General features: G+C 42.4%; 2 protein-coding genes and 1 long non-coding RNA gene across 7 annotated transcripts; 2 read left to right on the top strand and 1 right to left on the bottom strand.

The window, feature by feature from the left end:
* The first annotated feature begins 14328 nt into the window (after positions 1-14328).
* slc12a2 (solute carrier family 12 member 2) lies at positions 14329-120601 on the top strand. 3 transcript variants are annotated; one of them, XR_015861812.1, is made up of 28 exons: positions 14330-15343; positions 46770-46889; positions 55028-55103; positions 57966-58061; positions 66676-66815; positions 67577-67687; positions 67823-67931; positions 68401-68525; positions 74740-74824; positions 74957-75111; positions 75199-75306; positions 80226-80349; positions 82914-83015; positions 86590-86745; positions 88590-88689; positions 89048-89159; positions 89382-89522; positions 96533-96639; positions 96835-96914; positions 97337-97480; positions 99434-99481; positions 105223-105345; positions 106989-107100; positions 114076-114162; positions 114646-114781; positions 118698-118765; positions 118954-120013; positions 120046-120601. XR_015861812.1 is itself a non-coding variant. In XM_088392510.1 (27 exons), exons 1-27 carry the CDS (start codon positions 14768-14770, stop codon positions 119087-119089), a joined length of 3477 nt encoding a protein of 1158 aa, XP_088248636.1. In that variant the 5' UTR covers positions 14330-14767; the 3' UTR covers positions 119090-120601. The 3 variants fall into 3 exon arrangements, 2 of the variants coding, with proteins under 2 accessions (XP_088248637.1, XP_088248636.1); XM_088392510.1 differs by having other exon boundaries at positions 118954-120601; XM_088392511.1 differs by lacking the exon at positions 99434-99481 and having other exon boundaries at positions 14329-15343; positions 118954-120601.
* A 5236-nt stretch (positions 120602-125837) lies between these two features.
* On the top strand, positions 125838-140156 carry ajm1 (apical junction component 1 homolog). Of its 3 annotated transcripts, XM_088392590.1 has the most exons (3): positions 125838-126047; positions 133937-135941; positions 136001-136132. In XM_088392590.1, exons 2-3 carry the CDS (start codon positions 133985-133987, stop codon positions 136006-136008), a joined length of 1965 nt encoding a protein of 654 aa, XP_088248716.1. In that variant the 5' UTR covers positions 125838-126047; positions 133937-133984; the 3' UTR covers positions 136009-136132. The 3 variants fall into 3 exon arrangements, with proteins under 3 accessions (XP_088248716.1, XP_088248715.1, XP_088248714.1); XM_088392589.1 differs by having other exon boundaries at positions 125838-126118; positions 133937-140156; XM_088392588.1 differs by having other exon boundaries at positions 133937-140156.
* A 421-nt stretch (positions 140157-140577) lies between these two features.
* On the bottom strand, positions 140578-141047 carry LOC148390099 (uncharacterized). The gene is made up of 2 exons (XR_015861834.1): positions 140817-141047; positions 140578-140749 (listed from the first exon to the last, which is right to left on the bottom strand). It is a non-coding gene; the product is annotated as an uncharacterized LOC148390099 (long non-coding RNA).
* Between the last annotated feature and the right edge of the window lie 3132 nt (positions 141048-144179).

The raw sequence follows: 144179 nt of genomic DNA on the forward strand, positions 1-144179 counted from the left end.
CTCATTGAATAAAGTACATAAGCAGACAAGTATATTCACATATTAAATCAATAAAAGAAACATTTTAAGCATATAATAATACCTACACACCAAATCAATAAAGAAGACATAACTAGACATTTTTGATAAGTGGTAATGAGAAAGGTTTTTATAAACTTTATAATCTGATATATATTTCTGAGCACTTTGAAATAACAAATGTCTTTTGATATATTGCCTAAATAGCTTAATAACCCTTAAGGAACTGTGTAATGCATGCCTGATGTTTTTCTCTAAATCATGGACACGGCCAGAGTCGTCTTGACCGTTCAGTACTTGATTGTATCTTATGTTTTGACTAATGCTAGACGCCAGTTTTTGATTACTACTGCACACTCTGCACAGAGGGAAATATTTTGCCTAACAAAGAAAAGATACGGTTGAAAGCATGATTAAACTAAGAATATAATGACGTAAGCAAAGACATGAAGTATCAAAAGAACAAACTTTACATAGTCAGGGAACAGCAATAGATTAATGATGTCACAGCCAAAAGCTAACATAATTTCGTACAAAATGACAAAATTGAAAGAATGAGGTACGACAGTGTATGCCCAAGATTGGAGAACAATGTTCACAGGAAGGTCATGTCGAGATAAAACCAGCAGGTGCCAGAGGGAGCCAGCCAAGGACTCGGCCAAAGATGATCGCCAAGGCCGAAAGACAGGATGGAAGACAACAGCCCCCATGCACACCGAATCGCCCATAACCAGCACCCACTCCCATGGCGAACTTGCCCCACCCCAAAGACTCATCACCCAACAATCTCGGCCCACAATGTGCAACTGAATATAAGCTGATCAAAGAACCTTGAACATTGCCTTTTCTGAATGGAGACTTTCTGCTCTTGAAAGGCCCAGCGCTGTATTGTACTTTCCAGAAAACAGAGCTTTCTGAACAAGAATTGTGATTGAACCCAACCAACCTGTGTAAGTCTAATTTCTGCTTCAGTGTCTTAGCATTTTCCTAAATCTGAAGAAATCAAACGAGCACGCAGTGAGTAAATTGGATAACAGGTGATTGGCAATGGCTTTTGCCGTGAGGTGCAGATAGCGCGCTCCCTAAATTGTGGACAAAATCCAACAGTAGGCATTCATCTAAAACAGGCTGGATAGCAACTCTCGACTTGGGCAGGCCTGACCACAAATCCTCACTTAATGCTTGATGTTTCAAAGGGGATTAAAAAGAGACAAAGGCCATGACGATCCATTTTTCACTAACAAGCTCAATTAGTGGATTTTTGATCAGGGAAATGAAAACAATTCTTTTCCATTCCATTAGTTTATTTTGGAGGAACAGCAAAATAACTAATGTGCCCTGCACCGCTAAACGTCAGCTTGGAGGATGATGGTGATTCAGGCTCCCAAGGCCGCAGGGAGAGCCACAAGCCTTCCCATCCATCCTGCCCTTCCAGTCGGCACCTCAACATGTACATGTCAGGCTCACAAAGGCATCAGGACACACAAAGGCACGCCACAGTCAGGACCGGCCCAACCCAGCCGCCCCTCACATCCAGTCTACGCCTCCCGGAGCCTATCTCCTGCACCTCAGCGTGTGATCCCTGGGAGAGATTCACTCCCTCGTCCTTGTCGGATCCTGACTGTGTACCTTGCCCCTCTGCTTCACCAGCTCTGCCTCCTGTGAGAGATCCGCGTTCTTGACCACCGGTGTGCCTCGCCCCTCCTCCCACACATAACAAACATTTGTGAAAATCACACATATATTCATGGATCTGAAAAACACGTGAAAATTACAAGTACATTTGTGGATCTGAAAAACACATGTGAAGACCGCGGATGTGTTTGTGTGAATAAGTTTGACACAAATCCCTCCCTATATCAGACAACATAGGATACAACATAATCAATAACCTTTTCAATCTAGACCAGTGGTTCTTAACCTTGTTCGAGGTACCGAACCCCACCAGTTTCATATGCGCATTCACCGAACCCCTCTTTAGTGAAAGACAAAAGTCATTTTTTCAAATTCAAGACATCGATGTTTTTTTGCTGGTGCACAAAATGAGCTGTGCATGAACATCACCTTGTTCAAAGAACAACACCAACACAATGCATAAACTCACAACAAATTACACACCTGCTAATCAGTGTGACTTCTGCTGTTGCTTTTGCAAGACCAGTTCAGATAAGCGTCACCACAAATTTACATGATGAATCAGGTGTGTTCAGATCTCCACAGTGGAGGCTCTGCCGAACCCCTGAGACCGACTCACCGAACCCCTAGGGTTCGATCGAACCCAGGTTATGAACCACTGATCTAGACCGACAAACATCCATAATCTAAAAGAGAATACAGTATGCTTAAACAAATACAATGGTCAGAAACAACTTGTGGCCTATAAGCCTACATAAATCCACAAGTGTCCAAGTTCCACTGTGAAATGTTCAATGATAAATGTGTGCATTATATGTTTTAATGTTTCCATATTGTATTGAATTCACATTGAAAAAAATAAATGCTTGAAGCAAAAATGATGTGTGTATTTGTCAGGCAGACTCCATATGTTACCAGTTGATATAGATATTTCGCCATTAGCCCTTTTTATTTTTACCACAAATAAAGGTGTAAATACAGCTATCGTCTGTTTGTGAAAAGGGAGAACGGGTCAGTTGTCAGACTTAAACTTACATTTCTAATACTTTGTCATTTGAGACAATTTGGTGAGTTTGTTTGTGGTTTGTATTCCACAAAATTAATTAATCCTCAGTGTTTGTTACAATGTTTTCTGGGTGTGTAAGTTGCTCCCCTTTGCCAACAGTTGTATGTGTTCTTAGCCTTTTGACCTGCTTATCACAAAGTTGGTGCTGTGCCTTGAGGAAATTTGCTACATCTGCGTTGGATAGCGCACGCACACACACACACACACACACACACACACACACACACACACACACACACACACACACACACACACACACACACACACACACACACACACACACACGCACACGCACACACACACATGCGCACGCACACACGCGCACACACACACACGCACAACCTTACTTACACTTACTCATACTCACAATCCCCTCATGGTGTCACGCGCAGGCACCACCGGCCACTCGACCACGCCCCCCTATCACTGAAATCACCATCACCTGGCACTGGCTCATTGGGAGCGCTATATTAGCGCAGCCAGCGCAACACGCTTTGTCAGCTTGTCTTGTGATGTCCTTGTACGCACCGGTCCTAGTAAGCTTGACTCCCCGATTCCTTGCGATTCGGTTCCTGATCTGACTGTCTTGTCCAACCTTTTCTCAGTCAGCAGTTGTCCTCCTCAGAGTCCTCCTGTCTGCAGTCTGTCCTCGCCAGCGAGAAGTCCAGTCAAGTACTCCTTTCCCTGGCTGGCCATACAGCCATCCACGCCCGACGAGTCCAGCCTCGTTCATTTGCCACTCCATCCCTCCACCGATCCCTTTCCCCTTCACAATAAAGTATGTGTCGCCCCGCACTTGGCTGTACTGTCTGATTCGTTACACTTGGATCGTAATCTCATTGTTTGTCCTCATCATTTCTCTTGCCGTATCACTTTACTTGTTGTGTAATATAGACCTTACAGACCAATTGTAGTGAATGCACAAAATGTTTTCACCTGCATTTTGTCTGTGATGGCAACCCTCTTGCTTTGCCTTCACCTTCTTGTTTGTTTTCTTTTCCCAGTTGATATGTATGAGCCTGCTCAGTTAGTCAGTGGCAAAAACTCTGTTTAAAGTGCCCAAGTACTACAATATGGCAGTAACATTTTGTGCTCCCTGTGGTTTGCAATGCATGGATAGTATCTCAGTCAGAGCGCTGTAGATTTTACAGTACATAGCAAGAATCCTCCATTGAAATTCATAAGGAAACAATTGCGAGGGATTTCTCGAGGCAAACGTCCGGATCTCTAATTCCTTACGTTTAAAAGGGCTTTCATAAAATTTTGATAGAGCACAGGTCACATGCTCAGTCCATATCTCTTACAGTTAGTTAACCCTTTGTATAGGGTTTGAAACGTGACTGACCTTTCTGTGAGAAATTGGCAACGGTTTCCTGTGCTGTAGTTTTCTTCTTTTGTTTCTTCCGTTTTCCTCCCATATTTGAAGACAGTCTAAAGGGCTTAATGTGCTCTGTGATTGATTGGAAACCAGTTCAGCATGCCCCACCCCTCACTTCAACTAGGATAGGAATAGAATAAGCAGTACAAATACCACTAATCAATACCAGAAAGCTGTCCATTGTATCCTGCAGTTTTATTTCATGTCTTTTCATGGCACAGATTCTATATGTCTGCCGAAGTGTGCCATTGAAGTAGAGACACTTCACTGTAACATGAGAAGTGTGCCAATGCTCCATGAGTTATATCTGTGGCCAGCAAGTTGAAATATTCAAGTGAGCCCCCACAGTGTCATGAAATGCTCCCAGAAGGAACTGTGAGTGTGCTCTATGACCTTTGGTTGAGTCTGCATTGAGATGTTACTTTGTCACATACACTGGGAATTTCTTGAGTATGTTTAAAGTAAACCTTTAACAGGTAGAACTGGTTTATTTGATTTCTATTTTTGAAACATAGATTTGAGCATCAACAAACGCCAGATACCCCAATAGTAGTAGGTGATGAACCAATCAGTAAAGGTTTGTTTATAGGGGGACTTAAATCGTAAATAAAGCATAGTGTTTTTGCTGCAATGATATTCAATTGAATTTGAATAAACAAGAGACTAGTTTATTTTATTTTTATTTTTGAAACATCGATTTGAGCGGCAACAAACTCAAGATACCCCAATAGTTGATGAACCAGTTGGTAAAACTTCATTTATAGGTGGACTTAAATCGCGAATAAACCATAGTGTTTTTGCTGTAATGATATTCTGTTGAATTTTATAACCGCACAGAAAAAAAAAGCAATAACCATCAGACTATTATAAAAACAGCTCAAAAGCAACCAAAGCAAAAACTCACCAAACTGTATAGCTCAGGTTGCCTGTTCTTTCTGTGCTTTTTTTCCCCATTGTCAGTCCCAGTCCAAAAAAATAACTTGTGAATACAATGTGAATTTTTGCCGTGTGTGTAGAGCGAGAAGACCAGTGATTTATGGGTGATCTGTCCAGGCTGTACTCTGTTTTTCATCTTAAATCAGCTGACATAACTGGGACACTGAAATAGAAACATCCACATTTGAGCAATGGCAATCACAGCTTGTTCAAAACTGAATATTTTGAAATGATGTCATTAGAAGAATAATGGATTATGAAAAACTTCGCAGCAAAGTGCTACATCACATGGTGGTGTATGCAGTTTATGTACTATCACCACACTCGTTTGTTTTGACCATATCTGTGACCTTTTGGTTAACAGGGTACTGTGACTTTCATTGAGTGCAAGTTAACTATGCCTTTCAACATATGAGCACAGTTGACTTTGCTCAAGGTAATAGCATGACCCACGGACAAACTTCTGAGGCTCAAGTGTTTTTGTAGTAGTAATAAATTCTTATATAAAACTGTATATTTATGTGCTTTGCTTTATACTACTGTCTGTTTAGTTCTATTTGTCACTATTTAAAGAGATGGATGTGCCTTATATCTAAGGGGTAGGGCCTACTGTATACAAAATGCTACATGATCTGATCAGAGTTGAGTGGGTACAGTAAAATAATACGGTACGAGTAAATGTGTACTTGTTTTTGGAAACAAGTACACTAGTACTTTGCCAACTGTTTATCATTTGTGAAATGTTACCATGTTGTCCAAGAAAAAGAAAGAAATAACTGTCACTACGTACATAATAAGTCAAGATGTACCTCGGTTTATTGTACCTTCTGCCATCTAATGAATGGCGCGATGGTTGACTGGTTAGCACATGTGCCTCACAGTGCAGAGATCGTAGGTTTGAATCAGGCCTCCGGTCTTACTGTATGAAGTTGGTATTTTCTCCTGTATTCCCAAATATGCTTGGTAGATTCATTGGAAACTCTAAATTGTCTGTAAGTGTGAATGATTATTTGTTCATAGATACCACACCCCTTGTCCAAAGTCAGCTGGTATAGGCTCCAGCACACTGACGACCATCATGAGAATAAATGGCAGAGATAATGGCTGAATGGATTGACATCTAATGGTTTGTCACTACACAATACTGGCATAGATAGTTGATCAAAGATAAATATTTGTAATGAATAATACATTGCTGACAAATTAACTAGCTTTATTATTTATTTTTTTAACATACAGTAACATACCATCCACAGTCATGGTTTCATGAAATAAAACGCATACATATAATAATCTTGCACACACACACACACACACACACACACACACACACATGCGCACACACACACACGTAAACACACACTCACACACACTCTTAATACAAGCAAGATTAAACCTAAACAAAAAGCACCATTTAGAAATGTGAAAAATAAAGAGACTATATTCTTCTTCGATATGAGTTTAATGAATGAGCATCGTAGTATGCTAAATGGTGTTGGCCATTTGTGACAACTGATCCCTTTGATTGGCTGTTAGCTGGCAGTGCATGGGATTTAAATAGATGATGTTAGGATGAGACAATGAGAGATCACAAAGAAAAACATAGCGAGGACTTGTGATCTTGCCAGAAAGATGAGTCGGCATCGAGTATTTGTCTCTGGCCGCCTGCCTGGGAGAGGCACTGATGAGAGGTTTAGTAGATTAGCCTCCCTTAATCGATGGATGGCTGGGTTCTGTAAAATGCAGGGACTGTATTTTATAGATAACTGGTCCTCCTTCTGGGGCCGCCCTGACCTGCTGAGGAAGGACGGCCTTCACCCTAACCGTGAATGCGCCTTCACTCTTTCTAGGAATATAGATTACTGTTTGAGCCACTCATGACAGGTCACTTTAGAGCAGGCCGGGGCACAGGTGACGAGACCACCTGTTAGGATGGGTTTGGAGTCTGTTAAGTTAAAGTTAACTAGCGCTTGGCTAGACTTCCAGCATCCCCATGGCTCCTTGTGTAGACTAGAGCGTCACAGTTTGAATAGTGCTACAGTACACGTGAACACACTTTCTACTGAGGTAGTAGACAAATCCAATCACTCCACCCCGACCGGTATCGCTGAGGAAACGGTGCCTGTTTCAGATAATATTACATGTGTAGCAAATATTTACTATCAAATTCCCGCGGTCGTATCGTCCCACCACGCTAATAAACATTTGAGAAGTGATGTCAGGCCTAGAGAACACAATTTTACTCGCATCCCGTTTAAAAATCCTTCGATAGATACGCACCCTGATCGACCGATTACACTTAAACTCGGTTTTATGAATATTAGATCGCTTCATACGAAAACAGTTCTCGTTAATGACCTTATCACGGAACATAATCTAAACGTTTTTGGTCTTTGCGAAACCTGGTTAAAACCTAATGAACTGCTGCCACTTAACGAGGCCTCACCTCCAAATTTTGTGAGCTCGCATGTGGCGCGTCCTCGAAAAAAGGGTGGGGGTGTCGCCCTCATCTCAAATTCTGAGCTTAGATTTAGGCCTCGCTCAATTCACGTATTTAAAACATTTGAAGTTCTCATTGTGCGATCCACTGCTTTACCATCATTCTATCTTGCCGTTATTTACCGTCCACCCGGGGCTTACTTTGGCTTCCTGGATGAATTTTCAGAATTTGTGGCTGATCTAGTGACAAATGCAGATAATATAGTTATCATGGGTGATTTCAACATCCACATAAATTCACCGTCAGAACCACTGACTTCGGCATTTCAGACTTTAATCGATACGTTTGGTTTTACGCAAGCCGTACAGGCAGCAACGCATAAGAATGGGAATACCTTAGATCTGGTATTATCCCGGGGACTAGCAACCTCAAATATAGCAGTACTGCCATACACTACTGTTTTGTCTGATCATTTCTTAATAAAATTTGAAATTTTAGTTCCTTGTCAAAGACAAGAGAGCAATCAGCAGTAATTATAGGCCAGTCCCAAACCTCCCATTCATAGCAAAACTTCTTGAAAAAGTAGTAGCGCAGCAGCTTATTGATTACATGGTCGCTAATAATCGATATGACGCTTTTCAGTCTGGTTTTAGAGCTAATCATTCCAAAGAGACAGCACTTGCTAAAGTGACTAATGATCTCCTCATAGCTATGGATTCAAATACGTCGTCTGTATGGTTACTACTCGATCTTAGTGCTGCTGCCTTTGACACTGTAGACTTTGATATTTTATTAGGGCGTCTTAAAAGTTGTGTTGGTATCTCAGGGTCAGCACTAAGCTGGTTCTATTCCTATCTATCAGACAGGACTCACCGAGTGGTCCATGGCAATACGTCCTCTGAGCTCTATAATGTTACGTGTGGTGTCCCACAGGGATCGGTACCCGATTTTATTTAATATTTATATGATTCCGCTTGGGGACATAATACGTAAGTATAATATTAGTTTTCAATGCTACGCGGATGACACCCAATTATATATGCCGTTATCGATGACAGATCCGCGGGACTGTTGTAATCTCGAGGCGTGCCTTGCGGAGATCAAGCAATGGATGTCTCTCAACTTCCTTTGTCTTAACCCAGATAAAACTGAGATGTTGATAATTGGTCCTACTCGTTATCAACACTTATTTAGGTAAACCACTATAACTATAGATAACCGTACAATCACTCAGAGTGATACTGTAACTAATCTCGGGGTAATATTTGATCAAACGCTCTCCTTTCAAAAACACATTAAGCATATAACCAGGATTGAGTTTTTTCACCTTCGTAATACTGCCAAGATTCGTCCGATCCTCTCGACCGGGGATGCGGAAACTATTATACATGCGTTCGTCACGTCGCGCCTGGACTACTGTAATGTATTATTCTCTCGTCTTCCTAAATCCAGTATCAAAAGTTTACAGTTAGTACAAAATGCCGCTGCGAGGCTGCTCTCACGGTCAAGAAAATTTGATCACATTACCCCAATATTAGCCAACTTACATTGGCTCCCGGTCCATTTAAGATGTGACTTCAAGGTTCTTCTACTAACCTATAAATCACTGCATGGCTTAGCGCCTTCATATCTCCTTATGTTCCGTCTCGTAACCTTCGTTCGCAAAACGCTAGTCTTTTAGTTACACCGAGGGCCAAGAAAATGTCTGCAGGTTCTAGAGCATTCTCTATTCGGGCTCCAGAGCTTTGGAATGCTCTACCAATGGATATTAGAACTACTACCTCAGTAGAAACATTTAAGACACGTTTAAAGACACATTTCTATGAGATGGCCTTTAACTAACTTGTAGTGGCCAATTCGGCCGGAGTTTGTTTTGTTCTCTCTGCCCACCCCCTCCCTGGCTGGGGAGGGGGTTAGGTGGCGCAAAAGCTGATAGCGGCTAGCTGGATTCTCGGGGACCAATTCAAGATAAAGAAACTGCAGCTCAACCTCCTTGAAGACACTGCCAGGACGATCGAGGGCACCTCCGACCTCCATTTGTTCATTGATTTTCATATTGTGTATATTGTGTATTACTTGTGCCCTCTCTGCATCCATTACAACCTGGTGATCCTGAAAGGGGGATCCTTCCATCTGTGGTCCCTTCTCAAGGTTTCTCATTTTCCCCTGGCAGGGTTTTTTTGAGTTTTTCCTTGCCCTTTTGGGAGCTTAAGATCAGGGGATACTTTGAGAATAATTGTCAATATTTGGCTATGTGAAGCCCTTTGAGACTGTGATTTAGGGCTATACAAATAAACTTGCCTTGACATGATGTAATAGTCCACAAAACTAAAGCCACTGCAAAGAAAATTAATTTATCTAGTAAATTAAGCTCATCAAAGTTTCGTCGCAACTGAATCTGTTCCTTCTTGATTATGTTTCATGGGCATTGTTCTGAATATATGAGAATTTTGGTCTGTGAAAACCTGATTGTGGATGGGATGATAAAAGAATGATTGTTCATTTTTAAAACTTGTTTGAAGACCCATTTTTAGTCTTTGACTTTTTTTAACCGTCACTGTCCATCCATCCATCCATCCATCCATCCATCCATCCATCCATCCATCCATCCATCCATCCATCCATCCATCCATCCATCCATCCATCCATCCATCCATCCATCCATCCATCCATCCATCCATCCATCCATCCATCTTCTTCCGCTTATCTGGGGTCGGGTCGCGGGGGCAGCAGCTTTAGGAGGGACTCACAGACTTCCCTCTCCCCAGCCACTTCATCCAGCTCATCCCGGCCTTCCCAGGCCAGCTGAGAGACATAGTCTCTCCAGTGCGTTCTGGGTCGTCCCCGGGGTCTCCTACCAGTGGGACATGCCCAGAACACCTCCCCAGGGAGGCGTCCAGGAGGCATCCTGATGAGATGCCCGCGCCACCTCATCTGGCTCCTCTCAACGTGGAGGAGTAGCACTCTCCGAGTCTCTCCTGGATGACTGAGCTTCTCACCCTATCTCTAAGGGAGAGCCCGGACATCCTGTGGAGAAAACTCATTTCGGCCGCTTGTATCCGGGATCTCGTTCTTTTGGTCACGACCCATAGCTCGTGACCATAGGTGAGGGTAGGAGCGTAAATCGACCGATAAATTGAGAGTTTTGCGTTTTGGCTCAGCGCTCTCTTTACCACGACGGACCGGTACAGAGTCCGCATTACTGCCGACGCTGCACCGATCCGCCTGTCGATCTCGCGCTCCATCCTCCCCTCACTCGTGAACAAGACCCCAAGATACTTGAACTCCTTCGCTTGGGGCAGGATCTCATCCCCGATCCGGAGAGGCCATTCCACCCTTTTCCGACCGAGGACCATGGTCTCGGATTTGGAGGTGCTGATCCTCATCCCGACCGCTTCACACTCGGCTTCGAACCGCTCCAGTGAGAGTTGGAGATCACGGCTTGAAGAAGCCAACAGCACCACGTCGTCTGCAAAAAGCAGAGACGCGATGCTGAGGTCCCCAAACCGGACCCCCTCAACGCCTCGGCTGCGCCTAGAAATTCTGTCCATAAAGATTATGAACAGAATCGGTGACAAAGGGCAGCCTTGGCGGAGTCCAACCCTCACTGGGAATGAATCCGTCATCGGTGATACAGGGACCGAACCGCCCTTATCAGTTGGCTCGGCACCCTGTACTCCCGAAGCACCCTCCACAGAACCTCCCGAGGGACTCCATCGAACGCCTTCTCCAAGTCCACAAAACACATGTGGACTGGTTGGGCGAACTCCCATGCACCCTCGAGGATCCTGCCGAGGGTGTAGAGCTGGTCCACTGTTCCACGGCCAGGATGAAAGCCACACTGCTCCTCCTGAATCCGAGGTTCGATCTCCCGACGGACTCTCCTCTCCAGCACCCCTGAATAGACCTTACCGGAGAGGCTGAGGAGTGTGATTCCCCTGTAATTGGAACACACCCTCCGGTCCCCCTTCTTCAAGAGGGGAACCACCACCCCAGTCTGCCAATCCAGAGGCACTGTCCCTGATGTCCACGCAATGTTGTAGAGGCGTGTCAGCCATGACAGCCCCACAACATCCAGAGCCTTTAAGAACTCCGGGCGGATCTCATCCACCCCCGGAGCCTTGACACCGAGGAGTTTTTTAACTACCTCAGTGACTTCGACCCCAGAGATTGGAGAGTCTGCCTCAGAGTCTCCAGGCCCTGCTTCCACAATGGAAGGCGTGTAGGTGGAATTGAGGAGGTCTTTGAAGTATTTTCCCCACCGACTCACGACGTCCCGAGTCGAGGTCAGCAGCACGCCATCCCCACTGTAAACAGTATTGACGTTGCACTGCTTCCCCCTCCTGAGACGCCGGATGGTGGACCAGAATTTCCTCGAAGCCGTCCGGAAGTCACTCTCCATGGCCTCGCCAAAGTCCTACCACGCCCGGGTTTTTGCCTCAGCAACCGCCGAAGCCGTGTTCCACTTGGCCATCCGGTACCTGTCAGCTGCCTCCGGAGTCCCGCAGGCCAAAACGGCCCGATAGGACTCCTTCTTCAGCTTGACGGCATCCCTTACCGCCGGTGTCCACCAGCGGGTTCGGGGATTGCCGCCACGACAGGCACCAACGACCTTACAGCCACAGCTCCGGTCGGCCGCCTCAACAATGGAGGTGCGGAACATGGTCCACTCGGACTCAATGTCCCCCGCCTCCCCCGGGACGTGGGAAAAGCCCTGCCGGAGGTGGGAGTTGAAGCTCTTCCTGACAGAGGATTCTGCCAGACGTTCCCAGCAGACCCTCACAGAGTGTTTGGGTCTGCCAGGTCGGACCAGCATCTTCCCCTACTATCGGAGCCAACCCACCACCAGGTGGTGATCAGTTGACAGCTCTGTCTCTCTCTTCGCCCGAGTGTCCAAAACATGCGGCTGCAAATCCGATGACACAACTACAAAGTTGATCATCGAACTGCGGCCTAGGGTGTCCTGGTGCCAAGTGTACACATGGACACCCTTATGTTTGAACGTGGTGTTCATTATAGAAAATCCGTGTCGAGCACAGAAGTCCAATAATAGAACACCGCTCGGGTTCAGATCGGGGGGCCGTTCCTCCCAGTCACGCCCTTCCAGGTCTCACTGTCATTGCCCATGTGAGCATTGAAGTCACCAAGTAGGACAATGGAGTCCCCAGAAGGAGCACTCTCCAGCACTTCCTCCAGGGACCCCAAGAAGGGTGGGTACTCTGAGCTGTTGTTTGGTGCATAGACACAAACAACAGTCAGGACCCGTCCCCCCACCCAAAGGCGGAGCAAGGCTACCCTCTCGTTCACCAGGGTGAACCCCAATGTGCAGGCGCCCAGCTGGGGGGCAATAAGTATACCCACCCCTGCTCGACGCCTCTCACCGTGGGCAACTCCAGAGTGGAAAAGAGTCCAGCCCCTCTCGAGAGGGCTAGTACCAGAACCCAAACTTTGTGTGGAGGCTAGTCCGACTACGTCTAGTCTGAACTTTTCTGCCTCGCACACCAGTTCGGGCTCCTTTCCAGCCAGATAGGTGACATTGCATGTCCCAAGAGCCAGCTTCTGCAGCCGGGGATCGGACCGCCAAGGTCCCTGCCTTTGGCCGCCGCCCAGCTCACAATGCACCCGACCCCTTTGTTCCCTGCCACAGGTGGTGAGCCCATGGAAAGGGGGACCCACGTTTCCTTTTCGGGCTGTGCCCGGCCGGGCCCCATGGGCGAAGGCCTGGCCACCAGACGCTCGCCTTCGAGCCCCACGCCAGGCTCCAGAGGGGGGCCCCGGTGACCCGCGTCCGGGCGTCACTGTTCAGGAACTGTTTATCAATTTGTGTTTCAATTGACTAATTTCACTGTTTTTGTGTAGTCCCATTGCTATATGTGAAGCGCTTTGTTACAGATGCACCTGTTGTAAAATATGCTATATAAAGTTGTATTGTACTTTACTAATGTTCATTTCGTGTGCTTAAATGAGCGCTGGGAATGTATTCCATTTGTGCAGATTGCAAACCTATCCTCTTTCTGATTAAGGGTGTTGTGCAGGTCTTTTTGTACCATATAGTACCATGCTCTTGTAAGGAAATTTCCTATTTCTTCATACAATATTTCACCAGCGGCTTCCTGATCGTACTGTGTGCTGAAACCAAGAGCTTCTGAAATACAACTCAGTTGATGCTACTATGAATATTATTCGAGTTGGTTGGAGCCGATGGTGTGTGACTTGAACTGTGAAGTGGATCTAAATGGGACAAGAGAACTGAACCATCCTCCCTTAATCCCTCTATTTGTCAATGGACACGACAGCAGATAGTTTACCTTTCAAATGTATGTGATGTGTTCTGTTGTATTTTATGTTACATGTAAAACGCTTTGTTACGACTAAAGCTGTTGTGAAAGTCTTATATAAATAATTATATGCATTGTATTGTCTTGTGTTGTATATGTCAATTAGAGCCTGCTTGAGGCAAAAGAGAACCATGTGACAGGACATTCCTTTTTCTAACAATTTAAACATATACACACATATGAGTTGCAAAGTGCTCTGCCAGTTTCTGCTTTCATTGTTTTGCAGCATTTCTAATTCCCCCTATCTATTAAAACAAATAAAGAAAAAAAAAGTAAAACATTGCACTGCAATTGTCCTGACGCTTTTTTCTAATCATATTTTTCTCCATGATAAAACACTTAACTATAAAAAATAGAAACTAAATAAACAGTATAATGAAGAATTTTATGGGTCATACTAATGCGTCACTAGTAGAAATAAATTAAAACGTGTCTGTTTCCATTGTGGCGCTCACGTAGTACCCCACCCCCTCCCTTGCGGGCCTGTAAAACGAGACGTGAACGTTCACGTCTCGCGAGGTCACGCGTCACAGGAGCCCACCCTTCCTTCAATGATGCCGACCGTCTGCAGTGTATATATTACTGGCGAGGGAGCCGCTAGGAAGCTAGGAGGAGTTGCGGCAAGGTCGGCAACAGCATCCTGCCCTGAATTACAGGAAGACGCTAGCTCGACGGACTGAAGTTTGGTGGGAGACAAAGAAAATTACAGCCTTTTGATATTTACGGCTGCGGAAGAACAAGTCTTTAGGTGGCTTGAAAGTTTCCATCTTGTTTTGCACAAACGTGGAATTGTCTGTTGTTCCCGCGGTCCATACGGCTTTCCAAGCGCGTTTCGCTAAAGAGTTCAGAGAACGGCACAGTGCTGCTTGTCGTGGACCAACTTGCTCTCGATTGGTTTGTGGGCCTAACGTGCTTTCTCATCTACGGTTTTCCCGTTAGTTTGCGTTGAGTGTACCATGTCGGCGCCATCAACCACAGCTCCCGCTCCAGGAGAGAACGCCCCGGTGGAGAATGAATTTTTAGCGCCTGACGCGGGGCAGAAGCCGCCTGGTCCGACGCCTAGTCAGAGTCGTTTCCAGGTGGATCTTGTGGCTGAGGCTGCTGCTGCAGCCGTAGATGAGTCGCCGAGTTCTGAAGCTTCCAACACTGTCCCATCCGGCTACAAGGCCACTGTTGATGCTCCTCCCGAATACCCGGGGACAAGCGGCGAGGAAGCTAAAGGACGCTTTCGGGTGGTGAACTTTATAGACCCAAGCGGGGCTGGGAGTCCGGTTTCTCCAGAGGCAGCGCCTGTCGACGGGATGCAGAATGGGGACACTGTGATGAGCGAGACTAGTTTACATTCATCCACTGGCGGCGGCCAGCATCACTATCACTATGACACCCACACGAACACCTATTACCTGAGGACCTTTGGCCATAATACCATCGATGCCGTGCCCAACATCGATTTCTACCGCCATACAGCCGCACCGTTGGGGGAGAAGCTTATCAGACCCACCCTGTCAGAGTTACACGACGAACTGGACAAGGTAAGACAGCACATGGGCTTTCTGATTACAGAACGCAACAATCAACACGATGCCCAGCGTCTGTTATTCGAATCGCCCTTCTGGGTTTTAACCAATATGCTGTACTTCTGGATGCGTGATGTGATAGTCGACCATTTTAATGTTAAAAGAGAGGAATGTCTACATTAATGTGATATTTAACACGTACCACAAGAAATCTTAAAATGCATTATTATGTAAGTGGAAAAAGAAGTGGGCTCAATGTATGCTTAGTTTAATTGTTACAACTTATAACTTACATATAATGCACAATATTGGAAAAAACACACCGTATTGTTGTTGATAGCAATAGCAATATCGATAAAATGATGTTGATTTTGGGATATTTAATATGGACAGAATGAAATTAAATTTTTATTATCTAACTAAAAGAATTACATCGTTTTCATGTGGTAAAATAAGCAAGGTTGCTGTGTTCATAGCAAGTTAATCGTGATTACCCTACATAATGATTGACTCTTGGATGGCGCTGATGGTGAAATTCAGACAAAAGCATACAATTCCATACGATATACGTACAGCAATCCCTCGTTTATCGTGGATAATTTGTTCCAAAAACCAGCCGCGATAAGTGAAATCCATGAAGTACCGTCACCAACAATAAGTACTGGGCAGGCTAACGAGTTAGCGGAAAGATGCTAATTCTGCAACAGAGAAAAATACAGCACCTAAGTAAACGCTCAACTTCTGACGTCACACAACACTAGTAGACGGCACACATGACATAATCAACTGCGCGTAACGGTTCTGCTATATTAAATAATAGAGGTGGGGGAAATTTCCGATTCTTAGATTAATCGCGATTCGGCCGTGGAAGATTCGAGAACGATTCGCAATTCACCGATTCACCGACTTGGCCGTCCCGGCACTCTACAAGCAGACTAAAGCAGAAATAACATCATCGCTGTTGAATGCAGACCGAGTCGCCGTAACGTGATGTGTGGACGTCTGTAGCCACCGAGTCATTTGTTACTCTAACTGTGCATTTCATAACCGATGAGTGGGAGCTGAAAGCACACGTGCTTCAAACAAGAGCAATGCATGAAAGCCACATTCAGCGAGACAAAAAGAAACGTGGAACAAGGGCATCATATACATACCGTAATTTCCGGTGTATAAGCCGCGACTTTTTTTCAAAATTTTGAACCCCGCGGCTTATAGCCAGGCGCGGCTTATATACGATTTTTTTCATGATTTTTGTGATGACTTGATCACTTTTACACTTAACACTATTATATACAGTAAAAGCTTCAAAACAAACTGACAAATAACTCGTTTTCAAATCAGACGAGTAAAAACTGGTCAAATATTTTTAAAAAAGATATTAAAAGTGAAGACAATTTGCAATTCTAGTAATGACACACGAATTTGATGCACAATTTGTCTTCGCGGGCCACATAGAATGATGTGGCGGGCCGTATCTGGCCCCCGGGCCTTGAGTTTGACACCTGTGCTCTAAACCCTTTCTCTTACGCTGCCATGTGACTCAGAGATTACACAAAGCAGTGGCGCTGTTTGGACCATCTGCATTGTATTAAAACCCAATCAATCAGCATTTAAATTCAATTCTTCTGACATTTTGCTCACCAAAAACAAGTTGTAATGAATGTGAACTTTTAATGCATTTTATTCAGAAGGTTACTATGAACCTTAAACGGCGGCGCGGCGTACTTATGGATTTTTACGGCCTACGGCCTCGAGGGGGCGCTCTAGCAGGAAGCAAGTGCAAGACAGACGAAGAAGAGATAATGCGCCGAAGAAGACGTGCTAGTTTCTGTTTACAACATTTCGCGCATCACGCAGAACACGATCAAGACGGACATTACTGAAAGGAAGCTTTTATACACAAACAGTCATTATGGGGGACAAAAGAAATGCATATGATGCCGTTTTTAAGCTAAAGGCAGTCGATGTTGATGACATTATGTTGCGGCACCCTTTTCTTTATTTCGTGGTTGCGTCTACTCTGGAGCTATACATGTCGCTCGCTAGTGTAATGTAATTTAGCGCTTCGTGCATGAATAAGATTAGCATGAACAGACCCTCATCATGGAAAATGCTAGAAGAAATGGATAAAAACAACGATGAAAGAGATACTGAGAAAGTGTGTGGCGAAGGATATCTAACGCTATTCCAATCGGAAATTGAGGAGGAAGACTTGGATGGTTTCAGTGCACATGAGGAAGATGAAGACGGCTCTTTTTTTAACTTTCACTAGTATGTTTTTTTAACCAGCCCTGTTAGTGCTGTGCTACCGTGTTGCTGCTGTGTTACCGCCGCGTCTCAGTGACTTTTACCGGTATGTTTTATTTAATCAAACCCTATTAGTGCTGTGTTACTTCCGTGTTGCTGCGGTATTACTGCCGCGTCACAGGCAGTGTTTCAAAAGAAATGTTAAGGTATGTTATTAAAACTTTAAAAAAGCTTTCTGTGTCCAGTATTTCTTTGTTAATAACTCGCATGCACACTTCCGTGATGCTGCGGTACTACTGCTGCGTCACAGGCAATGTTTAGAAAGACATGTTAAAGTATGTTATTAAAACTTTTTCTGTGTACTGTCTTTCGTTGTAAAAAACGTGTGTGCACGTGCGGCTTATAGTCCGGTGCGGCTTATGTAAGAAAAAATTAAAATATTCCCGAATTCTATTATACACCGGAAATTACGGTAAATTAAAAATGAATCAATAATCGTTTTATAATCGAATCGTAGCCTCTGAATCGTAATCGAATCATGAGGTGCCTCAAGATTCCCACCCCTACTAAATAACCATAAATGAAATACTCTCGGCAACACCAAACAAGTCATCGAGACAACAAAATATATTTGCTGGCAACCGTTCGGCGACGTGCTGCTGCGTAACGGCTGCAGTCATGCGTGTACGCTGCTCGTACGATGTGAGGCAAACTTAAAGGATTGTGCCGGAGCTGTGGATCAATCGGCGCGCACATGAAGCAAACCGCGATCGGACAAACGGCACAACAGTGGACAGTAGTAACAACTAGAAAATGCAATTTCTGGAGAAATTGCGTGTGAAGGCGAAGACTTTGAATAACGTCTTGGGGAATGCTGCCGAATGATGTTGAAACGAGTTGAATTACTTGAGAAATGTAGAAAATGGAAGTGTAAAACAAAATTTTGGAGAATTGTGGTGAATTTCAAAATTGAATTTTTAATTTCTGGTAAGTGGGACGTTGTGGAATAGGTAGGAAAGTTATGAACAGTTGAAAGTTGGAATGGGTTGAATCGGTTGAAAAATGTAGAAATTAGAGTTGAAAAATGAAATTTTGGAGAATTTGGCGTGAATTTCAAAATTGAAAATTTAGAATTTTTGGTAAGTGGAAAGTTGTGGAATAGGTAGGAAAATGTTGAACAGTTGAAAGTTGGAACGGGTTGAATCGGTTAAAAAATGTAGAAGTTAGAGCAAATGTTGAATCCCCATAGAGAATGAATGGGAATTTAAAAAAAATAAATTACGACAAAAATGTTTGAAATTTGAAACGAAACGAAAACTATGGGTTCAAGAGGTTTGCTTTGGAGTTCAAAAGTTTAAATGGTTTGAATCGGACAAAAATTGTAAAAGTTAGAGCAAATGTTAAATTTAGGTCACTTCTGGTTTCATTTAGGGCACTTCTTGTTGAAATAAGGTCACTTCCGTTTAATTTAGGGCACTTTCGGTTTAGCTTAGGTCACTTCTGGTTTATTTGGGGTCACTTCCGGTTTCTAAAGGTCACCTCTGGTTTACCTGAGGTCACTTCCGGTTTATTTGGGGTCACTTCCGGTTTGATTTGGAGCAGTTCCAGTTCATTCTGGCTTCATTGGGGGCACTTCAGGGTCAATCCAAGATGGCTGCCACACTGGAAGTGGGGGTCAAGGGTTGAATTGTGTAAGTATAGTGGAAGTGGGGTTGAAGGGGGTGAATATGGTAAGCATAAGGTGAACAAAATGAATAAAGTTGGAATGGGTTGAATCGGTTGAAAAATGTAGAAATTAGAAGTGAAAAATGAAATTTTGTGAAATTTCGCAAAATTCTGTGCAAATATAAAACGTGAAATTTTTTAATTCGGCAATTTTGGGAATGTCCCCAATGTGATTTGAATGTGCTGAATGATGTGAATTTCAAACTGGAAGGATGTAAATGCTTTGCAATGGGTTTAATCGGTTGAAAAATTTAGAAATAAGTGAAAAATGTGGAATTTTTTGGTAAATGGTGTGGAATAGGTTCAAGATTCAAGAATTTTTGTTCGCCATGTTTGGGCGTGCCAAACAAGGAATTTGACTTCGGTACATCACAGCCTCTGTTCAACATTTAGGTGACTAACAACACTCAGGATGTGTGAAAAATGACAAATATTCTCAGGCATTCCCTGATCTTAAACTCCCAGGATGGCAAGGAAAAACTCAAAACTCCAACTAGGGGAAATGAGAAACCTTGAGAAGAGACCACAGATGGGAGGATCCCTCTTCCAGGATGACCAGGCTGCAATGGATGCAGAGAGGACACATAGTACAAATAGTGTAGACAATTCAAAACGGGTGTGGGGAGCAGGATGTTATTGCACAGCAGTGACTCTGAGACTCTAAGAGTGGTGTGAGTTCATCAGAGCAACAGCCTGGGGGAAGAAGCTGTCTCTGTGTCTGCTGGTTTTGGCGTACAGAGCTCAATAACGCCGTCCGGAGGGGAGTAGTTAAAACCGACTGCAACCTGGGTGAGAGGGGTCTGTAGAGATGTTACTTGCACAGTTCCTGGTCCTAGACAGGTACAAGTCTTGGATAGATGGAAGGTTGATCCCAATTATCTTTTCTGCAGTCCTGATTGTCCATTGCAGTCTGTGCTTGTCTTGTTTGGAGGCTGATCCAAACCAGACAGTGATGGAGGTGCAGATGATAACTGGATGATGGCAGTGTAGAAGACAGCGGCAGGTTGAACTGCTTGAGCTGTCTCAGGAAGTACAGCCTCTGCTGGGCCTTCTTCTCCGGAAGAGTCTATGTGGCCGGTCCATTTCAGGACCCGAGAGATTGTGGTTCCCAGGAACGTGAAGGTGTCTGTGGAAAGAATAGTATTACTGCGGATAGTGAAGGGTGAAAGTGGTGAAGGGTCTCGCCTGAAGTCCACTGTCATCTCCACTGTCTTGAGCAGGTTCAACTCCAGGTGGTTTCGGCTGCACCAGTGGACCAGCCGCTCCACCTCCTGTCTGTACGCAGTCTCATCACCGTCCCCAATCAGTCAGATGTGAGTGGTGTCGTCTGCATACTTCAGGAGCTTCACAGGAGAGTCACCTGAGGAGAAATCGTTGGTGTAGAGCAGGGGTCACCAACCTTTCTTAAACCGAGAGCTACTTCCTCGGTACTGATTAAGGCAAAAGGCTACCAGTTTGACACACACTTCTGAAATTTGGCTTTCACTATGTTTTGTTATTGTCATTTCCAGTTCACATGTGTGATTTTAACAAGAATAGCAAAAATAGTCAAACCTTGGTTTTTGACCACAATCCGTTCCAGAAGGCGGTTCAAGAAGCGAATCGGTCAAATTCCGAATCTATTTTTCCCATTACAAATAATGGAAATTTTTTTAATCCATTTCAAGACAAAAAGCCACACCTTTTTTAAGCATTTTATCATTTGCGCACATTTGTCTGATGGCGCAACTGCAGCGCACCGCCGAAAGCGCTACCGTAGCGCGTCGCCCACCGCGCAACTGCACAGCGCTGGTCGCATTATTGTAACAGAGCCGTCGCTAAAATTTAGAAAATATTTTTAAAGTCCTGATGTACTTTCCAAAATTTAAATGGACCTCAGTGCGCAGGGAGCTTAATTTGGTCCGATCGCGCAACCGCAGCGCGCTGGGTGCTCACGGTTGCATTGCTTTAAGAGCGTCTTTGTGTTTTAGGATGGCTTTATTGCTCCCACTTGCTTTCTTTGGAGGCATGATTAGGGGTTAATACAAGCCTCAAAGTGACAGATGTCAGAGCGACAGGTCTATAGTCATTCAAACCTGTGATGGCGGGCTTCTTGGCTTCTTGGTGGAGCTCTTGAAGCACGAGGGCACCTCACACAGCTCCAGGGAACGGTTGAAGATCCGTTCAAAGGTGGGTGCCAGTTGTTCAGCACAGACTTTCAAGCAGGAAGGTGACACGCCGTCCGGGCCTGGTGCCTTCCTGATCTTTTGTCTCCGGAACATCTGGCGCACTCAAGGGCGTGGCCTCTGCAAGGGAGAGAGTAGGTGACAACTGTGATGGAGGTATGGACAGAGCGGTTGTGGGGGGAGGTGAGTATGTTGATTGTGCTGCAGGAGGTCCCGTTGTGTGGGAGGACCGATCAAACCTGCAGTAGAACCTGTTTAGCTGGTTTGCAAGCCTTGGGCTCTCCACAGGACGGGGGATTCGTTTCTTGCAGCCCGTGATGCTCCGCAGACCTTTCCACCCTGTTGAGGGATCAGGATTGGCAGAGAGGTATCTCTCCAGGCTCTCCCCGTAACACCTCCTGGCTTTCCTGACCTCTCGGTTCAGTGTGTTGCTAGTCTGCTTGAACAGGTCCCGGTCGCTGCTCCTGTAGGCCTCCTCGTTGACTTTGCGCAGCCTCCTGAGTAGAGAATCACCGATCCGGCTTTTTTAGTTTCGATACCGATACCGATGCCGTGGCTTTGCGTATCGGTCGATACCCGATACCGATCCGATATTATGGTTGATTTAACAAGCTACATACCTCTACATGTGGAAAAATAAAAGATAGCATCGGGACAAGAGAATAAAGAAGTGACTTGGTCAAATACAGTAATCAAGCATAATAATGTTCGCACACTTTCTCATACATTTCTGACAGTGCGGTCTCAGAAAAATACTTGCGCGATGGCAAATTGTACCGTGGCTCCCGGTGCTCAAGTAAACGTCGGAAGCCCTCGTTTTTAACAACACTCATCGGTTGTCCATCCAAAACCATGAATTCCAGCACTTTCTCAGTAATTCTCATAGCTTTTGCGCGATTGCCTGAGGATTTCTCCCGTCTTTGCAGTACATCTGCTAACGTTAACTGCCGTCTAGTTCCGCCTCCTGCTCCCTTAGATCTGCTCAACTGCTGGAACTCCTGGTGCTCCGTTGCGTTGTGTTTCTGGAGTTGCTTAATTAAATTGGTAGTACTATAATTGGTAGTACTACCACCATCTCTGGCAACATTAGCTTTGCAGACATTACAAACTGCCGTCGAGCTAGTTGGCGTGTTCAGTTTAAATTACCTCCACACAGCTGACTCTTTCGTTCGCTCCATGTTTGCGTTTGTTTAGAAAACTCTCGTGGCATGCGGCACACGTGCTGCTGACCTATGACGTAGCCCGCGTCCCAATAGATTAAGGAAAGGATCGGCTCACAGATCGGCTGCATTTTCCGATACCCGATACATCTATTTTGTTGATATCAGGGCCGATATTCTATCCAGATATCGGATCGGTGCATCTCTAGTCCGTACTTGGAAAAATAAAATGCAGTGCTAGCACTTCATCTCTGTGTTACAAGGGGCTGGTTCCCAACTTGTTGGTATCCAAGTCACACATGTACAGATACAAATGCTTCCTCTAAGAAACTTTGAATGCAGTTAGTTGGGTCTCGACCTATGAAGGAATTACTCGCGTCAAACCTGGAAACAAGTTGATTCTGTATTAAAGCAGGTCGAAAACTTGTGACATGTAGGATATGTGCTTTTAAAGCAGTCATTTTATCGTGTTCCTACAATATTTTTGGTCGTGGTTATTGTACCGTCAAGATCTAATATTTGCCCATGCCTCCTCCAGAACAAGAGGGTCAAACTTTCTCAAGAGTACCTGTATATATACTACAGCTAGCTATACAAGTTTGAATTTTAAGAATCATCTACTGTAGGGGTCACCAACCTTTCTTAAACCGAGAGCTAATTCCTGGGTACTGATTAAGGCAAAGGGCTACCAGTCTGACACACACTTCTGAAATAGCCAATTTGCTCAATTTGGCTTTCACTATGTGTTATTGTCATTTCCAGTTCACATGTAAGTGTGATTTTAACAAGAATAGCAAAAATACAGTCAAATCTTGATTTTTGACCACAATCCGTTCCAGAAGGCGGTTCTAGAAGCGAATCGGTCAAATTCCGAATCTATTTTTCCCATTACAAATAATAGAACATTTTTTAATCCGTTTCAAGACCAAAAAAAAAAAGTCGTCGTTTTTAAGCATTTTTTCATTTGCTCATATTTGGCCGATCGCGCAACTGCAGCGCACCGCGCTGGTCGCATTATTGTGACAGAGCCATCGTTGAAATTTAGAAAATATTTTTAAAGTCCTAATGTACTTTTCAAAATTTAAGTGGACCTCAGTGCGCAGGGAGCTTAATTTGGTCCGATCGTGCAACGTCTTTGTGTTTTAGGATGGCTTTACTGCTCCCAGTTGCTCGGTGTAAACCAAGGTTTGTCGTTGTTGTACGTGCAGAAGGTCTTAGTCTGCACACACAGATCCTCACAAAAACTGATGTATGATGTGGCAGTGTCAATGAGTTCACGCAAGTCTGAAATTGCAGCTTCAAAAACTCCCCAATCGGTGTGGTCAAAGCTGGCTTGGGGGTCCTGCCTTGACTCCACTGTCCACTTCCTCACAGTCCTCACCACAGGCTTAGAAGTTCTTAGTTTCTGCCTGTAGGCCGGGATCAGATGAACTAGACAGTGGTCCGAGAGTCCTAAAGTTGCACGAGCCACAGAGTGGAATGCATCCTTAATTATGGTGTAGCAGTGGTCCAGTGTCTGTGCCCCTCTGGTGGGACACGTTATGTGCTGTCTGTATCTGGGAAGTTCGTGTGTGAGGTTCGCCCTGTTAAGATCACCCAGATCAATGATTAGTGAATTTGGTAGAAGTTTCTCCATGTCTGTCACCTGGTCAGCCAGCATCTGCGTGGCTTCACTCGCACGTGCATATGGTGGAATGTAAACAGCCGCCATGACGATCGAGGAGAACTCCCGTGGTGAATAGAACGGCCGGCAGTTTATGAGAAGTGTTTATAGGAGAGGGCTGCAAGACTCTTTCAACACCATGACATCAGTACACCAACGTTCATTTATGTAGAAACAGAGACCACCTCCCTGTGATTCTGGGTTCTGCACGCAGTAGCCGAAACCCAGCTAACTCCACAGTGTGGTGGCGGGTGCGTCCGTTAAGCCACGTTTCAACAAAACCCAGAGCGGCGGATCTGCTGATGTCCGTGTTCCTTGAAGTGAGGAGCAGCAGTTCGTCCATCTTGTTCGCCAGGGCGCGGACATTCGCCAGATGAATTGATGGTAGGGCAGAACGGAACCCTCTCTGCCTCAGCTTTACGAGGGCTCCGGCTCGTTTTACCATGTCGTCTTCGTCGTGCTAGCTTGTATAGCACCGCCGCTCCGGCTAAAATCTCCGTCAAACAGTCTGGATAAGAGAGAACAGGAGAGAAAATACCAGAAGAGTGTGCGATGTTAAACAGCGCTTCTCTGGTAAAAGTGATCCGGGATGGACAGCAGAGGACACAGAAAACCCACAAAATAAGACAAAGAAACTCACCGTGGTGACCATCCGTGCCGCCATCATGACGTCAGGTAGGCAAAAGATGAACAGTTGAAAGTTGGAACGAGTTGAATCGGTTGAAAAATGTAGAAATTAGAAGTGATAAATGACATTTTGTGAAATTTTGCAAAATTTTGTACAAATTTTAAACGTGGAAACGTGAAATTTTTGAATTTGGCAATTTTGGGAATGTCCCCAATGTGATTTTAATGTGCTGAATGACGTGAATTTCAAAGTGGGAGGATGTAAATGCTTTGGAATGGGTTGAATCGGTTGAAAAATGTAGAAATAATAAGTGAAAAAGGAAATTGTGTGAAATTTTGCGCACATTTGAAACGTGAAAATGTGAAATTTTTCATAAGTGGGCAGGTGTGGAAGAGGTAGGCAAAAGATGAACAGTTGAAAGTTGGAACGAGTTGAATCGGTTGAAGTATGTAGAAATTAGAAGTGAAAAACGAAATGTTGTGAAATTTTTGAATTTGGCTGGTTTGGGAATGTCCCCAATGTGATTTGAATGTGTTGAATGATATGAATTTCAAACTGGAACAACGTAATTGTGAAATGTTGAATCTGCCATTAAGAATGAATGGGGAAAAATTTGTCGGAAATTTTTGAATTTTGTGAAAACGGACAGGAATAACAATAGTGTGAAGGTCTTCACCTTCACACTAATTAGAAAATGCAATTTCTTGAGAAATTGTGTGTGAAGGCAAAGACCATGAATTGGAATTTTAACAAAAATTGCACCAAAAATTTTTGAAATTTGTAACAAAACGAAAACTACAGGTTCAAGAGGTTCACTTTGGAGTTCAAAAGTTGAAACGGGTTGAATCGGACAAACATTTTAAAAGTTAGAGCAAATGTTTCGTTTAGGTCACTTCAGGTTTCATTTAGGGCACTTCTTGTTGAAATAAGGTCACTTCCGGTTTATTTTGGGCACTTCCGCTTTAATTTAGTGCACTTACGGTATAGCTGAGGTCGCTTCCGGTTTATCTGGGGTCACTTCCGGTTTATTTGGGTCACTTCTGGTTTGATTTGAGTCACTTCCGACTTGACTTCCAGTTCACTTCCTGGTAAAGGTGGGGCACTTCCGGTTCACTACCTGGTCATATTGGGTCACTATTGATTTTGGGGCCCTTCCTGTTTGTTTTGGGACACTTCCGGTTCACTTTGTGTTCATTTTGGGGCACTTCCGGGTCAATCCAAGATGGCCGCCACACTGTTGAAGTGGTGGTGAAGGGGTGAATTTGGTAAGCATAGTGGAAGTGGGGGTGAATATGGTAAGCATAAGGTGAACAAAGTGAATAAAGTTGGAATGGGTTGAATCGGTTGAAAAATGTAGAAATTAGAAGGGAAAAACCAAATTTTGGAGAATTTGCGTGAATTTCAAATTTGAAATTTTGGAATTTTCGGTGAATGGGAAGTTGTGGAATAGGTAGGCAAAAGATGAACAGTTGAAAGTTGGAATGGGTTGAACTGGTTGAAACATGTAGAAATTAGAGTAGAAAAACTGAATTTTGGAGAATTTGGTTGAATTAGGCGGCTCGGTGGCGCACTGGGTAGCACGTCCGCCTCACAGTTAGGAGGGTGCGGGTTCGATTCCACCTCCGGCCCTCCCTGTGTGGAGTTTGTATGTTCTCCCCGGGCCCGCGTGGGTTTTCTCCGGGCACTCCGGTTTCCTCCCACATTCCAAAAACATGCTTGGTAGGCCGATTGAAGACTCCAAATTGTCCCTAGGTGTGAGTGTGGGTGCGGATGGTTGTCTGTCTCTGTGTGCCCTGCGATTGGCTGGCAACCGGTTCAGGGTGTCACCCGCCTACCGCCCGATGACGGCTGGGATAGGCTCCAGCACGCCCGCGACCCCTGTGGGGACTAAGCGGTTCAGAAAATGGATGGATGGACGGATGGTTGAATTTCAAATTCGAAAATTTGGAATTTTCGATAAGTGGGAAGTTGTGGAATAGGTAGAAAAAAGATGAACAATTGAAAGTTGGAATGGGTTGAACGGTTGAAAAATGTAGAAATTAGAGTAGAAAAATGAAAATTTGGAGAATTTGGTTGAATTTCAAATTTGAAAATTTGGAATTTTTTGTAAGTGGGAAGTTGTGGAATAGGTAGGCAAAAGATGAACAGTTGAAAGTTGGATTGGGTTGAATCGGTTGAAAAATGTAGAAATTGGAGATGCAAAATGAAATTTTGTGAAATTTTGATTGATTGATTGATCAATTTTATTTCGAGCTTAAAAACAGAAAAAAATATCAGTAAAATATAAAAGGAAAAAGCAAAGGTAAAAGAAAACAGGACAATAACAAAATGTCCCAAGCAAGTCGCAAATAACTTAAACAACAACAATTAGGAGAGCTCGAAAAGTAGGAGGAAAAAGTTAAAGAACTTTTCAAATCCTACCCCATCTCTTTTATCTATTCATAATACAGATTTTTCTATACCTATGTACTTATATACCATAATTACATACCACACACATTACTACACTTATGTAATAATGCACAATAATCAGAACAATAATACCATGTGCTAATATTTAATAATCAGAATAATCAATAATAAACAATGATATAATCAATACATTATGATCAATACCATATAATCAATACAATAATCAATCATCTATATTTATAATAACACAGATGGGACTGTTTTATTATACCCATGCTACCCCTCTTCCCTGTATTTGGCCCAAATTGATAGTTTGTATTTATTTTTAAATTGGTTGGACATTGTTTCATTTCCGTGCTCAGGCTGTTCCATAGCTTCAGTCTGTAGATCGTTATGCAATGTTTTTTGATTGTGGTCCGGCAATTTCGTACGCTGAAGTTTATTGGCGCTCACAATTCGTAACCTTCTCTATCATGAAACCTTATCTGTAGTTGTTTTGGCAACAAATTATTTCTGGCTTTATACATAAATTGTGCTGTCATTAAATCTATAGTGTCTTGCAATTTGATTACTTTTGACTTTATGAATAATGGATTGGTATGTTCAATGTAACTGACTTTGTTGATAATTCTTGTGGCTCTTTTTTGAAGGATGAATAATGGCTCTAATGAATATTTGAATGTGTTGCCCCAGACCTCCGCAATTAATAAAGTACGGTGAAACCAGGGAACAGAGTGCGGATTGATTTGCTGTTTAGTGTCGGGCTTTAGGTATGACTGAAATGCTTTTAGAGATTTTTGTACAGATATATTTAATGTGAGGTTTCCAGCAGATTTCGTCATTTATTTTCACACCAAGAAATTTGATTTCAATGCGAACACCCTCTATCTATACTGCTGCCTTGCTGTCAATCTTTCTATTACCGAATATAATGAATTTTGTTTTGCTTAAGTTTAATGATAACTTATTTGTATTGAACCAAGATTTTATTTTGATGAATTCTGATTTGATATTATTCAAAAGCTGTTGCAAATTCTCACCTGTACCAAGGATGTTTGTGTCATCAGCAAACAGAATGAATTTGAGTAATTGAGTAGTTTTACATATGTCATTTAAGTACATGATAAACAGTTTTGGTCCCAACACTGACCCCTGTGACACACCACAAACAATGTTCAACCAGCTTGGCTGTACATCTTCTGTTTTTATGAATTGCTTCCTGTCTTTTAAATAACTTATGATCCAATGTAGTGCAGTACCTCTAATCCCATATTGTATTAATATATCATGGTTTATTGTATCAAATGCTTTTTTTTAAATCGATAAACACCCCCACTGCATATTTCTTTTTATCCATAGTTAGTTATTTCTTCTATTAATTCAATTACTGCATGTGATGTAGATCGGTTGCCTCTGAATCCATATTGATTGTCTGTAAGTAAACCATGTTTTTCTATAAAATTATCCAGCCTGCTGATGAAAACTTTTTCTAAGATTTTTGAGAATTGTGAGAGAATAGAGATGGGCCTGTAATTAGTGAAGGGGTGTTTGTCTCCAGTTTTGAACAGTGGAATGACCTTTGCTCTTTTCATATTGTTGGGAAATTGACCAGTTTGCAGTGACAAGTTGAAGATGTGTGTTAATGGTTTGGAGATTCCATGAATGACTGTTTTTACTGATTTCATGTCAATATCATTGAAATCAGTGGATGTCTTGTTTTTGCAGGAATGTACTATATCTATAATTTCTTTTTCTATTACAGGCTTCAGAAACATAGAATTTGTATTTCTATCTAATACGTAATTTGTCATTATCTATTCTTGATTGTCTAATTTCCTCAGCTAGTTTTGGTCCAATATTTACAAAAAAGTTATTAAATGTATTAGCAACTTCATTCTTATCATTTATGGTTTTAGCATTATATATAAAATACTGTGGGTAATTAATATGTCTAGATTTATTTCTAATTATGTTATTTAGAATATTCCATATACCTTTTATATTGTGCTTGTTATTTTCTAGTAAGTTATTATAATAGTCTTTCTTGCAATTCCTTAAGATATTAGTTAGCTTATTCTTATTCTTCTCATATTTTTCTTCTAATTCCTTACTTCTATGCTTTATGAATTCCCTATATAATGTATTTTTCTTTTTACAGGGATTCCGCAGACCCTTTGACATCCAGTGATTCTCATTGTACTTGTGTGTTTTACAGTATCGTTTAATTGGGCAATGTTTATCATATAATGACTTAAATACTTTTAATTTATCATATGCTTTGTTAGTATCAATTTCCCTATATATCGGATCCCAATTTTGTTGCAAAAGCTCATTTTTTAGCGCATTCATGGAGTCTTCCGTTTCAACCCTTCTGGAGAAATTGTGTGTGAAGGCGAGGACTATGAATGGGTATTTTAAAAAAAAAAAAATTGCCCCAAACATTTTTGAAATTTGGAACAAAATTAAAACTACAGGTTGTAAAGTTTCACTTTGGAGTTCAAAAGTTGAAACGGGTTGAATCGGACAAAAATTGTCAAAGTTAGAGCAAATGTTATATTTAGGTCACTTCTGGTTTAATTTAGGGTACTTCTTGTTGAAATAAGGTCACTTTCGGTTTATTTGGGATACTTCCGGTTTAATTTAGTGCACTTCCGGTTTAGCTGAGGTCACTTACGGCTTATTTGGGGTCACTTCTGGTTTAAATAAGTCACTTCCAGTTTATTTGGGTCACTGGTTTCATTTGGGACACTTCCGGTTTCGTTTAGGTCACTTCCGGTTTATTTGCTGCACTTCCGGTTTAATTTAAGGCACTTCCGGTTTAAAAAGCTCACTTCCGGTTTATTTGGGGCACTTCCTGTTTGGAGTCACTTCCAGTTTAGTTGAGGTCACTTCCAGTATATTTGGGCACTTCCGGTTTCATTTAGGTCACTTCCGGTTTATTTGCATCACGTACGGTTTAATTTAGGTCTCTTACGGTTTATTTGGGGCACTTTCGGTTTAAATTAGGCCACTTCCAGTTTATTTGGGGCACTTCCGGTTTTATTTATCTCTTCCGGTTTATTTGGGGTCACTTTCGGTTTAAAAAGGTCACATCTGGTTTATTTGGGGCATTCTCGGTTTAATTTAGGCCACTTCCGGTTTGATTTAGGGCACTTCCGGTTCACTTTGAGGTCATTTGGGGTCACTTCAGGGTCAATCCAAGATGGCCGCCACACTGTGGAAGTAGGGGTAAAAAGGTGAATTGGGTAAGCATAGTGGAAGTGGGGGTGAAGGAGATGAATATGGTAAGCATAAGGTGAACAAAGTAAATAAAGTTGGAATGGGTTACACCGGTTGAAAAATGTAGAAATTAGAGGGGAAAAACTAAATTTTGGAAAATTTAATGTGAATTTCAAAATTGAAAATTTTGAATTTTTGGTAAGTGTGAAGGTGTGGAATGGGTAGGCAAAAGATGAACAGTTGAAAGTTGGAACGAGTTGAATCGGTTGAAAAATGTAGAAATTAGTCAAAAATGAAATTTTGTGAAATTTTGCGAAATTTTAAACGTAAAAATGTGAAATTTTTGAATTTGACAATTTTGGGAATGTCCCCTATGTGATTTGAATGTGCTGAATGATGTGAATTTCAAACTGGAAGGATGTAAATGAGTTGGAATGGGTTGAATCGGTTGAAAAATGTAGAAATGAGAAGTGAAAAAGGAAATTTTGTGAAATTTTGAAAAAATTTAAACGTGGAAACGTGAAATTTTTTAATTTCGCAATTTTGGGAATGTCGAGAATCTTTCCGAATGTGATTTGAATGTGCTGAATGATGTGAATTTCAAACTGGAACGACGTAAATGTGAAATGTTGAATGTGCCATTAAGAATGAATGGGGAAAAATTTGCCGGAAATTTGTGAATTTTGTGAAAACAGAACATTTTTGGAATGAAAAAAAATGTAGGCAACAGTGTCATGAATATTTGGAATAAGTTAAAAGTGGAATGGAGTGAATCGGTTGAAGTATGTGGAACTAGTTAAGCGTCAAAAAAATGAGGGGATAAAATTGTTGAATAACAATAGTGCGAATGGTGAATAAAGTGAATGGTGGAGAATAATATATGGCCATCGCCTTCACACAATAAAGTGAATGGTGTAGAACAGGGGTGTCAAACTCATTTTTTTCGCGGGCCGCATTGTAGTCATAGCTTCTTTTGGAGGGCCATTATGACTGTCAACTCAAATAAATGTATGAGCACCTCGTATTATATACAGTAAAAGCTACACAAATAACTATATATATATATATAATATATATATATATACACATACAGTGGAGCCTCGGTGTTCGAACGTCCCGGTTCTCGAACAAATCGAGATTTTTTTGCTTCCGATGTCGGACGAAATTCGGTTGTCGAACCTCACCAGATGAGCCGAGAGGACCCGCATGCCAACTGACTCCGTTTGTTATTACGTTAGCGTTACTCTGATGATTGCATCAACTCTAATCATGCCTCCAAAGGAAGCAAGTGAGAGCTGTAAAGCCATCCTAAAACACAAAGACGCTCCTATAGCAATGCGTCTGTAAGCGCCCGGCGCGCTGCGTTTGCGCGATCCGACCAAATTAAGCTCCCTGCGCACTGAGGTCCACTTAAATTTTGGAAAGTCCATTAGGACTTTAAAAATATTTTCTAAATTTTAGCGACCGCTTTGTCACAATAATGCGACTAGTGCGGTGCAGTTGCGCGGTCGGCGGCGTGCTACGGTTGCGCGTTCGGTGGTGCGCTGCAGTTGCGCGATCGGACAAAATTAAGCTCCCTGCGCACTGATGTCCACTTAAATTTTGGAAAGTACATCAGGACTTTAAAAATATTTTCTAAATTTCAGCGATGGCTCTGTCACAATAATGCGACCAGCGCGGTGCAGTTGCGCGGTCGGCGACGCGCTACGGTTGGGCGTTCGGCGGTGCGTTGCAGTTGCACGACTGGACAAACATGCGCAAATGAAAAAATGCTTAAAATAGGCGTTTTTTTCGTGTTTGGAACGGATTTATTTTTTACATTATTTGTAATGGGAATACATGATTAGGAATTCGAACGATTCATTTCTCGAACACCCTTCTGGAACGGATTGTGGTCGAAAAACGAGGCTCCACTGTTTATATATGTGTGTGTGTGTGTGTGTGTGTGTGTGTGTGTTTGTTTGTTTGTTTGTTTGTTTGTTTGTTTGTTTGTTTGTTTGTTTCAGGGGGTGAGGCGTCCATTACTCCTGTGTATGTTGACTATGAATTTATAGTTCAGGAGAAAACCTTGACTTGCAGCAATGAGTATACCTTACAGACTTAAACAGTAAAGGAGCTACAAGAATGAAAACACAGGGGAGACTCTCTGAAGCAGTTAATCAGTAATACCATATCTGACACATCGAGTAGCCTGTGATGAAAGGCTGCGGTCATATTTTCTCAAGGTTATACTCCAGAAATAGAGCCCCTATTGTATTTCTAGTCAGAATTTGTATTAACTCTTAAAAACGTGTAGCGTAGGAGTAGTGTAGGCCTGGTTTTATGTTTTCATCAGCTCAAAATTACCAGTACAGTCCGCAGCAAATATGCCATATTACTGAAAATGGGCAGCCGTTTTGAAACAAACATGTTTTGTATTCCCATTGTAGAGGTTATGGCAAGGTCGCTGTTGGTGTTTCTATTACACTGACATATCTTCATGTCTGTGTGACTCAAAATCTGGAATGGAAATTCCACTGTCAGTTGATGACTGCTCACAGCAATCAATAAGTCGCTACTGTTTGAGTGATCAGCGGCTGGGTGGCTACATTTCATTGAAGGAAAATCAAAATCTATTTAATTTAGTGTTAGTGATTGTGAGCCCGTCGCTCATAGTGTAGGGGTACACACGTTTGACTTGTGTGCAGGCAGCGAGGGATTGATTCCCGCTCAGTGGTGGTGTGCATGTGAGTGTGATTGGTTGTTCGTCTCTATATGTGACCTGCGACTGGCTGACGACCAGATCAGGGTGTAGTCTGCCTTTCGCCAGATGTCAGCTAGGGTATGCTCCAGCACCCCCCGCAACCCTGAGCAGAATGGGTGGTGTTGAAAATGGATGGATGCTGGTGAACTCAACCAGCACGGTTATGAGGGTTTTGGCATATCATTTTGCACATATTTGAGGACAAGCAACAGCATTGTTCTGACTTATAAACAATCCAGAACCAAAATGATAAAGGAATGATTTTAGGGGGCTTCGTGAAGGCTTCGCTTCCCCTAAATAAACAGTCTGTGTTGCACATGACTTTCCTGCCTCGTTCGTGACAAGCTGGCTGCCATGCTTCCCGCGCTTGTCCACAGTGACGCACATTGCTCAGAGGCACGCCCTACGCTATCAGCGTGTATTTAAACGCCGTTCTCCCGTCACTTATGAACCTGCGAAGTAGCGCATTCGCGAAAGGTATAGCCTGAAGTGGCGAGGGATCTGTCTCTGTGTGTGTGCGTGTGTGCGTGCGTGCGTGCTTGCGCATGTGTTCGTGTGTGCGTCCGTCTGTCCGTATTGAATTTTTGTTTTTCAGGACTCAAAGAAAAAAGGCTGAATTTAGGTGATTTTATTTTAAATTAAAATGTTCAACCTTAAATAAGAGGGCAACACAACTATGAGAAGTCAAATGAACTAAAATAAACAACTTAAATAACTTTTTAAACAAAATGTGCTTAGCTGGGCTAGGAGAATTACTACGTACATAGTATTTCATACCAGTCTCTCAATAATTATTGATTTTTTTTGCCTGTTTCAAATCGGAAAACAGTTAAATATAATGAAAATAAAATTAAAACCAATTAAATTGGATAAAGATTTAAATTAAATGAAACAAAGCTATCAAGCTATCAGAAAAAATACCATTCAAAATATCTGGTAGTAAAACATGTTTTTGTGCTCAACATTTCCTCTTGGATGCTTTTAATTCTGGCCCGAATGTACCTGCATGCTATAGCCTCTGTCTATAGCATGCAAAATGACACAGTGAGGGTTTTAAATCAATACTAGGAGTGCAACGGTACGCGTCAAAATATTGAACAGTTCGGTCTGCTCTGCTCGCGACCATTACCCCTAATGGACTGCGGGATTTCGGTATTTCATTTTACATGGATGCATTTACAGGGCACCATGTACAATATATCCTTTGTTTGAGTATTTTATATGGGAAAAACACTCTTTGTTTGCTTCTACAAAGGTCACACACAAACAGGAAGTGAAGGACGCCCGGGGATTTGACTTTTGGCTCGAGAGAGTCCTATTGTCAAAGTGTTTGCCATGCCTGATTACCTTACAGCTGTAGTAGCACAGCACAGTTTCATAAAGACTGTCAGAATACTTTTATACCCCCCTGCTATTGAGTGGATGTGGTTCATCTCCAAAATTCCCATGTGCAATTCATGACTGATGTATCAAAAAAAAACACCAACACTCCATGTGCCCCTTTTACCAGAGTACATTAACATAGCAAGACTAATTATTAAAGTCAGAATGAAGCATTTGAAAATAATATTTAAATATTTATATGCCACATTTGTTAGCCAGATGTCAGCATATCATATTTCCTGCTTGTTAGTTTAGTTTAGAGTTTATGGCAATATAGTTTCACTAACTTGATGGCAGACAAGAGATAGACAAGCTTGAAAGGGAACGGCAAACTTTTGATATGCATATTGCAGACCCCTTATACTCACGAAGTTCCCGGGCTTTGACATTTCACCACAATTATTGTATGGGTGTGCACAGTGATTAAGAATCACACACTTTTTGGGAATTAAAAAAAAAAAAAAAAAATCTCCTTTTATTTTTCTTATTTATCAATCATATCTGTCTATCATACCTTGACCCATCATATCTGTATAGCTTGTCCTGTATTTCGTACCCATGATAGTATGGACCACGTTTTTCAGATACCAAGTTCTGATAGTATCATGATGCATACATTGTTTTATATTAAACTAATGATGGATAGATTTAAATAATATAAAGATTCTAACCATAACATTTTCCTGCAAAATAGTGTGACATTTTTTCAGTGATCAGCATAAAAAATTATTTACCTACTGTTATGAAGTACCGTATTTTCTGAACTATAAGCCGCTACTTTTTGCACAAGCTTATAGTCTGGAAAATATGGTATTAAAAAAGACAAAATTCCAAGATGAGGCAAACTAGTACAGGTACTGTGAAGGTACAGTTTTTCCTTATAGATCCGGCTGGTATGCGTAAAAAATTATCACAATCAAATTACCACAATTTCTGGACTATAAGTTGCACTTGATTATAAGACGCACCAGCTAAAATTAAGAGAAAATCTTGTTTTGTTCATATATCAGCCGCACAGGACTATAAACCGCAGGTGTTTTAATGTTTATCTTTTGTAAGAGAATATAGACAAAGAGGGTTGTCGGGAAAGTGATGGTTCTTTGGGGACGCATACCTTTTATAAAAATAATGTTTATTGACAGAGCTCTGCAAACTCAGCGACGATCATGATAAACACATTGTGCAGGGAACACTAACAAACACATATAATTAAAATGGGATCACTTACAGGGGTAAAATTGGCAGTGATACAAGCTACACGTAAAGTTCTGGAAAAGACCGGGGAAAAAAATACTGCAACAAGATGTCATCAACAATAGCCCAGTGCCCTCTAGTGGTTGTAGGAAACCTCTACAGACAGTACATGCAGCTGCAGCTCTATTTCGTTAAGAGCCAAATCAAAATTGGGGGTTGTGTACAAAAGCTTTTTTTCTCCATTAATGTCTGTCTCGATCTTGTTCTGTCTCGTTTGTGTCAATTGTGTGGCACTATTTGCCTGGCGGATGGACATGCGATCAACACACCATTCTTCTCCTCAGTGACCGTGTGTCTGGTCACATATCCCTCCGTCAAGCAAAGCGGTGCTGCACAACCGCGGTCCTCAACCTTTTTACTAGCGAGTGTATACGTGTATTAGACATCACAAAAATCACGAAAAATCTATAGATACGCCACACCGGACTACAAGCCGCAGGATTCAAAGCTTGTGCAAAACGTAGGAATTTATAGTTCGGAAAATATGGTAAATTGCATAATCTCGACATTGAACAACATTTTTCCAGCACTTACTCTTATAGTCCTACATGAAAGATTGACCGCTGGGTTTAAAGTCTGTGACATTCAGCACATCAAAAATCAATATTTTTACTCCCACATGAATGGAGATGGATATCCACCCCAGCTCACAAACAACTCCAAAAGTGTGGCACAACACACTGTGCTGTGGCTGCTGTGAAAACCAGTGAGGGTATGTATCCCAAGTAGGTCATGTGAAAACGTTGAAGACGTCAAATAAAGCCAAATAACAATAATTCCAAGTGAGTCCAGGTTTTTTCATGCCTTTCTTAAAGAGTCTTAAAAGGCATTGAATCCCTGAATCTAAGAAAGGTCTTCATTGGCTTCAAAGTATCTTAAAGTACACGTATCATGGAAAATTATTATGCTTTTAAAGTGATTTTCTTGTGTATCTGGAATATCCAGGTGTGTAGAAAAGTGTTATACCGTATTGGCCCGAATATAAGACGAGTTCTTTTTGCATACTCAGGAGCGTCTTATGTTTTTTTTCACAAATTTTTACTTGATCATTAAGACATCACTTACTTACAAGTATAGTTGACCACTTCCCATGTTATTTTTAGTATAGTTGATCACTTCACATGCTTTTACATCTTTATCTTGAACATATTCAAAACATAAAAAATAGAGAAAACATAAAATAAAGCAATTAACACTTTAAGCACTATATCCAAGTCCACTGTCTGCTGTATGTACACTTGCTCCATTTTTGCTCCTCTTATATTTATTATTATTATTTATTATTATTTGTTTATTTATCATTTATTCAACACTCTTATTTATTCATTGTTTGTGCCTTCTTGGGGTTTTTTGTGTTGCTTGTATGCATAGTATCTCACCGAGGGATAGTGGGAACGTAATTTTCTCTTTGTGTGTCTTGGTATATGAAAAAAAATTGACAATAAAGCAGACTTTGACTTTGATAAAACAACCAAATAAACAAAACAAAAAACTACATCTGAAAAAAATTATATTTTCAGACGAAACTGGATGAGGGCGCTCTAAATTTCACCGTTGGCCGTGACTCATCAACTCGGTGGGCTTAAGAAAAATGGCACCAAAAAGAAACTCATATTTTGCAGGTTACAAACTTCAAGTTGTAAAATATGCAGCAGAAAACAGTAATCGAGCAGCAGAAAGAAAGTTTGGAGAACCGTGATGTACCAATGGATTACTATTTCAAGTGACGTCAGTGGCACGGCGCGGCGCGGCGGTTGTTTACATGAAGGACAAACGTACCCACGTAAGGACTACCGGCATCGTTAGCGGTGATCATTTCTAAGTGACACGGAGGACAAAGAGTTTGAAGGAATTAAGGATCTGGAGTGACATAGAAGGTTTGAAAAACTATTACGGCTTTTACACACGCCCGGTCCTACTCTACTGAGTCGGGGGCCGGCGCTCGGCCGAGTGACTGTCCGCGAACGGTGCATGGGGCTCGGACATGCGGTCCTATGCCATGGAGCTCTCGTGTCTGGAAGTCCACTCCGCCACACGCTTGGAAGTTTGTTTTGTATAATAAAGAGCCGTTTACCAAACCCACGACTATCCTTGTACTAATGCTACAATATAGTTATATACTAGATCTGGAGAATAAAGACAAGGCTGACGTCAGGGCGCACACGCGGCGATGTTGACAAAGGACGAGGAATTTGATCGATGGATTTAATGGATTTAAAGTGCACGGATGGTTTGATAATATTATTGCTTATATTATAGTTATTTGAAATGTAGTTTATCTATCGTTATATGAGCCTGTGGAATATTTTGAAGTGCAAGCGCCCTCAGCCGCGCGCACCCATTGTTGACAAAGAATGGATTTAATGAATTGGAGTGACACCGATGGTTTTATAAACATGTTATTCATGTAATAGTTGTCCTTAATCACTCTATATGTTACGTCAGGCCCGTTCTCAGCTCTTTGTTTGTGTTTGTCACGTTAGCATACCTATCGTTTAGCCTGTTGTTGCTATCGTTTAGCCTGTTGTTGCTCGTTCATGACTGTTTTTGGTGTGGGATTTTGTCGAATAAATTGCCCCCCAAAATGCGACTTATATTCCGGAGCGACTTATATGGTTTTTTTTCACTTTTTGGGGCATTTTATGGCTGGTGCGACTTATACTCCGGAGTGACTTATAGTCCGGAAAATACGGTATTTAAAATAAATAATTTAGTGCAATTTACAATGGAAGAAAATTGAGCAGGTTTACGTTATCGTAGGTGTGGCCCTCTGACACAACTCAGGTTTTTCATGTGGCCCCTTGGAAAAATTAACTGCCCACCCCTGCCCTATACAGTCCTCAGGCTCCCCAACAATAGCGGTCGCAGTTTGCATTATTTTATTACAATGTTTTTCCTTATTCAGATTTGTTTCAAGACTATAGTTACAGTTAGACTTCACTTTAATGGTTTATGCAGTTATTGAAATGTTGTTGTTTTATCACAGTAGATTGGTTTATTTACATTTCAAAAACCAGAAGCCATCAATTTACAAACGTGATTACACTTTAGTTTACATATTTAAATGTTCGGATATTAAGATGTGATACAGTTTTAGCATGATATGAATGAGGAAAAAATAACATGCTTTTTCTCTTAAATATGTTGTTATAATCATTTGTTCCAAATGTTACCATTTTCTGTATAAAAATTCAATTTGGTATAAAAATTCATACTTGAGTCTTGAAAAAGAGGGGGTCGTCTTATAATCGGGGCCATCTTATATTCGGGCCAATATGGTATATCCCTCCAGGTGCTGCAGTAGTTGTATCAGATTAATTGCATCGAAGGTGCTGTATTATTCTTGAGTAACACAATGTGTTTAACGCATTTGTTAGCTTCTCGCTTGCGCAAGCATTAGCTTACTTCGTAGCTTGACTGCAGGGCTTGTTTACAAGACGTTCATAAATATTGTGAGAGGATTTATTTTATTACGTGTCATGTATGGTTGTATGGACAATTCTTCTGTCGTTGAAATCTTTAAATAAATAAAAAGTTTGTGGTGCAAGTAAGCTGCCTCGACAAAAAGGAAAGATTTTTTTTGTCTTGAAACAGATTAAAAAATTTTCCATTATTTGTAATGGGAAAAATAGATTCGGAATTTGACCGATTCGCTTCTTGAACCGCCTTCTGGAACGGATTGTGCTCAAAAACCAAGGTTTCAAGTCAAGTCAAGTCAAGTTTATTTGTATAGCCCTAAATCACAAACGGTCTCAAAGGGCTTCACATAGCCAAAAATTGACAATTATTCTCAAAGGTATCCCCTGATCATAAGCTCCCAAAAGGGCAAGGAAAAACTCAAAAAAACCCTGCCAGGGGAAAATGAGAAACCTTGAGAAGGGACCACAGATGGAAGGATCCCCCTTTCAGGATCACCAGGTTGTAATGGATGCAGAGAGGGCACAAGTAATACATAATATGAAAATCAATGAAAAAATGGATCTCGGAGGTGCCCTCGATTGTCCTGGCAGTGTCTTCAAGGAGGTTGAGCAGCAGTTTCCTCATCTTGAATTGGTCCCCGAGAATCCAGCTAGCCGCTATCAGCTTTTGAGCCACCTAACCCTCTCCCCAGCCGGGGAGGGGGTGGGCAGATAGAACAAAACAAACTCCGGCCAAATCGGCCACTACATGTTAGTTAAAGGCCATCTCATAGAAATGTGTCTTTAAACGTGTCTTAAATGTTTCTACTGAGGTAGTAGTTCTAATATCCATTGGTAGGGCATTCCAAAGCTCTGGAGCCCGAATAGAGAATGCTCTAGACCCTGCAGACATTTTCTTGGCCCTCGATGTAACTAAAAGACTAGAGTTTTGCGAACGAAGGTTACGAGACGGAACATAAGGAACGACTAGGTCGACGAGATATGAAGGTGCTAAGCCATGCAGTGATTTATAGGTTAGTAGAAGAACCTTGATGTCACATCTCAAATGGACCGGGAGCCAATGTAATTTGGCTAATATTGGGGTTATGTGATCAAATTTTCTTGACCGTGAGAGCAGCCTCGCAGCGGCATTTTGCACTAACTGTAAACTTTTGATACTGGACTTAGGAAGACCAGAGAATAATACATTACAGTAGTCCAGGCGCGACGTGACGAACGCATGTATAATAGTTTCCGCATCCCCGGTCGAGAGGATCGGACGAATCTTAGCAATATTACGAAGGTGAAAAAACGCAATCCTGGTTATATTCTTAATGTGTTTTTGAAAGGAGAGCGTTTGGTCAAATATTACCCCGAGATTAGTTACAGTATCACTCTGAGTGATAGTACGGTTATCTATAGTTATAGTGGTTTCCTTAAATAAGTGTTGATAACGAGTAGGACCAATTATAAACATCTCAGTTTTATCTGGGTTAAGACAAAGGAAGTTGAGAGACATCCATTGCTTGATCTCCGCAAGGCACGCCTCGAGATTACAACAGTCCCGCGGATCTGTCATCGATAACGGCATATATAACTGGGTGTCGTCCGCGTAGCATTGAAAACTGATATTATATTTATGTATTATGTTCCCAAGCGGAATCATATAAATATTAAATAAAATCGGTCCGAGTACCAATCCCTGTGGGACACCACACGTAACATTATAGAGCTTAGAGGACGTATTGCCATGGACCACACGGTGCGTCCTGTCTGATAGGAATTGAACCAGCTGAGTGCTGACCCTGAGATACCAACACAGCTTTTAAGACGCCCTAATAAAATATCGAAGTCTACAGTGTCAAAGGCAGCACTAAGATCGAGTAGTAACAATACAGACGACGTATTTGAATCCATAGCTATGAGGAGATCATTAGTCACTTTAGCAAGTGCTGTCTCTGTGGAATGATTAGCTCTAAAACCAGACTGAAAAGCGTCATATCGATTATTAGCGATCATGTAATCAATAAGCTGCTGCGCAACTACTTTTTCAAGAAGTTTTGCTATGAATGGGAGGTTTGAAACTGGCCTATAATTACTGAGACAGTCCGGGTCAAGATTTGCTCGCTTAAGTAACGGTTTAATAATGGCGGTTTTAAAGGCTGTTGGCACTATCCCAGAGGAAACAGACAGATTGATTATATTTAAGACGGACGGTCCTAAAATTGGAAATGATTCTTTAAGTAGTTTGGCTGGAAACGGGTCGAGTAAACATGTTGTTTGTTTAGCCGCACTAACCAATTTTGTAAGCAATTCAAGGGACACGCTTTTAAAATTTGAGAGGGTTATTGCATGATCCCCAGCGCTAGTAACCGGCGGAGCGATTGGAATGGTATTCTTGATCTCGTCCCTAATGGACTCAATCTTTTGAGCAAAAAATTTCATAAACTCGTCAGCTGAGTGGAAGGAGCTATTGGGGGTCGGCCGGCGCAGAGTTAGCTTTGCCACTGTATCAAATAGGTATTTAGGATTGTTTTTATCGAGATTAATGACTTGCGAAAAATAACGAGTTTTTGCTAAGATAAGCGCATCTTTATATTTCAGGAGGCTGTCCTTCCATGCCTGATGGAAAACCTCAAGTTTGGTTAAACGCCATCTGCGCTCATGCTTTCTACATAATTGTTTAAGCATACGTGTTTCATCTGTGAACCACGGAGTTGGCCATCTACGGCGAGTTTTCAGACGTAGCGGCGCCACAGAATCAATGGCTTTTAATAATGTCGCATTGAATTCATTTGTAAGATTATCAGTAGAGCCGCTGTATGCGGGAAACATGGCGGTTGCCGGCGACATTAACTCAGATAGCGCAGTTGCAGTCATGGAGTTAAAATTACGGCTGCTATAATTCTGATTGCTCTCTTGTCTTTGACAAGGAACTAAAATTTCAAATTTTATTAAGAAATGATAAGAAAGAACAGTAGTGTATGGCAGTACTGCTATATTTGAGGTTGCTAGTCCCCGGGATAATACCAGATCTAAGGTATTTCCATTCTTATGCGTTGCTGCCTGTACGGCTTGCGTAAAACCAAACGTATCAATTAAAGTCTGAAATGCCGAAGTCAGTGGTTCTGACGGTGAATTCATGTGGATGTTGAAATCACCCATGATAACTATATTATCTGCATTTGTCACTAGATCAGCCACAAATTCTGAAAATTCATCCAGGAAGCCAGACTAAGCCCTGGGTGGACGATAAATAACAACAAGATAGAATGACGGTAAAGCAGTGGATCGCACAATGAGAACTTCAAATGTTTTAAATACGTGAATTGAGCGAGGCCTAAATCTAAGCACGGAATTTGAGATGAGGGCGTCACCCCCTCCCTTTTTTCGAGGACGCGCCACATGCAAGCTCACAGAATTTGGAGGCGAGGCCTCGTTAAGTGGCAGCAGTTCATTAGGTTTTAACCAGGTCTCGCAAAGACCAAAAACGTTTAGATTATGTTCCATGATAAGGTCATTAACAAGAACTGCTTTCGCATGAAGCGATCTAATATTCATAAAACCGAGTTTAAGTGTAATCGGTCGATCAGGGTGCGTATCTATCGAAGGATTTTTAAACGGGATGCGAGTAAAATTGTGTTCTCTAGGCCTAACATCACCTCTCAAAAGTTTATTAGCGCGGTGGGATGAAACGACCGTGGGAATTTGATGATGAATATTTGTTACACGTGAAGTTATCTAAAACTGTTGCATTGCTTTAAGAGCGTCTGTGTTTTAGAATGGCTTTACTGCTCCCACTTGCTTTCTTTGGAGGCATGATTAAGGGTTAATACAATCCTCAAAGTAACGAAAATACAATAACAACGGAGTCAGTCGGCATTCGGGCCGCGCGGTCGGATTTTCTCGGGTCCTCCCGGCTCATCTCGCGAGGTTCGACCTCCGAATTTTGTTCGACAACCGAAGCAAAAAAATCTCGAGGTTTTTGTTCGATTTCCGATTTGTTCGAGAACCAGGACGTTCGAAAACCGAGGTTTGACTGTAAAATAAATAGATGCAGCTCACTGACAAGTGCCGCTGTTTGAGCTAATTTTAGAACAGTCCTGCGGGCGACTCATGCGATCCTCACGGGTGACCTGGTGCCCGCGGGCACCGTGTTGGTGACCCCTGCTTTACTGTATATACTAATATGACGTTCATAGATTTATTTGGGTTGACATAATGGCCCTCCAAAAGAAACTATGACTACGATGTGGCTCGCGACTAAAATGAGTTTGACACTTCTCATCTAGAATAACAAACAAACAAACTGCCAAACTTGGAAAATATGAGCCTGAAATATGAGCTGCAGTTTAGTGTGTATAGATTAGTAGGGCGATTTACTAAAGTATGTTTTTGATTTGAAAGAAAAACCTGTGCTTGTTTGTTTACACCCTGTCAGTCAGTGCTGCCGAGGGACTCACACACGCGTGCACAAACACACGCACAAACACCCACACACATTTCAGGCCTAGGGCAAAAAAAAAACCATAAACACAGTAAAATATTGTCGTGAAATCCCATAAGCCCTCTGTTCATGTCAGTAAAGCTGGAAGCATTTTCTTCTGAGCTGCACACCATGTGATGGAAAAACAGACGTCACTACAGCAATTCAGCTTTGCTGAGAAGAGGATTGTGTTTAATTGTGTAAGAGGAGAGAAGCTCTGAAACCCGATGCTGTAAAACAATTTAAGAAACTTACTCCATTTCAACATTTTCTTATTTTGCGTTGACAGGAATAGGGCACTGTATACCATATTTTCCACACTATAAAACGCTTCGGTTTAAAAGACGCAGACTCAATTCTGGGGATTTTTCTGTATTTAATCCACACACAGGTCACACCGCCCATGCATGCCATGACTTACGGTAAACAAAAAAATGTCACGGGAGAAAGACAGTAAGTTCGGTTGTAGTTTATTCTACTATATAATCATATAATCACATATTAATACGCGAATCCATCAAAATCCTCATCTTCTGTTTCCAAATCAAACAGTTGGGAAAGTTCGCCATTAAACTATGCCAAGTTTGCTCTTGTCATTATCTCGTCGTTGTCACGTTGCTCTTCCGCAATGTTCCTGGCTTTCCAGAAAGCTCTGACTGTGCCTTGTAAGCATGTCTCTTTGTTTTTCATTTTAGAGCGTCCTAAGGCTGTTTGCTCTGCACAAACGATAGTATTTATTTATCACTGGCAGCGGAGGTACCTACTCTGTTACGTAGTCCTCTGATTGTTTTTTTTTTGCCCCGATCTTCGTAAAACGTAGTGTCCTCTGATTGATTCATCGGGTCTACATATTATGCCTGTATATTACATCTCTGTGTGGCTTTCGCCACACAAAACAACTTTACAAATTTGCACAAACGATAGTATTTATTTACCAATTGCGGCGGAGGTATACATACCCTACGTATTACGTACAGCTCTGATTGTTTTTTTGACCCGATCTACGTAAAACGTAATGTCCTCTGATTGGTTCATCGGGTCTACTACATATTATGTCTGTATATTACGGAAACCACACGAACCAACTTTACAGACTTTGAAATTCGGTCCACACAAAAGGTGCACATTATTAAAGGCACACCTTCATTTTTTGAGAAAATTAAAGGCTTTTAAGTGTGCCTTATGGTGCGGAAAATACGGTAATTCAATGTCTAAGTGTACAAAAGAAGTGTGAATGTGCAGCGATTAGAAATTGGACCGATAAAACAGGATGGAATGTCAAAAAAACAGCAGACAAATCTACTTTTTTTTGCTTCTTTTAAATAAACGGATTGTGTAAACATTCACATATTGCAAGCTACTTAAGCCCACAGAGACAAAGAGAAATGATCAAATGTCCACAATCTCATCTCCACATTGTATGGCAGAAATCTCCTGTGACTGTCCACCCTGTTCATTGTTTCTATCACTGAAACTCTATGAGAGGCCTGCTGACTTGGCCAAAATGACATGTACGGGTTCTGACAATAAGATTTTTGTTCTTGAGCAGTCCTGAATTACAAAGTGACTCTGTCAATGGTGCGAGAGGTGATGAGACACAACTTCAAAGAGAAAATCTCGTGAAAAATGTGAATTCACCAGAAGGAGTGGGTAAATACTATCTGAACACAGGTCAATCATAATTTGTAAGGATTATTGCCTTCTTCTATTAATATTTGACTGCCGCTTTAAATTGTATTAGGTGTCATTTATTTGACTCAATGCAGTGTCATATTGTGATTGCAATTCTCCATTATTCCATTTAAAACCCTTTAGGTGCAAACTGTTGTTTTTTTTTTATTAATTAGGTTTACAAAGTGTGGCTATAAAAGAATCCTTCTAAATTAGTAAAACGTGCACTGGCAAGTGCATGTAGAGGCTTGCAAATACTGTATATAAAAAGGATGTCGTACAGTTTTCCATGACGACAACAGGAAATTGAGCTAGCTAAAATAAGCAGACAGCTGCCATTACATCAAATTGACCCTGAAATACTGTAAATAGAAGAAGAAGAATGCCTTTATTGTCATTTTACAACAGGTATATAACAAAATGAAGACATTCCACAAGTGGGAAGTGTGGCTCCCACCAGGGAGTGGCTGCCATGCAAGGCACTGCCAGGTGGCACTGGGAGCAAATTAGTGCTCAAGGAAACTTGAGTGGTGAGGACTGAACCCACAACTTTCAAGTTGGGAGACAATCACTCTACCACTGAGCCACACGGCCTTGTATATATATACTTAATCGATATATTATACATACTCGCCCTACTTTTATTTCAAAATTTACTATAACTTGGAATAAATTGTTCCAGAGTTACAATCAGCATAAAAGAATATTAGTAAATTGGTAAATTTATCATTCTTAATTATTAACTGTATAGACAATGTTTTGAAAGTAAAAATAGATTTTTTAATCGCATGTGTACAGTCAGTTGCGTCTCTGGAATGTCTGTGATCATGAGCCAAATACAACAACCACATAAAACTGCCCATTTCCAAAATTGGCAAAACTGGCATCCCACTTAAGTCACAGAGGTGTATTAATGTAATATGTACTGTATGTATGCTGTACGCACACGCACACACAGACACCCAGTGTGTGCGTGCGTGTGCGCTGTCTGTATGTGTGTGTGCGCGCGCACGTTTAAATTATTTTATAAAAGAATTATTCCATCCATCTTAACCATCAACCTGCATGGCAACAGTGAACAATCTCTTGCTGCAAAGAATACCTTTGGATCTTTGACTGCAATGGGAATAAAGGGAATAAAGGGGAGGGCCATAAAAGAGGTTTCATCTTAAGGTCACAGAAGTTGTCTCAGGGACCCAATTTTACATTACTCACTCAAAGGAACAATTCTTACTCAATTTCTCTCCCTCACACTTTTTCTTAGTTTCTTATTTTTTTCTTCTTCAGGAACCTTTTGAAGATGGGTTTGCCAATGGTGATGAGCTGACCCCAGCTGAGGAAGCTGCAGCAAAGGAAGCTGCTGAATCTAAAGGAGTTGTCAAATTTGGCTGGATTAAAGGAGTTTTGGTTTGTTGTCTTACATATCTTATACATATCAGGCAGGGGGAGTGGGAGGATTTTAATCAACAAATTGAACCACAAATTAGTATAGATTAATAAGAGCAATAAGAACAAAGTCAGTCAAAGGCAAAAGAAAAAAAATTACACCAGTATCAATTTTAGGGGGAAAAAAGTGACGCAATGCCACCATTAGGTAATCTGAAGCCCTGTTATAGAGGCATGACAAACATTTTAGTGAAGAATATGCCTTTCAGTTAACACCCCAACTATTCACAGTTGTCACAATTGATGTGACATCATTATACATGTTGTCATCACTCAAACTGTCAGTTCAAACAGTAGAGCTGTGGCTGTATGTACAGGGTCCGCCAAAATGATCTGACACATTTGTAGCTTTAATAAAATGCAAATAAATTAAAGGAACAAAAAAGTTGTTTTATTTTCGAAAAGTACATATGATGCCGTTTTGTTTAGTTCCCGTTTCGTTTTTGAATAATGTTATTTCGTTTTGTTTTAGTTGCTAACATGAATTGGACCGGTGAGCATCGCGCTTTCATTGTTGAAACGTTTATCAAGAACGAATCTGTAACTGCAACACAAAGAGCGTTCCGTTTGCGCTTCAGACTTTGTAGACATGATCCCGTACCTGCTCGAAAAACGATCTTGTTATGGGTTACGAACTTCAGAGCCAGTGGATCAGCATTGAAACGAAAAAGAAAGAAATTGCTGCTATTCCCCGTGAAATGATCCGCCGAGTTATGGGCAACTTTCGTGAACGCCTTCGACAGTGTGTGGACAATAACGGCTCCCATTTTTAAAACCAAATGAAACAAAATAGCATTATATGTTCTTTTAAAAAAATATGTATTATTTATATATATATATATATATATATATATATATATATATATATATATATATTTTTTTTTTTTAAAGAACATATAATGCTATTTTGTTTCAATACATATATATATATATCTATATCTATCTATATATATATATATATATACACACACACACATATATATATATATATATATATATATATATACACACACACACATATATATATATATATATATATATATATATATATATATATATATATATATATATAACTATATATATATATATTAAAAAAAAAAACTTTTTCCTCACCCCCCGTGGGTGGTATCTTTTTCCCTTCAAGCTCGGGTCCTCTACCAGAGGCCTGGGAGCTTGAGGGTTCTACGCAGTATCTTTGCTGTTCCTAGTACTGCACTTTTCTGGACTGAGATGTCAGATGTTTTTCCTGGGAACTGTTTCAGCCACTCCTCCAGTTTGGGGGTTACTGCCCCTAGTGCTCCAATGACCACAGGTCCCACTGAAGTCTTAACTCTCCAGGTCTTCTCCAGCTCTTCTCTGAGCCCTTGATATTTCTCAAGTTTCTCATGTTCCTTTTTCCTAATGTTACCATCATTTGGGATGGCTATGTCAACCACAACGGCTTTCCTCTGCTCTTTGTCCACCACCACAATGTCCGGTTGGTTCGCCATTACCATTCTGTCTGTCTGGATCTGGAAGTCCCAGAGGATCTTGGCTTGGTCATTCTCTACCACCTTTGGAGGTGTTTCCCACTTGGATCTTGGGACTTCCAGTCCATACTCTGCACAGATGTTCCTGTACACTATTCCAGCTACTTGGTTATGGCGCTCCATGTATGCTTTACCTGCCAGCATCTTACACCCTGCAGTTATGTGCTGGATTGTCTCAGGACCTTCTTTGCACAATCTACACCTGGGGTCTTGTCTGGTGTGGTAGATTTGGGCCTCTATTGCTCTGGTGCTCAAGGCCTGTTCTTGTGCAGCCAGGATCAGTGCCTCTGTGCTGTCCTTCAGACCAGCTCTTTCTAGCCATTGGTAGGATTTCTGGATATCAGCTACTTCAGCTATGTTTCGGTGGTACATCCCATGTAGGGGCTTGTCCTCCCATGATGGTCCCTCCAGCACCTCATCTTCCTTTGATGCCCATTGTCTGAGACATTCACTGAGCACGTGATCCGTTGGGGCCTTATCCCTGATGTACTTATGGATCTTGGATGTTTCATCTTGGATAGTGGCTCTCACGCTCGCTAGTCCTCGGCCTCCTTCTTTACGGCTAGTGTACAGTCTCAGGGTGCTGGACTTGGGATGGAACCCTCCATGCATGGTTAGGAGCTTCCGTGTCTTGATATCTGTGGTCTGTATATCTTCCTTTGGCCACCGTATGATTCCTGCAGAGTATCTGATTACTGGTAGGGCGTAGCTGTTAATGGCTAGGGACTTGTTCTTGCCATTGAGCTGACTTTTATATATATATATATATATATATATATATATATATATATATATATATATATATATATATATATATATACACACACACACACACACACACACACACACACACACACACACACACACACACACACACACACACACACACATATATATATGTGTCGGAATATAGGTCGCATTAGCCATAAAATGCACAATAACATGAAGAAAAACATATATAAGTCGTTCCGGAGTATAAGTCGCATTTTGGGGGAAATTTATTCGACAAAATCCAACACCAATAACAGACATGAACGAGCAACAACAGGCTAAACAATAGGTATGCTAACGTGACATAAACACAAACGAAGAGCTGAGAACGAGCCTGACGTAACATTCAGTTATTCAAATAACTATTGCATAAATAGCACGTTTATAAAACCATCTGTCACTCCAATTCATTAAATCCATCGATTGTCCTTTATGTCAACATAAATGCGCGCCGCTGACGGCGGTTGCACTTCAAAATATTCCACAGGCCCATATAACGATATATAAATTAGATATCAAATAACTATTATATAAGTAATAATATTATCAAACCATCCGTGTCACTCCAAATCATTAAATCCATTGATCAAATTCTTCGTCCTTTGTCAACAACGCCGCGCGTTCGCGCTGACATCAGCATCGTCGTTATTCCACAGATCTAGTATATATTGTAGCGTTAACAAAGTACAAGGAAAGTCGTGGGTTTGGTAAACGGCTCTTTATTTAACAAAACAAACTTCCAGCCACGGAGGTGGAAGAGAGCTCCATAGAATAGGACCAGGCATGCGGAAAAGCCATGTCCGAGCCCCATCCACCGTCCGCGGACAGCCACCGGGCCGAGCGCCGGCCCCCGACTTCCATCCACGGAGGTGAAAGAGAGCTCCGTAGAGTAGGACCGGGCGTGCGTAAAAGCCATGTCTGAGCCCCATCCACCGTCCCCGGACAGCCACCCGGCCGAGCGCCAGACCCCGACTTCCATCCAAAGAGGTGAAAGAGAGCTCTGTAGAGTAGGACTGGGCGTGCGTAAAAGCCATAATAGTTTTTCAAACCTTCTGTGTCACTCCAAATCATTAAATCCGTCAAACTCTTCGTCCTCCGTGTCACTTACAAACAAAGCCGCTCATGATGCCGATAGTACGTGGGGCCCTTAGTCATCTTCGTCATCCCGTGATCGAATCTTTGTCCTTTATGTAAACAACCGCCGCGCCGCAACGCTGACATAATTTGAAATTCAAATTACAATAATCCCTTGCTACATCGCGGTTTGTTTATCGCGGTTTCACCTTTTTTTTTTTTTTATTTTGAAAATTTGTGAATAAATTCACATATAAGTCGCTCCTCAGTATAAGTCGCCCCCCCCACCCAAATGAAAAAAAAACGCGACTTATAGTCCGAAAAATACGGTATATATAATATATATATACACTGCTCAAAAAATTAAAGGAACAGTTTTTTTTATCAGGGTATGGCATGAATTCAATTAGACTTTTCTGATGAGGTTTTGGTCAGGTACATGGCAGAGGGGGTTGTTAATCAGTTTCAGCTGCATTGGTGTTGATAGAATTAACAACAGGTGCACTCGAGGGACAACAACGAGATGGTCCCCAAAACAGGACTGGTTTTGCAGGTGGAGGCCATTTCAAGTTCCTCCCTCCTGATCTTTTTTAACTGTTTTTCCACAAGTGTTGGCCTTAGCAAGAGTCATTATCACGACTGGGAGCATGAGGCGATTTCTTAACCCTCCTGAAGTTGCGCAGAAGATTTTATGTGTCTCCCAGTACAATCTCCAGAGCATGGAGGAGAGTCCAGGAGAGAGGCAATTACTCTAGGAGAGCTGGACAGCACCATAGACGGTCCTCGTTCCATTAGCAGGACCGATATCTGCTGCTTTGTACAAGGAGGAACAGGTTGAGCACTGCCCGAGCCCTACAGAATGACCTCCAGCAGGCTACTGGTGTGAATGTCTCTGCACAAACAGTCAGAAACAGACTTCACAAGGGTGGCCTCAGGGCACGACATCCTGTAGTGTGCCCTGTGCTCATTGCTCAGCACCGTGGAGCTCGATTGGCATTTTCCATAGAACACCAGGATTGGCAAGTCTCCCACTGGCGCCCTGTGCTTTTCACAGATGAGAGCAGGTTTACCCTGAGCACCTGTGATAGACGTGAAAGGGTCTGGAGAAGCCAAGGAGAGTGCTATTCTGCCTGCAACATCATTCAGCATGACCGGTTCGGTGGTGGGTCAGTAATGGTCGTCTACAGGCTAGAGAACGGCAGTCTGACTGCCATGAGGTATCGGGATGAAATCCTTGCACCCATGACCCTACGCTGGTGCAGTAGGTCCTGGGTTCCTCCTGATCCACAACAATGCCCAGCCTCATGTGGCAAGAGTATTCAGACAGAATCTGGAGGATGAAGGAATTGACACAATTGAATGGCCCTCATGATCACCTGATCTAAACCCGATCTAAACATCTGGGACATAATGTTTCGGTCCATCATACGCCGCCAGGTTGCTCCTCAGACTTTACAGGAGCTCACTGATGCCCTTAGACCAGGGGTGGGCAATTCATTTTTACAAGGGGCCACATGAAAAAACCTCAGTTGTCAGAAGGCCACACCTACGATAAATTAAACCTGCTCAATTTTCTTCCATCGTAAAATGCACTAAATTATTTATTATAAATAGCTGGTACTGGTAATAAGAAGAATACAATTATTCTGTTCATATTTATATTAAGCTGTGTGAAATTGTGGTGTATAGGTTAAATAAAAACACTAAAATCATTAATCAGTACAATTTATTCTTAACTTCTTTAACTTTTCTTCAAATGACAAAGCCGCTGCATCTCTGGGTGTGAATCCATCCATCTTCTAAACCGCTTAGTCCCCACGGGGGTCGCGGGCGTGCTGGAGCCAGCCGTCAACGGGCAGTAGGTGGGGGACACCCTGTACCGGTTGCCAGCCAATCGCAGGGCACACAGAGACAAACAACCATCCGCACTCGCACTCACACCTAGGGACAATTTGGACTGCTCAATCGGCCTACCAAGCATGTTTTTGGGATGTGGGAGGAAACCGGAGTGCCCAGAGAAAACCCATTGGCTGGCAACCGGTTCAGGGTGTCCCCCGCCTACTGCCCGATGACGGCTGGGATAGGCTCCAGCACGCCCGCGACCCCCGTGGGGAGTAAGCGGTTCAGAAAATGGATAGATGGATGGATGTATTTTTTTTCATGCTTGGTCGTGTAGTGGCGACTCAAATTATATTCTTTAAACACAGCGACCTGTGTACCACAAATCAGGCACAAGGCTTTACCTTTCATTTCTGTAAAGAAATACTTGGCAGTCCATGTGTTGTTGAAAACACGGCGCTCCTTGTCAACTTTTCTTTTCTCAGGGTCAGCACACATTTATTTCTCGGGCAGCATTACTTCGCACTGTTCACCTTCACGCACAGCTCACATACACGTACGCTACACGGAAGTGCGACGCCTTTCAAAATACCGTATTTGCCGGTGTATAAGTCGACTCGGTGTATAAGTCGACCCCCTAAAATTCGACGGAAATTTATGATTTTATGATATATCCTTTGTATAAGTCGAGCTCAATTGTTGCATTATATTAAACTTCAAAATTCAATCAGAAATATGCGAAATTTATTGACGAAATGTGTTCAAATTCACGAGTTTGTAGCGAGCGATTTATACGCCATTTTAAAGATTTACTTCATGACCCTGTGATATTACGCGCCGAGAGAGACTAACAACAATGAACACTCTTAGAAACTGGTTTATTTTTAGTTAAGAATCAACAAATTATAATTATAAAGTGATTGCCGGTACATAGAGTTCAAAATTCGTCTTCATCGTCGCTATTTCCGAAAAGCTCGTTCCATTCGTTTTCGTTTAGTTTGTCGTCATAAAGGGCATCTTCTTGGTCTTCTCTATCCTCAGTTTCCTCCTCCTCATCCCAGATGAGGTCGTCTTCTGTCCCATCGAGAGCGTTTGGCGAATATTTTCTAAGTGCCAACGGCTCTTGCGCCATAAAGAGTCCGCCTCGGCTGGTTCCCCATGTCGGCCAGAACAAGTGAAAATTCGGCCTCTTCCCCTGGAAGTCTGGCCAAGTTTGGCGAATATTTTCTAAGTGCCAACGACTCAACCGCCGTAAAGTGTCCGCCTCGGCTGGTTCCCCATGTCGGCCACCACAAGTGAAAATTCGGCCTCTTCCCCTGGAAGTCCGGCCAAGTTTGGCAAATATTTTCAAAGTGCGAAAGACTCAACCGCCGTAAAGTGTCCGCCTCGGCTGGTTCCCCGTGTCGGCCACCACAAGTGAAAATTCGGCCTCTTCCCCTGGAAGTCCGGCCAAGTTTGGCGAATATTTTCTAAGTGCCAACGACTCAACCGCCGTAAAGTGTCCGCCTCGGCTGGTTCCCCATGTCGGCCACCACAAGTGAAAATTCGGCCTCTTCCCCTGGAAGTCTGGCCAAGTTTGGCAAATATTTTCAAAGTGCGAACGACTCAACCGCCGTAAAGTGTCCGCCTCGGCTGGTTCCCCGTGTCGGCCACCACAAGTGAAAATTCGGCCTCTTCCCCTGGAAGTCCGGCCAAGTTTGGCGAATATTTTCTAAGTGCCAACGACTCAACCGCCGTAAAGTGTCCGCCTCGGCTGGTTTCTCCGGTCGGCCAGAACAAGTGAAAATTCGGCCTCTTCCCCTGGAAGTCTGGCCAAGTTTGGCGAATATTTTCTAAGTGCAAACGACATTCATTTAGACATGGCGATTGAATGTTTACGTACCGGTAGTTATTGTCGTTGCTTGACGCGCGATGACTCGCACATTCGCTCAATACCCAGTACTTCCCCCTAGCAGTCATCGTCACTGCCTGGCTTTCGATGTCCGTTATTGAGGTGAGAATATTTGAAATTGTTGCTGAGGATGCGTGTTAATGCGACGAACGCTTTATAATGATTCAGTTTCTCGCTGTTTGATGAGCCTGACGGACGCACACCCACGCACAATGAGATGCATGAGAAACGGCCTTGGTTACCATCATATTTGAAGCGATGAATACGAAGTTACATTTTATGACTCGGTGTATAAGTCGAGGTCGATTTTTTTCGGTCGATTTTGGATCGAAAAAGGTCGACTAATACACCGGCAAATACGGTAAAAGCAAAACAGTTGTATTGCACGCACGACACAGGTTTTTCATTTTTAAATTAAGTTGTAATCAAATATAATTTACTGCCTTAGACAGACCTGGGAGGACATCTCACAAGACACCATCCGTCGTCTCATTAGGAGCATGCCGCGACGTTGTCAAGCATGCATACAAGCTCGTGGGGGCCACACAAGATATTGAAAATAATTTTGAGTTGCAGAAATTAAATTTAGGCAAAATGGACAAGCCTGCCATATGATGTTTTCACTTTGATTTTTGGGGTGTGTATATACTGAGTAGGCTGAAAACTTTTATTTTCATCAAAAGATGTGGCATTATTTTGTTCCATTAAACTGTCCATATAGATATCCCCGAAAAATTCACCATTGAAATCTGATGTTATCAAAGTGTTCCTTTAATTTTTTTAAGCATCATATATATGAACAGATGTGTCCTGCACATTTTATCCTAAGTAACAATGACAAAAATGTAATTTGAGTTATCCATCCATTTCGAGGACTGTATTTCCCGCACCGTAAGGCGCACTTAAAAGCCTTTAATTTTCTCAAAAACTGAAGGAGCGCCTTTTTTGATGCTTTTAAGTGATTTGTCTTTTTTTTTTTTTTTTTTTTTCCCCAGGTCCGCTGTATGTTGAACATATGGGGTGTGATGCTCTTCATTCGTATGTCCTGGATTGTGGGTCAGGCTGGAATTGGTGAGATCACATTGACATGGGACAAATGGGTTAATTTCATTTTGAGGTAATGTCTTAGCTTATTTTATGATGGTCAACCACAGGGGTCAGGTTGTGCCAACAGCAGTCTCAGCAGGTAAGTCTGGGCTTCCCCAGCCATTTAGTCCAGCCCTTTGGGCGAGGTGTTTCCAGATGAGCTGAGAAATCGTCGCACCTCCTAGCTATCATTTAGGGCCTCATTCCTGTGGGGTATACCAGGGCCGGAACACTTCAGCAAAGCCCAGGAGTCGTTCAGGAAACATCCAGGAGGAGGCATCCAATCAGATGTCTGAGCCTTTTTATCTGGCTCTTTTTGAGCAACGGCAAGGAGCAACGGCAGCTACTCTGAGCCTCTCTCAGATGACTAAGCTTAGTGTTGCACCAAGTAGCTGCACTATACTGTCATATTTAGCTGGCAAAAATGACTCGATACTATCATTTTGTCCGTCCGTACTAGAGATGCACCGATCCGGCTTTTTCAGTTTTGATACCGATACCGATGCCGTGGCTTTGCGTATCGGTCGATACCCGATACCGATCCGATATTATGGTTGATTTAACAAGCTACATACCTCTACATGTGGAAAAATAAAATATAGCATCGGGACAAGAGAATAAACAAGTGACTTGATCAAATACAATAATCAAGCAATGTAAACATGTGTTCGCACACTTTCTCATACATTTCTGACAGTGCGGTCTCAGAAAAATACTTGCGCGATGGCAAATTGTGCCGTGGCTCCAGGTGCTCAAGTAAACGTCGGAAGCCCTCGTTTTCAACAACACTCATCGGTTGTCCATCCAAAACCATGAATTCCAGCACTTTCTCAGTAATTCTCATAGCTTTTGCGCTATTGCCTGGGAATTTCTCCCGTCTTTGCAGTGCATCTGCTAACGTTAACTGCCGTGTAGGTCCACCTCCCGCTCCCTTAGATATGCTCAACTGGTGGAACTCCTGGTGCTTCGTTGCATGGTGTTTCTGGAGATGCTTAATTAATTTGGTAGTACTATAACTGGCAGTACTACCACCACCCCTGGCAACATTAGCTTTGCAGACATTACAAACTGCCGTCGAACTAGTTGGCGTGTTCAGTTTAAAGTACCTCCGCACAGCTAACTCTTTCATTCGCTCCATGTTTGCGTTTGTTTAGAAAACTCTCGTGGCATGCGGCACACGTGCTGCTGACGTATGACGTAGCCCACGTCCCAATAGATTAAGGAAAGGATCGGCTCACAGATCGGCTGCATTTTCCGATACCCAATCCATCTATTTTGTTGATATCGGGGCCGATATTCTATCCAGATATCGGATCGGTGCATCTCTAGTCCGTACTTGGAAAAATAAAATGCAGTGCTAGCACTTCATCTCTGTGTTACAAGGGGCTGGTTCCCAACTTGTTGGTATCCAAGTCACACATGTACAGATACAAATGCTTCCTCTAAGAAACTTTGAATGCAGTTAGTTGGGTCTCGACCTATGAAGGAATTACTCGCGTCAAACCTGGAAACAAGTTGATTCTGTATTAAAGCAGGTCGAAAACTTGTGACATGTAGGATATGTGCTTTTAAAGCAGTCATTTTATCGTGTTCCTACAATATTTTTGGTCGTGGTTATTGTACCGTCAAGATCTAATATTTGCCCATGCCTCCTCCAGAACAAGAGGGTCAAACTTTCTCAAGAGTACCTGTATATATACTACAGCTAGCTATACAAGTTTGAATTTTAAGAATCATCTACTGTAGGGGTCACCAACCTTTCTTAAACCGAGAGCTACTTCCTGGGTACTGATTAAGGCAAAGGGCTACCAGTCTGACACACACTTCTGAAATAGCCAATTTGCTCAATTTGGCTTTCACTATGTGTTATTGTCATTTCCAGTTCACATGTAAGTGTGATTTTAACAAGAATAGCAAAAATACAGTCAAATCTTGATTTTTGACCACAATCCGTTCCAGAAGGCGGTTCTAGAAGCGAATCGGTCAAATTCCGAATCTATTTTTCCCATTACAAATAATAGAACATTTTTTAATCCGTTTCAAGACCAAAAAAAAAAAAAAACGTCGTTTTTAAGCATTTTTTCATTTGCTCATATTTGGCCGATCGCGCAACTGCAGCGCACCGCGCTGGTCGCATTATTGTGACAGAGCCATCGTTGAAATTTAGAAAATATTTTTAAAGTCCTAATGTACTTTTCAAAATTTAAGTGGACCTCAGTGCGCAGGGAGCTTAATTTGGTCCGATCGTGCAACGTCTTTGTGTTTTAGGATGGCTTTACTGCTCCCACTTGCTTTTTTTGGAGGCATGATTAGGGGTTAATATAATCCTCAAAGTAACGAAAATACAATAACAACGGAGTCAGTCGGCATCCGGGCCGCACGATCGGGTTTTCTAGGGTCCTCCCGGCTCATCTCGCGAGGTTCGACCTCGAATTTTGTTCGACAACCGAAGCAAAAAAATCTTGAATTTTTGGTTCGAATTCCGATTTGTTCGAGAACCAGGACGTTCGAAAACCGAGGTTTGACTGTGAAATAAATAGATGCAGCTCACTGACAAGTGCCGCTATTTGAGCTAATTTTAGAACAGTCCTGTGGGCGACTCATGCGGTCCTCACGGGCGACCTGGTGCCCGGGGGCACCGTGTTGGTGACCCCTGATCTACTGCATATTAGTTGAAGCGACATAAGCTTAGTAACTGTTGTAGCGAAGTAGCCTGCTCAGTGACACGTGGCAGGCTTTACCTAAGTAGCTTGTCTCTATAACCACATTTTAATTCTCACACAGATCTCTTGGTTTTGGGGCAGCTTTGATGAAGCAATTCTAAAGATAACACTTTGTCCTTTGCAGCTCTATCTTGCTTAATTGTTGCCATGGCCACTGTAGTGACTACAATCACTGGACTCTCCACTTCTGCAATTGCAACCAATGGGTTTGTACGAGGAGGTATGTGTTGAATTTTTTAAATTCCAGTCAACCGAATCTACGCTATTTTTCAGTAATTAGAAAAGCCATTATTTGAATAAATTGTTTTGATGATGACAAAATGTCGTTCAACACGACTTTTTGTCAGACCGATACCGGTACTCCGTTCTTTTGTCAACGTCATCAATATTAAGCACCGATACCACTCGTACTTTTGAAATATGTAGTCATTTTCCCCTCTAAACACCGACAGCCGTTTGATAATAAGAACCGTTTGATTTTTATGGCTGCTTTATGTTACAAAACAGCTCGGATTGCTCTTGATTTGGAAAGGGGGAAGTTCGTGGAAGCATTTCGTCCACACAGTCACTTACAGGTCAAAGAGCGTGACCGAACACAATAGTAGAACAAGTTCATTTTAATTACTTTATTCTCTCTTCTATCCAATTCACATAGCATCAAAATGACATGCTCAATCCACCTGATATTGCCATCTGTGTATTGCTTCTCTTTCAATAAAATGTCAACAGAATTTGATGTGTTGAGAATTCTCGGTGATGGATGGTAAACGGACCCGTTTGGCTGCCCAACAGCATGCCTGGCCTAAATTAACATAACAAAGGACCCCATTCAGATGCCAAAAAACGCCTTTCCAAAAAACAAACAAAACAAAACAAAAAAAAGACTTTTGACAGTATACAACACGCTATCAGGGTATTATATATATATGTTTTTTTTATCAAAGTTTTTATTTTCACTTATACTTTTTCTTTTAATCTTGGCTGTTTCGGTCCTCCATGGGATAGGGGCTTTAACCTCCTGTGGGGTTAAGATCAAGGGATGTTGTTAATATGTCAACTGTGCGCTTATGAAGCCTTTTGAAACTCAATGATTAAGGCAGTGGTTCTTAACATGGGTTCTATCGAACCCTAGGGGTACGGTGAGTCGGTCTCAGGGGTTCGGCAGACCCTTCACCAGGTCCGAACACACCTGATTTATAAATTCGTGATAACGCGTATCTGAACTGGTCTCACAAAGGCAACAGCAGAAGTCACACTGATTTGCAGGTTTGTAATTTGTTGTTCATGCATTTTGTTGGTTTTGTCCTTTGAGCAAGGTGATGTTCATGCACGGCTAATTTTATGCACCAGTAAAAAACATCTATGTCTTGAATTTGAAAAAAATATATTTTATTTTTTACTAATGAAGGCTTCAGTGAATGCGCATATGAAACTGGTGGGGTTCGGTACCTCCAACAAGTTTGAGAACCACTGGATTAAGGGCTATATGAATATAATTGACTTAACTTAAAAGTATGTGTTAATATTGATATTCATCTTTGTGAAGACACTGATCATGGCATTTCTTTTGATAATTAGGAAACAGAATAATATACGCAACACTATTTACTAATTTAAAGTTTTCTATTTTAAGTCTCTGCTAGTGTTCATATTTTTAAATGATCACTGTAAACATTTTCACGAGTGCCCACATCATTGCAGTACGTACACTTGTACCTTGTTATAAAAAGTTATGATAATCAGAGTTCTAAAAACGTATTTACAGTATTGTACCTTGTTATAAAAAAAATTGTTTTAAAAACATATTTACAGTATGTACACTTACACCTTGTTATAAAAAATTGTAATAATAAGAGTTCAAAAAACATATTTACAGTATGAATACTTTAGCTCAGTGGTTCTTAACCTGGTGGTTCAGTGAATCGGTCTCAGGGGTTCGGCAGAGCCTCCACTGCGGAGGTCCAAACACACCTGATTTATCGTGTAAATTCATGATGACACATATCTGAACTGGTCTGAGCAAGGTGATGTTCATGAATGGCTCATTTTGTGCACCAGTAAAAAACATCTGTCTTGAATTTGAAAAAAAAAAAAAAAAATCACTAAAGAGTGCTTCGGTGAATGCGCGTATGAAACTGGTGGGGTCGTCCAACAAGGTTAAAAACCACTGCTTTAGCTATATCTACATATGTTACACACACACACACACACACACACACACACACACACACACACACACACACACACACACACACACACACACACACACACACACACATGCTTCATATTTATATTATTTATACATTATTTTCTGGATGTCATTTATACTATTAATATAGTATTTAATGTTTTAAACTTATTTCATGTTCTAATGATAACATATGCACCTATGGGGTTTAATATACGTACTTTTTATTGATTACAAAAAATTCATGTATCTTAAAAATGGGAGGATGACACTACTTCGCGAATTTTCACCTATCGCGGGTGGTCTTGCAATAAACGAGGGATTACTGTATATATATCAGGGATGAGAATTTTCTGCGGATCCGCAGATTTCCGTATTTTTTTCTGTCTAAAGTATCATTTTCGTGTATCGTGTAAATCTGCTTAGATTTTTTATTTTTTTTTTACATATAGGGGGGAGTGGTATGGAAGCGGCCGGCCAGCTGGCCGGGCAACGTTAGCCTCGGCGACTCGCGAGCATTCGCCCGCCCGCTGCGACGGCATCTTTTGGCACATCTCAAGGCAAAATTAGTTAAACTGTGAGTACGGAAATCGGCTTGCCTCTGTAAACCTAACTCACTGGCGGCAGTGATGCAACAACAGCCGCCTTATTTTCGGCAACACTTTGGCGCTACTTTCGTCACATCATTTCCACTTGTTAACTTAATTTACATGGAGAACTAGTGTTTTTACATTGCCACAATGTGAATTTACAATTGGGTTTTCATCACTTGTAGACGAGTTATTGAGTTAGATAGATCTCGGGCCTACTCAGCAAAAGTTTTCGCCACCATGAGGATCGTGCCAGGGAAATAGACAAGCCGAACGGGATTAAGAATTGCTTCAGATAGGCATGGCTCGAGAACAGCGTCCTCGTACAACTCGGAACACAGTCCGTAACCATGTGCCTGATGGAACATATCCGTAAAGTAGATGTCCCGGGGAAGGTTTTGTGTATTCTCTGTCAAGATATGATCAGCTATGGATGTCGCGGCGCTAGGAACATTAAGGTGCACATCGAAACAAAAAAACACAAAGGTACTTTTTTACTTTTACAAGCATGTGGGTTTAGAAAATAACATGATGTTACATGTAAGCTAATGTTATGCTAGAAAGTAACATGACGTAACATGAACTGAGAACGTGCCTGATGTATTATTCAAATAATTATAACATAAATAACAAGTTTATCAAACCATCCGTGTCACTCCAAATCATTAAATCCATCAAAATCTTCGTCCTCTGTGTAAACAACTTTGCTGCTGACTCCGGAAGTACATGCTGCGCTGACGTCAGACTTGTCAGTTGCGATTCCAATTATTCAACGACATATATATATAAAAACTATATATCAAATAACTATAACAAATAACAATTTTATCGAACCATCCGTGTCACTCCAAATCATTAAATCCATCGAAATCTTCATCTTCTGTGTAAACAACGCCGCTCCTGACTCCGGAAGTACATGCGGCATTAATGTCAGACTCATCGTCAATTGCGGTTGCAATTATTCCACAGGCCCATATAACTATATATAAAGTACAGGACTGTCTCAGAAAATTAGAATATTGTGATAAAGTTCATTATTTTCTGTAATGCAATTTAAAAAAAAAAAAAAAATGTCATACATTCTGGATTCATTACAAATCAACTGAAATATTGCAAGCCTTTTATTATTTTAATATTGCTGATTATGGCATACAGCTTAAGAAAACTCAAATATCCTCTCTCAAAATATTAGAATATCATGAAAAAGTAAACTAGTACGGCACAGGTGTCAAACTCAAAGCCCGGGGGCCAGATACGGCCCGCCACATCATTTTATGTGGCCCGCGAAGACAAATTGTGCATCAAATTTGTGTGTCATTACTACAATTGCAAATTGTCTTCTCTTGTAATATATTTTTTTTTGAAATATTTGACTAGTTTTTACTTGTCTGATTTGAAAACGAGTTATTTCTCAGTTTGTTTTGTAGCTTTTATTGTATGTAATATGAGGTGCTCATACATTTATTTGGGTTGACAGTCATAATGGCCCTCCGAAAGAACTACAATGCGGCCCGCAAAAAAAGATGACTTTGACATCTACTAAGTAGGGTATTCAACTAATCACTTGAATTGTCTAATTAACACGAAACACCTGCAAGGGTTTCCTGAGCCTTGAAAAACACACAGCTTGGTTCAGTAAACTAAATGACAAGTATGGGGAAGACTGCTGATCTGACTGCTGTCCAGAGGACCATCGTTGACACCCTCCATCAGGAGGGTAAGACACAGAAAGAAATTTCTCAAAGAGCAAGCTGTTCACAGAGTGCAGTTTCAAAGCACATCCACAAAAGGTCTGTTGGAAGGGGGAAATGTGGCAGGAAATGCTGCACAACCAAGAGAGATGACCGCAGCCTTAACAGCATTGTGAAGAAGAGTCGCTTCCAGAATTTGGGGGAGCTTCAAAGACAGTGGACTGAAGCTGGAGTTCAAGTATCAAAAGCCACTGTTCACAGACGTGTCCAGGAAATGGGCTACAGTAGCCGTATTCCCATGGACAAGCCACTTCTGAACTCAAGACAACGGAAGAAGCGTCTGACTTGGGCTATGGAAAAGAAGCACTGAACAGTTGCAGAGTGGTCCAAAGTCCTCTTTTCAGACGAAAGCAAGTTTTGTATTTCATTTGGAAGTCAAAGCGCCAGAGTCTAGAGAAAGGCTGGAGAGGAGCAAAATCCAAGTTGCTTGAAATCCAGTGTGAAGTTCCCACAGTCAAAGATGGTTTGGGGAGCCATGTCAGTTGCTGGTTTTTGTCCACTGTGTTTCATCAAGTCCAGAGTAAATGCAGCTGTGTACCAAGAGATTTTAGAGCACTATATGCTTCTGTCTGCTGAAAAGCTCTATGGAGATGATGATTTCATTTTCCAGCATTATATGGCACCTGGCCACAGTGCCAAAACCACCAGTAAATGGTGTACTGACCATGGCATTACTGTCCTCGATTGGCCTGCCAATTCCCCTGACCTGAACCGCATAGATAATTTGTGGGGTATTGCGAAGAAGAAGCTGAAAGACACCAGACCCAAGAATGCAAATGAGCAAAAGGCCACAATTGAAGCATCCTGGTCATCCATAACACCTCAGCAATGCCACAGGCTGATTGCCTCCATGCCACGCCGCATTGATGCAGTAATCCGTGCGAAAAGATTCCCAACCAAGTACTGAGTGCATTAATGGACATTTTCAAATGTTTGATTTTGTTTTGCTGTTATAAATATTTTTTTTACTTGGTCTGAGGAAATATTCTAATATTTTGAGATAGGATATTTGAGTTTTCTTAAGATGTATGCCATAATCAGCAATATTAAAATAATAAAAGGCTTGCAATATTTCAGTTGATTTGTAATGAATCCAGAATGTATGACATTTTTGGTTTTTTAATTGCATTACAGAAAATAAAGAACTTTATCACAATATTTCTGAGACAGTCCTGTATATTTCAAATAAATAGACATAAATAAAGGAATTATCGAACCATCCTTGTCACTCCACATTATTAAATCCATCGAAATCTTTGTCCTCTGTGTCACTTATAAACAACTCCGCTGACTCGGGAAGTCAGTGGATCCGGCGCTGGCATCAGACCTTTTGTCAGTTGCGGTTCCAATTATTCCACAGGCCTATATAACTATATAGAAACTATATACCAAATAACTATAACATAAATAACAAGTTTATCGAACCATCCGTGTCACTCCAAATCATTAAATCCATCAAAATCTTTGTCCTCTGTGTCACTTATAAACAACTCCATTGACTCCGGAAGTCAGTGGATGAATTCAGACGCATCGTCAGTTCCAGTTCCAATTATTCCACAGGCCTAGAGCGCCCTCATGCGGTTTAGTCTGAAAATAACATGTGAATTGTAAATACACTGCTCAAAAAAATTAAAGGAACTGTTTTTTATCAGGGTATGGCATGAATTCAATCACACTTTTCTGATAAGGTTTTAGTCAGGTACGTGGTAGAGGGGGTTGTTAATCAGTTTCAGCTGCCTTGGTGTTGATGGAATTAACAACGGGTGCACTAGAGGGGCAACAATGAGATGGTCCCCAAAACAGACTGGTTTTGCAAGTGGAGGCCATTTCAAGTTCCTCCCTCTTGATCTTTTCTAACTGTTTTTCCACAAGTGTTGGCCTTAGCAAGAGTCATTATCACGACTGGGAGCATGAGGCGATTTCTTAACCCTCCTGAAGTTGCCCAGATTGTCCAACTCCTCCAGGATGTCACATCCATGTGTGCTGTTGCAAGAAGATTTTGTGTCTCCCAGTACAATCTTCAGAGCATGGAGGAGATTCCAGGAGACAGGCAGTTACTCTAGGAGAGCTGGACAGGGCCGTAGACGGTCCTCATCCCATCAGCAGGACCGATATCTGCTGCTTTGTGTAACGAGGAACAGGTTGAGCACTGCCCGAGCCCTACAGAATGACCTCCAGCAGGCTACTGGTGTGAATGTCTCTGCCCAAACAGTCAGAAACAGACTTCACGAGCGTGGCCTCAGGGCACGACGTCCTGTCGTGTGCCCTGTGCTCACTGCTCAGCACCGTGGAGCTCGATTGGCATTTACCATAGAACACCAGAATTGGCAAGTCCGCCACTGTGCTTTTCACAGATGAGCAGGTTTACCTTGAGCACCTGTGATAGACGTGAAAGGGTCTGGAGAAGCCAAGGAGAGCGCTATGCTGCCTGCAACATCATTCAGCATGACCGGTTTGGTGGTGGGTCAGTGATGGTCTGGGTAGGCATTTCCATGGAGGGACGAACAGACCTCTATAGGCTAGAGAACGGCAGTCTGACTGCCATTAGGTATTGGGATGAAATCCTTGCACCCATGGTCAGACCCTACGCTGGTACAGTAGGTCCTGGGTTCCTCCTGATCCACGACAATGCCCGGCCTCATGTGGCAAGAGTATGCAGAGAGTATCTGGAGGATGAAGGAATTGACACAATTGAATGGCCCTCACGATCACCTGATCCAAACCCGATAGAACACCTCTGGGACATAATGTTTCGGTCCATCAGACGCCGCCAGGCTGCTCCTCAGACTTTACAGGAGCCCACTGATGCCCTTAGACAGATCTGGGAGGACATCCCACAAGACACCCTCCGTCGTCTCATTAGGAGCATGCCGTGACGTTGTCAAGCATGCATACAAGCATGTGGGGGCCACACAAGATATTGAAAAGAATTTTGAATTGCAGAAATTGAATTTAGGCAAAATGGACAAGCCTGCCACATCATTTTTTCACTTTGAGTTTTCGGGTGTGTATATACTGAGCCCTCTGTAGGCTGAAAACCTTTATTTCCATCAAAAGATGTGGCATCCTTTTGTTCCTAAGACATTAAACTGTCCATATCAGTATAGATATCCCCCCCCAAAAAAATTTCACCATTGAAATCTGATGTGTTTTCAAAGTGTCCCTTTAATTTTTTTGAGCAGTATACTACTAGTAAGTAAGTAATGTGTTAATGATCAGATATACATGTCTCTCCTGAGTATAAGTCGCACCACCGGCCAAACTATGAAAAAACAGAGACTTATAGTCTGGAAAATACGGTGTATATATACATAAACATATATATATATATATATATATATGTGTGTATGTGTATATACATATATATATATATATGTATTTGTGTATATATGTATGTGTGTATATATATATATATGTATATATGTATGTGTGTATAGATGTATATGTATGTGTGTATATATGTACATATGTATATGTATACATATATAAACTGGAGGAGTGGCTGAAACAGATCCCAGGAAAAACATCTGACATCTCAGTCCAGAAAAGTGCAATACTAGGAACAGCAAAGATACTGCGTAGAACCCTCAAGCTCCCAGGCCTCTGGTAGAGGACCCGAGCTTGAAGGGAAAAAGAGACCACCCATGGGGGGTGAGGAGTAAATTTATTTGTATGTGTGTGTATATATATATATATATATATATATATGTGTGTGTGTGTGTGTAAATATGTATATGTATGTGTGTAAATATGTATATGTATGTGTGTATATATATATGTGTGTATATATATATATGTGTGTATATATGTCTGTATGTATGTGTATGTGTGTGTATATATCTATATATATATATATATATATATATGCAAACAAGTCAAGTGTATTTATAAAGCCCTTCATCACAGACAAGTCTCAAAGGGCTTCACATGGGCAAAGTTGACAGTTATTCTCAACATCCCTTGATCTTAACTCCCAAGGGGGCAAGGAAAAACTCACAAAACCCCAACTTGGGAAAAATGAGAAACCTTGAGAAGGGACCAAAGATGGTAGGATCCCCCTTCTGGGATGATTAAGTGGCAATGGGTGCAGAGTGGGCAACATTGAACACACAATATAAAACAATCCAAAGAAAAAGTAGATGTCCATATTCAAAATGAAGAGCTGCAGGAAGGTGCCCTCAATTGTCATGGCAGTGTCTGCAAGGGGGGTTATTCACCTCAGATCCCTCGAATTCGGTCCCATTTCCCTTTTTTAAGCATTGACTATGACCGTGTCTGACTTTGATATGTTTCTTACATTTCTAGGCGGAGCATACTACTTGATTTCAAGGAGTCTGGGCCCAGAATTTGGAGGTTCTATTGGTCTAATTTTTGCCTTTGCCAATGCTGTGGCTGTGGCCATGTATGTGGTGGGATTTGCTGAGACAGTTGTGGAACTGCTTGCTGTAAGCCCATTTGCTGTTGATGTTTTTCAAGGTTGATGAGAGAAACAGACAGGAAAACATTTCCATCACTTCTGCAAACATAAACACAAAGAAATTACAGTTTTAACCTATTAATGCACAAGTAATTAATTGCATCCGTAAGTATCCTACATCAATGGATACTCAGAAGATCTCATATAATGTATCTGTAAACACTATCTAATGTTCTGGGAATGACTGTGTTGACTAGTGTTTAATCAAAACTTGCAGTACTGTGTATGAAACTAGGCAAGTTGCTTAGTTTTCCTAAATCCAAGTTGAGGTCCAGTAATGTCTCACATAACTCAACTGAACTGGGTGATGACTACACTTTTGGTACTTTAAAATTTACCAGCACAAGAAAAGTTGAATTAAATCGCTAAACAATGTCGTTATTTAAATTGAAAGAATAATTGAATTTCAATTATTTTCAATAAAAAACGTTTTTATTCCTCTTGGTCAAAAAGAAAAATGAATGAGCGGACAAATGATACTGAGCCTGGCGATCACATACCCACACTGTATCCACGCAGCACCACATCGAAGCAAAATGTTAGAAATCCATATACAATGTTGCATTACTGTTTGAATGATACCAACTGCTAATAGTTCGCCAGTATCAGTGAAATTAATGGATTTTTAAATCGGTTGCCCACAGTGACTCACTTATGCAGACATGGAAAGGAAAACAATAAATAAATGAAGAAACGAATACATACATTTTAATTTTTCTCATCTTTTAGGGTGTGGATGCCCTCATGACGGATGAAATCAATGATATCAGAATTATAGGTACCATTACTGTTATCCTTCTCCTGGGCATATCTGTTGCAGGCATGGAATGGGAGGCAAAGGTATGATAAGTCTTGTACAATATTTAATACTTGGAAAGCCTACAATAACTCTGTAGACCCTTAAGAGATATGGTTTACATTTTAACAAAAAACATTTTTTTAAACAAATGTAATTGTTGATTTTCCTCCTTTTAGGCCCAGATCTTCTTGCTGTTTGTACTCATCACTGCAATCATCAACTACTTCATTGGAACTTTTATTACTGTTCAGTCAAAGAAATCTCTCGGCTTCTTTGGCTATGATGGTATGACATTTTATTTTTGTATGAAACTACTGACAGACAAATGGTGACATATACTCTATGTCAGGGGTCTCAAACTCCAGTCCTCGAGGGCCGCATTCCTTCATGTTTTCCAAGTTTCTTTCCCTCGGTAAACACACCTGATTCAATTATCAGGCTCCTGCAGAACGTGAGGATGAACTGATCATTTGAATCAGGTGTGTTTAACGAGGGAAACTTGGAAAACATGTAGGAATGCGGCCCTCGAGGACTGGAGTTTGAAACCCCTGCTCTATGTACAGAGATTGAGTTTTTTGTAAGGTCACTATTACCCCTATTGTCAATCTACTGTGATATGAGGGGCTGATTGTCCACTTATTGCTGGGCCCCACTGCTGATTCATGATTCTGTGATGGGCATGTTAATTATGTGTCTAACTGAGCACATATAATTTTAGGCTTTTGTAACAACAGTCTTGTTTGTGTTTTCTTAGGTTCTATCATGTGGGAAAACATGGGTCCTGACTTCAGGAAAGAAACTTTCTTTTCTGTTTTTGCAATCTTTTTCCCTGCAGCTACTGGTATTTTAGCCGGCGCCAACATTTCTGGAGACCTTGCAGTAAGTTAACATTTCCACATTTTGTTAATGAGTACTGTATTTTTTGCATCATAAGGCGCTTCGTGCACAGACTCAATAACAGGGGCCCACACATACAGCACACTGCATTATTGGGCGCCTGCATGCTAAATCATACGGTATACAAAAAAAGAGGGGGGAACAACAGCAAAACGGTGAGTTTGCTTTTAATTAGGCCTTCACACTCAGCGTATTTTCCGCACAATAAGGCGCTTCGAGTTAAAAAGTGCAGACTCAATTCCGGGGTCTATTTTGTATTTAACCCACACATAGGGCAGACCGCATTTATAGGACACATGCATGCCATTACTTAAGGTAAACAAAAAACGTCACAGGAGCAAGACAACGAGACTACATGTTTAACCATATACTGTCTACTGTACTCACATTATTGTTAATCGATATTCATATGCAAATCCGTCCACATCCTCATTGTCTGTATCCAAATTAAACAGTTGGGCAAGTTCGCCATTAAACATGCCAAGTTCCCTCTTGTCATTGTCTCGTCGTTGTCACGTTGCTCTTCTGCAGTGATCCTGGCTTTCCAGAAAGCTCTAATTGTGCCTTGTAAACATGTCTCTTTGTCTATGCCATTTTAGAGGGTCCTAATACTGTTTCCTTTGCACAAACGATAGTCTGTTTATCAATGGCGGCGGAGGTATGTACGTAGGAAACGCCACAAAAAACAACTTTACAGATTTGCACAAACTGTAGTATTTATATATCAATGGCGGCGGAGGTACGTACTTTGCACAAACGATAGTATTAAAGGTGTATTCAGACCAGAAAAGTCCTTTAGTCCGCTTGTTTGGTCCGAACCAAAAGCAGACTTAATTTTTTACCTTTGGTGCGGTTCCTATTTAGACTGTACACTTTGCAAATGAAGTATACACATCCACGCCGTGCTCCCATTGGACAGCAATGACCAGGGCGGCACACAGAGCACAGACCCGGAAATGGAGGAAAACATGCGAGTCCTACGCGCTGCGTTCCTGCTCTGCATATTTGTACTGTTGGTGCGGATCTTCGCTGTTTGTATTCACACCTGAAGCAAACCGCACCAGAGTTTGTTTGGAAGCGAACCGAGACCACTTGAAAACGTGGGTCTCGGTCCGTTTCTTTAATCCGCACCAGGATTCATTTGCGAGGACTCACACCTGCACAATTCTAAAGCCTTCTAATCGAACCCTGGTCTTTTTAAAGCGGACAAAACAGTCAGGTCTGAATACACACTTATTTACCAATGGCGGCGGAGGTAGGTACTCCTCTACGCGTTACGTCCGCCCCAATCCTCTGATTGGTTCATCAGGTGCCTGTATATTACGTCTCTGTGTGGCGGACGCCACACAAAACCACTTTACAGATTTGCACAAACGATAGTATTTATTTACCAATGGCGGCGGAGGTATGTACTCCTCTCCGTGTTACGTCCAGTCCTCTGATTGTTTTGATTGTTTTTAATTCACCCCTTCACCCCCACTTCCACAGTGTGGCGGACATCTTGGAGTGACCCATAAGTGCCCTAGAATGAACACGAAGTGAACCAGAAGTGCCCCTAAACAAACAGGAAGTGCCCCAAAATGAACAGGAAGTGCCCCAACATGAACAGGAAGTGAACCGGAAGTGCCGCAATTTTAAAAGGAAGTGAACTGGAAGTGCCCCAAATCAAACCAGAAGTGACCTAAATTAAACCGGAAGTGCCCCAAATAAACCGGAAGTGGCCTAAATTAACCGGAAGTGACTTCATTTAAACTGGAAGTGCCCCAAATAAACCAAATTTACCCATAATTGAACCAGAAGTGCCCCCAAACAAACCAGAAGTTTCATAAATATCGTTTTCCCTTCTAATTCCTCCGTTTTGCCACCGATTCAACCTGTTTCAATGTTGAACTCTGCAGCGTATCCCTACCTATTCCACAACTTCTCACTTACCAAAAATTCAAAACTTTCAGCTTTAAAATTCACGTCAAATTATACAAAATTTGGTTTTTCTCTTCTAATTCCTACATTATTTGACCGATTCAACACTTTCCAACTTTCAACATCATTCTGTAGCATTCCCCAAACCGGAAGTACCCCAATTTTAAAAGGAAGTGAACTGGGAGTGCCCCAAATCAAACCAGAAGTGACCTAAATAAACCGGAAGTGCCTCAAATAAACTGAAAGTGACCTAAATTAACCGGAAGTGACTTAATTTGAACCGGAAGTGGCCCCAAACAAACCGGAAGTGCCCCAAATAAACCGAAAATACCCTTATTTGAACCGGAAGTGCCCCCAAACAAATCAGAAGTTCCATAAATATTGTTTTCCCTTCTAATCCCTCCATTTTGCCACCGATTCAACCCGTTTCAATGTTTAACTCTGCAACTTATGCCTACCTATTCCACAACTTCTCACTTACCAAAAATTCTAAACTTTCAACTTTAAAATTCAAGTCAAATTATACAAAATTTCGTTTTTCCCTTCTAATTCCTACATTATTTGACCGATTCAACCCTTTCCAACTTTCAACATCATTCTGTAGCATTCCCCAAGTATTTATTCAGTTCCTTTGCCTTCACACGCAATTTCTCTAGAAATTGCAAATTCTATTTCTTCTCTTTTATTCCTCACCCTTTTTTGACACACGACTACTTCCACATTACTCATCTGATTCACCCCATTCAAATTTCAACATATTCGAAATATTCACACGAGGGGAGCTTGCATTTCTTTCATTCCAAAACTTTTCGTAAAATTGGTAAATGTTTGGCAACATTTTCCCCATTCATTCTTAATGGCACATTGAACATTTCACATTTACATCGTTCTAGTTTGAAATTCACATCATTCAGCACATTCAAATCATATTGGGGAGGATTTCCAACATTCCCAACATTGCCAAGTTAAAAAATTTCACCTTTTCTCATGAACAATTTGCAAATGTCCATTTTTCCCTACTAATTTCTACATTTCTGACCAATTCAACCAGTTCCATCTTTAAACTATTCATCTTATGCGATCCAGGGCGCTTGCTTGGAGCACACACACATATGTTGACCTCTTGTTTTCTGAAATAACGAGCCGGTTACCAAACCCACGTCTTGCCTGGTACTTTGGTAACGCTACAATCTAGTTATATACGTAGATCTGTGGAATAATTGGAGCCGCAACTGACGACGAAGCTGACGTCAGCGGCGCACGTAGGACCGAGTCAACAGCTGCTTTTTTGTTTTTTTTATTGACACAGAGGATGAATATTCCGATGGATTTAATGATTTGGAGTGACACGGATAGTTCGTTAAAATTGTTGTTTATAATACATGTATTTGATATACCTAGTCCACGGGTCACCAACCTTTCTTAAGCCGAGAGATACTTCCTGGGTACTGAATAAGGCAAAGGGCTACCAGTTTGACACACACTTCGCATATAGCCAATTTGCTCAATTTGGCTTTCACTATGTGTTATTATTGTCATTTCCAGTTCACATGTGTTGGGTCTAAATACGATTAGACATTAAATCACTCGCTGGAATGAAGAGGAGAAGACAACCAGAACAGGTTTACTCGCGAGGAGAACGATAGAGAAAGCAATCTCAGTTACAACCTCCATCAGTTCTGAGTCCTTCCTCCACGTGCCCCTCTTTTTAATGTTATGGTTGCCCTGGTTTCAGAGGCGTTGCTACACTAAAGGGAGGGGGAATTGTGTCTGTAGCAACGCTGATTAGCAAAAGAATGTAGTGTGGTGTGAATTAGCACTTCGCTGTTGGCTCGTGACCCCCCGCAGAGGCCGTCCCCATCCATTTTCCCTCACAGTTGGCTGACCCGTCGAGGACTGTGATCAAATATCTTGAAGCACGTTGATTGCCGCTTTGCTGTGGAACAAATGCAACTAGACCTTTGCTAACTTTATCTACTTGGTAAATTAACACATAATAATAATAAGTAACTTGTCCTAAACACTTCAACACACATTAAGCAAACGTGAGGTAACCGGTATGCAGTCTCCTAAACAAACATTGAGTAAATATGGGATAACTTTTATGCAACTACTTCTAACTGTATGTAACCTTTAACAAAGAAAAACAGGTCTGATAAACTACAATCTATGAACCAAACCTATATCTAAATGAAAAGGAATGAAGTTCCTGTGAATCAAACAAAGAACATGTCATCTATGTAAATAAGCCCTGCTCATTGTTAGTGAAGGCCTCTTACGGGAACGAAAACACACAGACAACATAAGGACAGGAAGGATACAAATGGCTGACAGGGATCAAAAGACATCCCTATCACTAAAAAGGAAGAACCTAGATAAAAGGAAAGATAAACTCGTAAAGTCGAGGCCTCCAGGTCTGGCAGGCCAAAGCTTCACTTAAAATTATTCCAACAACATGTAAGTGTAATTTTATCAAGAATAGCAAAAATACAGTCAAACCTTGTTTTTTGACCACAATCCGTTCCAGAAGGCGGTTCGAGAAGCGAATCGGTCGAATTCCGAATTTATTTTTCCTATTACAAATAATGGAATTTTTTTTAATCCATTTCAAGACAAAAAAACCCCCGCCTTTTTTAAGCATTTTTTTCATTTGCGCATATTTGTCCGATCGCGCAACTGCAGCGCACCTCCAAACGCGCAACCATAGCGCGTCGCCCACCGCGCAACTGCACCGCACTATTATTGTGACAGAGCCGTTGCTGAAATTTAGACAATATTTTTTAAAGTCCTGATGTACTTTCCAAAATTTAAGTGGACTAAGTGCGCAGGGAGCTTAATTTTGTCCTATCGCGCAACTGCAGCGCACCGCCAAACGCGTAACAGTAGCGCGTCGCCGACCGCGCAACTGCACCGCGCTGGTCGCATTATTGTGACAGAGCCGTTGGTAAAATTTAGAAAATATTTTTAAAGTCCTGACGTACTTTCCAAAATGTAAGTGTACCTCAGTGCGCAGGAAGTTTATTTTGGTCCGATCGCGCAACCGCAGCGCGCCGGGCGCTTACTGTCACATTGCTTTAAGAGCGTCTTTTATGTTTTAGGATGGCTTTACTGCTCCCACTTGCGTTCTCTGGAGGCATGATTAGGGGTTAATACAAGCCTCAAAGTAACGAAAATACAATAACAATGGAGTCAGTCGGCATCCGGGCCACGCGGTCGGGTTTTCTCGGGTCCTCCCGGCTCATCTCGCGAAGTTCGACCTCCGAATTTTGTTCGACAACCGAAGCAAAAAAATCTCAAATTTTCTGTTCGAATTCCGATTTGTTCGAGAACCAGGACGTTCGAAAACCGAGGTTTGACTGTAAAATAAATAGATGCAGCTCACTGACAAGTGCCTCTATTTGAGCTAATTTTAGAACAGTCCTGCGGGTGACTCATGCGGTCCTCACGGGCGACCTAGTGCCCCCGGGCACCGAGTTGGTGACCCCTGATCTAGTCTGACGTCTGCGGCGCGCGTACTTCCGGCGTCAACAGCTGTGTTTTATTATTTTTGTTAAGTGACACAAGACGAAGAATCCGATGAATTCAATGATTTGGAGTGACACGGATGGTTCGATAAAATTGGTGTCTATATTACATTTATTTGATATAAGTTAAAGTTAAAGTCCCAATGATCGTCACACACACATCTGGGTGTGGTGAAATTTGTCCTCTGCATTTAACCCTGAGACTGGAAGGTTGTGGGTTCAAACCCCGGCCTGGTCATACCAAATACTATATAAATGGGACCCATTGCCTCCCTGCTTGGCACTCAGCATTAAGGGTTGGAATTGGGGGGTTAGATCACCAAATGATTCCCGAGCGCGGCACCGCTGCTGCTCACTGCTCCCCTCTCCCCCAGGGTATGGATCAAAATCACACGGGGATGGCCTGTGGAATGATTTGAAGTTCAGTCGCTGTCAGCGGCACGCACCCATTGTTGACATAAAGGACGATCGATGGATTTAATGATTTGGAGTGACACAAATGGTTTGATAAAGGTGTTATTTATGTTATAGTTATTTGGATAACTGTCAATGTTACATCAGGTCCATAGCATTCCCCGAGTTTTATTGAACTTCTTCGCCTCCACATGCAATGTCTAGAAATGGCATTTCACCTTTTAAAATGATGGCAATTTTGGAGTGACAGACATCCTTCTGCATGGTTCGATGGCTGATATTTTCTTTGTCTCTGTAATTGGAATGTTCATGTATTTCATTTTCATGGATGCCTGCAGGACCCACAACTGGCCATACCCAGAGGAACAATGCTTGCCATATTAATCACTGGAATAGTTTATCTGGGAGTTGCTGTTTCTACAGGTAGCGTACTTAGTTCTTTGTATGTTCTTATACATGTTTATATTTATATAAATATAGTTCTATTTAGTTTTTTCTCAAGAATATCCCATTGTTTGTGAGTCCTTTATGAGCATTTGACACTTGCCATCCCAGGTTCCTGTATTGTGAGAGATGCCAGTGGAAATGACACAGTCACCTCTCCATTCCTAATGAATTGCACAGATGCTTCTTGCAAATTTGGCTATGACTTTTCTGCTTGTAAGAGAGACAAAGATAGCTGTCGCTATGGTCTACACCATGATTATCAGGTATGTTGAGTTTTCAAATCTTTACTCTGTCTTTTACGCTTACTCTATTAGGTGTAAATAGCAAACATGTTTTCATTGTTTGTACAGGTTATGAGCATGGTTTCGGGTTTTGGACCTATCATTACAGCAGGAATTTTCTCTGCCACCCTGTCCTCAGCACTAGCATCATTGGTCAGTGCACCCAAAGTATTTCAGGTGAGACCAGCTTAAAATAGGTAAGACTTTCACGAATTGAACATATGCCTCACACCTTGGTAGATATAAGCACCTTACTCAAAGGCACCTTAACCATGAATGGCGTTACGTCAGCGGTGGTATGTCGCGCTCTCATTTCTCCACCCATGACATCATTACTTAGGAGAATGAATAGGTGAGGGGCCAGACAAAGCACGGCTCAGAAGACCTCTTATGATGGATAAAATATATGGACCTAGTTTTCCCTCGCCCGGATGCGGGTCACCGGTGCCCCCCTCTGGAGCCAGGCCTGGAGGTGGGGCTTGAAGGCCAGTGCCTGGTGGCCGGGCCTTCGCCCATGGGGCCCGGCCGGGCACAGCCCGAAAAGGAAACGTGGGTCCCCCTTCCCATGGGCTCACCACCTATAGGAGGGGCCAAAGGCGTCGGGTGCAGTGTAAGCTGGGCGGCGGCCAAAGGCCTTGGCGGTCCGATCCCTGGCTGCAGAAGTTGGCACTTGGGACATGGAATGTCACCTCTCTGGCTGGAAAGGGGCCCGAGCTGGTGTGCGAGGCAGAAAGGTTCCGACTAGATATAGTCGGACTTGCCTCCACACAGAGTTTGGGGTCTGTTACAAGCCCTCTCGAGAGGGGCTGGACTCTCTTCCACTCTGGAGTTGCCCACGGTGAGAGGCGTCGAGCAGGTGTGGGCGTACTTATTGCCCCTCAGCTGGGCGCCTGCACATTGGGGTTCACCCCAGTGAACGAGGGGGTAGCCTCCCTCCGTCTTCGGGTGGGGGGACGGGTCCTGACTGTTGTTTGTGCCTATTCACCGAACAGCAGCCCAGAGTACCCATCCTTTTTGGAATCCTTAGAAAAAGTGCTGGAGCGCGCTCCTTCTGGGGACTCTATCGTTCTACTGGGTGACTTTAATGCTCACGGGGGCAATTACAGTGAGACCTGGAAGGGCACGATTGGGAGAAACGGCCCCCCGATCTGAACCCGTCCGATTGTTGGATTTCTGTGTTTGACACGGATTGTCAATAATGAACATCATGTTCAAACATAAGGATGTCCATGTGTGCACTTGGCACCTGGACACCCTTAGCCGCAGTTCGATGATCGACTTTGTAGTCCAGGGATGAGAATTTTCTGCGGATCCGCGGATATCCTTTTTTTTCTGTCGAAAGTATTTTCGTAAATCGTGTAAATCCGTTGAGAATATTATTTTTTCATATATGGGGGGGAGCGGCCGGCCAGCAACGTTAGCCTCGGCGACTCGCGTGCATTCCCTCGCCTGCCGAGACGGCACATATGTATACTGTATTTTTCGGACTAAAAGTCGCTCCGGAATATACGTCGCATTAGCCATAAAATGCACAATAAAGTGAAAAAAAACTTAAGTGCAACCAGAGTACAAGTCGCATTTTGGGGGAAATTTATTCAACAAAATCCAACACCAAGAACAGACATGAACGAGCAACAACAGGCTAAACAATACGGTATGCTAACGTGACATAAACACAAACGAAGAGCTGAGAACGGACCTGACGTAACATTGACAGTTATCCAAATAACTATAACATAAATAACACCTTTATCAAACCATCTGTGTCACTCCAAATCATTAAATCCATCGATCGTCCTTTATGTCAACAATGCCGGGTTTGCGCCGCAACGCTGATGTCGGTTGCAGTTCAAATTATTGCACAGGCTCATGTAACGATATATAAATTATATATGAAATAACTATTATATAAGCAACAATATTGTCAAACCATCTGTGTCACTTCAAATCATTGAATCCATCGATCGTCCTTTGTCAACAACGCCGGGTGTGCGCCGCACTGCTGACGTCGGTTGCAGTTCAAATTATTCCACAGGCCCATATAACGATATATAGATTATATATCAAATAACTATAATACAAGCAACAATATTATCAAACCATCTGTGTCACTCCAAATCGTTAAATCCATCAATCTGCCTTTATGTCAACAATGCCGGGTGTGCGCCGCGCAGCTGACGTCGGACTCGCCTCAGTTGCAGTTCAAATTATTCCACAGGTCCATATAATTATAAACAACAATTTTATCAAACAATCTCTCACTCCAAGTCATTAAATCGAATCCTTTGTCCTTTATGTAAACACCGCCGCGTGTGCGCTGCGCCGCACCGCTGCTGTCTGTTGCAGTTCAAATTACAGTCATCCCTTGCTACATCGTGGTTTGTTTATTGCGGCTTCACTCCATCGCTGATTTTTGAATTTTGAAAATTTGTGAATAATTTCATATATAAGTCGCTCCTGAGTATAAGTCGCACCCCCCACCCAAACTGAAAAAAACGCGACTTATAGTTCGAAAAATACGGTGTGTGTATATGTATATAGATGTATATGTGTATATATATATAAGTATATGTGTCTGTGTGTGTATATATATATTTATTTATTTATTTATTTATTTATTCCCCCCGCTACTTTTCCATGCTTTTTCGCATTTGCCATTCTCATCCTTGGTAGTCGTGATATTGGATTTGCGGCCGCATGTTTTGGACACTCGGGTGAAGAGAGGGGCGGAGCTGTCAACTGATCACCACCTGGTAGTGGGTTGGCTCCGAGAGTGGGGGAAGATGCCGGTCCATCCTGGCAGACCCAAACGCACTGTGAGTGTCTGCTGGGAACGTCTGGCAGAATCCCCTGTAAGGAAGAGCTTCAACAACCACCTCCGGCAGAGCTTTTCTCACGTCCCGGGGGAGACAGGGGACATTGAGTCCGAATGGACCATGATTCGTGCCTCCATGTTGAGGCAGCCGACCGGAGCTGTGGCCGTAAGGTGGTCGGTACCTGTCGTGGCGGCAATGCCCGAACCCGCTGGTGGACACTGGCGGTAAGGGATGCCGTCAAGCTGAAGGAGTCCTATCGGGCCGTTTTTGTCTGTGGGACTCCGGAGGCAGCCCACAGGTACCGGATGGCCAAACAAAACGCGGCTTCGGCAGTTGCCGAGGCAAAAACCCAGCCGTGGGAGGAGTTTGGCGAAGGCATGGAGAATGACTTCCGGACGGCTTCGAGGAAATTCTGGTCCACCATCCGGCGTCTCAGTTGGGGGAAGCAGTGCACCGTCACACTGTTTACAGTGGAGATGGCGTGCTGCTGACCTCGACTCGGGACGTCGTGAGTCGGTGGGTAGAATACTTCGAAGACCTCCTCAATTCCACCTACACGCCTTCCATTGTGGAAGCAGGGCCTAGAGACTCTGGGGTCGAAGTCACTGAGGCAGTTAAAAAACTCCTCGGGGGCAAGGCCCCAGGGGTGGATGAGATACGCCCAGAGTTCTTAAAGGCTCTGGATGTTGTGGGGCTGTCTTGGCTGACACGCCTCTGCAACATTGCATGGACATCGGGGACGGTGCCTTTGGATTGGCAGACTGGGGTGGTGGTTCCCCTCTTTAAGAAGGGGGACCGGAGGGTGTGTTCCAACTACAGAGGACTCTCACTCCTCAGCCTCCTTGGTAAGGTCTATTCAGGGGTGCTGGAGAGGAGGGTCTGATAGGAGGTTGAACCTCGGATTCAGGAGGAGCAGTGTGGCTTTCGTCCTGGCCGTGGAACAGTGGACCAGCTCTACACCCTCGGCAGGATCCTCGAGGGGCATGGGACTTTGCTCAACCAGTCCACATGTGTTTTGTAAACTTGGAGAAGGCGTTCGACCGTGTACCTTGGGAAGTCCTGTGGAGGGTGCTTTGGGAGTACGGGGTGCCGAGCCAACCGATAAGGGCAGTTCAGTCCCTGTATCACCGATGGCAGAGTTTGGTCCGCATTTCCAGCAGTAAGTCAGATTCGTTCCCAGTGAGGGTTGGACTCCACCAAGGCTGCCCTTTGTCATCGATTCTGTTCATAACTTTTATGAACAGAATTTCTAGGTGTCTGGTTTGGGGACCTCAGCATTGCGTCTCAGCTTTTTGCAGACGACGTGGTGCTGTTGGCTTCTTCAAGCCGTGATCGCCAGCTCTCACTGGAGCGGTTCGCAACCGAGTGTGAAGCGGTCAGGATGAGTGTCCGCACCTCCAAATCCGAGTCCATGGTGCTCGGTCGGAAAAGAGTGGAATGCCCTCTCCAGATCGGGGATGAGATCCTGCCCCAGGTGGAGGAGTTTAAGTATCTTGGGATGTTGTTCACGAGTGAGGGCAGGATGGAGCGCGAAATTGACAGGCGGATCGGTGCAGCGTCGGCAGTAATGTGGACTCTGTACCGGTCCGTCGTGGTGAAGAGAGAGCTGAGCCAAAAGGCAAAGCTCTCAATTTACCGGTCGATCTACGGTCCTACACTCACCTATGGTCACGAGCTACGGGTCATGACCGAAAGAACAAGATCCCGGATACAAGTGGCCGAAATGAGTTTCCTCCGCAGGGAGTTTGGGCTCTCCCTTAGAGATAAGGTGACAAGCTCGGTCATCCGGGAGAGTTTTGGAGTATAGCCGCTGCTCCTCCACGTTGAGAGGAGCCAGATGAGGTGGCTTGGGCATCTCATCAGGATGCCTCCTGGACTCCTCCCTTGGGAGGTGCTCCAGGCATGTCCCACCGGTAGGAGACCCCTTGGACGACCCAGGACATGCTGGAGAGACTGTCTCTCAGCTGGCCTGGGAATTCCTTGGGATCCCCCAGGATGAGCTGGATGAAGTAGCTGGAGAGCGGGAAATGTGGGCGTCCCACCCAAAGCTGCTGTCCCTGCGACCCGACCCCGGATAAGCGGAAGTGGATGGATGGATGGATGGATGGATGGATGGATGGATGGATGGATGGATGGATGGAAAATGAATACAGACACATTGGTCACACAACCAGAGTGTGGATGACCCCCCAAAAATATCTAAAGCAGTTTTAATTACGATTAGGCATGTAAGAAACATGTCCTCTACATATTAACAATACGATTCTTTTTTTTTTGCAGGCTTTATGTAAAGATAACATTTACCCAGGCCTTGGAATGTTTGCGAAAGGTTACGGCAAGAACAATGAGCCTCTCCGAGGCTACATCCTGACCTTTGTGATCGCTCTTGTTTTCATCCTAATTGGTAAGGTAGCTAGCTACACTGCTTGATAATATGGCGATTGAATGGAAAATGATTTGTCTTCTAAAAGTATTATGCTTACAAATGTTTTAAATGTTTATTGTGATGACATTGATTTAAATGTGAACCAAGTCCAAATTTTTTTTGTAACCCTCAGGGATGAGAATTTTTCGCGTGTTTTTTTCCGTCGAAAGTATCATTTTCGTGAATCATGTAAATCCGTTGAGGAAATGTTGTTTATATATGGGGGGGCCTCGGCGACTCGCGAGCATTCGCCCGCCCGCCTCGACGTCATCTTTCGGGAATCGGCTAGCCTCTGTAAACCTAACTGACAGCACTAATGCAACAACATCCGCCTTATTTTCAGCAGCATTTTGGCGCTACTTTCGTCACATCATATCGCCTTAGTTATGCGGAGAACTACCGTAATTTTCAGACTATAAGTCGTGTGTTTTTTTCATAGTTTGGGTGGTGGGGCGACTTATAATAAGGAGCGACTTGTGTTTTTTTCTTCTTCAAAAAAAAAAAAGTGAAACCACGATAAACGAACCGCGATGTAGCAAGTGATTACTGCAATTTAAATTTCAAGTGACGTCAGCGGCGAGGCGTGCGCGGCGGTTGTTTACAAAAAGGACAAAGAGATGGGATGACAAAGGGCCCCACGTACTACCGGCATCATTAGCAGCTTTGTTTGTAAGTGACACGGAGGATGAAGAGTTTGAAGGATTTAAGGATTTGGAGTGACATAGAAGGTTTGAAAAACTATTATGGCTTTTACGCACGCCCGGCCCTACTCTACAGAGCTCTCTTTCACCTCCGTGGATGGAAGTCTAGGGCCGGCGATCAGCCGGGTGGCTGTCCGGGGACGGTGGATGTGGCTCGGTCATGGCTTTGACGCATGCCCGGTCCTACTCTATGGAGCTCTCTTTCACTTCCGTGGCTGGAAGTCCACGCCGCCACACGCCTGGAAGTTTGTTTTGTTAAATAAAGAGCCGTTTACCAAACCCACGTCTTTCCTTGAACTTTGTTAACGCTACAATATAGTTATACAGTTGATCTGTGGAATAACGACGAAGCTGACGTCAGCTGCTCACGCGCGGCGTTGTTGACATAAAGGACGAGGAATTTGTTTGATGGATTTAATGATTTAGAGTGCACAGATGGTTTGATAATACTATTGCTTATATAATAGTTATTTGATATCTAATTTATATATCGTCATATGGGCCTGTGGAATATTTTGAAGTGCAAGCGCTGTCAGCCGCGCGCACCCATTGTTGACAAAGGACGATCGACGGATTTAATGATTTGGAGTGACACAGATGGTTGGATAACATTATTGTTTATATAATAGTTATTTGATATCTAATTTATGTATCGTTATATGGGCCTGTGGAATATTTTGAAGTGCAAGCGCCGTCAGCGGCGCGCACCCATTGTTGACATAAAGGACGATCGATGGATTTAATGATTTGTAGTGACAGAGATGGTTTTATTAACGTGTTATTTACATATGTAATAGTTTTTTTGTGTAACTCTGAATGTTATGTCAGGCCCGTTCTCAGCTCTTTGTTTGTGTTTGTCATGTTAGCATACCTATCGTTTAGCCTGTTGTCGCTCGTTCATGTCTGGTCTTGGTGTTGGATTTTGTCGAATAAATTTCCCCCCCAAAATGCGACTTATACTCCGGAGCGACTCATATATGTTTTTCTTCACGTTATTCGGCATTTTATAGCTAATGCGACCTATATTCCGGAGCGACTTTTAGTCCAAAAATCACTGTAAGTATTCTTACACCGCCACAATGTGAATTTGCGATTGGGTTTCTTCACTTGTAGACGAGTTATTTAGTTAGATAGATCTAGGGATATATATATATATATATATATATATATATATATATATATATATATATATATATATATATACATATATATATATATATATATATATATATATATATATATATATATATATATATATATATATATATATATATATATATATATATACATATATATATATATATTCGCCCCCTGCCCGGCTACTTTTCAGTGGTTTTTCACAATAGCCGTTCTCATCCCAGAACCCTACTCTTGCTGCTTTGTGGTCACTGTGCTTGAAGCCATTTGTCACACTTGGGAGGATATGATGACCTCATCAATTATTAGTTATTGCGATTGGTCTGCATTGTGCAAATTTGTACTGTAGGTCAAATTCTTAAAATTTACACCTTCTACATCAGGCTCAGAAATACACAAGTAATTATTTTCATTAACTAATGAAAGTTCCCCATGGATATATAGTAGATGATCACCATGTTACAGCAAGACTACTACATTGACAGGAGATGGTGGAGTAGTGTTTTGGGCTTAAATATGGACAAGTGAAGTGACATTTTTAGCATTCCGTATTGAACATGTGGAGTTTTTGACCAATTTAGTTCTCGCTATGTTATAAAAAAGAGTCTTTGAGAAAGTGTCTTATTGATGCTACATAATGTGAACATTGCAATACTGTGTTTAAGAATGTAAACAACTGGTCATCTATGTTTTGTTTCGTTGCAGCTGAACTGAACATAATTGCCCCCATCATCTCTAACTTTTTCTTGGCCTCCTATGCGTTGATCAACTTTTCGGTGTTCCATGCGTCATTGGCTAACTCCCCGGGTAAGTTATAGGAAGATAAGTAAACTACTTTAAATGTGATCTATTGTAAAATGCAGTATCAAAGCTGTTATGGTCGAAATCTCTTAAACATTTCCTTTGTGTGAAAATCAATGTATTTCTCCTAAAGGGCATTGAGAGCACATTCTAAAATAATGATTACTTCTCTACTGACTGGAAGGTTTACAGATCAAGCTAAAGAAGATGGAAATTATTTGGGGATGTGCAAAGGAGGAACAGTGGATATTAGCACATGAATGTTGGAAATGCTAGTAGGAGGCAAAGCGAACATTTATTGATATGGTGAAGGTTTGCAGATAACTGAAGTTTGAGCAGAAAATGTTGAGAACAACGAGACATGCACATCATTTTCAAATACATTGTAGACACATATATCCATCCACCCATTTTCAACACCGCTTATCCTGTTCAGTGACGTATATAGAGACGAACAACCAATCGCACTCACATGCACACCACCACTGAGCGGGAATCAATCCCACGCTGCCTGCACACAAATCAAGCGTGTGTCACCCATACACTATCAGTTACTTGTATAGGCACACACACTTCAATAAACAACTCATTTTAAATTGTGTTTACTAGTGAGTAAGATAGTGACAATTTAATAGCATAAACACACTTATTTTGAAATGGAATTCACTAAAGGTATGTTTCACGGATGTGGTGATAAAGCGTGTAAATGTGCTATAACAGGAAAGATGATGGTGCCATTCATTTATTCATAAATCACAGGTGTCAAACTTAAGGCCCTGGGTCCAGATCCAGCCCGCGACATTATTTTGTGTGGCCTGTGAGGTCAAGTCATGTGTCGACTTCAATTTTCTTGCATATTGTCTTGACTTTTTAACAACACTGCATAATTAGGTAATGTAAGATTTGTTTGGTGACCAATCCCCCCTATAAAATAAATTAAAAATCAGTTGAAAAAAAATTTACTGGCTTGTGATTTTAATAGTAGTTATCCATCAATTTTTTGTTTATATGTGACAATATGAGGCAATCATACATGGGTTCACAGTCAAAATGGCCCTACAAGAAAACTGTAATATACCGTATTTTTCGGACAATAAATCGCGTTTTTTTCATAGTTTGGGTGGGGGGCGACTTATACTCAGGAGTGACTTAAATGTGAAATTCTTCACAAATTTTCAAAATTCTAAAATCCGCGATGTAGTGAAACCACGATAAACGAACCGCGATGTAGCAAGGGATTACTGTAATCTGAACTGCAACTGCGGCGCATATGCGGCGGTGTTTTACATGAAGGACAAAGGATTCGATCACGGGTTTTAATGACTTAGAGTGACACAGATGGTCTGATAAAATTGTTGTTTATAATTATATGGGCCTGTGGAATATTTTGAAGTGCAACTGCCGTCAGCGGCGTGCACCCGGCATTGTTGACATAAAGGACGATCAATGGATTTAATGATTTGGAGTGACACAGATGGTTTGATAATATTATTGCTTATGTAATAGTTATTCGATATATAATTTATATATCGTTATATGGGCCTATGGAATAATTTGAAATGCAACCGCGGTCAGCGGCGCGGCGCGCATGCGGCATTGTTGACATAAAGGACGATCAATGGATTTAATGATTTGGAGTGACACAGATTGTTTGATAATGATATTGCTTATATCATAGTTATTTGATATCTACTTTATATATCGTTATATGGGTCTGTGGAATTATTTGAAGTGCAGCCACCGTCAGCAGTGCTCACCCGGCATTGTTGACATAAAGGACGATCGATGGATTTAATGATTTGGAGGGACACAGATGGTTTGATAAAGGTGTTATTTATGTTATAGTTATTTGGATAACTGTCAATGTTACGTCAGGCCCGTTCTCAGCTCTTCGTTTGTGTTTATAGCACGGTAGCGTACCTGTGTTAAGCCTGTTGTTGCTCGTTCATGTCTGTTCTTGGTGTTGGATTTTGTCGAATAAATTTCCCCCAAAATGCGACTTGTACTCCGGAGCAACTTATATATGTTTTTTTCACTTTATTGTGCATTTTATGGATAATGCGACGTATATTCTGGAGTGACTTTTAGTCCGAAAAATACAGTAATTTGAGCTCATTCTTTCCAAAATAAGATTTACTTTGAAATAAATTAATCTCATCTAAAAAATAAATTCATACATACATACACACACACACATTTTTCGCTCGCTATATTGCAATTCAGCCTTGCTGTTTCATGGATTCTTTTATTAATTAATTTATTTATTTAGCTGTGTAAGAAAGGTAAACCACAAATGGAGTCCACTAATGTAGTGCTTTTATCTACACTATATGGTGTTCAATGCACTTTACAGATCTTCACATTCAGCCATTCACACACCCATCCATACTCACAATGTGCTCTGCAGAAGCTCGTGCTTGAACTGTTTCTATCTGTACTGCATGACTCACTGATGCACCATGACCTGTTTGGAGCACCAACAGCGCGCACCAGCACTGATTTTGGTGCACTCTGAATTATTGAACAGCGGTTTTGAAGAAAGTTCTGTTCAGAAACTTGAAACATTTTTCAAATGGGGCCATTGAGTCATTCAGTCTAAGCCAGATAGTAAACAGTTGCATTCAGAAACTGGGAAGAAATCAGTTGGACACCAACCGCAGGACAAGGATGATGAAATCTTGGCAAATAACTTTTTGTAATAGTTTGTTTTAAAACATCTTACCTTAACGCATATTGCGCCCAAGATAATGGATTTTTCATTGCACATATTAAATTCTATGCTCTTTTTCTCCTTTAACCCCAGAGCGCTAGCTGTGCTCCAGGTACAGATTCCCTGTCTTGCATTTAATTCTACCGAGCAGATTATGTATTTACCAGCACATAAATGGTACATGGCTCAATCTGAGGCTAATATTGAGAAATATTGAGAAAATAGACCAACCTTTACTGCCTCGCAAGATTTTACCACCTTTCCAAAAACTATTTGTATGTAAAATCTTAGCCTCATCATTACCAAAGTCACTTAGGGGATTGTCACATAATACTGTAGTGAATGAAGTGACATGGTCAATGTACCCTTTATGTGTTGTGGTTGTAGCCTTAGTCATTCTATAACAACGCAGCATCACTGTGTCCCATCACTAAAAGTCTATTTCTTCAATTTTTGTGTTACCCCTAGGCTGAGTGAGTAATTATGGTCTTAAATAGCAGGTGTAACTTTCTGAGTTCATGTATAACAGACTGATACCCTTCATTCTTTAACCCAAGTACATACAACATCAAGATACTCTCTTTCCATGCTCTTTGTAACTTGTTTACAGTTCATGGTCATAATTCATTAAAGAAAAGAAAAAACATTTCTCATGTTGAATTCCTATTTGTTGAAAATGAGTCTAGTCCTTTTTCTTGGTGGTGTATTTAACAAACCTACTCAAGTTTGACTTCTAATAATTCGTTTAATCATTTTAACACAAGAGTTTTGCGGAGGTTTACATGCAGATATACCAGTAATATTTTAGCATTTTGTTTACTGTCTTTGTTCTGAATTGTGACTTGTGACTTTGTGGCATTGATATCACAGGGTGGCGTCCTAGCTTCAAATACTACAACATGTGGGTTTCGCTTGCGGGAGCTGTACTGTGCTGCGTGGTAATGTTTGTCATCAACTGGTGGGCTGCTCTCTTCACCAACGTCATTGTTCTGGGACTCTATATTTATGTCAGCTATAAAAAGCCTGGTAAGTATGTCATCTTAAATTTTCTTAAAATCCATCCATCCATGATCCGAATCACTTTTCCTCAGGAGGGTCGCAGGCGTACCGGAGCCTATCCCAGCTGAGTAGGCGAGGGACACCCAGAACTCGTTGCCAGCCAATCATAGGGTACACATAGACAAACAAGCATTCACACTCACCTAAAGTCAATCTAGAGTGCCCAATTACCCTACCATTCATGTATTTGGGATGTGGGAGGAAAGCCGAGAACCCGGTGGAAACCCATGGGGAGAACATGCAAACTCTACACAGGAAGGCCAGAGACAAAATCTAACCCTGCACTTTTGAACTGTGAGGCGACATGCTATCTAGCGCTCCACTGTGCCCCGTCATCATTAAACAAATAGTTTTCATATTTTTGTATACCAAAAAGATTCACAGGACATTAAAGTCCCAAAGTCCCAATGATCATCGTCACACACACATCTGGGTGTGGTGAAATTTGTCCTCTGAATTTTAACCCATCCCCATGTGATTTTAATCCATCCCCTGGGGGGAGCAGTGAGCAGCAGCGGTGCCGCGCTCGGGAATCATTTGGTGATCTAACCCCCCAATTCCAACCCTTAATGCTGAGTGTCAAGCAGGGAGGCAATGGGTCCCATTTTTATAGTCTTTGGTATGACCCGGCCGGGGTTTGAACCCACAACCTTCCAGTCTCAGGGCGGACACTCTACTACTAGGCCACTGAGCTGGTGAGGAAAATGTCAGGTTTTTTTTAGTTTGGTAACTGATTCACCGTCATTTTGACAGCAACTCAACTAAATATTTCCTGTAGATGTACTAGATCAGATGTGATCAGGATGAACTTTGGTTAATTCTTTACTCATTAGTTTAGCAAGATTCCTGGGATGACTGGCGAAGGAGTTATTAAAGCCAAGGGTTCACTTACTACTAGTACTTTTCCCTCCTCTCTGTCGTATGACTGGTGAGAGATTTTGCTAAGCTCAAAACAACAATATGAAAATATATACTGTAATTGTTTGAATGGTATCAATATAGACAGTGTTTATTTTATTATATGAATTAAAATCAAACCACAGTTTATGATCAATTTATGCAGAAATCTAAGCAATTCCGATTGGTTCACTTCCTCGCACTGTGCTCCACTTGGAGGAGTGGTACTCAAATCAGTGTCATTCTGTTTTAGTCTGCCAGCAGAGTGAGTGAAGGTCTCCCACTCTGACTACACCTGAAAGTCTCAACAAGTCATTTATTCATTTATTTATAATAGTACGTAGAGGGGCTCTGAATAATGAATGGCTCAATCTGCTAACAAGTTACTAATGTAACATATTGCTCACATATGGCAGACAATACATTCCGTTGCACTAATAATGCTGGTGAAAATGTGGGTGTACCCTCCCTACTTCCCGAAGTCAGCTGAGATAGACCCCAGCACGCCCACAACCCTCGTGAAAATAAGCAGTTTGGATAATGGATCATTATAATGACTCTACCGCAGCTATTCAGAATCCTGACATTGCAAAATGTCATGATGAGCATTATGGATTGATCTTTATTATTGATCTTTACTAATACCAATAACCAAAAAGAATTGCAAGTCCTGACACAATACTGGACAGTCACGCTGCAGTGCCCTTGCAACCTCTACAAATGCAATGCAGGCCTAACAACTTGGACCACACCTGTGTGTACACAGTTTGACATGCAGCTACACATACATACAAGGCTTTCTTATTGCCCATCACGCCACATGGGACAGATTGCCTGTGGCTCAGCGAGGTGACCCACAAACACACTTCCTAACTCTAATGCGCGTTTCTGCATGCATGCTCTCTCCTGTCCAGATGTGAACTGGGGCTCATCGACCCAGGCTTTGACCTACCATCAGGCTCTCACCCACACTTTACACCTCAGTGGAGTAGAAGACCACATTAAGAATTTCAGGTATAAAAGATAAGTAAACGCGCATTAACAGATCATTGGATTGGATCATCTCTGTTATATGGTTAAATCAAATTAACATCTGAAACTGAATGGTCATTCTACAATTCCCAGTTCAGATGAGAGCTAATAAGCACTATGAAAGGCAGAATAATTAGTGTGGCTTCAGGGTTCATTCACATGTCCTCTCATCACCTATCTATAATCCTAAAGAGATTAACATATTTGCTTTGATTGTGCTAATCTATTTTAGATACCCACCCCCACTCATCCACCACCCCTCATGTCCCACTCCAAGGCTAGACCACAGTAAAATGGGGGGGGATCAATGATGTACATTTTTGCTTATTTTTGTATGTAGACCCCAGTGTCTGGTGATGACTGGTTACCCTAACTCCCGTCCAGCTCTTTTGGACTTGGTCCACAGCTTTACTAAGAATGTGGGTCTGATGATCTGTGGTCATATTCGAACGGTGAGCAAATAATTCCTTATGGCATTAAATTTCCTACACATACTAGTATCTATCACATGGTATATTTGTGATGCATTTACAACATTAATCGGTACACTTAAAAAAAAAATAGAAAATGCATTTAAGAATGTTTCAGATTATGTTAGAATTACACACAGTCAATCACTAAGTATTTTGTACAAATAGTATTATTGTTATTTATTTGTCTTTGCTACCTCACAGGGTTATAGAAGGCCAAACTTTAAAGATCTGGCAACAGACCAGTCTCGGTATCAGCGCTGGCTGCTCAAGAATGAAACAAAGGCTTTCTACACACCAGTGTTCGCAGAAGACATGAGGCAGGGAAGTCAGTACCTCCTCCAGGTAGGAACACATGGCAACTAAATTACCCAGCAACAAACGATTTTGTGGCAAAGTGAGATGTAGTTTTACAAATGTGTACCGTAATTTTCGGACTATAAGTCGCGTTTTTTTTCATAGTTTGGGTGGGGGGGCGACTTATACTGAGGAGCGACTTATATGTGAATTTTTTCACAAATTTTCAAAATTCAAAAAAAAGAAAAAAAAGTTAAACTGCGATAAACGAACCGCGATGTAGCAAGGGATTACTGTAATTGGAATTTCAAGTGACGTCAGCGGCGCGGCGCGGCGCGGCGCGGCAGTTGTTTACATAAAGGACAAAGAGTCAATCATGGGATGACGAAGGGCTCCATGTCCTACCGGCATCATTAGCGGCTTTGTTTGTAAGTGACACGGAGGACGAAGAGTTGGAAGGATTTAATGATTTGGAGTGACACAGAAGGTTTGAAAAACTAGTATGGCTTTTACGCACGCCCGGTCCTACTCTACGGAGCTTTCTTTCACCTCCGTGGATTGAAGTCGGGGGCTGGCGCTCGGCCGGGTGGCTGTCCAGGGACGGTGGATGGGGCTCGGACATGGCTTTTACGTGCGCCCGGTCCTACTCTACAGAGCTCTCTTTCACCTCCGTGGATGGAAGTCGTGGGCCGGCGCTCGGCCGGGTGGCTGCCCGGGGACGGTGGATGGGGCTCGGACATGGCTTTTACGCACACTCTATTCTATGGAGCTCTCTTCCACCTCCGTGGCTGGAAGTACCACCTCCGGGGATGGAAGTCCACGCCGCCACATACCTGGAAGTCCACGCCGGTGCTTGGGGCTGTGTGGTGGTGAACTATTTATGTTATAGTTATTTGATATATTTTATTTCATATAGCAACTTGTATACCGTATTTGCCGGTGTATAAGTCAAAGTCAGCTTTATTGTCAATTTCTCCACATGCCAAAGACACACAAAGAAACCGAAATTTCGTTCCCCCTATCCCACGGTGACAAGACATGGCTCACAACAGACAAACAGTAAACAAGTATAACAAAAGCGTGCTGAATAAATAATGAATAAATAACACAACAATAAATAAATAAATAAATAAGAGGAGCACAAAAAGAAAAAAACAAAAAAGAGCAAGTGCGCGTACAGCAGACATTCCCGAAAATAGCGCAACAGTGCCGCACGCTACGCAGAAGGGGGTAGCGAGTTCAGGGCCCTAACAGCCTGGGGAAAGAAGCTGTCGGCGAGTCTGGTGGTGCGGGAGCGCAGGCTCCTGTACCTTTTCCCAGAGGGCAGAAGGTCAAACAAAGAGTGAGCCGGGTGACTCACATCTCTGGCAATCGAGGTTGCCTTGCGGGTGAGATGGGAGGTGTAAATGTCCTTCAGGGAGGGAAGCGAAGCACCAATAATCTTACCAGCCGTATTCACTATGCGCTGCAGGGCCTTCAAGTTCTGTTCAGTGCAGTTACCACCCCAGACAGCGATGCAACTGGTGAGGACGCTCTCAATGGTGCCACGGTAGAATGTAGACAGGACTGCCTGAGGAGCACATGCACGCCTGAGCTTCCGCAGGAAGTACAGGCGGCGCTTAGCTTTCGACTCGATGTTTAAGTCGACCCCCTAAAATTCGACGGAAATTTACGATTTTATGATATATCCTTTGTATAAGTCGAGCTCAATTGTTGCATCATATTAAACTTCAAAATTCAATCAGAAATATGCGAAATTTATTGACGAAATGTGTTCAAATTCTGGGAGGCCGTGCGCATGCGCAGTGGCCGGAAATAGCTCCAGCCGAGCGGATCGGCTGTTTATAAGCACCGCGGAGGAGATCGCGTAGCCTTATTCGACTTCCAGCGGCCGGCAAGCTCGCGCACGCCGCCCGGCACCACCGGGAGGCCGGAAATAGCTTCAAGCTGAGCGGATCGGCACTTTATAAGCACCGCGGAGGAGATCGCGGAGCCTCATTCGACTTCCAGCGGCCGGCGAGCTCGCGCACGCCGCCCGGCACATCCGGGAGGCTGTGCGCACGCGCCAAGTGGCCGAAAATAGCTCCCGCCGAGCGGATCGGCTGTTTATAAGTACCGCGGAGGAGATCGCGGAGCCTCATTCGACTTCCAGCGGTCGGCGAGCTCGCGCACGCCGCCCGGCACATCCAGGAGGCCGTGCGCACGCGCCAAGTGGCCGAAAATAGCTCCCGCCGAGCGGATCGGCACTTTATAAGCACCGCGGATGAAATCGCGGAGGCTCATTCGACTTCCAGCGGCCGGCGAGCTCGCGCACGCCGCCCGGCACATCCGGGAGGCCGTGCGCACGCGCCAAGTGGCCGAAAATAGCTCCCGCCGAGCGGATCGGCTGTTTATAAGCACCGCGGAGGAGATCGCGGAGCCTCATTCGACTTCCAGCGGCCGGCGAGCTCGCGCACGCCGCCCGGCACACCCGTGAGGCCGTGCGCACGCGCCAAGTGGCCGAAAATAGCTCCCGCCAAGCGGGTCGGCACTTTATAAGCACCGCGGATGAAATCGCGGAGCCTCATTCGACTTCCAGCGGCCGGCGAGCTCGCGCACGCCGCCCGGCACATCCAGGAGGCCGTGCGCACGCGCCAAGTGGCCGAAAATAGCTCCCGCCGAGCGGATCGGCACTTTATAAGCACCGGGAGGAGATCGCGGAGCCTCATTCGACTTCCAGCGGCCGGCGAGCTCGCGCACGCCGCCCGGCACACCCGGGATGCCGTGCGCACGCGCCAAGTGGCCGAAAATAGCTCCCGCCAAGCGGGTCGGCACTTTATAAGCACCGCGGATGAAATCGCGGAGCCTCATTCGACTTCCAGCGGGCTGCGCACTCGCGCACGCCGCCCGGTTCAAATTTTCTAAGTGCCAACGCACAATGAGATGCATGAGAAACGGCCTTGGTTACCATCACATTTGAAGCGATGAATACGAAGTTAAATTTTATGACTCGGTGTATAAGTCAAGATCGATTTTTTTTGGTCAATTTTGGATCGAAAAAGGTCGACCAATACACCGGCAAACACGGTATGTTTTTTTTGGCTCATTGAACTCTTGTTTTGTTTAATAAAGAGACGTTTACCAAACCCACGTCTTTCCTTGTACTTTGGTAACGCTATAATATAGTTATATACTAGATCTGTGGAATAATGACGAGGCTGACGTCAGGGCGCACGCGCGGCGTTGTTGACAAAGGACGAGGGATTTGATCGATGGATTTAATGATTTGGAGTGACACAGATGGTTTGATTATATTGTTGTTTATGTGATAGTTATTTGATATATACTTTATATATCGTTATATAGGTCTGTGGAATATTTAGAATATTTAGACGTCAGCGGCGCATACGCGGCATCGTTTCCATAAAGGACGATCGATGGATTCAATTAATTGGAGTGACACAGATGGTTTTATAAATGTGTTATTTATGAAATAGTTATTTGAATAACTCTGAATGTTACATCAGGCCCGTTCTCAGCTCTTCGTTTGTGTTTGTCACGTTAGAATACCTATCGTTTAGCCTGTTGGTGCTCGTTCATGTCTGTTCTTGGTGTTGGATTTTGTCGAATAAATTTCCCCCAAAATGGGACTTGTACTCCGGAGCGACTTATATATGTTGTTTTTCACGTTATTGTGCATTTTATGGCTAATGCGACCTATATTCCGGAGCGACTTTTAGTCCAAAAATTACGGTATTTGCGACAGTTAACTAAGTCTGAAAGTTTTATAAAAAGTTAATACTTCCAAAATGTAACATATTTCTAGCTACTTGCATTTAAAAGTAATGTTTCTTTACAATATTACTGTCTATGTTGAGTCTTGATTTTCTCAAGTTTAAGTTTTATTATTATTTTTTAATCAAATTTATTTAATAATGATTTTATTTAATCATGATGTTGACACTTTAATAGAAAATTCCTGACTGGTAAAGTTAACTTGTGATGAGGATCTAACTTGTTATATACTTTGGGCTATAATGATAAATTCTTGACTCTATGATGGGAGATCATTTCCTTTTATTTATATGTGTATCAATGAGATTTCTCTTTTTGAATATAAACATTAGAACTGATATTTGGTCCAATAAAACTGATATTTGGTCCAGTAAATAATCCAAGACTGTACACCATTAACAAATCGTCATATATACATACAAATTAACCCACATGACGGAAATTGATAATTCATGTAAAAATACGGATGGAAATGTGGATAGATAATGTGTAATAAAGGCTAACTACGTTTGGAAAAAGAGAAATTTGAAGAGTCATCTTTTTTTCTTTTTGCCAAACACAAAAAGTTGTCATTTTCTATACTACATGGTAACAAAGGTAAATTGAGGAAGAGGAGCTAATTAGAGCTCATTAGACTTTTCTTAAAGGGGCGTAATGTAGTTTTCCCGATTGGAGTTGCCAGATTAATCACCATTTTACGATATGCGATTGATGGCACAGGATTCCATCAAATAATATCTTAAAAGCTGCATTAAAAGCCAAATTTTGCTACTGTGTGCTTTCCTTTCGAGTAGTGATCATGAAGTGGTGATCCGGGCAGAATCAGCCCCGCCGGACTGTGCAATCTGGCCTGTGACGATGATCAAGGAGAAAATATCATGTGCTCCTCACTAAAATAACAGAAAACAACTGAGACTGTAAAGGCTAAAATGCCTTCAGTTTTGTTCTAAAATGGAAAAAATACTGTATTTTTCGGACAAAAAGTTGCTCCGGAATATAGGTCACATTAGCCATAAAATGCACAATAACGTGAAAAAAAACATATATGTCGCTCCGGAGTATAAGTCGCATTTTGGGGGAAATTTATTCGACAGAATCCAACACCAATAACAGACATGAACGAGCAACAACAGGCTAAACAATAGGTATGCTAACGTGACATAAACACAAACGAAGAGCTGAGAACGGGCCTGACGTAACATTCAGAGTTATTCAAATAACTATTACATAAATAACACGTTTATAAAACCATCTGTGTCACTCCAATTAATTAAATCGATCGATCGTTCTTGATGTCAACAATGCCGGCCGGGTGCGCGCCGCTGACGGCGGTTGCACTTCAAAATATTCCACAGGCCCATATAACGATATATAAATTATATATCAAATAACTATTATATAAGCAATAATATTATCAAACCATCTGTGTCACTCCAAATCATTAAATCCATCGATCGTCCTTCATGTAAACAATGCCGGCCGGGTGCGCGCAGCTGACGGCGCTTCAACTTCAAAATATTCCATAGGCCCACATAACGATATATAAATTATGTATCAAATAACTATTATATAAGCAATAATATTATAAAACCATCTGTGTCACTCCTAGTCATTAAATCCATCGATCAAATTCCTCGTCCTTTGTCAACAACGCCACGCGTGCGCCCTGATGTCAGCATCGTCATTATTCCACAGAAATCGTATATAACTATATTGTAGCGTTAACAAAGTACAAGGAAAGACGTGGGTCTAGTAAACAGCTCTTTACTTAACAGAACAAAAGTTCAACGAGCCAACAACTACTGAACTGTCACGATAAAAACATATACAAGTTGCTACACGAAATAAACTATATCAAATAACTATAACATAAATTGCCACACGGCCCCAAGCACCGGCGTCGACACCGTGCGCCAAAGCCATGTCCGAACCCCCATCCACTGTCCCCGGACAGCCACTTGGCCGAGCGCCGGGCCCCGACTTCCATCCACGGAGGTGAAAGAGAGCTCCGTAGAGTAGTTCCGGGCATGCGTAGAAGCCATGTCCAAGCCCCATCCACCGTCCCCGGACAGCCACCCAGCCGAGCGCCGGACCCTGACTTCCATCCACAGAGGTGAAAGAGAGCTCCGTAGAGTAGGACTGGGCGAGCGTAAAAGCCATAATAGTTTTTCAAACCTTCTGTGTCACTCCAAAGCATTAATTCCTTCAAACTCTTCATCCTCCGTGTCACTTGCAAACAAAGCCGCTCATGATGCTGGAAGTACGTGGGGCCCTTAGTCATCTTCGTCATCCCGTGATCGAATCTTTGTCCTTTATGTAAAAAACCGCCGCGCTGCAACGCTGACGTCACTTGAAATTCAAATTACAATAATCCCTTGCTACATCGCGGTTCGTTTATCGCGGTTTCACCTTTTTTTTTTTTTTTTGGGGAATTTTGAAAATTTGTGAAAGAATTTACATATAAGTCGCTTCTCAGTGTAAGTCGCCCCCCCCCCCCCCCCCCACCAAAACTATGGGAAAAACGCGACTTATAGTCCGAAAATAATGGTATACCGTAATTTCTGGACTATAAGCCACTTCAGAGTACAAGTCGCAGCAGCCATGAAATGCATAATAAAAAAGGAAAAGACATAAGTCTCACTGGAGTGTAAGTCGCATTTTGGGGGGAAATCTATTGGATAAAATCCAACAACAAGAACAGACATATCATCTTGAAAGGCAATTTTAAATAAAAATAGAATAAAGGCGACAACAGGCTGGATAATTTTACGGTATGCTAACGTTACATGACACATAAACAATGAACTAGGAACGTGCCTGGTATGTTAACATAACATATTAAGAGTTATTCAGATAACCAGAGCATAAATAACATGCTAACAAGTTTACCAAACCATCCATGTCACTTCAAATCACTAAATCCAATGAAAATTTCATTCTCTGTGTCACTTTTAAACAACTCCGCTAACTCCAGAAATAGAGGATGCAGCGGAGATGCAGAGGATTCATTTTTATTTGAGTGTCTGGCCCCCTAGGTTCAATAAAATTTTTGTCCTTTGTCAAATATAGTTGGTGACCTCTGCTTTCAAGGGTTGTTTTGACTCTAAAACTCTGAAACCAAATCTATAATTATTTTTAAGATATCAACAGATACAGTCAGAGGGAGATTTAACGACAGTATTTTTAAATATTTAAAAAGGCAACACTTCAAGGATAAATCTTGTGTACTGAAATGGCAGAATGCTACTATTGTTGATTAAACTAGATATTTATTTCTCCTTCAGGCTGCAGGTTTAGGCCGTCTAAAACCCAACACTCTTGTGCTTGGTTTCAAAAATGATTGGAGAGATGGCGACATGATGAATGTGGAGACATATATCAGTATGATTCAGTAAGTTTGACCCATTTTAATCTTTATATAATTAACAATCCCTCAGCCAAATATGTTTGAGTGTTATCTCAATGTGTCCTTCAACAAAAGTTTTCTTTCTTAAAAGTTAGATTCACACTTCTCATATTTAGCCCTCGTAATCGATTTGAGATCTATGATTTGATTGCCCGTTTTGTTTTGTGTTCTTTCTCTCAGTGATGCCTTTGACTTTCAGTATGGTGCTGTTATTTTGAGATTGAAAGAAGGATTGGATGTGTCGCATATCCATGGACAAGGTATGAGATTGCATCAAACTGTTTTTCTTCACGGTACAAATTGTGTAATAGACCTCTTTAGAGTTTGTAAACAATGTGCTGTCATTTTTGGGGGGTGTGGCTTAGCTAGATGCAAAAAAATCCAGCATGCTCGCTTGAAAATCTGGTGTTTAGATTTATAAATAATGTTTATACCATTTTTACTTAGTGGGTTTTTGTTTTTTGTGGGTGGTTCTGGAATGCACCCCTTGTGCAAAACGAGGGATCACTGTACTCTCTTATCATATTACATGGGTCGCGCATCAATTTACAGGATGCTGACATTTCTCGCTGCCATCTTCTATTCAGTCACTCTGCTTGTTCAGTCAGCTTGTTGACGCTCATATTATATTTTTAAAGGGAGTTTAAATGAATTAAATTTTAATTTAACTCGTTTCGTATAGATGATTTGCTATCATCCCAAGAAAAGTCCTCTGGGATGAAAGATGTGATTGTGTCCATTGACACCAGCAAAGATTGTGATGGGGATTCATCCAAGCCGTCTTCCAAAGCTACAAGTCTCCAAAACAGTCCAGCTTTACAAAAAGGTAAGAGAATCCATGGGAATGTGACCGTACTTGTGTCATGAAGGATGTTTACTTTTGCAGGAGCGTGATGATGTCTTAATGGAATTGGTTTTCAATTAGAATTGATTTCATATGTTTAAGCAAAGGTGCAGCGATTAATCAATTGTCAAAGTCTAACTATTTTGGATAATTGAGTAACTGTTTGGATACCATTTCCATTTAAAAGTTCTCCAAATAATTGAAATGTTATCTTTTAAACCAAAAATATTCTCCAATTTATGTAGTTCTCCATGATAGCAGATTGATGATCTTGATGTGTAGTCAAAATAAAATGTTTGGTTTTACTTTGGAAAACAATAATCAACATTTTTGTTTATTTCTAAAAAAAAAAATGATATAAAGCAATAACTGAATTATAACTGTTTTCTGAACTATTAATTTGAAATAATGTTCTATTTTTGAGTAAGGTGGTGGTAATTAAAACATTTTATTTTCCCATCCGATTTACTGAGTAATCGACATATTAGTCGATTATTAAAGTACCGTATTTTTCGCACTAAGTTGCGGGGGTTTTCATAGTTTGGGTGAGGGGGCGACTTATGTGAAATTATTCACAAATTTTCAAAATTCAAAAATCTGCGATGTAGTGAAACCGCGATAAACGAACTGCGATGTAGCAAGAAATAATTTGAACTGCAACTGACGTGCGCGGCGCCCACGCGTTGTTGTTTATATAAAGGACAAATGATTCACTCACGTGATTTATGACTTGAAGTGAGATTGTTTGATAAAATTGTTGTTTATAATTATATGGGCCTGTGGAATAATTTGAACTGCATTTGACGACAAGGCCGACGTCAGCGGCGCAGCGCACACGCAGCGTTGTTTACATTAAGGACGAAGATTTTGATTTTGGATTTAATGGCGCACACGCGGCATTGTTTACATAAAGGACGATCGATGGATTTAATGATTTGGAGTGACACAGATGGTTTGATAAAGGTGTTATCTATGTTATAGTTATTTGGATAACTGTTAATGTTATGTCAGGCCCGTTCTCACCTCTTCGTTTGTGTTTATGTTAGCATACCGTATCGTTTAGCCTGTTGTTGCTCGTTCATGTCTGTTTTTGGTGTTGGATTTTGTCAAATACATTTCCCCCAAAATGCGACTTATACTCCGGTCCAACTTATATATGTTTTTTTCACTTTGTGCATTTTATGGCTGATGCGACGTATATTCCGTAGCGACTTTTAGTCCGAAAAATACGGTAATCATTTGTTGCAGCCCTACACACAAGTGAGATTGGTCACCAGGTCTTAAAATTTCTGTTTCTTAACACTGTTGTCTGTCATTTTTGTCATGTCCAATTTTTATATTATCTATCTTTATTTATTTATCCATTAATTTATACTGCTGGCAACTGAATTTCCCTGCGGGAATCAATAAACTATCCATTCATCATCCATCCATCCAACCGTCAGTGTTTTCAGTCCTTTTTACACATATTCTTAAATATGAATTTGTAGCAATTAGCATTGTATTTGTTTATTCATAGCTGTACTAATGAGTGTCCTGTTGAAGTTTGTTTGTGTATTTTTCTGACACAGAGATTGAGGGGTTTTTGGTCAACCGTTATGAGGTTGTAGGTAAGCTAGTAAGGTAGCTCAAAAATCCCTGTCAGTCATAAATAAAGTGGTTTATACTAGAGTTTTCACAAGATTGGACTCAATGTTTTCTTCACACATCTTCCAAATGACTGATCTGAATAATACATGAGATTCCACATAAAAGGACACTGTAATGTTGTTTATTACTTATTACTTATTTCCCTAATTTTTACCCCTAATTAAGTGTTTTTATTGTTTATTGACATCTCTGAGACAATTTGGGTCTTCAGCCACAAGAACTCTTATGGGAATCAAATTGTAATGTAAGTTAAGTTTTTCTCTCCTTTTGTCTTATATTTCCCAGATGATGAAGATGATGGCAAAGCTACATTCCAGCCCCTGTTGAAAAAAGGCAGGATATCCACTTAAATAAGTGGCATTATGTTTTTCTTTCGCAGCATAACGCTTTCTTTTCTACACTTTTCTTCTCTTGTTCATCCTTTGTACTAACAAGACTTTTCCTTAAACTACCTTTTTAAATCCATTAGTTAACATACTACAGTGGTACCTTGACTTACAAGTTGAATGTGTTCCATGATAAAAGGCGTAACTCTATTGACTCATATCAGATAAACTTTTAAATTAATTGAAACTCTATTCCAGTTCCCACCACATTTTTTGTTACATTCGAAAAACGGATGGATGGATGGATATTTTACCATCCATCCATCCATCCATCCATCTTCTTCCGCTTATCCGGGGTCGGGTCGCGGGGGCAGCAGCTTTAGGAGGGACTCCCAGACTTCCCTCTCCCCAGCCACTTCATCCAGCTCATCCCGGGGGATCCCAAGGCGTTCCCAGGCCAGCTGAGAGACATAGTCTCTCCAGCGTGTCCTGGGTCGTCCCCGGGGTCTCCTACCGGTGGGACATGCCCGGAACACCTCCCCAGGGAGGCGTCCAGGAGGCATCCTGATAAGATGCCCGAGCCACCTCATCTGGCTCCTCTCAACGTGGAGGAGTAGCGACTCTACTCCGAGTCTCTCCCGGATGACCGAGCTTCTCACCCTATCTCTAAGGGAGAGCCCGGACATCCTGCGGATAAAACTCATTTCGGCCGCTTGTATCCGAGATCTCGTTCTTTCGGTCACGACCCATAGCTCGTGACCATAGGTGAGGGTAGGAGCGTAAATCGACCGGTAAATTGAGAGCTTTGCCTTTTGGCTCAGCTCTCTCTTCACCACAACGGACCGGTACAGGGTCCGCATTACTGCCGACGCTGCACCGATCCGCCTGTCGATCTCACGCTCCATCCTCCCCTCACTCGTGAACAAGACTCCAAGATACTTGAACTCCTCCACTTGGGGCAGGATCTCATCCCCGATCCGGAGAGGGCATTCCACCCTTTTCCGATCGAGGACCATGGACTTGGATTTGGAGGTGCTGACCCTCATCCCGACCGCTTCACACTCGGCTGCGAATCGTTCCAGCGAGAGCTGGAGATCACGGCCTGAAGAAGCCAACAGCACCACGTCATCTGCAAAAAGCAGAGACGCGATGCTGAGGTCCCCAAACCGGACCCCCTCAACGCCTCGGCTGCGCCTAGAAATTCTGTCCATAAAAATTATGAACAGAATCGGTGACAAAGGGCAGCCTTGGCGGAGTCCAACCCTCACTGGGAACGAATCCGTCTTACTGCCGGAAATGCGGACCAGACTCTGGCATCGGTGATACAGGGACCGAACCGCCCTTATCAGTTGGCTCGGCACCCCGTACTCCCGAAGCACCCTCCACAGAACCTCCCGAGGGACACGGTCGAACGCCTTCTCCAAGTCCACAAAACACATGTGGACTGGTTGGGCGAACTCCCATGCACCCTCGAGGATCCTGCCGAGGGTGTAGAGCTGGTCCACTGTTCCACGGCCAGGACGAAAGCCACACTGCTCCTCCTGAATCCGAGGTTCGACCTCCCGACGGACCCTCCTCTCCAGCACCCCTGAATAGACCTTACCAGGGAGGCTGAGGAGTGTGATTCCCCTGTAATTGGAACACACCCTCCGGTCCCCCTTCTTAAAGAGGGGAACCACCACCCCAGTCTGCCAATCCAGAGGCACTGTCCCCGATGTCCACGCAACGTTGTAGAGGCGTGTCAGCCATGACAGCCCCACAACATCCAGAGCCTTTAAGAACTCCGGGCGGATCTCATCCACCCCCGGGGCCTTGCCACCGAGGAGTTTTTTGACTACCTCAGTGACTTCGACCCCAGAGATTGGAGAATCCGCCTCAGAGTCTCCAGGCCCTGCTTCCTCAATGGAAGGCGTGTAGGTGGAATTGAGGAGGTCTTCGAAGTATTCTCCCCACCGACTCACGACGTCCCGAGTCGAGGTCAGCAGCACGCCATCCCCACTGTAAACAGTGTTGACGTTGCACTGCTTCCCCCTCCTGAGACGCCGGATGGTGGACCAGAATTTCCTCGAAGCCGTCCGAAAGTCATTCTCCATGGCCTCACCGAACTCCTCCCACGCCCGGGTTTTTGCCTCAGCAACCGCCGAAGCCGCGTTCCGCTTGGCCATCCGGTACCTGTCAGCTGCCTCCGGAGTCCGACCAAAACGGCCCGATAGGACTCCTTCTTCAGCTTGACGGCATCCCTTACCGCCGGTGTCCACCAGCGGGTTCGGGGATTGCCGCCACGACAGGCACCAACGACCTTACGGCCACAGCTCCGGTCGGCCGCCTCAACAATGGAGGCGCGGAACATGGTCCACTCAGACTCAATGTCCCCCGCCTCCCCCGGGACGTGGGAAAAGCTCTGCCGGAGGTGGGAGTTGAAGCTCTTCCTGACAGGAGATTCTGCCAGACGTTCCCAGCAGACCCTCACAGAGCGTTTGGGTCTGCCAGGTCGGACCGGCATCTTCCCCCACCATCGGAGCCAACCCACCACCAGGTGGTGATCAGTTGACAGCTCCGCCCCTCTCTTCACCCGAGTGTCCAAAACATGCGGCCGCAAATCCGATGACACGACTACAAAGTCGATCATCGAACTGCGGCCTAGGGTGTCCTGGTGCCAAGTGCACACATGGACACCCTTATGTTTGAACATGGTGTTCATTATTGAAAATCCGTGTCGAGCACAGAAGTCCAACAATAGAACACCGCTCGGGTTCAGATCAGGGGGGCCGTTCCTCCCAGTCACGCCTTTCCAGGTCTCAGTGTCATTGCCCACGTGAGCAATGAAGTCACCCAGTAGAACGATGGAGTCCCCAGAAGGAGCGCTCTCCAGCACTTCCTCCAGGGACCCCAAGAAGGGTGGGTACTCTGAGCTGCTGTTTGGTGCATAGACACAAACAACAGTCAGGACCCGTCCCCCCACCCGAAGGCGGAGGGAGGCTACCCTCTCGTTCACCGGGGTGAACCCCAATGTGCAGGCGCCCAGCCAGGGGGCAATAAGTATACCCACACCTGTTCGACGCCTCTCACCGTGGGCAACTCCAGAGTGGAAGAGAGTCCAGCCCCTCTCGAGAGGGCTTGTACCGGAACCCAAACTGTGTGTGGAGGCTAGTCCGACTATATCTAGTCGGAATCTTTCTGCCTCGCACACCAGCTCGGGCTCCTTTCCAGCCAGAGAGGTGACATTCCATGTCCCAAGAGCCAGCTTCTGCAGCCGGGGATCAGACCGCCAAGGTCCCTGCCTTTGGCTGCCGCCCAGCTCACATTGCACCCGACCCCTTCGGCCCCTCCCACAGGTGGTGAGCCCATGGGAAGGGGGACCCACGTTTCCATTTCGGGCTATGCCCGGCCGGGCCCCATCGGCGAAGGCCCGGCCACCAGACGCTCGCCTTCGAGCCCCGCCTCCAGGCCTGGCTCCAGAGGGGGGCCCCGGTGACCCGCGTCCGGGCGAGGGAAAACAAAGTCCATTTATGGTTTTCATCATAAGGGGCTTGGGTGAGCCGTACTTTGTCTGACCCCTCACCTAGGACCCGTTTGCCATGGGTGACCCTACCAGGGGCATGAAGCCCCCGACAACATGGCTCCTAGGATCATAGGGGCACGCAAACCCCTCCACCACGATAAGGTGACGACTCGCGGAGGGGATGGATGGATGGATGGATGGATGGATGGATGGATGGATGGATGGATGGATGGATGGATGGATGGATGGACGGTAAAACGGGATTCCCAACGCTTAAGACGCTCTGCCTTTAAATGGGGTGAGGCCGAGTGGGCGACTCTCTGTGATCCTGTGAAGTTTTGGCCACTAAGATATCTGCTTCCGAATGTTCTCATATTTGTGTTTGACTGTTCTTAATGTCCAGTAAACATTTGGAAGTGCATTGATTAAGGTTACGTTTTGAGGGCATTAATAAGTCAAGTTATCATAGTACAGTCGATAGGATAAATACTAGGTACCAGACTGGCCTGCCATTAGCAAAAATAAATAAAAAATTCTGTGAATATGTAAATCCTTGGGTGCCGAAGTGCGAGGTGTAGACTGTATGTGTGATGGTCGGGCTCTCTGCTGTCTGTCACAATTGTTTGTTGTTTAGATACTATATTTTTTCTTTTCCTGCTATTCAAGTTCAAGACTATTTGCTCAACCGTGCTGTGTGTTCTAGTGCCTAAAACCTAACCCAATTCTCTGTGCCAACATTTGTTTCCTCCAAATAGCTTGCGTTTGCTGCTTCTCTTCTCTGCAATTGCCACATCGTCTGTCAGGTGTCTAGCCAACTTGACTAGCCAAGGATGCTTCAAAGCTGGAAAGCTGTTTTCTGTTGTTGATTGTTTATATTTTCTCAGTATTGATGCAATATCAGGGCCCATGTTTCTAAAGATTCTGAAAATAACCAGAGTACTTCTAACTCAACCTAAAAAATCCTAGCAAGGAGTCTTAGCTCGGGAATGTTTTAAGAACATTCTCAGACAACTCTGAGCAAGGAATGGATAGAAACTCCTATTTTCGTGAGGAGGTCTGATTGATACCCGTTGCTAAGTATTCATCTCATCATTTGAAAAGCTGTGATTGGTTCAGCTATTGGTTTTTACTTGGCAGTTGGCATACAACTTGGTGGTGAACTACCACCACAAACTGGTACGGGGTGTGTATCCTAATTTCACTCAGTACAAAAGGAATGAAGAGAAAAATGAATAGATAAGTGAATAAATATTTTTGATACTAGTAATTATATCTATTTCCCTCAAATACTGCAATTAAACTTCAGGAATACACTTTTAGTGATCATGGCCAAAGTATGAAACCCCAAATTGATCAACTTGTATTTCGACAATGTATTTGAAAAAAATATTTCACATAAAAGAAAATATCAGTTAAATGAATAGTGAGCTGTATTTTATTTTGGAACCTACAAACGTAGTGACAGTCGTAACGAGTAACTCATTTACTATCCTACAAAAGGAGTGATAGTCATACTCGTTTTGGTTATATTTATTGCTATACATGCTGGTCATCTTTGCGCTTGCAACATTTCAACTCAACGAGGGTAAAATTGCTCATTTCATGAATGCACTCATGCCATTTTTGGAGAATACCTCTCCTGCCTCTTCTGTCCTTTGTCCTTTGCTTAGGAAACTCCTAAGATGATGAAATGTCACATCACCTGCTTTTAACAGAGCTCACCTTAGGAGCTCTTTTCAGAGCTCGGATTCTTTGAGAATAGTTTGTATCTACAAGAATGTACTCTATACTTTTAGGGGGAATTCAAAGAATTTTCTTAGACTATAGCCACAAGGAGCAACTCTTTGCACTAAGAATCTTCAGAAATACTGTTCTGTTACTGTATTGCAGCTTGAATCTCTAAGATTTAGACTTTTGACTTTTGATAAGCAAAACTGCTTTAAATGTTTAACTTTATGGTTGAGACGGTTTAATTTTTTTTCCCACTACATTTTCAAGAGGTAATTTGGTTATTTATAGGACAGTCTTTCGAACAAAGATTTTTTACAATCAATTCCTACAATATCCCACGATAATCCATGCTTTAGTTGTGCACACTAGACATTTAATTTTGTTTGGGTTGGGTTGAAAACCAGCAGTAAATGACAATATAAAATCGACTGTACTCTAAAAGAGTTTTTTTGTTTTGTTAGTTTGTTTCCTTGTGCTGTTGTGTACATGCATGTGACTGGCAACCCTCCCTGCAGATAAGAAGAACATGAGTGTGCCATTGAATGTATCTGATCAGAGACTGTTGGAGGCCAGCCAGCAGTTCCAGAAGAAACAAGGGAAGGGCACAGTTGATGTCTGGTGGTTGTTTGATGATGGAGGTGAGGCTTTAAAAGAATGATATATACAGTATATTGGGCTTGATTCCCAAATATGATTGGACTATAAATGATTGATTCCCAAATATGATTGGACTATAAATTTTTAGACTGTTTAAGAAAATCACTGTCGTGGTATATTCATTCACCTGATTTTGGTGTAGGCAGCATGGGTCCAGTTCCCATTCAGTGACGGTGTGAATGTAAGCGTAAAAAGGGTTCACCAAAGCCTGGGGCACACGACAAGATTTATGACAATAGTTTTGAACGTGTCTGCTGTGCAGTCACACGGCAAGAGCAACACATCACACATGAAGGGATTTCATTCACAAGTATTGCCACATTGGACGGGAAATCTAGCAAAGCCTCCCGAGATTAAACGTAAATAAACACAGTGGACAAAGAAGTGACAATTTTTGGTTTGTTTTTAGCTGAAAAAAGTGCCATATAAAGAAAAAGCCTTTGTCAAAGGAGTGGAGACACTGCAAACACAGACTTTCTGTTGCGCAATGATTGTTTTCATTTTGGATTCAGCGCCGCCTTGTCACCGTGCTTTCTGATTGGTTGCAAGTCACTGTTAACTGGCCCGTTTGTCCTCGGGGGACGCCACACAATTCTAGGGGTCTGCAGCTCTTCAGTAATGAACAATACCTATCATGATAAATGAGTGCGACCAGTGTTCCCTCTAATTTTTGAAGTGTCTGTGCAAACACACAAGCTCCCTGTGCACAGTGGACCACTGTGTGCAACACCAGATTAAATTAATGAATAAATAAGTAAATGAATAAGTAAATAAATATTGTCAATGAGAACTTTAACTTGCTGGGGGTCGGATTTTGTTTTGTGTGACAGCTCGTTCCTTTTCTGTCGATCTTTTGCGCTCTCTTGCAATAATGTACCGATCCCCTGTCCCATCTTGAGTCTTTGTACAATTCCAACAGCTTTCAAATAACATTTCTGCTGAATGTGACGCTTGAGGTAGTCCAACTTCCATTCCTTCCATATTTTTCCCTCCGTAAACTCGCCCGCCACTTTAGCTTCACTGCATGTTTTGCAGAGGAGACCTTTCTCATTCGAAAAAGAGAAAGTCTCATCCAGTTTCACCGTTTCCTCTTCTAGATGCACACACTCCAACAGCCATCCAATCTTAAAACTGCCGCATCTCTTATTTATTTTGGCTTGGCGAGTGGATGTGTCGCTCCTCATTCGTTTCGCCATGATTACCTAATTTAGCATTTGCATCGCTTGACTCCGCCGCACTGTCGTTAGCTAGCTAACCTGCGCGGCACGGATGGGCAGGACTCATATGTGTCATACATATATGTAGCATAAGTGAACCATATCATATCATTAGCTGGACACCTGTCAATTACTGATTTACACTATAAAAAGGCACAGAAAGAAAATCATCGGTCCCCTTAATTAGATTAGATTATGTCTAACATTAGATATTAATCAATCAGTTTATGCTGAATTTTATTTTGTGCGCAATATGGTGTTTCTTGTGCGCAAAGACTGTGCAACCAGTGCCCAGTTGCGCAGTTTAGAGGGAACACTGAGTGCGACCCAATTCAAGTATTCAAGCAGTATTCAAGTATGTATTTATTTAATTTTTAACATTTGTTGTGTTTCATTTTTTTATGAAGGTTTGACTCTACTTATTCCCTATCTGTTAACCAACAAGAAGCGATGGAAGGATTGTAAGATTCGTGTTTTTATTGGTGGCAAGATAAACAGGATTGACCATGACCGCAGAGCGTAAGTACTGCTCAGTCCTTTCCAAATTTTCCAAGTTTGGAGTAAAATAATGTTGGAAATTAAATTACTTTTGCATATACTGTACATACAAACGCGTACAAGTGAGTGAATATTAGTGTGTAGAGTATAGTATAGAATAGTGAATGAATAGTATAGTATAGTATTCTGTATATGCTTGTGTATGTACTAAGGATGGGAAGATGAACCAATAAGTACACGAAAATGCCAGGCCACAATGCAAACGCATCGGTGGAGCAGTTGTAAGTTTCGAACAAAATCAAGATACAGTTTTTATGCCACTGCATTGATACAGTAGGATATATTGAATTAGTATTTGTTCTGTGTCATCTTTTATAAAAGTAATATGTCCATCAATTTGGGTAAGGTACAGTTAACACAGTCACCGGTTACACCTCAACACTGCTGCAGTAGTCATTGCATAGCATTGGGGCACATTCTGCAGATTGCATTTGTTTAATCGCTAGTCCCATGACAAGCCTCACCTTGATATACCCCGTATTTTCCGGACTATAAGTCGCTCCAGAGTACAAGTCACACGGGCCATAAAATGCATAATAAAGAACTGAAGACATATAAGTTGCATTTTGGGGGGAAATTTATTTGATAAAATCCAACATTAATAAGAACAGACATGTCATCTTGAAAGGCAATTTTAAAAAAAATAGAATAGAAGCAACAACAGGCTGAATAATTTACGGTATGCTAACGTTACATGACACAAACAACGAACTGAGAACGTGCCTGTTATGTTAAAATAATGAGTTATTAAGATAACTATAGCATAAATAACATGCCAACAAGTTTACCAAACCATCCACGTCACTCCAAAACACTAAATCCAATGAAATCGTCATCCTCTGTGTCACTCTTAAACAACTCCTCTAACTCTGGAAGTAGAAGATACGGCGCTTTCTCTTCTACGTCGCTTTCGTCAGACTCGTCAGTTGCAGTTCCAATTCTTCCGGCCTTTCCGAATCCTGACACACAGGCCTAGAGCACCCTCTAGCGAGTTGGTGTGAAAATAAAATGTGAAATGATATAATAATGTGTTAATAATTTCACTCATAAATCACTCCTGAGTTCAAGTCGCGCTCCTGGCCAAATTATGAAAAAAACTGAGATTTATAGTCCAGAAAATATGGTATGTAAAGCACTTTGTGCCTGGCAAGCCAGAATGCATGCTGTCCCAGCGATTGGGTCTGGTGGGGGTGCTCTATTCACTGTGGCTCAAAATGAACTAACAAAATTTGTTTACTTCCTATGACCTATGCTACTCTTTAAATTAAATTAAAGAAATCTTATGACCATAAAAAATGAGTGGGGTTGCTGGAGCAAGAAGCCAAAGCGTATCACTTTCATACAGAAAGGGAGTTGGACTTTACCTCATTGACTGGGTTGACATTCCCTTTAGCACAGCACCATCTAGTGCAGGGTTCGGCAACCCAAACTGTTCAAAGAGCCATATTGGCCCAAAAAAACAAAAATCATACCTGTCTGGAGCCGCAAAAATCTAAAAGCCTTTTATAATGCAACATAGACTGTCAATACATAAGTTGTATGCCTACTATTAAAATAATTTAAAGAAAAATAGTGGTGTTAATTTGATTATTTCTTCTTGCGGCCCATTAGAGTTCACGTACCTGCATAGCAGCGCTGTCTATTTGATATCGGTCACATCACACGACTCATTCATCAAAGGCAATTGAGAAAGCTGGAGCTGAATTGATGTCCTTCATCTGCTGATCGGTGATATTGTTTGTGCGGAGAGGCATGTCTTTAATTTTCTGAATGATCTCGGTTTTGTATTTGAAGTTAGAAAATAGGCACTGATATTTTTAATAAATTAATCCTTCATGTACTCACCATCAATGGTTTTCCGCATTTTATTATCTCCGGGGCTGCAACAAGACTTGCAGCAGTAGTAGAGTTAGGAGATGCAATCCACTTCTTGAAGCTGATTTTTCGGTCCTCAAATTTCTCCACCAGCCCTGCAATTGCACCTTTCCTCTCAGTTCCAACTGGGTGATCGGCAGCAAATTTAGCATGCTTTAGCTGAAAATTTCGCTCCAAATTGCTCTTATTTGACAAGTTCTCATTGCAAATCAAACATGCAGGCAAAGTCAAGTCAAAGTCCCAATGATCGTCACACACACATCTGGGTGTGGTGAAATTTGTCATCTGCATTTAACACATAATGCTTCAGCATTGGCAATGAAAGCAAATAGTTCAGTCCATTCCTTCTTAAAGCTTCTGTTCTCATCAGCAATCTTTCTCTTTTTGCCTTTTGAATCCATGGCCCTGCCTTTGGCTGCCGCCCAGCTCACATTGCACCCGACCCCTTCGACCCCTCCCACAGGTGGTGAGCCCATGGGAAGGGGGACCCACGTTTCATTTTCGGGCTATGCCCGGCCGGGCCTCATGGGCGAAGGCCCGGCCACCAGACGCTCTCCTTCGACGAATAGTGCAGTGGTTCTTAACCTTTTTGGAGGTACCGAACCCCATCAGGTTCATATGTGCATTCACCGAACCCCTCTTTGTGTCAATGTGTCCGGCCATCCGCTGACGGAGGGGGGGGGTGGTTGCTACCGGTGTGTTCGGACATCCGCGGACGGGGGGGGAGGGGTGCTACCGGTGTGTTCGGCCATCCGCGGGGCGGGGCAATGACATACCAGCTCTGCCGAACCCCTGAAGCCGACTCACCGAACCCCTAGGGTTTGATCGAACCCAGGTTAAGAACCACTGGAATAGTGTCTTGTGAGATGTCCTCCCAGATCTGTCTAAGGGCATCAGTGAGCTCCTGTAAAGTCTGAGGAGCAACCTGGCGGCATCTGATGGACCGAAACACTATGTCCCAGAGGTGTTCTATCGGGTTTGGATCAGGTGATCGTGAGGGCCATTCAATTGTGTCAATTCCTTCATCCTCCAGATACCGTCTGCATACTCTTGCCACATGAGGCCAGGCATTGTTGTGAATCAGGAGGAACCCAGGACCTACTGCACCAGTCTGGTAGGGTCTGACCATGGGTGCAAGGATTTCATCCCGGTACCTCATGGCAGTCAGACTTCTCTCGCCTGTAGAGGTCTGGTCGTCCCTCCATGGAAATGCCTCCCCAGACCATCACTTACCCACCACCGAACCGGTCATGCTGAATGATGTTGCAGGCAGCATAGCGCTCTACTTGGCTTCTCCAGATCCTTTCACGTGTATCACAGGTGCTCAGGGTAAACCTGCTCTCATCTGTGAAAAGCACAGGGCGCCAGTGGCGGACTTGCCAATTCTGGTGTTCTATGGCAAATGCCAATCGAGCTCGACGGTGCTGAGCAATGAGCACAGGGCACACTACAGGACGTCGTGCCCTGAGGCCACCCTCGTGAAGTCTGTTTCTGACTGTTTGGGCAGAGACATTCACACCAGTAGCCTGTTGGAGGTTATTCTGTAGGGCTCGAGCAGTGCTCAACCTGTTCCTCCTTGCACAAAGCAGCAGATATTGGTCCTGCTGATGGGATGAGGACCGTCTACGGCCCTGTCCAGCTCTCCTAGAGTAACTGCCTGTCTCCTGGAATCTCCTCCATGCTCTGGAGATTGTCCTGGGAGACTCATCAAATCTTCTTGCAACAGCACGCATCGATGTGCCATCCTGGAGGAGTTGGACAATCTACGCAACTTCAGGAGGGTTAAGAAATCGCCTCATGCTCCCAGCCGTGATAATGACTCGAGCTAAAGCCAACAGTTGTGAAAAACTGTTAAAAAAGATCAAGAGGAGGAACTTGAAATGGCCTCTACCTGCAAAAGCAGTCCTGTTTTGGGGACCATCTTGTTGTTGCCCCTCTAGTGCACCTGTTAATTCCATCAACACCAATGCCGCTGAAACTGATTAACACCCCCCTCTACCACGTACTGACACGTATGACTCGCGAGCATCTTTAGGCACATCTCAAAACAAAATTAGTTAAACTGTGAGTTCGGCTTGCCTCTGTAAACACTGGCAGCAGCGATGCAACAGCATCCGCCTTATTACTACTACTTACTACTTTCGTCACATCATTTCCACTTCTTAACTTACACGGAGAACTGTTTTTACACCGCCACAATGTGAATTTGCGATTGGGTTGTCATCACTGGTAGACGAGTTATTTAGTCAAACGGGATCAAGAACTGCTTCAGATGGGCATGGCTCGAGAGCAGCGTCATCGTACAACTCAGAACACAGTCCGTAACCACGTGCTTTACGGAACATATCCGTAAAGTAGATGTCCGGGGAAAGGTTTTGTGTATTCTCTGTCAAGATATGATCAGCTATGGAGGTCGCGGCGCTAGGAACATTAAGGAGCACATGAAAACAAAAAAAACCCAAATTTACGTTTTTACTTTTACAAGCATGTGGGTTTAGAAAGTAACATGATGTTACATGTCAGCTAATGTTAGGCTGTTGTCATGATATCGTTAAAAAAATAAATCTTCAATGAATACACAGTGGACCCTCGGTTTTCGAACGTCCGGGTTCGCGAACAAATCGGTATTCGAACAAAAAATTCAAGATTTTTTTGCTTCAAATGTCGGACGAAATTCGGTTGCCGAACCTCGCGAGATGAGCCGAGAAGACCCGCATGCCAACTGACTCCGTTCGTTATTACATTCTCGTTACTTTGAGGATTGCATCAACTCTAATCATGCCTCCAAAGGAAGCAAGTGGGAGCAGTAAAGCCTTCCTAAAACACAAAGATGCTTCTAAAGCAATGCGATAGTGAGCGCCCGGCGCCCTGCATGTGCACGATCGGACCAAATTAAGCTCCTTGCGCACTGACGTCCACTTAAATATTGGAAAGTACATTAGGACTTTGAAAATATTTTCTAAATTTTAGCGACCGCTCTGTCACAATAATGCGACCAGCGCAGTGCAGTTGCGCAGTCGGCGGCGTGCTACGGTTGCGCGTTCGGCGGTGCGCTGCAGTTGCACGATTGGACAAAAATGCGCAAAGGAAAAAAATGCTTAAAAAAGGCGGTTTTTTTTTTTGTTTGGAACGGATTAAATTTGTTTCCATTATTTGTAATGGGAAAACATGAATCGGAATTTGAACGATTCACTTCTTGAACAGCCCTCTGGAACGGATTGTGGTCGAAAACCGAGACTCCACTGTATTTGGAAGAGGTTGCTATTCTGCCGCTCTCTTAAACAATTTTTTGCGCAACAGCAAATGGCCACTTTGTGTGTCATTACACCTCACCAAAGCAACGCGCACCTCGAGCAAGTCCTCCTACCCGAGAGCCAGTGTGGCTTCCGGAAAGAACGTGGGACTATAGACATGGTATATTTGCTGCTAGACAGCTACAAGAGAAATGTCAGGAACAGAAAGCCAACCTCGACTCTATCTACGTCAGTTTAACAATTCGACAATGTTAGTCGATGCCGAAGTACGTATACCCGAGAAAGTTCATCACCATCATACGTCAACTACACGACGGCCTGCTAGTAAGAGTCCAGAACAACGGAGAGACGACTGCTCTATTCCCTCTCTCCAATTGAGTGAAACAATACTGTGTACCTGCCCCCACCTTGTTCAGCCTCATGTTAGCCATGCTGACAGATGCCTTCAGAGATGCTGATGTGGGCATCCGCATCAAGTACTGGATGGATGGTTCAATATTCAACCTCAGGAGGCTTCAAGCAAATACCAAGGTTTTGACTGACACCATCAATGAATTCCTGTTCCCCTTCAACGCTGCCACTGAAGCTGACATGCAGATCAGTGTTGAAGCCTGCAACAACTTTAGCCTCACCATCAGCACAAAAAAGACTGAGGTAATAAATACATCACCCAGCTCCAGGCAAACCGTACGCTGAACCGAACATTACCATCGATGGGCAGCGACTGAACTCGGTGGACAAGTTCACCTACCTTGGCAGCACATTCTCCAGGAATGTAGTCATTGACGACGAGGTCATCTCCAGACTCGCCAAAGCGGGCACCGTTTTTGTCAGACTACACAGGAATGTCTGGAACAGGAGAGGGATCACCACAGAGACAAAGCTCAAGGTGTACCGTGCTGTTGTTCTCACCACATTGCTCTACGACTGTAAAACCTGGACAGTCGATCAGCGTCATGCCAGGAAGCTGAATCACTTCCACACCATCTGCCTCAGAAAACTTCTCGGCATCAGGTGGCAAGACAGGATCCCCGACACTGAGGTCCTAACACGTGCTGACCTGCCCTGCATCCACACCATCCTGATGCAGTCTCACCTTTGCTAGGCAGGCCATCTAGCTCGCATGCCAGATGAACGTCTCCCCAAGAAGCTGCTGTTTGGTGAGCTACAGCAAGGAAAATGCTCCCAAGGTAGCCAGAAGAAGCGTTTCAATGATTCGCTGAAAGCCTCACTGAAGGCTTTCAACATCAACCATGGCACATGGGAGCAGGCAGCGCAAGACAGAGGAAAATGGCGATTAGCTGTACCGAAGGGTGCCAAACCATGTGAGGCCAACAGGATCACTGTTGCTGAAGACCGAAGGCAGGCCAGGAAGATAAGAGCCAATAACCCTGAAACAGCTGCCACCATTCCCTGTCCTTACTGGCTAAGACTGTTTTGGGCGCAGATTGGCCTCACCATCCATCTGCAGACCCACCAAAAAAATAAAAAATTTTAGGATGACTAGATGGTCCTCGTTGTGTCGACGGACAAGATACATACATAGCAATACAGACGCATGGAATGGTTTTGTTTGTTGTATACGGCCTTCTGCAGTGTGAAAGGACCTTCATTCTACTTCCATTCATTTCAACGAAAAAAAAACGCTTAGTTTTGCCTTTGTGAGCCAAAGTTCCACTCGAGCTATATAGTTTTTTTCACAATGAATTATGAGTTAAATACTTAAATCATACCACATGGGTAATTTCTTGCTTTTTCTTTCCCCCACAATTCATCAGTGCTAATTTCTTTTGTATTTCCTGTGCAGAATGGCAACTCTGCTGAGCAAATTCAGGATAGACTTCTCAGACATCACTGTGTTGGGAGACATAAACACCAAGCCCAAAAAGGAGCAGTAAGTCTTTCTCATCAAGCGTTATGTGTTTTTTTGTAATTCAACAGTTGTTGGTATAATTATATTGTCCACTTGGATGACAAGTAATCTTGATTATAATTATCTAAACTCAAACATTTTACTGTATTTGTTGATCAAAAATCTAAATACAAAAGACATTTTGGCTGTGAATATTTTTTTTATTATTACCTTATTTAACAGACACTTGAGGCGGCGATAATGATGCTGTAATTTTGATAACAGCTTGAATTTATGCGACTCAAGTTATGCTACATACTGTAGGGAAAATGTGCTCTCAAAAGCTGCATTTTTTGTTTCTTTTCTGGCAGTACCGTTTATCAAAATTAGAATTATGTCCCACTCTACAATGTATTATGTTTTTAGCCATTTCTTTTTTCCAGTACTTTTTGTAAGATGAAAGAATGATTTTGTTATCCCTAGCTGGTATTGTAGCTTAAAGCATGATCGTATTCTCCTGTTCAGCATTGCTGCCTTTGATGAGACGATTGAGCCCTATCGGTTGAAAGAAGACGACATGGAGCAGGAGGCAGCTGAACGTTTGAAAAACAGCGAACCATGGCGGATCACAGACAATGAGCTGGAGCTTTATCGTGCCAAGGTCTGTAACGCATATTATTGTTTATTTATTTGTTTATTTATTTTAATTTAATTTGGCCTTTCTGACCAGCTTATGCAGTATGTACAAACCAGATTTGGTTGAAGTTGGGAAGTTGTGTAAAATGTAATTAAAAACAAAATACAATGATTTGAAAATCCTTTTCAACCTATATTTAATTGAATACACTACAAAGACAACATATTTAATGCTCAAACCCATAAACTTTATTTTATTTTTCAAATAATAATTAACTTAGAATTTCATGACTGCATCACGTGCGGTAGAAGTTGGAAAAGGGCATGTTTACCACTTCGTTATATCACCTTTCCTTTTAATAACACTCAATAAACGTTTTGGAAGATTCTCTTAGCTTCTCATGTGGAATTCTTTCCCATTCTTGCTTGATGAACCGCATCAGTTGTTCAACAGTTCTGGGTCTTCCCTGGGAGACAGGTCTGGACTGCAAGCGGGCCAGGTGAGAACCTGGACTCTTTTACTTCGAAGCCACGCTGTTGTAACGCGTGCAGAATGTGGCTTGGCATTATCTTGCTGAAATAAGCAGCGGCGTCCATGAAAAAGACGTCACTTGGATGGCAGCATATGTTGCTCCAAAATCTGTATGTACTTTTCAGCATTTATGTTGCCTTCACAGAAATGTAAGTCACCCATGCCATGGGAACTAATGCACCCCCATACCATCACAAATGCTGGCTTTTGAACTTTGCGTTAACAGTCTGGATCAAACCTGGGCAAAATACGGCCCACGGGCCACATCCGGCCCTTTGTGCGTCCCTGTCCGGCCCGCATGAGGCCAATCGTAATTTAAAAAAATAATAATAATTTGTGTCGTGCGTACAACTGTTTCGCTTTTATTTTGCAAGGCGTCGCACTTCCGTGTAGCGTACGTGTATGTGAGCTGTGCGTGAAGGTGAACAGTGCGAAGTAATGCTGCCCGAGAAACGTGTGCTGAGCCTCAGAAAAGAAAAGTTGACAAGGAGCGCCGTGTTTTCAACAAGACATGGACTGCCAAGTATTTCTTTACAGAAATGAAAGCTAAAGCCATGTGCCTGATTTGTGGTACACAGGTCGCTGTGTTTAAAGAATATAATTTGAGTCGCCACTACACGACCAAGCATGAGAAAAAATACATCTGTCTGATAAACAGGGCGCATCAGAGGCTGATGCATTGCTAGCAAAACTGAAAGCCCAACAAGGACTTTTTATCAAACTTCACACCCAGAGATGGAGCAGCTTTGTCATTTGAGGAAAAGTTAAAGAAGTTAAGAATAAATTGTACTGATTAATAATTGTTTTTTTTATTTGACCTTTACACCACAATTTCACATAGCTTAATATAAATATAAACAGAATAATTGTATTCTTCTAATTACCAGTACCAACTATTTAAAATAAATAATTTAGTGCATTTTACAATGGAAGAAAATTGAGCAGGTTTGAGGAATTTGAGGAAAAGTTAAAGAAGTTAAGAATAAATTGTACTGATTAATAATTGTTTTTTTATTTGACCTTTACACCACAATTTCACATAGCTTAATATAAATATAAACAGAATAATTGTATTCTTCTAATTACCAGTACCAACTATTTAAAATAAATAATTTAGTGCATTTTACAATGGAAGAAAATTGAGCAGGTTTAAGTTATCGTAGGCGTGGCTCTCTGACACAACTCAGGTTTTTGCTTACGTGCAGTGATTTCACCAGATTCGCTGAACCTTTTGATGCTATTATGGACCGTAGATGTTCAAATCCCTAAATTCCTTGCAATTTTGCTTTGAGAAATGTTCTTAAACTGTTCAACTATTTTCTTACGCAGTTTTGGACAAAGTGGTGAACCTCGCCCCATCCTTGCTTGTGAATGACCGAGCATGTTTGGGGATGCTCCTTTTATACCCAATCGTGGTACCCACCTGTTCCCAATTAGCCTGATCACATGTGGGATGTTCCAAATAGGTGTTTGATGAGCTTTTCTCAGCTTTGTCAGTATTATTTTACACCTTTCCCAACTTCTACTGGACGTGTTGCAGCCACGAAATTCAAAGTTAATTATCATTTGGCAAAAAACAATTAAGTTTATCAGTTTGAACATTAAATATGTTGTCTTTATAGTGTATTCAATTGAATATGGGTTGAGAAGGATTTTCAAATCGTTGTAGTTTGTTTTTATTTACATTTACACAATTTCCCAACTTCAACCGAATCCGGTTTGTAATTAATACTGACCACAAAACAGTTTGTCACGTGTGGAATGGAGCAGGGTGACCAAATACAGTTTGGACCAGAGTTTATTAATGGGAAAAGGGTGGTGGAGGACAGGATGAGGGGAACAAACACAGGCAGTCGAACATGGCAACGGACGGGCAGCAGAAATGGATGGGAACCAGACGTGTGAAAAACGCAGACAGAGTGAGCAGGGTAAACAGGATAAATAGGATGATCCGACAGGGACTTAAATACAAGACAGGTAACAAGGGGCAGATGACGGTGATTACAATGATTACAGGTAGGACACAGGAGGGGAGGGGCGAGAGCACAGACACGGGACAGAGACGCGAACAGACACCATGACAACGAAACACGCAATGTGACACACAAGGGTAGCAGAAGGCTTGGAGAAGTTCTACTCCACGGGGCAGAGATGTGATACAGTTCAGTGAGATTTTAGACCAACCCCCCCATATATTTTTTTATTGACAGAATATTCCATTTAACAATAAAATAAAATTTTCTTTGTCATTAAAGAACAACTAAGGAGAATTAAAGAATAAATTATACAAACAATCGGATTCAGAAAATTCGATACAATGAAATCTCTCTCCATTGATTTTGCTCTATAATTCAAAGTGACGTTAAAACCTCAGTAGCAATTTTGCCGGCTAAAACAACACACATAGATAAGCAGGGCGGGTTTACAGCATCAACGATTGGCGAGTCATTTACATTTACATTATCGTCTGAAATCCGACAGCTCTCTCCACCCCAAACGGAGCGCTCCTCAAAAGCGAAGGCACTGTCTGTCTATGCTAATTCTGTATGTGCAGATGGCCTGCCTGAAATGTATGTATTTTGATTCATTTTTCGGAACGATCGTCAGCCCCCCGTAGTATTTCAAAATGTCATCTTGGCAACTTTTTGCTCTGTTGGGATTTGAACTAACAACCGAAAAAAGATGCCATATTGCAGAGGTTGAAATTTTTGGGGGCGGACCAATGCGCTTGAATCATGAGCCACCCAACTGGCCTTGGGCTGTCACGTGACTAATATGACAACAACAATTATTTCTGCCTATTGTTGGTTTTAAATAGCTATCGTAACATTGTGGAAAACACATCCATGCATTACAAGATTTGTGAAGAGGAGTGGTCCAAAATTCATCCTAATATTTGTGGACATGGGGTCTGCATACTACAGGTAACGTTCAGTTGAGATTATTGCTGCCAAAGAGACTTCAATCCAAGTTTTCACTTGCGTTTTGTGCATGTTTACGTTATTCTCCATAAAAAGGGAAAATATCCAATTCTTTGTGATTTTTTTTTTTTTTACCATACTCTGTTTACTCTTTTGATTAAGAAAATATTAAACCTTTTATGAGCAGTTTATGCAGAACTTCCAAAGGGTTCACATTGACATTTTTCCTTCTACTCTACCTGTGTCACACTGCCGAAACTGTCAGTCTCAAGTGCACACCACATGGACTAATACAGTATGTGTGAAATTGCATGTACGGCTTAGAAACCACTGCTTGTGTGAAAAAAATGTTTTCTTTGTTTTTCAAAACATAATTTGTGGGTGTTAAGTATGGACTGGTTGACAAAAAGCTGTTTGTGGTGCAGTTCTTTATGTACATGTAATTTGTTAAAGGTTTGATTGAACATATTTGATGTTTGTTTTTCCAGACTAATCGTCAGATCAGACTCAATGAGCTACTTAAGGAACACTCCAACACAGCCAACCTAATTGTCATGTAAGCCACCTCTGCTTGAGTGTTCGTGCTTGTATGGGTAAAATATATGGGTAAATTAGAACTGCAAATTGCCTATCCGACTGCATTGCTTACAATTTCGAGTGATTTTGATTACAAATGCAGCTTTTTTTTTTTTTATTTGCATAGGTTTTCAAAAGCAAACTGGATGTATCTTTTGTTTTCTTCAGGAGCCTGCCATTGGCCAGAAAGGGTGCAGTGTCTAGTGCCCTGTACATGGCCTGGCTGGAGGTGTTGTCTAAGGACTTGCCACCTATCCTTTTGGTGCGTGGCAACCACCAGAGTGTCCTAACTTTCTACTCTTAAAAGCAACAAAAATAACACATAAGGAATGATTCTTGCATCCAACTACTGTGTCTGTTTGACATAGTCTGCTCGACTGTGTCGGTTAGACAAACATAATACAAAATGCAAAAATTGAGTTAAAAAATAAAGTGACATGATTAAAATACAGAATGGATTGTGCTGAGGAAAAATACATAGAATTCAAGTGTTGAGTGTAGGGTGCTTATTAAAATTTACCAACTCTTTTTTTTTTTGTTTTTTGTTTTTTGTTTGTTTTTTTTGTTCCTGAAATGTATTTTCTCATTTATTTCCAATCTGATTCACATACGGGAATGTCAGTTTCTCGAAACGGTTCTATAAAAAAAAAAAAAAAAATATTGCATCATCTTCAATTTGGTGTGACATGGAATGGTCGCACTTGTTATTACAATGACTCGACCTGTTAATGTTAATGTTTGTGAAGCCTCAATATTTAATTACCTTGCTGCTTTCCTTAAGTACTTGGAGAGAAGCACATAGAATGCTTTGCAACACCTTTTTAAAGCCTTATGGATGTGCCTTCCTTTTAATCACATTAATCTCTAGTTAGATGACAATGTTACTTATTATATGAAATAGTAGTTCATTTTATTGATTTTTTTCAAATATGAGTCCTTCTTAGTGAAGTGAATTGCATGAATAGAAGGTGTCTATTCGTTCTACTAACTCTTCCCACTTTGTTGTGTTGGGCTGTTGTTATTCTCTGCATTAACTTTTGAGTCTTCCTTTTAAAATATTGTAATATTTCTAATGCCTCAACTACTCTGCAAAAGACACGATTAGGCTTTTAAACAAATGCCTAAAGCATTAATAGAATGGTCTTGAGTTGAAGATTTAATTTGTGGTTGTCATTTTTCATTTGCTGCCGTGTGTCACATTAACAGTAGCCTATTGCAGCTCATGTAGGTTCACAGGTTAGCCTATTGCAGCATATGTAGGTTCACAGATTAACCAAATGGTTTCCTTCAACAAAATGTTTGTTCCTTGTATTATTCCCCTGAACACGTCACTATCGAACAAGCTAGTAAACTTTGCCTTAACACCAGAACTAATGATTCAAGTTTTTGTAAGCCATACTTGTTAGTTCAACTTCTTGTTTTCAGCACAATCGAATAGACCACCACAACTACTGTATGTATGTATGTATTTACGCGTATGTATGTAATCACCGTCCGCCCATAATGGTCTCTTGAATCGTTTAATGTAGCTCAGCTCTGAAAGTAGCAGGTTCTGTGGTGACTCAACATATAACACATCCAGCAATCATACAGTTTAGATTTACTCTTGTACTCAGGCCCCTCACATCCTCTTTATCTTGTTTGTCTTAAGGATGTATGATGAACTGCTAGTCTTATCCATAGTGACCTTTTTTTCAAACTTTAAAGATTTACAGTTCTGAATAATGTAAAATTGAAATTTGAAAAACCTATACCACTATGCATTTTCACGTGTGTCACATATGTAATAAAAGTCCATCTCCCAGTTTGAAAGGTCCACTCGCTTCGCTTCACTTCATTTCGTGTAGGACACAAGGCATGTATTACATAAAAAAAAAAAATTAGATCAACTGAAGAGTTACCAACATTTTTTGAAAGAGAGTACTGATTATTGTGAAGGGCTACTTGTTTGATCTACAGTGGTATCTCTACTTACGAAAGCCTATACTATAGGCCCTGTACAGTGATCCCTCGTTTATTGCGGATAATTGGTTCCAAGACCACCCGCGATATGTGAGGACAGTAGTCAGGACAGGCAGCGAGCAAGGCGAGTCGGGTCAGAACACGAGCGAAGTCGACAACAGGAATCGTTCGGGCAAGGTACCGTGAGCAGAGCGCAGTGAGCGGTGGAGTCATGGGCAGGGCAAGCAGACGAACTGACAATCAATGGCTAAATTCACTGAGTTTAAATAGAGCGGGCCCAACGATCCGTGGCAGGTGCTGGTGATTAGCTTGATTGGGGGGGGCGTGGCTGGAAGTCCAGTGACGCAGGCACGTGACAGATATTACGAGCAATTTTTATTACCATTCAATTTTTTAACATATTTTAACAGTTTTTACTACTCTGGTTTCAAAACTGATCATTTATCAGTTTGTTGTATACTCTATACAATTTAAGGCATTGGGAGTCATAATGGCCCTCCGAAGGAAACTACTACAATGCGGCCCATGACAAAAATTTGTTTGACAGTCCTGTTGTAGAGTATATTTCCTAAGACTATCGATCTGAAACTCAAAATTATAGAGGAGCATGGAGAAGGCATGCGTATCGTCAAGCTTGCGATAGAGTACGGCCGGTGTTTGTTTGCATCACTCTCGTGTTTGCAGAGAGTTTGCCCCTGTTGGCCACTATACTTAAGGGCTCCTCAGAGAAAAACCTAACTATGATGTGGTCCATAAGTATCTTGGGGTCTTGTTCACGAGGGAGGACAGGATGGAGCATGAGATCGACAGGCGGATCGGTGCAGCGTCACCCGTGATGCGGACTCTGTACTGGTCCATCGTGGTGAAGAGAGAGCTGAGCCATAAGGCAACGCTCTCAATTTACCGGTCGATCTACACTCCTACCCTCACCTATGGTCACGAGCTATGGGTCGTGACCGAAAGAACAAGATCCCGGATACAAGCGGCCGAAATGAGTTTCCTCTGCAGAGTGTCCGGGCTCTCCCTTAGAGATAGGGTGAGAAGCTCGGGCCTCCGGGAGGGACTCGGAGTAGAGCCGCTGCCCCTCCAGTGTTCCGGGCATGTCCCACCAGCAGGAGACCCCGTGGACGACCCAGGACATGCTGGCGAGCCTGTCTCTCAGCTGGCCTAGGAACACCTTGGGATCCCCCGGGATGAGCTGGACGAAGTGGCTGGGGAGAAGGAAGTCTGGGCGTCCCTCCTAAAGCTGCTGCCCCCGCGACCCGACCTCAGATAAGCAGAAGTGGATGGATGGATGGATGGATGGATGGATGGATGGATGGATGGATGGATGGATGGATGGATGGATGGATGGATGGATGGATAGGGTGGGTGGGTGGGTGGGTGGGTGGGTGATGGATAGGGCGGGTGGGTGGGGTGGTGGGTGGATGGATGGATGGATGGATGGATGGATGTTGTGGTCCATGACAAAATTGAGGCTCGGCTATTGTAAAGTTGTGGTAAACCACAAATGTAGATAGATCTCAGAAAAGACGCAGATAAAATAATTACATAAGGTTTATTACTTCAAAGAAAGGACACAACAAAAGGCACTTGCTGAAACGCAAGGAGAGAAAACATACCAAAGTCACTTGCATTAAAGGCAAGAAATGGGCTAGGCAATTAAGGTTTGCAAAACAACATCAAATGATACCACCATAAAACCAGGGAACAGTTCTAACATGGCAGGAGAATAATCTGTCAATGTTGGGAAACTTTAAAAAGACAGAGACACCTGAATACAATCAGCTGCAGGTTTGTGGCAAGAGGAACCAACTCTAACTGGTAACACTACAACACTCACACTAACCCACTAACACTCTGGTACCGAAGGGCAAAAACCAGCCTGAGAGCACAGACTTGAATTGTTTCCAGGGACGTGCGTTCAGAGGAGGCAAGGGAGGACACTCCTCCCCTGTCATCATGAAAAGGGGAAAAAACAAATTGAATTGTTTTATTATAAAGTCATTTTCCTTTTAATTTTCCTAGTTTTGTATCATTTTGAACCAAAATCCCAGAATTTTTATAGTAATGTTAAAACCGAAGACGAGTCGCTTGGAGGAGGCAATTTCCTGCCTTGCCTCCGCTAAGGATTGCGTAATCACACGGCTGCCTATTCTGACAGGCTATGCAGGTAGACTGAACTGCTGTCTGTCTCTATGTCGCTGCTTAAGTGTTCAAACACTGTGGCTATATTAACTAATTTCCATAGTTAAGCTGATATATAATATCTAGTGTTTTTTGTCATCTGTCTGTAACGTGTTACTTTAGATCACGTGTCAAACTCAAGGCCCGGGGGCCAGATACGGCCCGCCACATCATTGTATGTGGCCCGCGAAGACAAATTGTGCATCAAATTCGCGTGTCATTACTAGAATTGCAAATTGTCTTCACTTTTAATATCTTGTTTTTAAATATTTGACCAGTTTTTACTCATCTAATTTGAAAACGAGTTTATCAGTTTGTTTTGTAGCTTTTACTGTATATAATATGAGGTGCTCATACATTTATTTGGGTTGACAGTCATAATGGCCCTCCGAAAGAAGCTACAATGCGGCCCGCGAAAAAATGAGTTTGACACCCCTGCTTTAGATGAACAAAACAGCTTTGAAACGAGACCTTACGGAGGCAACGAAAAAAGGTTCTCCAGCCTTATGGCTGGGGCACTCGTGATTCCGGGATGCTTTATGTGCCCACCTGTAGAATAAGTGATCTCCAGTTCAAATTTACAGTGAACAACTGAGGAGCAGTCGTCAATTTATTCCGTTTTACATTCGGTTTTTTCTTTTTTTCGTTTTTACAATTCGTTTTACAATGGAGGATTACATATCCATACGATTTTCAACTACGGATTTTTGGTCGAAGCAGGAGGTCATCAGTAAAGGAAGACCAACTCTGGAGTTAAAAGGTTTGATTCAGACAACGGAACTTCGGAGCATGTCTTTTCAAACGGAGTGGTACGCACTGCAGGAAATGGGGTCAAAATACAAAAAGTCCTGCCTAGCGACAAAAACAGATATGCTCAAACCTCATTGAATAAAGTACATAGGCAGACAAGTATATTCACATGTTAAATAAATAAAAGAAACATTTTAAGCATATAATTATACCTACACACCAAATCAATAAAGACATAACTAGACATTTTTGATAAGTGGTGATGAGAAAGGTTCTTATAACTTTATGATCTGATATATATTTCTGAGCACTTTGAAATAAAAAATGACTTTTGATATATTGCCTAAATAGCTTAATGACCCTTAAGGAACTGTGTAATGCATGCCTGATGTTTTTTCTCTGAATCATGGACACGGCCAGAGTCGTCTTGACCGTTCAGTACTTGATTGTATCTTATGTTTTGACTAATGCTAGACGCCAGTTTTTGATTACTACTGAACGCTCTGCACAGAGGGAAATAGTTTGCCTAACAAAGAAAATATACGGTTGGAAGCATGATTAAACTAAGAATAAGCAAAGACATGATGTATCAAAAGAACAGGAATAGATTAATGATGTCACAGCCAAAAGCTAACATAATTTCGTACAAAATGACAAAATTAAAAGAATAAGAATGAGGTACGACAGTGTATGTGTTTGTTCACAGGAAGGTCACGTGGAGATAAAACCAGCAGGTGCCAGAAGGAGCCACCCAAAGACTCGGCCAAAGATGATCGCCAAGGCCGAAAAACGGGAGGGAAGTCAACAGCCCCCACCGAGAACTCGGCCAAAGATGATCGCCAAGGCCGAAAGACGGGATGGAGGAGAACAGCCCCCCTCCACACACACACACGCCAACAGCCCTCCACCTACACACCGAATCGCCCATAACCAGCACCACTCCCATGCAAGCAGACTCTCCTTCGAACTTGCCCCACCCCGAAGACTCATCATCCATCAATCTCGGCCCACAATGTGCTACTGAATATAAAACTGATCTAACAACCTTGGACTTTGCCTTTTCTGAATGGAGACTTTCCACTCTTGAAGGGCCCAGCGCTGTATTGTACTTTCCTGAAAACAGAGCTTTTTGAACAAGAATTGTGATTGAACTCAACCAATCTGTGTAAGTCTAATTTCTGCTTCAGTGTCTTTGCATTTTCCTAAATCTGAAGAAATCAAACGAGCACGCAGTGAGTAAATTGGATAACAGGTGATTGGCAAAGGCTTTTGCCGTGAGGCGCAGATAACGCGCTCCCTAAATTGTGGACAGAATCCAGCAAAACGATCAAAAATTAAATAATGAATAAGCCACTCTAAAGCTGCGTTCCCCAACCTTTTTTGTGACACGGTTAGGTGTTGGACAGATTTTATTTGGGGGGGGGGGGGGGGGTCAGTGCCTCCCCAGTCATGAACTTCACCGCACGTCACTGGTTGTTTCATACACAATTACTCTCCATGCGACTCTCAAGTATACACTAGACGCAGGGGTGTCAAACTCATTTCTTTTGTGGGCCGCATTGTAGTCATAGCTTCTTTCGGAGGGCAATTATGACTGTCAAACCAAATAAATGTATGTGCACCTCATATTATATACAGTAAAGGCTACAAAACAAACTGACAAATAACTCGTTATCAAATCAGATGAGTAAAAACTGGTCAAATATTAATTAAAAAAATATGTAATTAAAAGTGAAGACGATTTGCAATTCTAGTAATGACATGAATTTGCTGTACAATTTGTCTTCGCGGGCCACATAAAATGATGTGGCGGGCCGTATCTGGCCCCCGGGTCTTGAGTTTGACACCTGTGCACTAGAGTGTCGGAGGAAGTAATCACTGCTGTACGAGAAAAAAAAAATCTGAACACGCAAACATACTTTTCACACCAAATACAACAAAGAAATGATATGCATTAATTACTATATAGAATATATACGATTTGATATTTCTACGGTATACATTGGAAATGAAGTAAAAATAATAATAATACGGACAATTGAATCAGCATTCACATGCTCTGATGAAAGTAGGGCTAGAGGCAATCTTTCACCGCAGCAGAAGCACTGAACGATAAAAAGGAGTGTGGGTGGGGGGGGCGGCTGTTAGGGAAAGGGACTGACTGGGTTGTGGTTGCGGCAAGATTAGATGCGGATGGTGCAGCGAGAATGTGCAGCAATCCGCAAGAGACCCATCTCACCTTGTGAGGGTAGCGAGGGAGGGAAAAACAAAAAGCCTTATTTTGCATTTTTGCAGATGCGTGATTTTGTTACTCCTTCGTATGAACAATGGATACGCTCAGAGTGGGTCGTCGACCTGATGTGGTAAGATACGAACCACTGAGTTTGCTGAATGATGTTGACATCCAGTCAGGATTGGTGTGCGTGGAAATACGGTATTATGCATTTACCATTTTACCAACACTACGTTGTGACTGTTTGACATTTATGTCATCCACGTAGCCATGACATATGCATGCCCGCATAATGCGTAATTTGATATACAGCCTTGAGTAAACCTCAATTCGTTGTTTAGTTGACGCTTGCAAAACGTCTCATTTTGTATGTGGATGTTGTGTGCTAGTGTGGTGCTGTTGTTACTATATTAATATTCAGTGTGATAACGTTGTTTGAAATGTCCCATCTTTTCAACATGACATCATCTTCTTCAGATGTCAAGCTACGGGTAGTCTTCTCTCAATGCCGCGGATATGCATGAATAAACTGGGAATTTTGTCAAATAAATCTTCTGTTTATTCAGATTGGGCGTTGAAATAAATGTTGAATTCTTCATGTTCATGCCATATTTTCAAGACTTGCAGACTTATTTGAACATGCTCCAAAATTGACATTAAGTGTACGTACGTACATGTATGTATGTATGTATGTATGTATGTATGTATGTATGTATGTATGTATGTATGTATGTATGTATGTATGTATGTATGTATGTATGTATGTATGTATGTATGTATGTATGTATGTATGTATGTATGTATGTATGTATGTATGTACGTACGTACGTACGTATGTTTCCATTCATCCCATATCGATCTATGAAGAGACAATTAGAGCAATGAATCTGTCAACACTAAAATATGTTATCATGTTTATTTGTTCCAGTGATACCATACATGCAATTCCATGATTTTCATACAATCGCTACTACAAGGCAGTGGTGCGACCAGCTACCTATGTTGTATGTCTGAGAGACGGTGGCACTAACAAAAAGACAGGAGGCAGAGCTGGAGGTGGCACAGATGAAAATGTTGCGATTCTCTTTGGGAATGACGAGGATGGACAGGATTAGAAATGAACATATCAGAACGACACCTCAGGTGGTTTGTTTGGAGACAAAATCAGAGAGGTGAGATTGAGATGGTTTGGACATGTGCTGAGGTAGGAAGGTTAAATAAGGAGAAGGATGCTGAAGATGGTGCGAGAGGAAAACCGAATGCTTTATTCCTGTAGTGAGTGACATTGACTATAATATGTAGTATTATTTATGGTAGACAGAAATTGTTTTTGCGTCTCTCAAGCGAATCATGGCAACGCAAAGTGGGGAGTTATCGGTCACTCTCCTGTATCCGCTGTCACTATTTCTCAAGCGATTTATGGCAAAATAAGGTGGCAAGTTGTCGTCTGTTGCTGTCACTCTCACTCCTATATTCCTCCTCTAGAATGTTTCTTCACGCTCAGTCACAAGCGGGTAACATTACCCGCAACAACGCCAAAAAGTTCTATTGGCCTGTGTCTTCCAAAAGCTCCATTTGGCCTGCCTCAAAATGTGGACAAAGGCTATAATGCACTGAAAATATCAGTGTCCCTGTGAAAACCCTGCAAGAGCGCTATAACACGGAAATGTTGCCCATTAGGACACCCTGTAAAACAGTAACAATAGAGTAAGATATTTCTGTTCGTCATTTTTATGTTGATAAATAGAGCTCTTTTAAACACTGAACATTTTCTTTGTCTGTGTGCGATTAATATAGAATATACAGCAGCATCCAATCAACAAATAACCACTTGAGTTTCAAAGGACAGAAGCGTTTCAATGAAAGGGAAAACAAATGTTTGTTGCTCAGTACCAATGGTACAGAGGTACACCACTGTGCACCACAGTGTTTATCCCCTGAGAAAATTCTCTCAATGCATCATTAAAGAAAGAGCTCCCTCAAAATGCCCACTGACCTGAAGTTAATCACTATATCTTTACTGAATGAGTGACATCAATGAGATAAAAAGTCTCTTTATTGTACTGACCGAGTGACTGATTTCACTCCACCACAAACCACCAATCTATCATAATTTATTAAGAAAGCCTGAAAAATAAAGCCTGTAATGACCTTAGAAATGTTAGCCAACCTGTACCGCTCTCATTGCATCAAAATGTTTGCGTGTAACATGGAAAAAGGACCGATCTTCGGCTATAGAAATTAGCTCCAGGGACATGGGATGTCACCTCTGGCAGGGAAGGCGCCTGAGCTTTTTTTCAAAGCAGAGAGGTTCCAACTAGAATATACAGTGGGGCAAAAAAGTATTTAGTCAGCCAAAGTCCAAGGTCTCTCACTTACAAGATGAGAGATGCCTGTAATTTTCATCATAGGTACATTTCAACTATGAGAGACAAAATAAAAATCCGGAAAATCACATTTGGCCAATAACAAAAGTTCATATTTCAATTTTCCAGATTTGTTTTTTATTTTTTCTCTCATAGTTTAAGTGTACCTATGACGAAAATTAGAGGCATCTCTCATCTTGTAAGTGGGAGAACTTGCACAATTGGTGGCTGACTAAATACCTTTTTTACCCCACTGTAAATATAGTTTGCCTCTCCATACAACTTGGTCTCTGGTACCAGTGTTTTCATCAGGGAGCGAAAATAAACTCCAGCCGATCGGCCACGACTGGTTAATTAAAGGACATATCAGAAATGTGTCTTTAAACGTGCCTTAAATGTTTCTACTGAGGTAGCAGTTCTAATATCCATTGGTAGGGCATTCCAAAGCTTTGGAGCCCGAATAGAAGATGCTCTAGACCCTGCAGACATTTTCTTGGCCTTCGGTGACACTAAAAGACTAGCGTTTTGCGAACGAAGGTTACGAGACAGAACATAAGGAACTACTAAGTCGACGAGATATGAAGGCGCTAAGTCATGCAATGATTTACAGGTTAATAGAAGAACCTTGAAGTCACATCTTAAATGGACCGGGAGCCAATGTAAGTTGACTAATATTGGGGTAATGTGATCAAATTTTCTTGACTGTGAGAACAGCCTTGCAGCAGCATTTTGCACTAACTGTAGACTTTTGATGCTGGACTTAGGAAGACCAGAGAATAATGCATTACAGTAGTCCAGGTGCGACGTGATGAACACATGTATAATAGTTTCCGCATCACTGGTCAAGAGGATCGGACGAATCTTAGCAATATTACGAAGGTGAAAAAACGCAATTCTGGTTATATTCTTAATGTGCTTTTGAAAGGAGAGCGTTTGGTCAAATATTACCCTGAGATTAGTTACAGTATCGCTCTGAGTGATAGTATGGTTATCTATAGTTATAGTGGTTTCCTTAAATAAGTGTTGATAACGAGCTGGACCAATTATCAACATCTCAGTTTTATCTGGGTTAAGATGAAGGAAGTTGAGAGACATCCTTTGCTTGATCTCCACAAGGCACACCTCAAGATTACAGCAGTCCCGCGGATCTGTCATCGATAATGGCATATATAATTGGGTGTCATCCGTGTAACATTGAAAACTAATATTATATTTACGTATTATGTCCCCAAGCGGAATCATATAAATATTAAATAGAATTGGTTCAAGTACCGATCCCTGTGGGACACCACACGTAACATTATAGAGCTCAGAGGACATATTGCCATGGACCACTCGGTGCGTCCTGTCTGATAGATAGGAATTGAACTAGCTTAGTGCTGACCCTGAGATACCAACACAACTTTTAAGACGCCCTAATAAAATATCGAAGTCTACAGTGTCAAAGGCAGCACTAAGATCGAGTAGTAACAACACAGACGACGTATTTGAATCCATAGCTATGAGGAGATCATTAGTCACTGTAGCAAGTGCTGTCTCAGTGGAATGATTAGCTCTAAAACCAGACTGAAAGGATTCATATCGATCATTGGCGACCATGTAATTTTCAAGAAGTTTTGCTATGAATGGGAGGTTTGAAACTGGCTATAATTACTGAGACAGTCCCGGTCAAGATTTGGTCGCTTAAGGAACGGTTTAATGATAGCGGTTTTAAAGGCTATTGGCACTATCCCAGAGGAGACAGACAGATTAATTATATTTAAGACGGACGGTCCTAAAATTTGAAATAATTCTTTAAATAGTTTGGCTGGAAGCGGGTCGAGTAAACATGTTGTTTGTTTAGCTGCACTAACCAATTGTGTAAGCCTTTTGAGGGACACGGTTTTAAAATTTGAGAGGGTGATTGCATGATCGTCAGCGCTGATAATCGGCAGTCTCGACTGAGCGATTGGAATGGTCATCTTGATCTCATCCCTAATGGATTCAATCTTTCGAGCGAAAAATTTCATGAACTCGTCAGCTGAGTGGAAGGAGCTATCGGGGGTCAGCTGGCATAGTGTTAGCTTTGCCACTGTATCAAATAGGTATTTAGGATTGTTTTTATTGAGATTAATGACTTGCGAAAAATAATGAGTTTTTACTAAGATAAGCGCATCTTTATATTTCAGGAGGCTGTCACACCATGCCTGATAGAAAACCTCAAGTTTGGTTAAATGCTATTTGCGCTCATGCTTTCTACATAATTGCTTAAGCGTACGTGTTTCATCTGTGAACCACAGAGTAGGCAATCTACGGCGAGTTTTCAGACGTAGCGGTGCCACAGAGTAGATGGCATTTAACAATGTCACATTGAATTCATTTGTAAGATTATCAATAGAGCCGATTTATGTGGGAAATATGGCAGTTGCCGGTGACAGTACCTCAGATAGCGCAGTTGCAGTCATGGAGTTAATATAACGGCTGCAATAATTCTGTCTTTGACAAAGAGCTAAAATTTCAAATTTTATTAAGTAATGATCAGACAAAACAGTAGTGTATGGCAGTACTGTTATATTTGAGGTTGCCAGTCCTCGGGATAATACCAGATCTAAGGTATTTCCATTCTTATGTACGGCTTGCGTAAAACCAAACGTATCAGTTAAAGTCTGAAATGCCGAAGTAGGTGGCTCTGACGGTAAATTCATGTGGATATTGAAATTGCCCATGATTATTGTATTATCCGCATTTGTCACTAGATCAGCCACGAATTCCGAAAATTCATTCAGGAAGCCAGAGTAAGCCCCGGGTGGACGGTAAATAACAGCAAGATAAAATGACAGTAAAGCAGTGGATCAGACAGTGAGAATTTCAAATGTTTTAAATACGTGAATCGAACGAGGCCTAATTGTAAGATCGGAATTTGAGATGAGGGCGACACCCCCACCCTTTTTTCGAGGACGCGCCACATGCGAGCTCACAAAATTTGGAGGCGAGGCCTCATTAAGCGGCAGCAGGTTTTAACCGGGTCTCGCAAAGACCAAAATCGTTTAGATTATGTTCCGTGATGATGTCATTAACGAGAACTGCTTTCGTATGAAGCGATCTAATGTTCATAAAACCGAGTTTAAGTGTAATCAGTCGATCAGGGTTCGTATCTATCGAAGGATTTTTAAATGAAATGCGAGTAAGATTGTGTTCTCTAGGCCTGACATCACCTCTCAAATGTTTATTAGCGCGGTGGGACGATACAACCGTGGGAATTTGATAGTAAATATTTGGTACACATGTAATATCTGAAACGGGCACCGTTTCATCAGCGATACCGGTCAGGGTGGAGTGACTGGATTTGTCTACTACCGCAGTAGAAAGTGTGTTCACGTGTACTGTAGCACGATTCAAACTGTGATGCTCTAGTCTACACAAGGAGCTATGTGCATGCTGGAAGTCTAGCCTAGCGCTAGTTAACTTTAACTTAACAGACTCCAAACCCATCCTAACAGGTGGTCTCGTCACCTGTGCCCCGGCCTACTCTAAAGTGACCTGTCATGAGTGGCTCAAACAGTAATCTATATTCCTAGAAAGAGTGAAGGCGCCTTCACGGTTAGGATGAAGGCCGTCCTTCCTCAGCAGGTCGGGGCGGCCCCAGAAGGAGGACCAGTTATCTATAAAATACAGTCCCTGCTTTTTACAGAACCCAGCCATCCATCGATTAAGGGAGACTAATCTACTAAACCTCTCATCAGTGCCTCTCCCATGCAGGGGGCCAGAGACAAATATTTAATGCCGACTCATCTTTCTGGCGAGATCACAAGTCCTCGCTCTGTTTTTCTTTTTGATCTCTGATTGCCTCATCCTAACATCATTGGCGCCAACGTGTATCACTATGTCCGAGTAGCTAGTGTTGTTGGAACTACGCTGTTGACTAGGCCTATTGCGAGTCAGGTCCCTAAGATTAGCTTCTATGTCTGCCCCCAGGAATACACATTACCGTGGCTGGATTTTTAAGCGTGATATTTCAGGTAATGGCATCACCTATGACCAAGGTGCGAGGGTCAGTAGACTGAGATGACTTTGGACGGCTATGCATCTTACCTGGCTTATCGCGATTAGCAAGCCGCTTGGGGCTAATGCTAACTGGGCTAGCGGGCTGACTACAGTCTGCGTCTTTGGGAGCGTCGGAACGTGAGCTGGGATTAGACCGTCGTGAGACAGGTTAGTTTTACCCTACTGATAATGTGTCGTCGCAATAGAAAACTCTAGCAGGGACAACCTCTCTAAGAGAAGGGTGCAGTTGGTGCATGAAGCCGTACAAACCCCTTGATCAGCAGCCATACTTTGTGTCCGATGATCGACGGTAGACAAACGGCCACGAAACCTCCGCTGAGAGCCAGACAGCAATGTGGACGAAATGGCAGGGATGGTCTGTCCGCATGTCCAATGATTGACGATCGAGAGCCGAACAGTGACATGGTCGAAATGGCAGGGATTGACGGTGTGCAACTTTCAACAAAAGTAAACTCCCAAAAGTGGAGTAAAAAACATAAAAAGCAAGAGAAAACTCAAACCTCGTCACCAGATTAGACCACGGATAGGTAATGGGAAATGTGACTGCATCTCAACCAAAACCCTGAGTTTTCTGACCCGACACGTGGTTTCATGAGGCGATGTGGAGTAACAGTTGGTTCTTTATTTGCAAGATCTTGGGTTGTTTAATGGCGGTCAGTACACGAGGCACTACAGCAGATAACACAGCCCCCACCCTCCAGGTCAGAAGGTTTTATACTGTCCACCCGTAGTGACAAAGAAAGGAAAATGCGGGAAAGGAAAATGCGGGAAAGGAAAAAGTGGGAAGGGAGAAGGCGGGGAGGTAAAAACATGTCTCTCTGTTCTGTTATCACCTGAGTTTGTCTAACCTAATAAAATATGCACACATTGCTGTTGCTCTCTCCTCACACTTCAAAGAGTTTTTCTTGTTCTGTGGTTTTTGTTTGTGCTTCAAAACATTTTTATCTATTTATTTTTGGCACAAATCTGCTTTCATACATGTTGGTCTGATCGTATTGTTTCCAACCCATTCATAATCAAACGGAATATCACATGGATAAATTGACATGGGAAACATCACAAGTATGGTAAATTGCTTCCCGGAACTCAGATAATATGCATATACTATGGTAAGACTAATTTACGCCACCTCCCCACCAAGGCAGGGGATGGGGGGTACTAACAGAGGGATGACACCTCATAGTCTAGTGAGAAGAGCAACAGCCTTCATAGTATAGCATTTTGGCGTTACCAGTACCGCTATTACTAAACCTAGGTTTTTTCATTTCTTTCTTATATTTTTTTAAATGTTTGCAATTCCATGCAGTCATTTGCGAGAAGCAAAGGAGCCATTGTGTTTCATTTTCTTATTGACAACTTGAGCGCAAATCACCCCTACAGAAACATACGACACTGACAGACAGTTGCGATCTTTACAAAAATGTTGAATCATGAAAATACATATGTTGTTGAAGTAAGGTTTCCCTAGTTGATTTGTCCACATATGTATTCTTGATTCAGGGATTCCACTGTACACACCAATACAAGACAAAAATAATGTTTCGATCACTCCCACATGGCTTTTTGGTAAAGATCTTAATTTGTCCTCATGATTTTTTTTCTCTTCTAGGAAACAACCCTGGAGATTAATGGCGAAAACTAAAGGAGTCATTTTAAGATGACACTCACAGGACCACCTGACTTATTGGTATCAAGTGTGCATGGAGACATAAAAATTACCCCCATTTCTTCACTCCCCAAATCCTTGCAACGCTACAAAGAATGTAGTTCTTTAAATTGCAGCACACTGGAAGAAATTAAGAGCAAGGATAATAAGCAGTGCTGCCGTGTCTTTGAAACTACCTTGCTGGAGTACCCAAAACATTATAAATACGCAATGAATTCCCCACACAAAAAGACTGAGAGGCATGGCGCTAATCCAGATATTGTCTGGAATGCCCTGGGTCACCATCAAAGGTACCGCTTTTCAGCTCCAGATATTTTCAACTTTCGGTTAACATCTCAACCAATGGATGCAAGCATGAACAGTGAGCCTGCCATCATCCCTGAGCTAAAACGAAGAGCTCGGTCAAAAAGCGCACCTCGAGTCCAAACTAATCTCACCCCTATATCATTTGAGTCCTCACCCTCCAGGAAGAAGGGAAGGGAGTCCCGATGCACAGTAGGAGAATCTCATTGGAGACCTGACATATCCCCACGTAAAGAGTCCTCCTATGCAGCAAACAGAGCTCATTTATTTGGACTTCAGCCTCAAATGAGTGGTAACAATATATTTTCACCCCATTATTTATCGAATACTTACGAGGAGGCTACGCTGGATAAACCAGCAACCAGCCCTCATGTCAGATGTCGGGTAGACATTAAACCAAATGATTCAGCATTATATCATAAAGGACAGAAACACCTTACACCTCAAATGGACATTCAATGTCAAAGGCACCACAATTGGGTAAGTAGGAGCCTGACTGTGCCCCGCCATTTCTCCTATTCAAGAGCACCAACGTCCACTGATTCATTGGTTACAGAGAGTCAGCAAGCTTCTCAAAATTCCTACAGTCTACCAAATAAGTACAAACATCAAATGGAAGTTCCTTTCGAAGGGATGGATTCCACTGGATATGAAATGCAAAACAGAAGTCACTCCAGTCCTAACATGCCAATCCCAGTGTTTTATGAAGAGGATCCTGGTAGATATGTTACCACAGTTCCCCCTCAGCCAAGTTCTTATTTTCATGATCAACGTATGAAAGGACAAACTTCCAAAGTGCAATATGTACATGATCAAAGTGGTCGAATGGTGCATGCTATGGGTACAAGGTCTTATAACAATGAAATTGAGCATTATCCATACACTTTACAGGCAGGGTATCCACAATTGTTTAAAGCAAATGAGCCAGGGCCATATATCATACAACCACAACCAACAAGAATCTTTTATGGAAATGATCCAAGGTCTTATCAAATTCAGTCTGCTCCTCCAAGGTTCTATTATTCACGTGACACGCATGCCATGCCACCACAGCACCATATACCAGCAAGGGCCCATTATACAGACAACCAAAAAAATATGAGGATTATTCAGGCACACGCAGATGACTGGTACAGTTCATATGGTCCTGGATACTCCTCTATTCCAGTAAATGATGTGTCCCAAGTCACTCCAACTAGGGTCCAACAAGAGACTGTATTAGTGCCTTGTGTTTCAAACCCTTCTGAAGAACCTCAAAGAATTGGCACAGATTCTAAATCCTACTCAAGATCATTGGATGATATCCTCACCTCATATATAGAAAGGGAACAACCCCCTTCTGTTCAGCGGCATCAGAGCTATAATGACCTTGATCCAAGGAAACCTATAGGAGGCTTGGATGACAAGCCACAGCCAGTGGTAGTCAATCTCTCCACTTCACCAAGACGTTATGCAGCTTTGTCCATGTCTGATAACTCTTTGGTTGACCAAAGCCCTTCATCAACATCAAAAAACACAACTAGTAAACAGTGGTTAGTAACTCCAGAGATTACAATTACGGATAATGACTTTCGTACTGGGAATCTTAGGAGAGCTGAAGGAAAGTCTGCCAGCTGGGATATTCTGGACTCTCGAGGCAATGAAGGTGAGCATGACATTAAACCCTCGACCAAAGAAAAGCCACATGACAATTCTCTTCAGCAGAGCCTTGAACAACTTGATGAGCTGCTGGCTGATCTTGTGACTGACTACAAACCACCAAGTCGAAGGGCGAGTCAGGACATACTAGATCAGCTGAAGAAGCTAATTGACGAGGAAGAAGCAGTATCTCTGTCGAGGAAGAACTTGGATACGGTTGCTCAAGAACCACCTCCTCTTGACAAGCAACCAACTTCAATAAGATTAAATCCTGATTCATTTCAAGATCTTGATGGGGCAAGTGATGCAATGAAGGGTCCAAATGAGTGCTCTCCAGATCAGAGCCCAGATGAGGACGATACAATGATGTGTTCAAACAATAAATGCCGGAGAACAGAAACTCTGTTTAATGCTTGCCTTTACTTTAAATCTTGCCACAGCTGCTACACTTATTACTGCTCTCGCAACTGCCGCAGAGAAGACTGGGACATTCATAAAGAGAGTTGTGTATATGGTAGAATTGGCAGCTCATGTCGACATATCATCAAACATTGTCGTGAGACTATTGAAGTCCACAAAGCCTTCTCCCGTCTTGCCAAAGTTGGTTATCTTTCTCGAGGTAGGGGCGTACTCTTCCTTGGTTTCCCTAACACTGTGTCTTCCAGTAACTTTTTACAAGCAGGCCTGGATAGTCTGCCTATGTCACCCACATACTTGTCGCTAAGAGAGCTTGAAAGTTTCAAAGACAACCTTGGTGAGTACTGTAAAGAGTTGCAAGAAGCTGGAAAAGAATACGACCCAAATGAATGTTTTATATTGAATGTATCAATTGCTGTCGGTGAACAGCTGCCAGATGGGCCTTCACCAAGGACCCAAGCTCCAGCAGTCAGAAAATATGCAAAGGTTGCTCTTGCTTCTTTCAGCCCTGACAGAAAGATCCACAAGAAACAGGGTGAGATGGAAACCCTGATCTTAACTCCACCACCAGGAACAACAGATATTGACAAAGCTGGAGAAGAAGGCAGGAAGGCCAGAGAAATATGCTTTATCAATATACAACGAGAGTTAAGGATTCGAGGAGTATTCTTACGCCATGAATACCCACAAGTGTATGAACAGCTCTGTGAGTTTGTGGAAAATAACCTCCGATTCACCCCTACCACCATTTATCCAATTGATAAGAGGACGGGGAAGCAGTTTATGTGCATGATTATGGCTGCCTCTGAGCCAAGAACATTGGACTGGGTAGGAACTCCACATCTTCTTGATGACATCATTTAAATGCATATATGTGTATGGAGTACACAAATTATACATTGCTGTACTTTTAGTTACTTTATTTTGTCAGCCTATTTTTTTTAACAGAATATTGTACAGCATATTATTTTTAACATACAGAACAGTTTTTAGCCAATGTAAGTGTATGTATCTTTATATGGGCTGCTATGTATCGTTATATGGGCTGGTTACTGTTATATTTACATTTTTCCTTCACATTTAATGTTCCAATATTTAATAATGTGTTATAGGGAAAATATTGATTATTTTGTTCTTGACGTCAAAGGAAATTCTATGCAAAGCTTATTTCTCTAATTATGACATGTTGTACACATACAAGCATGCACGCACACAAACACACTTACGCACACATGCACACACGCACACGTACGCACACACACACACACACTCACAAAGCTGATTATAATACATTTGGATGCAGTATCAGTAATTCAACAAAAGTGTACAGTATAAAATGATTCACAACCTGGCTAATGAGAGAAATATTAATTCCAAAGGAAATATATTATCTTAGTATATTTTATATTATAGTATATTATATTATATTATATTATATTATCCTCACAAGGGTCCCAGGCATTCTAGAGTCTATCCCATATGTCTTTGGGTGGTAAGCAGGGCACATCCTGAACTGATTGCAAGCCGATTGCAAACAACTATTCACACTCACAATCACACATACGGACAATTTGGAGTAATCAATTGGCATACCCTACATGTTTTTGTAATGGGTGAAGAAACTGGAGGACCAGGAGGAAACCCACGCAGTCATGGGGAGACCATGCAAAAGCTGGAATCGAACCCTGTACCTCTGAACTGTGAAGTAGACAGTGCTCCATCATGTCACCTTGTAGAAGACAAAACAAAAATCCTAAACTTTTAATATTTTTGTAGGTACTTTAAAGGTGAAATGTAGAAAGTTTGTTAAATGGGAATTTTTAGCATTGTAAGGATAAACGGTTTAAAGTTCGAATGATTTGAATTAGTCAAAAGATGTAGAAATAGTGGAAGAATTATGTTCTAAAAATTTATTTTTGTGGGTATTTTAAATGTGAAAATGTTTAATTTTTTGGTGAGTGGGAATGGGAATTATTATCTATGTCATTAGGAAAGTGTGTGGCCTGTTGGTTGACTTGCCACCAGACTTGGTTGATTGAGCTCGGCCTTTCACTTAAATCATATTTACAAAAAATGTAAGTACCCTATCTTGTTTGTTGCGTGAAGAATGTTCTCCCGTGTTGTATTTATTTTATTTTGGTTTGCTTTGCTTTTTGTTTTACTGAAGCAATACTGCTGGACATGATGGCTATCTTTGCAATGAAAGATTCTAATATTTAAAATTTTTACTGTTAACATTTTAACAGTAAGAATAATTACCTATTTCAACAACAAGACTTGTCGTAATAATTGCAATGTCCTCACGTAACGCATGAAAGCGTAACAGGAATAATTGTTATTAGAAGAAAGTGACACAGATGTTCCATAATAGATGCTGTATGTGCTACATTAAATATTCAGTGTTAAGTGGCATTTTTAGGCTGTGTTTATTGTGTGTGATTTATGCCTTCAGTTTTACAGTGTAAACCATGACACTGTTCCTTTGTTGCATGAGTTTATTATGAAATGAACATATTTTAATGGTGACACCTTAGGCTATGTTCACACTGCAGCAGCCAGGGCTTTCTGTTGAATTGTCTTAAACTCCACAATATTATGGCATTAATTTTGCATGCAAACAAAGTTGTCATGTGGGAAACATATTTCTTAGACTTTTTCCCCAGGTGAATTTTGACTTTTTCTAACGAGGGAAAATGTGTGAAGCATTAGGTCACCCAAAATCAACCAGAATCAACCAGATTCCTAAGACTGCACTTAAATAATTGATGTGGATGAGAACTGATGGCCGAAAGGAAGTCGGAAGTATTGCACTGTAATTCCTACTGCGTTGCATGTGCACACTTACTAAAGTCATTTTCATATTCCTCATGTTTTAATTTTTTTTATTTTGTACTATGTACTATGCAATGCTGTTATTTCCCTTTCTGTATCACAATGAGTTGGTAAGTCAACAAATGCAAATGTGAAAACACCATTCCATCCTCAATTATACAAACCATTTTGTCCTCACAAGGGTCGCAGGTGTACTGGAGCCTATTCCACCTGACTTTGGGAAGTAGGCAGACTTTGGGAACTGTTTGGCAGTCAATCAAATGGCATACATAGACCAAACAAGCAACCGTTTACACTCGTAATAAAACCTGAGGGCAATTTAGAATATGATACTCAATTATTAACCAAGCTACCCTGCGTCTTTTTGGAAAGTGGGAGGAAATTTGAGTACCCAAAGAAAACCCATGCAGGCTCAAGGAGAATATACAAACTCAAGCCTGGATTCTAACCTACTGCCTCTACATTGTGAGGTGGCCATGCTAACTATGCTACCACAGTAAAAGTGAAATGTGACTCTTGCCCAGTCTCTTGCAGTCAATCTTTCCACGTACCTGTATACCGTCACTACCAATTGAAAATAATTAATTTGTCATCCAAATTGAAGCAGCAGACAGACAACACCCAACAGAGCACACTTGGATATATACTGTATATTATATAGTTATAATAACATGAGCAATTTAACAGTCTTATCCATACACAATGACAGACAAGTTCAGCGACACAAATATTTACTGAGAATAAATATATTTTTGAGAAAAAAAAAGGCTTTTGCAGAGGAACTGTAGTGTTTTGCCATTTGTACGAATTGTTTTGAGAAATGCACTGACTGTTTTGCAAGTTTCAATTCTGATTTGAGAAATGTACCAAAGTCACTGACAAAAACTGCAGTATTGTTTTGTGTACAGCTTTGTAACAGCTGCAGCTGTTGTGAAATTGTTGTATAAATAAAGCTGAGTTGAGTAATTTGAAATTTTCAGCAAAATGAACACACCTGAAAAATGTCATGAATATTTCAAATATGGGGAAACCTCAAAAGTGATTAATTTGTCCTAAGAATTCAAAAAAAATACAGCTGCAAACAGTGATAAATGGGATCTCCATTGAGAGTTCAAATAAGTCAGGGGGTGCACCAGTCACCAGTCTGTATACTAGGTATAGTGCTTGAAGGACATCGGAGTAGCTGGTGTGTATTTATGATTTGTAATTATCTACCTCCAGGAGTCTCACTATTAGAGCTGGACAGTAGTTTGTTTTTATACTGATCAATACCAAAATAGATTTCAAACTATTGATACATAAGAACCTACAGAAAAGAGGCTGAATTTGGGTAAATCTATTTTAACATAGAATATTTAACTTTCAATATGTCGAAAACAGGACAGGGCAGCCAATTGCAGCAAGATGCAGACTTTATTGTTGAGAGAGGAAGGGTACATGGAGTTCTGGAGGTCTGGCTGGTCAGGTGTGGCTGGGTTGCAGGGATGCGGCTGGTGGGCACGGATGGCAGCGCCACAATGGGTCATCTCCCATAGCGTGACTGGCAGGGTGGTGACTGAAACCAACCTAGGGGGGAACGCAACTGATCAAGAGCGCAGCATGACAGAGTGTAGATGGGATTTGTAGTCTGTACCAAGCAGGTGGTCAATGAGGACCAGCGGCATTTGGAACGTAGTCACAAATGGGCAAGTGATCAAGGGGAGCGGCGAGCAAGGAGTGGTCGAAAACGGGCAAGTGGTCAGGGCAGGCGGCGAGCAGGACCAGAAGGGTCAGAAACGAGCAAGGTCAGCACCGGGAGTCAGACGGGATCGCTGCGGTAGGCTAACAAGTGGCATCACGGAACAAACTGACAAAAGACAGCTGGGATCACGGGGTTTAAATAGGAGCTACTAACAACCAGTAACAGGTGCAGGTGATTAACTTGATTGTGTGGGCGTGCCTGTGAACGACTGACGTCGATGGAAGGTAATGACTGGATGGCAGGTGATGCAGGCACGTGACACAATAAACTGTCAAAACAACTATGAAATAGTTAAAGTGGCCAATATTAAGATAAGCTATTCATTTATTTGTCCCACACAGGGAAATTACAGTTCACAGCAGTCATAATTTATGTTAGAGATTTGCTCACTCCAACTTATTTTGCAAAAACCACACGAGAGACAAGCAAGTCCTTTTAGACACCTGCAGGTGGAGAGTTCACACGTTGAAGGAGTGAAGTCTAAAACTCTCCCTCCTGCAAGGGCATATTTATTAAGAGAAACAGAGTGGGGGTAAGAGTAGGCTGAATAGGAAGCCCTTGTGCTCTAGTCAAAACATATCAGGGGGGTGTTTTACGACCTTCTGTAGGATGGGACAAGTTATCTTATTCATTACCGGTTGCATTCCAACATAATCATACGATAAGGATAATCTGAAAAACCCTAACATCTCCCTCCTGTTTTATCATATGATTATGCCACCCCAAACAACAAAGACAAGTAAAAAAAACATATATATATGTATAATGAAGAAAGAAGAATAGTAAAAATAAAAAACAACAAACAATGATAGCAACACTTTCCAGCGAAGATGAGGTATTACCTTAATACCCCAGATCAAACTTATTGTGTAAGCGAAAAACCTGCTGGCCAGATGTTATTAGCAGGAAAATTCTTACACGGTCCCTCTGCCTTAGGCGACCAGAACGCTATCAATAAAAAAATTAAAAAAACACAGAAACAGTCCATCAGTGTATCCATCACTTGTGAAGCATTTTCGATGGTCAAATCATCAGGTTTCTGTAAAACATGCTCAACAGAACAGCATCTACGCAATCCGTGTTTCATTATCGTCATCACATCCGTCATCTCTAAGAAGTTGTATATGGATTTGGGCTACAGCAGAAGACACAAACCTTGTCACAGCAGACTTCAAACATGGGATAACGCAGGTTGTAAACAAGCACAACACCACCAGCACAACAAGCACAGGAGACAGCAATTTCAACAGCAGTTGCCACCAGTTGCCAGAGAATAGCCATGAAAAGAAATCAAACTGATGTGGGCCCTTGTCATTAGACATGGCCTGCTGTAAGTTCTTCAGTGAATTCATGGCGTCGTTGATGTGGGTGTCATTTTCTCCTGGTATGTATGTGCAACAGGAAGTCCCAATGATGTGGCACACACCACCTTGTGCTGCCGTCAACAACTCCAGAACCATCAGTCTAATAGCCTGAATCTCTCTATTTTGTCCATCATTGATTTGCAGTGAGAGATTCACAAAGGGTTGAAAACGATAGTTAAGTGTCTCGATGAAGAGCGATAGTTTCCCAACCCCAATCTGAGGAAAGAGCGCAAGGACAACTTTGTCTCCGACGGACCATACTTTATGGTCGTCTGGAACGTTTGCACCCCAGACAGGGTCATGAGGGTCGAAGGTTGCAACTGCCCTGCGTCGACGTCCAGAAGAGTTGTGTGCTTCTGTCAGCTGATGATGTCGTATCCTGTAGGTGTGGTCCGTCACCCACACTGGTGCACACACTCCTGTCCAGTTGGCGGGCAGCATCGGATAAACCTTGTGACCACAAAGCCACCAGCCATTCTGTATGAAGTATGTTCCGTTCAATGGTGCAGCCATGTTGGTCGGAGAGCCCTCACCACCTGAAATGGCTCTCTTATCTTGACACTCATCGGTGATGTCCAAAACTCCCATCCAGTTTCCTCCTGGAGAGCAGTCGTCGTTAATGCAGACGTGGGTCCTGTTACCTTGGATGTAACGTGTAATTCACTCCAGCTGGTCTCTCCGTGTAGGCCACTTGCGGTATTGTTCGTCCTTTAACAGTCACATTGAGATTAGTCCAGAATAGCTGATCACAGGCACCGTCAGCAAGTCCAGGGCGGTAAGGGTCGGCATCCTTGACTGTGACAGCACGGTGCTGATATCCAACTCCTCCCATGGATGCCATACATTTTGCTTCAGTGACATTCATTGCTCTGGCCTCCAAGCGAACTTGTGTGGAGGAAGGGGGGAGTTTCGAACACACAACACCCTCCTGTGTGTGAGCTCTCACAGTGAACTTGACATACCAGTGTTGGTTTCGTATGGGTTTCTGGGGTCCCATGACCAGTCCTCAAAGTTCTCATCATGCGACCATCGTTTTCCACGGGCAACATTGTCACTTGGTCTGTTCAGATGAGTCAATAGACCATAGCACGCTCCAACCACAACGCAGCAGAGGATCCATCTGGCATATGGAGCCCCGTTGCTACTAAGATGGCAGAGTCACCGGGACATCCCCTCGCCTAGCGGAGTGGGGATCGATGAATTCTTCACCAACATTGAGACGCCTCACCCTAAACGATGGGGCCCCTTTGTAGTCAGCCTTCCCCACCACTCCGAATTAGGGGTCCAGCACTCTCTGCAACTTGCAGTGGCTGAGGTGAATCCAGCTGGGCCGTTGAGAAATCTTTACTGCCGTGGGAGTAGCAAGCAAAACTTGAAACGGTCCCTCCCACCGTGGGCTGGCCCAGTTCTTTCTTTTGATGACCTTGATGTAGACCCAGTCTCCTGGATTGATAGGGTTGTCCACCTGTGAGGGGGAGAGATCAGGCGGCAGTAAATTTGCATTTGACACATCTTTCAGTTTGAGCGTCCTGATTAGATAATCTGCCAAGGTTTGTTCTTCATCTGCTTTTTGCAAATCTGCAGGGAACACTGGTAGTCTATATGGTCTCCCATGTGTGATTTCAAAAGGTGTTAGTCCTTCTGAAGTGGGAGTAATTCTCATATAGAGCTTCACTAAGTCGAGGCACTCTGGCCAAGGTCTGCCTGTTGCTTCCATGCATTTTTTCAACCTGCTTTTGATGGTGAAGTTTGCCCGTTCAACCAGGCCAGCGCTCGAAGGATGCCAAGCGCAGTGGTTTTTTAACGTTATTCCAAGGTGTACAGCCATGTTCTGCACAACTTGGTTCACAAAGTGTGGACCATTGTCACTGTAAATGGTTTGGGGGATGCC

Source organism: Syngnathus floridae, chromosome 12, assembly GCF_059516105.1.
Source record: "Syngnathus floridae isolate MCC-2025c chromosome 12, RoL_Sflo_1.0, whole genome shotgun sequence".
NCBI lineage: Eukaryota > Metazoa > Chordata > Actinopteri > Syngnathiformes > Syngnathidae > Syngnathus > Syngnathus floridae.

Excerpts from the sequence above, each read along its gene's own strand:
- ajm1 (XM_088392589.1), top strand. The coding sequence starts at position 133,985 with ATGACACTCACAGGACCACCTGACTTATTGGTATCAAGTGTGCATGGA.
- slc12a2 (XM_088392510.1), top strand. The coding sequence starts at position 14,768 with ATGTCGGCGCCATCAACCACAGCTCCCGCTCCAGGAGAGAACGCCCCG. Across the intron at positions 97,481-99,433 it reads CAGTCCAGCTTTACAAAAAG|ATGATGAAGATGATGGCAAA; the intron begins GTAAGAGAATCC and ends TATATTTCCCAG. Across the intron at positions 114,163-114,645 it reads ACCAAGCCCAAAAAGGAGCA|CATTGCTGCCTTTGATGAGA; the intron begins GTAAGTCTTTCT and ends TCTCCTGTTCAG.